General features: G+C 44.9%; 3 protein-coding genes across 6 annotated transcripts in view; 2 read left to right on the top strand and 1 right to left on the bottom strand.

Moving 5' to 3' along the window:
* Positions 1 to 20,231, top strand: part of LMO1 (LIM domain only 1) — a 78,960-nt gene extending 58,729 nt beyond the window's left edge. For both annotated transcript variants that reach the window (XM_075280991.1, XM_075280990.1), the window contains exons 2-4: positions 10,716 to 10,929; positions 18,643 to 18,768; positions 19,847 to 20,231. In XM_075280991.1, the coding sequence (XP_075137092.1) occupies positions 10,716 to 10,929; positions 18,643 to 18,768; positions 19,847 to 19,952 (446 nt within the window). In that variant the 3' untranslated portion in view covers positions 19,953 to 20,231. The remainder of the gene's footprint in view (positions 1 to 10,715; positions 10,930 to 18,642; positions 18,769 to 19,846) is intronic.
* Positions 20,232 to 64,071: 43,840 nt separating this feature from the next.
* Positions 64,072 to 69,716, top strand: RIC3 (RIC3 acetylcholine receptor chaperone). The gene is made up of 6 exons (XM_075280986.1): positions 64,072 to 64,209; positions 66,539 to 66,750; positions 66,885 to 66,963; positions 67,078 to 67,171; positions 67,351 to 67,496; positions 68,933 to 69,716. Exons 1-6 carry the CDS (start codon positions 64,092 to 64,094, stop codon positions 69,397 to 69,399), a joined length of 1,116 nt encoding a protein of 371 aa, XP_075137087.1. The 5' UTR covers positions 64,072 to 64,091; the 3' UTR covers positions 69,400 to 69,716.
* Positions 69,717 to 74,961: 5,245 nt separating this feature from the next.
* TUB (TUB bipartite transcription factor) lies at positions 74,962 to 128,433 on the bottom strand. 3 transcript variants are annotated; one of them, XM_075280946.1, is made up of 12 exons: positions 128,156 to 128,433; positions 89,565 to 89,616; positions 89,085 to 89,247; positions 83,914 to 84,051; positions 81,262 to 81,429; positions 79,634 to 79,755; positions 79,216 to 79,407; positions 78,541 to 78,653; positions 78,355 to 78,469; positions 77,102 to 77,200; positions 76,851 to 77,022; positions 74,962 to 75,423 (listed from the first exon to the last, which is right to left on the bottom strand). In XM_075280946.1, exons 1-12 carry the CDS (start codon positions 128,317 to 128,319, stop codon positions 75,290 to 75,292), a joined length of 1,632 nt encoding a protein of 543 aa, XP_075137047.1. In that variant the 5' UTR covers positions 128,320 to 128,433; the 3' UTR covers positions 74,962 to 75,289. The 3 variants fall into 3 exon arrangements, with proteins under 3 accessions (XP_075137047.1, XP_075137048.1, XP_075137049.1); XM_075280947.1 differs by lacking the exon at positions 128,156 to 128,433 and adding an exon at positions 101,476 to 101,950; XM_075280948.1 differs by lacking the exon at positions 83,914 to 84,051.
* Positions 128,434 to 144,179: the final 15,746 nt, after the last annotated feature.

Here is a 144,179-nt window from a genome sequence, read left to right as displayed (position 1 = left end):
AATATAACTACTATAATACTACCTCCTATGTACAAGAATATAACTACTATAATACTATTCCTATGTACAAGAATATAACTACTATAATACTACTCCTATGTACAAGAATATAACTACTATAATACTGCTCCTATGTACAAGAATATAACTACTATAATACTACTGCTATGTACAAGAATATAACTACTATAATACTACTCCTATGTACAAGGATATAACTACTATAATACTACCTCCTATGTACAAGAATATAACTACTATAATACTACCTCCTATGTACAAGAATATAACTACTATAATACTACTCCTATGTACAAGAATATAACTACTATAATACTACTCCTATATACTATCATACAGCTGCTGTTAGCTCTGCCTTCTCCTCCTCTCTATATGTACAGCTCCCCTTGCACAGTATATAGCGGTATATTTGTATCTCCTGGTGATTCGTGTCCTCATTGTGCAGTTTGGATATTATAGTCGCCGCCTCCTTCTGTCTCTGTGGGTCGGGGGCCGGGTGGTCCTTCTGTTCTTGTCTGGGGGGGAAGGGGGGGGGGCTATTTCGGGGGCGATTGTGACTTTTCTCTGCAATTAGTTTTATTAGTTAAAACTGAGATCCCTCATAAATGAAGCAAATGGCCCTATAAATGGTGGACTGGGGTGGATTGTGCCCTCCCTGGGGGTGTAGATCACTTCTTGTATAGTGTACGCTCTCCTGCTCTCTTTATTGTGCAAAGTGTGATCTCTGGCATGTTATGTAACAGTGTGCAGTCTCTTGTGATCTTTGTTTTGTACAGTGTAGTATTCTGCACTCTACATTGTATAGTGTGCAGTCTCTCGTGTGTGATATAGTGTGCAATCTCGTGCACTTTACCTTGTATTGCATGCAGTCTCTTACATGTTGCGTAGTGTGCAGTCTCCTATAGTCTTTACTATGTATTGCACACTCTTCTGCACTCTACATTGTATAGCATACAGTCTCATGCATGTTGTATAGTGCGCAGTCTCCTGTACCCTTTACTATATATCGCACATTCTCATGCACTCTACACTGTATAGTGTGCGGTCTCTGGTGTATTATATAGTGCTCAATCTCCTGCACTCTACCTTGTATAGCGTGCAATCTCTTGTGTGTTGTATAGTGTGAACCCTCTTGCATGTTGTGTAGTGTGCAGTCTCTTGCATGTTGTGTAGTGCACAGTCTCCTGTACTCTTTACTATGTATCACACAATTTCATACACTCCACATTCTATAGTGTGCAGTCTCTTGTGTGTTATATAGTGTGCAGTCTCATGCACTCTACCTTGGATAGCATGCAGTCTCTTGTGTGCTATATAGTGTGCAGTCTCGTGCACTCTACCTTGTATAGTGTGCAGTCTCTTGCGTGTTATATAGCGTACAGTCTCCGGCACTCTACCTTGGATAGCATGCAGTCTCTTGTGTGTTATATAGTGTGCAGTCTCGTGCACTCTATTTTGTATAGCGTACAGTCTCCGGCACTCTACCTTGTATAGTGTACAGTCTCCGGCACTCTACCTTGTATAGTGTACAGTCTCCGGCACTCTACCTTGTATAGTGTGCAGTCTCTTGCGTGTTATATAGCGTACAGTCTCGTGCACTCTACCTTGTATAGCATGCAGTCTCTTGTGTGTTATATAGTGTACTGTCTCCCGCACTCTACCTTGTATAGCATGCAGTCTCTTGTGTGTTATATAGTGTACTGTCTCCCGCACTCTACCTTGTATAGCATGCAGTCTCTTGTGTGTTATATAGTGTACTGTCTCCCGCACTCTACCTTGTATAGCATGCAGTCTCTTGTGTGTTATATAGTGTACTGTCTCCCGCACTCTACCTTGTATAGCATGCAGTCTCTTGTGTGTTACATAGTGTACTGTCTCCCGCACTCTACCTTGTATAGCATACAGTCTCTTGTGTGTTATATAGTGTACTGTCTCCCGCACTCTACCTTGTATAGCATGCAGTCTCTTGTGTGTTACATAGTGTGCAGTCTCGTGCACTCTACCTTGTATAGCGTGCAGTCTCTTGTGTGTTGTGTAAACTTCTCTTCCCCTCATTACGGTTGTTTTCCTGCGCAGTATAAGGTGTGGAGTGCAGGTGATTGTGTAGATAGAGAGCGGCGCTCGGGGGCTCAGGGGATTGCTGGGGGTCTCAGGAGTTGCGGAGCAGGATAAGAGGGGAGATCATTAGACGAGCATCTTAAGAGACCGCACTCCAACCAATTACTGCAATGGCGGCCGCTCTTCACATCCCGCAGTCCGCTCTCTTTTTGAAGCCTTCTTTAGTAGTGTTAGTGCTGAAATCCTCTGCGCTGATAATATGACCATTTAACTTCTATTGCTTTCCAGGGGTCAGAGAGGCGCTCGCTCCCCACGGGGTTTACCAGTCGGAAATTTCACAAATTAAAAGAATATTTTGACAAAGAGGGAACTCTCAATGGACGCCTGTAACCTGCGACCTCCCAGCTGTGGTAGAACTACTACTCCCAGCATCCCTGATAGCCTTCCCATAAACTCCCTGTAAAGATAATCCCTGAGGGATAGCAGCTCCTATGAACACCATAATAGTGACCCAACTTTCCACACACCCTGCATGGCGTATGAATTTATAAGTAACATTGCATAATCTCTAAAGGGGTCTACAAGTGCCAGTGTTAATACTAGTGGGTCCTCTGTTATACTGAGCTATCTGTGTGGGTGTCAGTCTTGACTTAAATTCTGACATTCTATTCATGAACTTGGATGAACTAATGTGGCATCATTATCTGCGGGGTACAAAGGGGGCATTATACCATGTGAGGAGGCAGGAGTGTGCATGATACTGTGTGAGAGGTAAATGGGGAATTATATGGAATGGGCTGTACAAAGGGGGTATTATACTATGTGGAGACACTGAGTGGGGTATTACACTATATAGAGACACTGAGTGGGGCATTATACTATGTGGGGGCACTGAGTGGGCATTATACTATGTGGGGGCCTTGAGTGGGCATTATACTATGTGGGGACACTGAGTGGGCATTATACTATGTGCAGACACTGAGTGGGCATTATACTATGTGGAGACACTGAGTGGGGCATTATACTATGTGGAGACACTGAGTGGGCATTATACTATGTGGAGACACTGAGTGGAGCATTATACTATGTGGAGACACTGAGTGGGCATTATACTATGTGGAGACATTGAGTGGGGCATTATACTATGTGGAGACACTGAGTGGGGCATTATACTATGTGGAGACACTGAGTGGGGCATTATACTATGTGGAGACACTGAGTGGGCATTATACTATGTGGAGACACTGAGTGCGGCATTATACTATGTGGGGACACTGAGTGGGGCATTATACTATGTGGGGACACTGAGTGCGGCATTATACTATGTGGGGACACTGAGTGGGGCATTATACTATGTGGGGACACTGAGTGGGGCATTATACTATGTGGGGACACTGAGTGGAGCATTATACTATGTGGAGACACTGAGTGGGGCATTATACTATGTGGTGACACTGAGTGGGGCATTATACTATGTGGGGACACTGAGTGGGCATTATACTATGTGGAGACACTGAGTGCGGCATTATACTATGTGGAGACACTGAGTGGGGCATTATACTATGTGGAGACACTGAGTGGGGCATTATACTATGTGGAGACACTGAGTGGGGCATTATACTATGTGGAGACACTGAGTGGGCATTATACTATGTGCAGACACTGAGTGGGCATTATACTATGTGGAGACACTGAGTGGAGCATTATACTATGTGGAGAAACTGAGTGGGCATTATACTATGTGGAGACACTGAGTGGGGCATTATACTATGTGGAGACACTGAGTGGGCATAATACTATGTGGGGACACTGAGTGGGGCATTATATTATGTGGAGACACTGAGTGGGGCATTATACTATGTGGAGACACTGAGTGGGCATTATACTATGTGGAGACACTGAGTGGGGCATTATATTATGTGGAGACACTGAGTGGGGCATAATACTATGTGGGGACACTGAGTGGGGCATTATATTATGTGGAGACACTGAGTGGGGCATTATACTATGTGGAGACACTGAGTGGGGCATTATACTATGTGGGGGCACTGAGTGGGGCATTATACTATGTGGAGACACTGAGTGGGGCATTATACTATGTGGAGACACTGAGTGGGGCATTATACTATGTGGAGACACTGAGTGGGGCATTATACTATGTGGAGACACTGAGTGGGCATTATACTATGTGGAGACACTGAGTGGGCATTATACTATGTGGAGACACTGAGTGGGGCAGTATACTATGTGGAGACACTGAGTGGGCATTATACTATGTGGAGACACTGAGTGGAGCATTATACTATGTGGAGACACTGAGTGGGCATTATACTATGTGGAGACACTGAGTGGGGCATTATACTATGTGGAGACACTGAGTGGGCATTATACTATGTGGAGACACTGAGTGCGGCATTATACTATGTGGGGACACTGAGTGGGGCATTATACTATGTGGGGACACTGAGTGGGGCATTATACTATGTGGGGACACTGAGTGGGGCATTATACTATGTGGGGACACTGAGTGGGGCATTATACTATGTGGGGACACTGAGTGGAGCATTATACTATGTGGAGACACTGAGTGGGGCATTATACTATGTGGTGACACTGAGTGGGGCATTATACTATGTGGGGACACTGAGTGGGGCATTATACTATGTGGAGACACTGAGTGGGCATTATACTATGTGGAGACACTGAGTGGGGCATTATACTATGTGGAGACACTGAGTGGGCATTATACTATGTGGAGACACTGAGTGGGCATTATACTATGTGGAGACACTGAGTGGGGCATTATACTATGTGGAGACACTGAGTGGGGCATTATACTATGTGGGGACACTGAGTGGGCATTATACTATGTGGGGACACTGAGTGGGGCATTATACTATGTGGGGACACTGAGTGGAGCATTATACTATATGGAGACACTGAGTGGGCATTATACTATGTGGAGACACTGAGTGGGGCATTATACTATGTGGGGACACTGAGTGGGGCATTATACTATGTGGGGACACTGAGTGGGGAATTATACTATGTGGGGACACTGAGTGGGCATTATACTATGTGGGGACACTGAGTGGAGCATTATACTATGTGGAGACACTGGGTGGGCATTATACTATGTGGAGACACTGAGTGGGCATTATACTATGTGGGGACACTGAGTGGGGCATAATACTATGTGGGGACACATAGTGGGCATTATACTATGTGGGGACACTGAGTGGGGCATTATACTGTGTGGGGACACATAGGGACTTGGTGCACATATGGGAATGGGCGGAGTTTGCGGTCTGGCGTAACACATAAATATTGGACATGTTCAACTCCTGAGACCTTCACCTGATGCCAGACTCCGCCCAGTGGACCTTTCCATGACATAATTGAGTATTCAGTTATAAAATATGGGGGACCCTCCAATAGACAAATAAGTGTCCTCTTAACCCCTTCCTTCCTGCTTCACGACGGCCGCCCTGACATTGGGTCTTGCAGTCTCATCCTCTCTTGACGCATTGATGTCTTTTGTGCCAATCTGAAGAAAGTTCCAGAATCCCGAGCGGCGTCTTCTCCCCTGAAATGAATTGTATAAGGTCCCACGCCGCCCGTCTCCGGGTAATAGCGAGATCTGATCAAGCAGAGAGAATGACACCGCTCAACGCCAGCAAATCTTCATCTCCCAAAGTTTTAAGCACCATTCTTGAAATTTCTGACCGTAACAAGCGCTGATTAACGGAGAATCCGCCGCACTCCATTAATTCTGAGGGTCGGATATTAGCGGCGCAGCTTCTTCATCAGACTGCGCGGAGATCTGCAGACGCGTCTGACTAATTTCATCCATTTATAGGCGCTTCAGATGTTCTCACCCACCAGACTGCAGGAAGGGTTCACAGCAGCACAGAGTATTACAGCAGATACAACGTCCCGGCAATCAATAATTATGTATCTAATAGACTTTACACGTCTGATTGCTGTCAGGCTTATGGTCTGACCTCAGGGCGTGTTCACACAAGGCAAATACCTGACTGAATAATCGCTAGGGCAGAAATACGAGGCTGAGTTTTGCATCTCTGCCGCGTTGCGAGTCTGCCATCAGGTGAGGGTCCAAGCTGAGCAGTAGATGTCCAGTATTCATACATGTTAAGACGCCGCTAAACTCGCTCAATCCGGCCAATACCCCCTTTGACCCTATCTAATCTCTTTGTACCCCTCTCTGTGTAACATACAATGATGAAGGCCCCTTAGTTCTCCCCACACAGTATAATGCTCCTTAATACCCCCACACACATATAATGCCCCAATAAGGCTCCCGCACCATGTAGTGCCGTATTGGTGGCCCCAAATTATATCCTGTCCTTATGGTGCATCCAAACAGTATAATGCCTCCTTAGCCCTCCCCACACAGTATAATGTCCTATTAGTGACCCCAAACGGTATGATGTCCTATTGGTGCCATTACACAATATAATGCCGCATTAGTGCCGTCATACAGTATAATGTCCCATTGGTGGCCTCATACAGTGTATTGACAAATTAGTACTGTCACACAGTATAATGTCCACTTACTGCTCCCTCCACACAGTGTATTGCCCCACTCACAACCCCCACATGTTATAATGCCCCATTAGTGCCCTCACACTGTATAATGCCCCATTTGTGGCCTCAAACAGTACAATGTCTCAACTAGTGCCCCTCCACACAGTATAATGCCCCACTAAGGCTCTGCACACAGTATAATGCCCCACTAATGCCCCTCCACACAGTATAATGCCCAATTAGTGCCCCTCCACACAGTATAATGCTCCACTAGTGCTCCTCCACACAGTATAATACCCAATTAGTGCCCCTTCACACAGTATAATGCCCAATTAGTGCCCCTCCACACAGTATAATGCTCCACTAGTGCCCCTCCACATAGTATAATGCCCCACTAGTGCCCCCTCCACACAGTATAATGCCCCACTAGTGCCCCCTCCAAACAGTATAATACCCCACTAGTGCCCCCTCCACACAGTATAATACCCCACTAGTGCCCCCTCCACACAGTATAATGCTCCACTAGTGCCCCCTCCACACAGTATAATGCTCCACTAGTGCCCCTCCACACAGTATAATGCCCCACTAGTGCCCCCTCCACACAGTATAATACCCCACTAGTGCCCCCTCCACACAGTATAATGCTCCACTAGTGCCCCCTCCACACAGTATAATGCCCCACTAGTGCCCCCTCCACACAGTATAATACCCCACTAGAGCCCCTCCACACAGTATAACGCCCCACTAGTGCCCCTTCCACACAGTATAATACCCCACTAAGGCTCTACACACAGAATGACATTGGTTGGGAAAATTAGAAAGTTTTCGAGCTTTTCACAACTTCAGCAGTTTTCTCCTTCTAGGACAGATTCCTTCTCCCTTAGGGATGTCATCAGGTCCCTCTCAGTGGTGCCCCCTAGGGGACAGCCCAGGCCACTGCTTCCTATACCGAGGATCCTCCTTTCCCTTGGCCCCCACTTTGCGTTTGAAGGGTTAAAGTTGATCCCTGGTCACACTGTACGGCGGCCGAGCGTCCTTGCCGTCACATTGTATCATCCCGTCCTCAAAGCCTCCCTGAGCCCTTTGAGGAGCAGATGACAGGTGCGCGGCGATGCAGCCGATACGTCTCTCGCTTTATATTCTTCATCTTCCCTTCGCTAATTAAAACTTTCCGGAGGTAAATTTAATTTCTATCTAGATCGTCTGATTGAGCCGCCAGATGAAAACTGCTGCAAATCTGGCGGCAGATAAGCCGCTGGTGACTGATCCGAGGCGGCAGATTTCATTAGGATTGTATGAAGATCTATCAGCGTCTCAATGGAAATATTTATCCTAAATCCCGGTTACAAATTCCTTTTTATTTAAAGCGAGCGGCGATATTATCTGGGCGGGGGAGGGGCACTACAAGGCACAGTAGCGAAGAAGGAGCTGGAGATCACGTTCTTCCTGGTAACAGGGATGGAACCTTAAGGCTATGTTCGCACGGGACGGAAACGCTGCGGAATTCTGAGCGTTGAGTGACGGGTACAGGGGGGGAGGGGGTTTGGGTTTTCGAGATTTAGCCGCCTGTGTAATAGATGAGAGCTGTAAATTCCCACCACAGGAGGAGGATTCTGGGAGTTTCATGCCGCTGACCTGTTAACGCGTTTCTCCCGCTGCGGCAACTCTATTTACGTTTACCATTTAAATACATTAACTGCGGTGGAGGGGACGGCGGAGGGACTGGCGCGGCGCAGACGGACAAGACTGGTATTTTAAATCATTAGTCGTGTCGGCCAGATTTACAGAAAAGCAACTTTTAGAGCCTTAAGAGGTTTCCTTGTTAGCGGTCTCCATGGCGGTGCGGCCACTCCGCGCGCAGATGGATCAATGCTCCGGTGTGAAGCGTCTTAAGTGCTGCTGTCGAGGCTTTCAGAGGCGCGGGTCACCCTCACATCACGAGTGGGGTCAGCTCGAAGACGTCTCCGAGAGCGTCAGGGAAATGTCAGGGAGAGAGCGGCCATTAGCGCTCGCTATCTGTTACACCATGTTACCTCTTCTGAGCGAAACATCTGACACCCAAATAATCCGACAACGACCTCACCGGAATCGCAACGAGTGACAGGTAGAACACGAGACTCCTCATGAATAGAAGAGGCCGTAAAGCGGATCATGTCGGCGCAGCGTCCGGAATCTTCCACACAGAGGGGCAACCTGACATCTCAGGGCCCTGCTATTTAGACTAGTGGTATTGCTTTAGGTAAAGGAGGGACCTTTGGCGCCCCCTCAGGGTCCAGGGAATGACCCGGCTGCTCCCCCTATAGCTACACCCCATGTATGCACATGGAAACTCATACAGCTTCTGTAATTGGCGTCTATTGCCTACAGGGGGAGCTCACGGTGCTGTCTTCCTTCAAGATAGATTGGTTATGCCTGCCCTCTTTTTGGGATAGATTGGATATGTGTGCGCTCTCTTCAGGATAGAATGGACTTGCCTGCGCTCTTTTCTGGATAGATTGGTCATGTCTATACTCCCTTCAGGATACATAAGAAATCCTTGTTCTCAATTCAAGTTAGATTGAACATGTCTACACTCCTTTCAGGATAGATTGGGCATGTCTACTTTACCTTCGGAATAGATTGGTCATATCTACTTTACCTTCAGGATAGATTGGACATGTCTACTTTACCTTCAGGATAGATTGGGCATGTCTACACTCCTTTACTGGTAGATTGGACATGTCTACTTTACCTTCAGGATAGATTGGACATGTCTACTTTACCTTCAGGATAGATTGGACATGTCTACACTCCTTTACTGGTAGATTGGGCATGTCTACTTTACCTTCAGGATAGATTGGTCATGTCTACTTTACCTTCAGAATAGATTGGACATGTCTACTTTACCTTCAGGATAGATTGGTCATGTCTACTTTACCTTCAGGATAGATTGGACATGTCTACTTTACCTTCAGGATAGATTGGGCATGTCTACACTCCTTTAGTGGTAGATTGGGCATGTCTACTTTACCTTCAGGATAGATTGGACATGTCTACACTCCTTTAGTGGTAGATTGGACATGTCTACTTTACCTTCAGGATAGATTGGACATGTCTACACTCCTTTAGTGGTAGATTGGGCATGTCTACTTTACCTTCAGAATAGATTGGGCATGTCTACTTTACCTTCAGGATAGATTGGTCATGTCTTCTTTACCTTCAGAATAGATTGGACATGTCTTCTTTACCTTCAGGATAGATTGGTCACGTCTACTTTACCTTCAGGATAGATTGGACATGTCTACACTCCTTTAGTTGTAGATTGGACATGCTTGCTCTCTCTTAGTCATGTCTGCCCTCCCTTCATTATAGATTGGTCAAGTCTGCTCTCCCAACAGGCTGTACATGCCTATGCTTACTTGAGGATAGCCTGGACATGCTTGCTCTCTTTCTAGGATAGATTGGACATGCCTACACTCCCTTCTAGATAGATTGATCTTGTCTACACTCCCTTCAGCTGTCTGAAATCCCAAGAGGATAAATGGCACACGCCTAGGCTCCCTTTAGGATAGATTGGTCATGCCTTTGTTCCATCCAGAATAGACTGGTTATGCTTGCTGTCCGTTCTGGCAGAGGCGTAACATAAGGGGGCCCAGAGGCCTTGGGGGGGCCCATGATATGTCACTTCCCTATATGAGTATACCAGTACTATACGCCATACATTGTAGTTGGGGACGCAGGAGCTTCAACTCTGCCTTCAGGATAGATTGTTTATGCCTGGTGTCACACGAGGATAGATTAGTCATGTCTGCTGACCATTCAGGATCGATTGGCCTGGCCTACAATATCTCCAGGATGGATTGGTCATGTCTGATTGAGAAATCTAGTGATTGTACTAACATAAATGCATTTAAAGGAATAGTCTTCCACCTGTGATCCCGGCCTGTCTGGGCCCCTGTCATTACCTGGGGTGCTCCGGGTCCCTAGGAGGCCGCACATGCTCATTACTTGATTTTCTGTGATGTTTCTTGTGAACTAGACCCCTCCAATGGGGCCGTGCACACACATGACACATGTATGTAACGTGTCCGTTCTCTCCTCTCTCCTAGGAGTGCCGATGCTCTCAGTACAACCCAAAGGGAAACAGAAAGGCTGCGCCGGCTGCAACCGAAAAATAAAGGACCGCTACCTGCTGAAAGCGCTGGACAAATACTGGCACGAGGACTGCCTGAAGTGCGCCTGCTGCGACTGCCGCCTGGGCGAGGTCGGGTCAACGCTCTACACAAAGGCAAATCTTATTCTGTGTCGCAGAGATTACCTGAGGTGAGGACACGCCCACTCATAATGTAGTTATAAGAGTGATGATGTCATCAGTGAACCACTGTGATGTCATCAGTCTATACCTGTTCGTTATGAATAGCTGTACTGTAGTATACGGTGTGCCGATCTCATGTCCGATCACCTCATTATATCATATCAGTGATGTCACTAACAGGGGGCGGGGCTGTGACAACCTCTCAGACACGGTTGTCAGGTGTAATAGTTGTCATTCCTTCCATGGACTTGATATTTCGCCATTTTCTAGTAATTTGGGGTCACATGCCGCCGTGCCGTAAGGGTCTGACAAGTGAATATTTTTGTTCTCCAGTGTAAATCGGGTAGTGGCGTCCGCCCCAGATAATACCGCAGCGCCCTGTAGTCGGGGGCCGCTCGCTGCTATATTATTATTTCCTTGGCTTATGATAAATTGCGCGTACTCGGGGTGATGGGAAAGTCGGGTAAAATGACTGCTTTTCCTCTAGTTAGAAGTTTCTGTGTGATTTGGCGTGTGAAGTGCATCGCCCAGATCTGGTGTCGCACAAAGACCGCGCTCTATTTTTACATCAAGTAAAGAGAGACTTTAAAAGTGTCAAGCGTTGCTACTCCTCGTCATTTTCTTCTCTACGAGGACGCCGCCACCTTTTTCCTTCACAGCGAGGGTAATAGAGCAAAGCGCCGCGGCTTCTGAGCGCCGCTACAAGAGGATTTTTAAGGTTGCTAAATGCCTCGATTAGAACTTTCTGAGACGTTCTGTCATTTTAGCAGAAAACGCTCATCTCTAGTCTGCGGCACTGACAGCACAAAGGTGCGAAAGGCGAGGACGTGAGCGCGTATACGACACCGCCATCTCTATACAGACTCTGCGCCCATACTACAAGACCTGACTACCTATAAATCAGAACCAGAGACAGTGTATGAACTTCACATGTCAAGAGCAAAGTGTGTAATAGAACTGTGCGATACCGACCCATGACAAACCGTCTACTATATGTAATAAACACCCGCCATATAGGGTAATAACCAAACTACAACAACCAAACAAAGTATTATAGTATAGACAAAGAACAACACAGACAGACAACCCTAAAAGAAAAGACAAAGCTGAAAATATTAGAAAGAATAATAACCAATAAACAAAAAACATATCTATATACTGCAAAATCTATATAGGAGCAGTATTATAGTAGTTATATTCTTCAAAAAACAACACTTTTAGAAAAAATAGAGAAGTAGCTCACCTATCTTCCGTTCACCTGTCCTCCTGTGGTGCACGACCCTGTTCTCCTTGACCTCTTGGAGCAAAACGATGAGAAAAAATTCCAAAAAGGATTCAAACAAAGTTTGAAGGATCTGCAGCTCAGAGGAGGTTAAAACTCAAAAAAACTTTATTTCATACTTTTAAAAAGACTCACCCCAAGTGGGTGAATACATTCAGAGGTTTAACAACAGAGCATAGTGAGAAAAAGATAGAAAAATGTGGAAATAAAACCAAAAACCGCTGAGCGGTTTTTTGTTTTATTTCCACATTTTTCTATCTTTTTCTCACTATGCTCTGTTGTTAAACCTCTGAATGTATTCACCCACTTGGGGTGAGTCTTTTTAAAAGTATGAAATAAAGTTTTTTTGAGTTTTAACCTCCTCTGAGCTGCAGATCCTTCAAACTTTGTTTGAATCCTTTTTGGAATTTTTTCTCATAGTTATATTCTTGTACATAGGAGCAGTATTATAGTAGTTATATTCTTGTACATAGGAGGCAGTATTATAGTAGTTATATTCTTGTACATAGTAGTAGTATTATAGTAGTTATATTCTTGTACATAGGAGCAGTATTATAGTAGTTATATTCTTGTACATAGGAGGCAGTATTATAGTAGTTATATTCTTGTACATAGGAGTAGTATTATAGTAGTTATATTCTTGTACATAGGAGTAGTATTATAGTAGTTATATTCTTGTACATAGGAGTAGTATTATAGTAGTTATATTCTTGTACATAGGAGCAGTATTATAGTAGTTATATTCTTGTACATAGGAGGTAGTATTATAGTAGTTATATTCTTGTACATAGGAGCAGTATTATAGTAGTTATATTCTTGTACATAGGGGGCAGTATTATAGTAGTTATATTCTTGTACATAGGAGCAGTATTATAGTAGTTATATTCCTGTACAGAGGAGCAGTATTATAGTAGTTATATTCTTGTACATAGGAGTAGTATTATAGTAGTTATATTCTTGTACATAGGAGGCAGTATTATAGTAGTTATATTCTTGTACATAGTAGTAGTATTATAGTAGTTATATTCTTGTACATAGGAGCAGTATTATAGTAGTTATATTCTTGTACATAGGAGGCAGTATTATAGTAGTTATATTCTTGTACATAGGAGTAGTATTATAGTAGTTATATTCTTGTACATAGGAGTAGTATTATAGTAGTTATATTCTTGTACATAGGAGTAGTATTATAGTAGTTATATTCTTGTACATAGGAGCAGTATTATAGTAGTTATATTCTTGTACATAGGAGTAGTATTATAGTAGTTATATTCTTGTACATAGGAGTAGTATTATAGTAGTTATATTCTTGTACATAGGAGTAGTATTATAGTAGTTATATTCTTGTACATAGGAGTAGTATTATAGTAGTTATATTCTTGTACATAGGAGCAGTATTATAGTAGTTATATTCTTGTACATAGGAGGTAGTATTATAGTAGTTATATTCTTGTACATAGGAGCAGTATTATAGTAGTTATATTCTTGTACATAGGGGGCAGTATTATAGTAGTTATATTCTTGTACATAGGAGCAGTATTATAGTAGTTATATTCTTGTACATAGGAGCAGTATTATAGTAGGTATATTCTTGTACATAGGAGTAGTATTATAGTAGTTATATTCTTGTACATAGGAGTAGTATTATAGTAGTTATATTCTTGTACATAGGAGCAGTATTATAGTAGTTATATTCTTGTACATAGGAGGCAGTATTATAGTAGTTATATTCTTGTACATAGGAGTAGTATTATAGTAGTTATATTCTTGTACATAGGAGTAGTATTATAGTAGTTATATTCTTGTACATAGGAGCAGTATTATAGTAGTTATATTCTTGTACATAGGAGTAGTATTATAGTAGTTATATTCTTGTACATAGGAGAAGTATTATAGTAGTTATATTCTTGTACATAGGAGTAGTATTATAGTAGTTATATTCTTGTACATAGGAGCAGTATTATAGTAGTTATATTCTTGTACATAGGAGCAGTACTATAGTAGTTATATTCTTGTACATAGGAGCAGTATTATAGTAGTTATATTCTTGTACATAGGAGTAGTATTATAGTAGTTATATTCTTGTACATAGGAGCAGTATTATAGTAGTTATATTCTTGTACATAGGAGAAGTATTATAGTAGTTATATTCTTGTACATAGGAGAAGTATTATAGTAGTTATATTCTTGTACATAGGAACAGTATTATAGTAGTTATATTCTTGTACATAGGAGGCAGTATTATAGTAGTTATATTCTTGTACATAGGATCAGTATTATAGTAGTTATATTCTTGTACATAGGAACAGTATTATAGTAGTTATATTCTTGTACATAGGAGGTAGTATTATAGTAGTTATATTCTTGTACATAGGAGTAGTATTATAGTAGTTATATTCTTGTACATAGGAGCAGTATTATAGTAGTTATATTCTTGTACATAGGAGCAGTATTATAGTAGTTATATTCTTGTACATAGGAGCAGTATTATAGTAGTTATATTCTTGTACATAGGAGCAGTATTATAGTAGTTATATTCTTGTACATAGGGGGCAGTATTATAGTAGTTATATTCTTGTACATAGGAGCAGTATTATAGTAGTTATTTTCTTGTACATAGGAGTAGTATTATAGTAGTTATATTCTTGTACATAGTAGTAGTATTATAGTAGTTATATTCTTGTACATAGGAGGTAGTATTATAGTAGTTATATTCTTGTACATAGGAGTAGTATTATAGTAGTTATATTCTTGTACATAGGAGGTAGTATTATAGTAGTTATATTCTTGTACATAGGAGCAGTATTATAGTAGTTATATTCTTGTACATAGGAGCAGTATTATAGTAGTTATATTCTTGTACATAGGAGGCAGTATTATAGTAGTTATATTCTTGTACATAGGAGTAGTATTATAGTAGTTATATTCTTGTACATAGGAGTAGTATTATAGTAGTTATATTCTTGTACATAGGAGTAGTATTATAGTAGTTATATTCTTGTACATAGGAGCAGTATTATAGTAGTTATATTCTTGTACATAGGAGGTAGTATTATAGTAGTTATATTCTTGTACATAGGAGGCAGTATTATAGTAGTTATATTCTTGTATATAGGAAGTAGTATTATAGTAGTTATATTCTTGTACATAGGAGTAGTATTATAGTAATTATATTCTTGTACATAGGCGGCAGTATTATAGTAGTTATATTCTTGCACATAGGGAGCAGTATTATAGTACTTATATTCTTGTATATAGGAGCAGTATTATAGTAGTTATATTCTTGTACATAGGCGGCAGTATTATAGCAGTTACATCAGTCTCATCTTGACATTTGATACTTTGCTGTTGGTCACATTTATGACCGTCATCTCTAGAATAGTTTAGGGTTCGCTCAGACGGACTCAGTATGTTGTAAATGTGGGTTAAGTAATTGCCATTGACAGTACGGTAATCATTTAACCTTTGCGTCCTGCACCAGATGTTTTCGCTTCTCCTGTCAGTCTCGCAGCTTTAAGGGTTAAAGGGAAGATTTCTGTAAACTACCCCAATTCATCCTGTCCTAAAGTCCACTGCAGAAAGGAGCTTTTTGCAATGCAAATAGTGGGGTGTGGGGTCTTTTATGTCCTGTAATCTGAAAGTGGCCGTCACTATTGTGCAGCTCATGAATTATTCATCATGGACCAGGCCACATGTAGGGAGGATTAGAGCTCTCCACAGCCCCTCATCCAGCACTAGAGTGCCCCCGCCAGTACAGTCCATGTACTACTACCCCCATCATTGCCACCCTTTATGTATATCACTACAGTGAATGTTATAGATCTACAGTCTCTCTGAGTACGGATAATGCTGAGTCTCCTGGTCCATGACTAAAATGACAGACCACAGTGTAGACTGACACTCATAGCGTTAGGGCAGAAGTTCGCCTGTAATGGCCGCCATTAGTCCGGCATTTATTTCCTATGTTGGGTTAAGGTTATTTTATATTTCGGTATTTGCGTCTTTTAATCCCGCCCCCTTTCTCTGCCGCCGTTATCTAATAATGTGGATGTTAAGTCCGCTTTGTTCACCAGCTCTCAGTGACATCCTTCATAGGTGACCCCGGTGTGCCCCTGCCGCCAAATTATTGGCAATATAAAGGTACGGCGGCGGCGGACTTCTGCTGGACATGACGAGCGGTTTTGCAGGGCGCGATGGCTTCTAATAGGGCAACATATCATTTCTACAGTGCTCTGTGTTCTGGCTCAAGGATGCGGCGCGTTGTCCGAGGCGATGATCTGCGCTCGATCATATTTCCAGGCGGATACTGTAAGTTAACGGCTTCGATAATTATACGAGACAAATGGCGCCAAGGTCGAGGCACTGAATCTTCCAGGCGCTCGGAGACGCGGAGTCCGCGCCTTCAGCGATTCGTGGATTTCTCCTACTGCTACATTGTCTTTCAAGATCAGCTTCATAATATAAGGAAAAAAACGTAACAGATCGCGCCGGTCGCCATTAGTCACAGCCGGTTTAATACGGAAAATAATGCGACATTCTCAGATCCGTTCCGCTAGGATAGAAGATTATTTATTTTAGGATTTGGTTCCTGAGGCCGCGCGACTACAGGGGGCACCGTCACCTCAGGGGGCATCTCGCCACTCCGATATTATATTTGGCGCAGGCTCGCTCTTACTCTTTGCCATTTGTAGGCCTTCAGTTTGCAGAAATCACACACTCGCTGATATATCATGTTTTCTACTTCAGTCACAACCAGAGCTGCAGCAACATTTCTGTTACTGAATCCTCACAACCAGAGCTGCTGTTACAATGTTGCAATTTGTGCTCCATTCACACCTGAAGCTGCAGTCACAATGCTGATGATATTGCATGGACTCGCTTCTCATCAAACCTACAGCTATAGTATTAATTCTGCTGCTACTTAAAGTCTTATACTCCAGTCACAACCAAAGCTACAATGTGGTTTACTGGCAATCAAGAAAACTGAATGCAGCTCTGGATGGGACTGGAGTATGTGACTGAAGTTCATAAGATAATGCAGAGAATGTACAGTGACTTTTATGGTTGTTATATGTTAGCGAACAGGCTGTAAATTAGTGGGTGTCCTGTAGGTAATTGTACATGCCAGAAGTTAGTGGGCATCCTGTAAATTAGTTGGCATGCTGTATGTTTGTGGATACCTTGTAAGTTAGTGGACATGCTGTAATTTAGTAGGTGGGCTATAAGTTAGTGGGCGTGCTATAAATTAGTAGACATCCTGTAAGTGATTGGGCATGCTGTTGGTTAGCGGGTATCCTGTAAGTTAGTAGGGGTTTTGCACATTAGAGAACATGCATGCTATAAATTAGTGGGTATTCTATAAGTTAGTGGACGTGCTGTAAGTTAGTGGGTGTGCTGTAAGTTAGCAGGCTTGCTGTAAGTTAGTGGGCGTGCTGTAACATAGTGGGTGTGTTGTAAGTTAGTGGCTGTGATAAAAGTTATTGGGCATCCTGTAAGTTAGTGGGTGTGCTGTAAATTATTGGACTGCTGTAAATTAATGGGCGTGCTGTGAGTTAGTGGGCGTGCTGTGAGTTAGTGGGCGTGTTGTAAGTTAGTGGGCATGCTATAAGTTTTTGTCATGCTGTAAATTAGTGGCTGTGCTGTAGGTTAGTGGGCGTGCTATAAGTTAGTGGATGTGCTGTAAGTTAGTAGCTGTGCTGTAAGTTAGTAGCTGTGTTGTAAGTTAGTGGGCGTGCTGTAAGTTAGTGGCTGTGCTGTAAGTTAGTGGCTGTGCTGTAAGTTAGTGGGCGTGCTGTAAGTTATTGGCGTGCTATAAGTTATTAGCTGTACTGTAAGTTAGTAGCTGTGCTGTAAGTTAGTGTTTGTGCTGTAAGTTAGTGGGCGTGCTGTAAGTTAGTGGTTGTGCTGTAAGTTAGTGGCTGTGCTGTAAGTTAGTGGTTGTGCTGTAAGTTAGTGGCTGTGCTGTAAGTTAGTGGTTGTGCTATAAGTTTTTAGCTGTGCTATAAGTTAGTGGCTGTACTGTAAGTTAGTGGCTGTGCTGTAAGTTAGTAGCTGTGCTGTAAGTTAGTGGTTGTGCTGTAAGTTAGTGGCTGTGCTGTAAGTTAGTGGCTGTGCTGTAAGTTAGTGGTTGTGCTGTAAGTTAGTGGCTGTGCTGTAAGTTAGTGGCTGTACTGTAAGTTAGTGGCTGTGCTGTAAGTTAGTAGCTGTGCTGTAAGTTAGTGGTTGTGCTGTAAGTTAGTGGCTGTGCTGTAAGTTAGTGGCTGTGCTGTAAGTTAGTGGTTGTGCTGTAAGTTAGTGGCTGTGCTGTAAGTTAGTGGGCGTGCTATAAGTTAGTGGCTGTGCTATAAGTTGGGGGCGTGCTGTAAGTTAGTGGGCGTGTTGTAAGTTAGTGGGTGTGCTTTGTACCACTGGTGACCCTCTCCTTGTGTCTCCTCCACAGGCTCTTTGGAACCACCGGAAACTGCGCCGCGTGTAGTAAACTCATCCCAGCCTTCGAGATGGTGATGCGCGCGAGAGAGAACGTCTATCACCTGGACTGCTTCGCCTGCCAGCTGTGCAACCAGAGGTGAGAACTAGTGACACACTGCAGACTATCACTGGCCTGCAGAGCATCGCTCCGTCCCCTCTACCCCCAGACAATACCTACTGATATATCCTGCAGATTATTACAACATTGACCTCTCTAGAGATCTGCAGAACAGTGCGACCCTCTACTTCAATTCTAAAACTTTATTGACACAGGACCGGACAACGCTTTGAGTAATTGCTCAATGTTTGTAGCCCCATAGTGCACTTTCCCTTTAAGAACCGTCTCGTTGGTTGTTTGCAGGCCTCCTGTGCACTGATGGGGGATCTTACACTTGTAGACACTTGTAATATGACTGGTACAGAGATCTTAATAGAGAAGCAGTGAAGCACTTCGAGATTGTCATAGGACATCTTACCCGTCCAGTGAGACGCGTGACTCCAGAGCCACACTGCCATCTAGTGGCTGTCAGCAGCAGTGCACCAGAAGTCACCTGCGGATATGATAGAAGGTGAAGTTATAGACGCTGCGATGATCTGCAGGGTCTATACATCCCATTATTGTGACAATCCTGCAGCAGGTCACGTGGCAGTCTAGGGCGTGATTCACACAGGGCTTCACTGCATTAATATTCCTTACTTTTTGGGCACTCGTTCCGTACCCCATCACTATACAATCTGGTCACGTGACTTTATTTTGATACAAAGTTTCCATTTAATTAAACTGATACAAAGAGAATGTAAATTGTTACATTGAGATTCCAAACACGGCGGCTCCTTAAAGGCACGGGCCTCAAAGCTTCACATTTCTACAGATTTACTATTTTTAAGGCCGCAGCAGGAGGTTGGCGATGGGATCTCCTTAAAGGGGATGTCCAGGAAGGGGGAAGGTGAAAGTAATACATTGTAACAAACTCTCAGCTGTCTTCTTCAGGTTTGGTCAGCCCCTCCCATACCTGGGATTGGTCCACACTCACCAGGAATATATCACTCACTTCCTGGGTGGGGCTTAACAATGGGCGGAGTCTGTGGAGCCCAGTTTTATTCTCACGTATAAGTCGCCAAGTTGCAACATTTGTATCCCTCTGTTACTGACTGCCATTTTGTTTTCCTTGCAGATTTTGCGTGGGGGACAAGTTTTTTCTTAAGAACAATATGATCTTGTGTCAGATGGACTATGAGGAGGGACAGCTGAACGGAAGCTTCGAGTCGCAGGTTCAATAACGACCGCCGTCCGGCTTCGTGGAAGCAGCGCAGAATGGATGTCCTTCCTTGAGAGCGTCGACGAGTGTCTGGTGGCTTGCCTGCAATATTTTTTTAATTCTCGGTCCCCCACCCCAAGGACTGTGTATGATGTAGTCATCCCCGCCCCCTTCGCTGTCCAGTTGTGCTTTGCTGAGCACTGCATTCGCCTGTCTGTCTGTGGGCTGGGGAGGGGGGCGGGGGGTCCGGGAGGCGCCTGTACAGTCTGTTTTCTGTATATAAACTGGAACATTTATTTTATGAAGATGTAATGCAATTTTATTACTGTGTGAGATTAAAGATTATGAATGTTTTCTGATGGTCGCGGCGTCTGTGCAGCCGGAGGACTCGCCATGCTTTACACTTCCATGGTGTTGGTCTTGAGATCATCATCCCATAGGCTGGGGAGGGGTCCGCTCTACCTGATCACGTTATCATGGGCTCCTCCATTATCGCCTCCGTGTCCTCCCACAATAATCCACCTCTATTAGTTTTCATCCTGATCTTGCTGCTTAATGAATACAAAGTCAGATTTGCAGTGCAGACTGACACACACATTACAGTATATCCCTGAGACCTCTTCTCCCGCACCAGCTGACAGTTGTCAGGCTCCGCTTCTTCTTCTATTATATTTTGCACACACAGGGTAGGAGGAGCAACTGGTGGCGATCTCAGCTGCTGCAGCACCTCTTATACAGTATCTGTTTATGTTTTATGCTCCTTTGTTTCTACCTGTCATTCTTCACTGTCATTTAGGCAATATATGAAACAGGAGGCCCTGGATGAACAGAGCTATAGGCTCTTCTGACATAGTGCAGAGCAGAGGATTATGGTAGACAGTCCATAGGTGCAGCTGCATAGGGGCCCATGAGATAAGGGGGGCGCTGTTGAGTGCCCGTATACCGGATGGTACAGCACTGGCTCTGGATATTGTTGACCTGGTTGTGCAGCTTCGGCTCTGCTACATCTCCCCCGTCTATTTATCTTCCTACTGACAACTAGACAATAAGAAAAAGCGGAGACGGGCGGCTGTCAGTCATGTCACCGGCTGTCCGCAACCGCCATCAGCGCCAATACCACCGCCGAGCGTCCCCGAGACAAAATATTTAGAACAGCAGAAAGTGCTGGATATGATTTATTAATATATTTGTTATGTCTTGTTCAGTTTAACCAAAAAATTGCAACTTTGTATCTTGTGCGCCGCTTTCCTGGGCTGGGGACACGGTGAGGGTGAGGAGGGGGGCGGCGAATATGTCAACGTTTGTGCCAGAAATCTCCCATAGATGAGGTAGGAACCCGCTATACTATATATATATATATATATATATATATATATATATATATTATATACTATACTATATATAGCGTACATTACCCCTTCAGCTCGGCACACTCCTCCCCTAAAATACTCTGTGCTGCTGGGTACCCTACTCCTCCCACTTTGTAAACTCCAAGTCCGGGTATCAGAGCACTCCTCTCCTTAAATGCTCTGTGCTGCTGGACACCCTGCTTGTACTATGTATCTTTCAATCTAACCTATGACATCATCAGCACACTTCTTCTGAAATACTCTGTACTGCTGAAGACCCTGCATTTACTATGTAACTCTCACCCTGTGGCCTCCTCTATAAGATCAGCACACTCCTATCCTGAAATACTCTGTACCGCTGAAGACCCCGCATCTACTATCTAACTCTCACCCTGTGACCTCCTCAATAAGATAAGCACACTCCTCTCCTGAAATACTCTGTACCGCTGAAGACCCCGCATCTACTATCTAACTCTCACCCTGTGACCTCCTCAATAAGATAAGCACACTCCTCTCCTGAAATACTCTGTGCTGCTGAAGACCCCGCATCTACTATGTAACTCTCATCCTGTGACCTCCTCTATAAGATCAGCACACTCCTCTCCTGAAATACTCTGTGCTGCTGGGGACTCTCCTCCTCTCACTATGTAACCCTCAGTCTGTGACGTCCCTCCTGCTCCTTCCACCATGATTCTGTCCTGTCACTTGTAGTCCTATAACTATCGTCATCACCTAAATGAACAGGTTGCTGCTCCAGTCTCCTGAAATGCTCTGTGCTGCTGTGAGCTCACTAACTATCTTTTTTCCTACAGGTTACAATGTATCGATGAGCTAAACATGAAGAATTAGAAGTTTAGACCCAAATCTGATGCGACGGCCTCAGTGACGATAATAAAAGCTTCAGAAATATCGCAACGCTGCCGTAATCTCCATAATGACAAATAAGAAAATCGTCTTATGACCCGGTATCAATCGCTGGCGCTACCTCGCGGTACACAGCGGCGCAGATACTACATATGGCGGCGTCTGCGCGACACTTCTACAAAGCGCGCATCTCCCTTTGTTACGGTTTTAGACAATGCTCCGATATTGGAAGAAGAATTGTCGCCTTCCAAGACGCGCAATCAAAAGAAAGACGAAATAGCGAAGCGTTCCAAGGCCGGATCCCGCGCCGCGACAAAGACGGTAAATTACATTTGCTGTAAGAAAATTCCACAAAACAAAATTCTTCAAAAGGTGCCAAAAACATGTGAAGCTTGGCACGCCAACAGACGGCAGCGAGGCAGCGGCGGCGAATAATCTGCTTAACGACTGTCTCTGAGCCCAAACACACAGCGGAGACACAAAAACAAAGACGCCTCCCCGGCCGCCATTGTTACAAGTGACACTTCAAAGTCAGCAAAGTTACAATGTTTACAGCAAGGCGAGCGGAGGACGCGTCCGTACTGGGACCGCCGCGGGTGACCGCCATTACTGCGCCCATGTCCGCAGCACCGTACCCCTCTCATCTACTGCTCGGACTCAGTGTCAGTCTTCACTGTAGTTCTAGCATTATAGTCAATGAACTAGGCAGCTCTGGAGAAAGTCAGCTCTAGATTCCTATCTCTCTAGTCACACCACAAGCTTCAAGAGAAAATAAACTTTAATCTGCAAACTTTGTTACAATGTATTTATCAATGATGTTTCTCAAAGACTTGACAATGCAGCTCTAGATGTGAATGGAGCAGAAGACATGTCAAAAGAGTAGAATTCTGACTACAGCTCTGGAAGTGACTGGTGTATGATTGGTTGGATATGACTGGATAGAAGACATGAGGCGACAGTAGAATTGTGAATGCAGCTCTGGATGTGACTGGAGTGGAAGACATAGTGTAATTGCAGACTTGTTATGGCTACTCAATATAACCGGAGCATAAGACATGATATAATTGCAGATTTTTAACTGCAGCTTTAGATGTGACTGGAGTGTAACTCATGAGACAACTATAGTCAATGCAGTTGTAGATGTGACTAGAGTATAAGACGCCTTGTAACTATAGAATTCTGAATGCAGCTTTGGATGTGGCTAAAATTTAATACATGATATAACATATTAATTTTTTTATGCAGCTCTGGAGTTGACTGGAGTATAAAACAATGTCAAAGTAAAATTGTGAATGCAGCTCTGAATGTGACTGGAGTATAAATTGTGCTATAACAGATTCATCTTTACTACAGCTCTGAATGTGAATGGAGTATAAGACATAATATAACAGTAGAACTGTGAATGCAGCTCTGGCTGTGAATGGAGTATAACACAATTGTGGATGCAGCTCTGGCTGTGACTAGAGTACAGTCCAGTATTTCGGAGGTTTCACTGTACATTTGGTTAATAATCTGAGTTTTCGCTTCTTCTCATCCTCGGATAATTTCTTGACTCCTTGGCTTTCCTGACCCGACAACCGATAAAACATCTGATCAGCGTGTAGTGTAATTCATCAGAAGAGAACGATCCGTTCCTCTCCGCTCGCTGCAGGACGTCAGGGGTTAATTACCGTCTGCTCACTGGGGGGAGGTTTACACCAAACCAAAACATCACTTAATGTCTTAAAGATGGCCGCCGGGCAGGAATGTTCTAGATCTAAATTTCCAGATAATGTAATCCGGTCCCTGGAGGGATCCTCAAAATCCAAGTTATCAGAGGTGAATGGCGGCCTGAGCGCGCACACCGCCACCGCCGCTGCCTGATGGGTTTATAAAGTGGACCGTCAGGGGAAATTAGAGCTGCTACCCCCCCCCATCCCCCGCCACTCCCACTGCCGCCGGTTCTATTACTGGTTCTGCAGGACATGGGCTCAATACTGCAAAGACAGAGAAGTAGAAAGGCTGAGCTTCATTCTTCATGGAGGAGGACGGCAAAGATCTCGTCTGGATGGAATCACTGTCTTCCTGCGCAATGTGAACGCTGCTCTGCGATCAATAATCCTTTGCAGTATTAAGTAGAAAGTCGTATTGATCATACAGTGACTGTACCAGCAGAATAGTGAGCGCAGCTCTGGAGTATAATACAGGATAAGTAATGTAATGTATGTACACAGTGACTGCACCAGCAGAATAGTGAGCGCAGCTCTGGAGTATAATACAGGATAAGTAATGTAATGTATGTACACAGTGACTGTACCAGCAGAATAGTGAGTGCAGCTCTGGAGTATAATACAGGATAAGTAATGTAATGTATGTACACAGTGACTGCACCAGCAGAATAGTGAGCGCAGCTCTGGAGTATAATACAGGATAAGTAATGTAATGTATGTACACAGTGACTGCACCAGCAGAATAGTGAGCGCAGCTCTGGAGTATAATACAGGATAAGTAATGTAATGTATGTACACAGTGACTGCACCAGCAGAATAGTGAGCGCAGCTCTGGAGTATAATGCAGGATAAGTAATGTAATGTATGTACACAGTGACTGCACCAACAGTATAGTGAGCGCAGCTCTGGAGTATAATACAGGATAAGTAATGTAATGTATGTACACAGTGACTGTACCAGCAGAATAGTGAGTGCAGCTCTGGAGTATAATACAGGATAAGTAATGTAATGTATGTGCACAGTGACTGCACCAACAGTATAGTGAGCGCAGCTCTGGAGTATAATACAGGATAAGTAATGTAATGTATGTACACAGTGACTGTACCAGCAGAATAGTGAGTGCAGCTCTGGAGTATAATACAGGATAAGTAATGTAATGTATGTGCACAGTGACTGTACCAGCAGAATAGTGAGCGCAGCTCTGGAGTATAATACAGGATAAGTAATGTAATGTATGTACACAGTGACTGCACCAACAGTATAGTGAGCGCAGCTCTGGAGTATAATACAGGATAAGTAATGTAATGTATGTACACAGTGACTGCACCAGCAGAATAGTGAGCGCAGCTCTGGAGTATAATACAGGATAAGTAATGTAATGTTTGTACACAGTGACTGCACCAGCAGAATAGTGAGCGCAGCTCTGGGGTATAATACAGGATAAGTAATGTAATATATGTACACAGTGACTGTACCAGCAGAATAGTGAGCGCAGCTCTGGAGTATAATACAGGATAAGTAATGTAATATATGTACACAGTGACTGTACCAGCAGAATAGTGAGCGCAGCTCTGGAGTATAATACAGGATAAGTAATGTAATGTATGTACACAGTGACTGTACCAGCAGAATAGTGAGCGCAGCTCTGGAGTATAATACAGAATAAGTAATGTAATGTATGTACACAGTGACTGCACCAGCAGAATAGTGAGTGCAGCTCTGGAGTATAATACAGAATAAGTAATGTAATGTATGTACACAGTGACTGCACCAGCAGAATAGTGAGTGCAGCTCTGGAGTATAATACAGAATAAGTAATGTAATGTATGTACACAGTGACTGCACCAGCAGAATAGTGAGCGCAGCTCTGGAGTATAATACAGGATAAGTAATGTAATGTATGTACACAGTGACTGTACCAGCAGAATAGTGAGCGCAGCTCTGGAGTATAATACAGGATAAGTAATGTAATGTATGTACACAGTGACTGTACCAGCAGAATAGTGAGCGCAGCTCTGGAGTATAATACAGGATAAGTAATGTAATGTATGTACACAGTGACTGTACCAGCAGAATAGTGAGCGCAGCTCTGGAGTATAATACAGGATAAGTAATGTAATGTATGTACACAGTGACTGTACCAGCAGAATAGTGAGCGCAGCTCTGGAGTATAATACAGGATGTAACTCAGGATCAGTAATGTAATATATTTCTATACTGATTCTGTCTATCTGTGAACTTTGGTCGGATGTGGACACTTTAATGATATAAGGATTTAGTTATTAATCTTTGCTCAACCATGAAGAAAAGAGAATATACAGGGTTCTTTAGGTTCTTTAGTACATGCTTAATTATACAATGAATGAGTTTCACATATTCTTTGTTCTGTGTAATTTTGGTGTCTTATAATAAATACATCCGCCGCTTGTTCTTTCTCCACCGGGGAGTATTTATCCAGAGGTTATTGGATGAGCAAAAAAGGCAGAATTAACCTGCGCCGGGCTGTAAATCATCCTCTTCCTCTCAGTTCAAGAGTTCAGTGTGAGAATGAAGCCAGAGTCACCGGAGCGTTATAACCTCAACTCCATTTATTATCCAATTAACTTCATATCTTAATATGATACTGGATTTCTCATAAAATTCCAAAAATTTCCACATAATATCTGAGGTGACATATCCTGCTAACGTCAGAGATCCGAGCCTGTGTAATAGTGGCCGGGGGAGATCATAATTTATAAGGGATTGTTTAGAAAATTCCATCTACATAAAGACTCCAGTTACAATGTATAGAAATTGATGTTTACATAAAAAATTATATTTCTCATGGGAGAGGATGAACAAAGAACAAAGTGGCCAGTTCACACCATAAATTACTGTCCAAAAAGGCGACATTTACTGCGAGATATCACTTCATAATGCAACAGTATAAAATATCCTCACAAAGACAACGCTTCAGTAAGAAAACACAATCATATTAATACTATAAAACTGCCCCTCATGTACCAGAATATAACTACTATAATACTGCCCCCTATGTAGAAGAATATAACTACTATAATACTGCTCCTATGTACAAGAATATAACTACTATAATACTACCTCCTATGTACAAGAATATAACTACTATAATACTACTCCTATATACAAGAATATAACTACTATAATACTACCTCCTATGTACAAGAATATAACTACTATAATACTACCTCCTATGTACAAGAATATAACTACTATAATACTGTCTCCTATATACAAGAATATAACTACTATAATACTGCTCCTATGTACAAGAATATAACTACTATAATACTACTCCTATATACAAGAATATAGCTACTATAATACTACCTCCTATGTACAAGAATATAACTACTATAATACTACCTCCTATGTACAAGAATATAACTACTATAATACTACCTCCTATGTACAAGAATATAACTACTATAATACTACTCCTATGTACAAGAATATAACTACTATAATACTACTCCTATATACAAGAATATAGCTACTATAATACTGCTCCTATGTACAAGAATATAACTACTATAATACTACCTCCTATGTACAAGAATATAACTACTATAATACTACCTCCTATGTACAAGAATATAACTACTATAATACTACTCCTATGTACAAGAATATAACTACTATAATACTACTCCTATGTACAAGAATATAACTACTATAATACTACCTCCTATGTACAAGAATATAACTACTATAATACTACCTCCTATGTACAAGAATATAACTACTATAATACAACCTCATATGTACAAGAATATAACTACTATAATACTACTCCTATGTACAAGAATATAACTACTATAATACTACCTCCTATGTACAAGAATATAACTACTATAATACTACCTCCTATGTACAAGAATATAACTACCATAATACTACTCCTATGTACGAGAATATAACTACTATAATACTGCTCCTATGTACAAGAATATAACTACTATAATACTGCTCCTATGTACAAGAATATAACTACCATAATACTACTCCTATGTACGAGAATATAACTACTATAATACTACTCCTATGTACGAGAATATAACTACTATAATACTACCTCCTATGTACAAGAATATAACTACTATAATACTACCTCCTATGTACAAGAATATAACTACTATAATACTGCTCCTATGTACAAGAATATAACTATTATAATACTGCTCCTATGTACAAGAATATAACTACTATAATACTACTCCTATGTACAAGAATATAACTACTATAATACTACTCCTATGTACAAAAATATAACTACTATAATACTACTCCTATGTACAAGAATATAACTACTATAATACTACACCTATGTACAAGAATATAACTACTATAATACTGCTCCTATGTACAAGAATATAACTACTATAATACTGCTCCTATGTACAAGAATATAACTACTATAATACTGCCCTCTATGTACAAGAATATAACTACTATAATACTGCTCCTATGTACAAGAATATAACTACTATAATACTGCCCCTATGTACAAGAATATAACTACTATAATACTGCTCCTAACTACTATAATACTGCTCCTATGTACAAGAATATAACTACTATAATACTACCTCCTATATACAGGAATATAACTACTATAATACTACTCCTATGTACAAGAATATAACTACTATAATACTACTCCTATGTACAAGAATATAACTACTATAATACTACTCCTATGTACAAGAATATAACTACTATAATACTGCTCCTAACTACTATAATACTGCTCCTATGTACAAGAATATAACTACTATAATACTACCTCCTATATACAGGAATATAACTACTATAATACTACTCCTATGTACAAGAATATAACTACTATAATACTACTCCTATGTACAAGAATATAACTACTATAATACTGCCCCTATGTACAAGAATATAACTACTATAATACTGCTCCTAACTACTATAATACTGCTCCTATGTACAAGAATATAACTACTATAATACTACCTCCTATATACAGGAATATAACTACTATAATACTACTCCTATGTACAAGAATATAACTACTATAATACTACTCCTATGTACAAGAATATAACTACTATAATACTACCTCCTATATCGGGAATATAACTACTATAATACTGCTCCTATGTACAAGAATATAACTACTATAATACTACTCCTATGTACAAGAATATAACTACTATAATACTACTCCTATGTACAAGAATATAACTACTATAATACTGCTCCTATGTACAAGAATATAACTACTATAATACTACTCCTATGTACAAGAATATAACTACTATAATACTACCTCCTATGTACAAGAATATAACTACTATAATACTGTTCCTATGTACAAGAATATAACTACTATAATACTACCTCCTATGTACAAGAATATAACTACTATAATACTGTTCCTATGTACAAGAATATAACTACTATAATACTGCCCCCTATGTACAAGAATATAACACTATAATACTGCTCCTATGTACAAGAATATAACTCCTATAATACTGCTCCTATGTACAAGAATATAACTACTATAATACTGCTCCTATGTACAAGAATATAACTACTATAATACTACCTCCTATGTACAAGAATATAACTACTATAATACTACCTCCTATGTACAAGAATATAACTACTATAATACTACTCCTATGTACAAGAATATAACTACTATAATACTACTCCTATATACAAGAATATAACTACTATAATACTGCTCCTATATACAAGAATATAACTACTATAATACTGCTCCTATATACAAGAATATAACTACTATAATACTACTCCTATATACAAGAATATAACTACTATAATACTGCTCCTATGTACAAGAATATAACTACTATAATTCTGCCTGTAGCTGACATGGTGTTGCCCCCCTCTGCTATATACTGCTCTCCCTCGGCTGCTGTATACAGTCGTACATTGTCAGTTATTATAGGATTTGGTGCTGATGTTCCCGGAGACAAGATCTGTGTAATATTCCGCCGCCTCGTCCTGACTTATTCTCTTCTGGCGAGCGCTGATGTAAGACTAAGCTGTAGGTTTCTTAATCCCGTCCTCATCCTGTGTGTGAATTAGTTGAATTGTTACAAAAGTCTCTCATTGTATCACACGGAATATTCCGCACATTTCCATATCAATGAGGAGCGATATTCTCAGTCATTCACGATGCTAAATAACGCGGAATCAATCATTTCATTTCAGAAATCCAGACGTCAGTAAATTACGGGATAAATCCATCCCAGGCTGGAAAGTTGCATTTCTTGCGGCGTCCTGTCAGTGACCTGAGGCGCTGTTTATGGCAGTCTGTGCTCTGCCTATGGGGAACTCTGGAGAAGGTTTTGGGTCCTCCCCAGTCTGGACTGGCTATTTGACCTATGGGGTAATTGTGGGCCCTTCCTAATTCTATATACAATTCAACCCTTGTGGTGTAGTCGGGTCAGATTTAGGGAGGAGGGGTAGGATGTGTTGGGGGAAGTTTTGTCACCTTGATACATTGTAACCACCTCATGAGGAATTTTTGTGGCTGCTTTGTTGACCTCGCCATTGTCTGCCATGGTACATTGTAACAAACATTTCACTTTCAACACTGAACTGGGAATATTCTCATTCCTTGCAGTTTCTGCTATAGACTGGACACAGTAGGTAGAGGAGAATCTGCTCTATAACTATTCCTCCCTACTCAGCCCCAGGATTATGCAGGACATATGTAGAGACGTCCTGACTGATGTGAGTGCTTTCGTTGATATAGAAAGCTTCTAATCTGCTCCATCATAAGTCTAAGCTTTTCTTTCTTCTCTTATCTTCTACATTTCCTGCTCACTCCTCATCAAACCCTCTCCATAGACTTGAGTCATCTGAGTCATATGACCTGCAGACTGATGGATATAGCAGAGATTTTCAGAGTGAAAGTCAGGTCCTGAGATGTCACTGAGAATCAGAATTAACCCTCCACCTAATATACTCTGCAGTCTAATAGTATACCAGCACTTCTGGTTTGGACCGAACCAAAGAGATCGATGAACCTTGTAAATATGTTGCGAATCTTGCGAGCTTCGCCCATCTGGAATTATTATATGAAAGGCAATGGTCACCTGCGCAGTCCAGAATCCGCCATATTTCTTGAGCTGTCCAATGTTTTTGTCTGTGTCTGAGCAGATTCTCCCTGCGACCTTCCTCCTCCTCCCCCTGTTATGATTTTCTGCGCTGGACGACCTTCAGGCTTCAGTGAAGGACGGCAATGTGATATTTTTGTCATTTTTAGAAATTATTTCCAGATGTAGCATTATAAAGTTCGGGATCCTGGCAGCTGTGGAGCAGGGCTGTGGTGTTCACCTCCTGGCGAGCGTCACTTATCTGTTACCTATTCCCCTCCACAGCTGCACTTCTTCACAGGTGTGCTCCAGTCTTCGGGAGATGTCCTCCTCCCTGTTCTGCACTGCTTTCCTCTTGTCTGTACTGTAGTCCACCCATCTGTGTTACTGTCATGCTGATGCTGCTGTCCTCATCCCTGTGCTGATGTCTTCTTGCCTGCCATTCTGTCCGTCAGCCTGCGCAGCCGTCCTTCTGTCTGCCCTACTGTCCTCCTGCCTGGCCTTCTGTTCTTCTGCCTGCCTTGCTGTCCTTCTGTCTGCCCTACTGTCCTCCTGCCTGCCCTTCTGCCTGCCTTGCTGTCCTTCTGTCTGCCCTGCTGTCCTTCTGCCTGCTCTACTGTCTTCCCACTTTTGTTGCTGTCCTACTTTCTGTTCTGTTTTCCTTCTGTCTGTATTTTTGTCCTACTGCCTGTAGTGCTATCCTTCTCTAGAGCACATCGGAGGGAGCCAATACCCTACTTGTCTGGTGGTTCATCTTCTCCTCATCACAAGATAAAAGGACAATCCTTTAGTGGATGGTTCATTGGTCGTATGTGGAAGATAAATCATTGTTTTAATCAAATTGCCATAACTTTCAGTAGCACAGAAGGACAGCAGCACATACAGAAGGACAGCAGTACAGACAGAAGGACAGCAGTACAGACAGGAGGACAGCAGCACAGACAGAAGGACAGCAGTACATACAGGAGGACAGCAGCACAGACAGGAGGACAGCAGCACAGACAGAAGGACAGCAGTACATACAGGAGGACAGCAGCACAGACAGGAGGACAGCAGCACAGACAGAAGGACAACAGCACAGACAGAAGGGCAGCAGTACAGACAGGAGGACAACACAGACAGGAGGACAGTAGTACAGACAGGAGGATAGCAGTACAGACAGAAGGACAGCAGTACAGACAGGAGGACAGCAGTACAGACAGGAGGACAGGAGGACAGCAGTACAGACAGGAGGACGGCAGTACAGACCGAAGGACAGCAGCACAGACAGAAGGACAGCAGTACAGACAGAAGGACAACAGCACAGACAGAAGGACAGCAGTACAGACAGGAGGACAACACAGACAGGAGGACAGCAGTACAGACAGGAGGATAGCAGTACAGACAGGAGGACAACACAGACAGAAGGACAGCAGTACAGACAGAAGGACAACAGCACAGACAGAAGGACAGAAGTACAGACAGGAGGACAGCAGCACAGACAGAAGGACAGCAGCACAGACAGGAGGACAGCAGCACAGACAGAAGGACAGCAGTACATACAGGAGGACAGCAGCACAGACAGGAGGACAGCAGCACAGACAGAAGGACAACAGCACAGACAGAAGGGCAGCAGTACAGACAGGAGGACAACACAGACAGGAGGACAGTAGTACAGACAGGAGGATAGCAGTACAGACAGAAGGACAGCAGTACAGACAGGAGGACAGCAGTACAGACAGGAGGACAGCAGCACAGACAGGAGGACAGCAGTACAGACAGGAGGACAGCAGTACAGACAGGAGGACGGCAGTACAGACAGAAGGATAGCAGCACAGACAGAAGGACAGCAGTACAGACAGAAGGACAACAGCACAGACAGAAGGACAGCAGTACAGACAGGAAGACAACACAGACTGGAGGACAGCAGTACAGACAGGAGGATAGCAGTACAGACAGGATGACAACACAGACAGAAGGACAGCAGTACAGACAGAAGGACAACAGCACAGACAGAAGGGCAGCAGTACAGACAGGAGGACAACACAGACAGGAGGACAGTAGTACAGACAGGAGGATAGCAGTACAGACAGAAGGACAGCAGTACAGACAGGAGGACAGCAGTACAGACAGGAGGACAGCAGCACAGACAGGAGGACAGCAGTACAGACAGGAGGACGGCAGTACAGACAGAAGGATAGCAGCACAGACAGAAGGACAGCAGTACAGACAGAAGGACAGCAGTACAGACAGGAGGACAGCAGCACAGACAGAAGGACAGCAGTACATACAGGAGGACAGCAGCACAGACAGGAGGACAGCAGCACAGACAGAAGGACAGCAGTACATACAGGAGGACAGCAGCACAGACAGGAGGACAGCAGCACAGACAGAAGGACAACAGCACAGACAGAAGGGCAGCAGTACAGACAGGAGGACAACACAGACAGGAGGACAGTAGTACAGACAGGAGGATAGCAGTACAGACAGAAGGACAGCAGTACAGACAGGAGGACAGCAGTACAGACAGGAGGACAGGAGGACAGCAGTACAGACAGGAGGACAGCAGTACAGACAGGAGGACGGCAGTACAGACCGAAGGACAGCAGCACAGACAGAAGGACAGCAGTACAGACAGAAGGACAACAGCACAGACAGAAGGACAGCAGTACAGACAGGAGGACAACACAGACAGGAGGACAGCAGTACAGACAGGAGGATAGCAGTACAGACAGGAGGACAACACAGACAGAAGGACAGCAGTACAGACAGAAGGACAACAGCACAGACAGAAGGACAGAAGTACAGACAGGAGGACAGCAGCACAGACAGAAGGACAGCAGCACAGACAGGAGGACAGCAGCACAGACAGAAGGACAGCAGTACATACAGGAGGACAGCAGCACAGACAGGAGGACAGCAGCACAGACAGAAGGACAACAGCACAGACAGAAGGGCAGCAGTACAGACAGGAGGACAACACAGACAGGAGGACAGTAGTACAGACAGGAGGATAGCAGTACAGACAGAAGGACAGCAGTACAGACAGGAGGACAGCAGTACAGACAGGAGGACAGCAGCACAGACAGGAGGACAGCAGTACAGACAGGAGGACAGCAGTACAGACAGGAGGACGGCAGTACAGACAGAAGGATAGCAGCACAGACAGAAGGACAGCAGTACAGACAGAAGGACAACAGCACAGACAGAAGGACAGCAGTACAGACAGGAGGACAACTCAGACTGGAGGACAGCAGTACAGACAGGAGGATAGCAGTACAGACAGGATGACAACACAGACAGAAGGACAGCAGTACAGACAGAAGGACAACAGCACAGACAGAAGGGCAGCAGTACAGACAGGAGGACAACACAGACAGGAGGACAGTAGTACAGACAGGAGGATAGCAGTACAGACAGAAGGACAGCAGTACAGACAGGAGGACAGCAGTACAGACAGGAGGACAGCAGCACAGACAGGAGGACAGCAGTACAGACAGGAGGACGGCAGTACAGACAGAAGGATAGCAGCACAGACAGAAGGACAGCAGTACAGACAGAAGGACAACAGCACAGACAGAAGGACAGCAGTACAGACAGGAGGACAACACAGACTGGAGGACAGCAGTACAGACAGGAGGACAACACAGACAGAAGGACAGCAGTACAGACAGGAGGACAGCAGCACAGACAGAAGGACAGCAGTACAGACAGGAGGACAGCAGTACAGACAGGAGGACACCAGTACAGACAGAAGGACAGCAGCACAGACAGAAGGACAGCAGTACAGACAGGAGGACAGCAGTACAGACAGGAGGACAGCAGTACAGACAGGAGGACAGCAGTACAGACAGGAGGACAACACAGACAGAAGGACAGCAGCAGAGACAGAAGGACAGCAGTACAGACAGGAGGACAGCAGTACAGACAGGAGGACAGCAGTACAGACAGAAGGTCAGCAGTACAGACAGGAGGACGGCAGTACAGACAGGAGGACAGCAGTACAGACAGAAGGACAGCAGTACAGACAGGAGGACAGCAGTACAGACAGGAGGACAGCAGTACAGACAGGAGGACGGCAGCACAGACAGGAGGACGGCAGTACAGACAGGAGGACGGCAGTACAGACAGGAGGACGGCAGTACAGACAGGAGGACGGCAGTACAGACAGAAGGACAGCAGTACAGACAGGAGGACAGCAGTACAGACAGAAGGACAGCAGTACTCTTGAAGACTGGAGTGGACCCGCTGTCCTCTGCTCATACTAGGCTTCTGAGGTCTCCATGGTATCTTCTACTGCCTCCATATTGTTGGACCTCTCTCTGAGATACTCAGCCCTGTGGCTGGACCGTACAAATGGCCGGTCACATGACACATTTACATCTTGGGGTAAAGTATACTCAGACTTGTCCAGGACTATTGTTTGCTAGGATTGTCTCTAAAGTGCAGGGACTGTCCTGGTAAATAAGGACATATCACAAGTATGGGGGCCCCAGGCTGCTGCCTACATTTGCCAAATTCCTCTATGAGAATGAAAGCCTTGTTCATCCTGAGCTCTCTGGTTCATGAAGATTTAAGCCTATATAGACAAATGACTAAGAATGTAGACGGCACAAGGTGTAGGGAAAGCTGGGTGACAACAATGTGGGAGACCACACAAGGTCGGGATCCAAAATCTCCAAATCATGTAAGTATTTCACTGGTCTGTTATTGGAGTAACACCACTGTCACGGGATGGTTAGAGTCCGGCAATAGGCAATGTGTAATATATATTTCATGTGGAATGTATTCTCTAACCTGTTGTAAACATCAGTGTGTAGTTGGCTGATTCGGGTCTAGTGTGTTAGCACATTGTATGCAAATACCTCTAACTAGTGAGGACCAGTGAGGACAATGGGTGGAGATAATCTGATCGGTGTCTCCAAGAAGATGTTGGATGGTGCATTGTCCATAGTAGACAGGGAGTCTGCTCTCCTTGGTATAGGTGAGGGGGGAAGGATCTGTGACTCAGCCCTTCCCACCCACAGATATAGGTGTAACAGTCTTAGTATATAGTTGTAGCTGGAGTTAGTATGTGTTAGCCGGCCTGTGCACAGCTCTGTAGAGAGCCAGGATATAGTTACAGGACCAAGGAACCAAAGCTATCATTGGATTGTGACTTCTGTGGACTTATTGTTATTACGGTTGATGTGACCGCCGCCGGCTACTAACTTTGTGGATTACAATAAATTGCTGTTGTCTCCCGACCTCTTGCGTCCGTGTTGATTCAAAAGACCATCCGGAGGAAGACGTATACCTTTGCTCCGTGACAACTGGTTGGCAGCGGTGGGATCAACAGCGGACAGCGAGATGGACTACAGCAGCCCAGCGATTAATGGAGCCACAACCTCAGAATACAGGAACTGGACTATGGCAAGTCTACAAGTAAGGGCCCGGGAACTAAACCTGAGTTACCAGGGAAGAACGAAAGATCAACTGATCAAGGCACTGGAGGAGATGACCCTGCAAAGCGACCATGAGGAGGGCTGCCCCCAGGAGACTGGAGAGATACGGGAGTGGCAGGTACAGACCCAAAAGAGCAGATGGGTTGTTTTGTATGAGGAGGAATTGGCAGTGCTGGGGCTAGGAGCAACTGCAGAGCAAAGGAGTAGAGCATTACAGAGGGCTCAGGAAACGGAGAAGGAGGAACAGAGAATGGCGCATGAAAAGGAAAGAATGGCGCATGAAAGGCGAATGGCTGAGATAACTACGAGGAATTATAATCAAACGCCGACCCCCAGCCCAACAGTGAGAGAACCACCATATGTCTCCCATAAACACTTCAAGACCTTTGATGAAGCGGCTGGGGATGTTGATGGATATTTTCAGGACTTCGAACACCAGTGCCGCCTGATGGAAGTCCCAGAGAAGGATTGGGTCCGGTATCTGGTGGGGCATCTACGAGATGGGGCTGCGGAAGCTCTCAGAGCCATGGACCCTAGTGATCAGCGGGACTATGAGGCCATTAAAAGAGCGGTGCAGAAGTATTATGCAGTCACTCCAGAGACCTACCGAGTTCAGTTCCGCTCTTTGTCTTACAATGGGGGAAGCTCCTTCCACATGTTCGCCCACAAGTTGAAGCAAGCATGCAAGCGCTGGCTAGAAGGAGAGGAGGCTGTCACAGTCGATAAGATCCTCCAAGTCATACTTAAGGAACAGTTCTTTTCCCAGTGCCCCGCTGAGATCCGTGAGTGGGTGCTGGAACGGAACCCAGCCACAGTTGAGCAAGCTGCTTCTCTTGCAGATGAGGGCCTGACCATCAAGCCGCAGTGGAAGAGGTTGTTTGCAGAGGAGCGGAAAACTACCACAGTCCGCCAGACACCCTTCAGCCAGCCACCCACCTTTCGTGTCCGGCCTCAGGATTACAATTCCCCCTCTACCCCTGCCCCAGCCCATCGGCCTCCAGCTATGAACAACCCTGTCCCTAGACAACGACCCACTGGAAGAATGCTAGAGCGCAGATGTTTTGGGTGCGGGCGGCCTGGACATTTGCAAGCTAGTTGCCCTGCTAACATGGGGGCACGGGCCACCGTGGCATCCCGGCCTATTCACTACCTGGGAACCACCCCTAGGACAGAAAGTTTGGCCCCATTTCCAGATGACTCCATGAATGACCCATCTGTTCCACCTCCAGGGGTCTATGGGATTCAGCCTTCCGCCACACATCCCGCAAACCTTCAGCGGAAGCACTTGCAGGAGGTCCTACTGGATGGCCGAACAGTTGTTGGATTCCGGGACTCGGGAGCTTTCCTAACGGTAGCGGACCCCCGAATTGTGCGACCCGAGGCCCTAGAGGAGGGCCCTGGCATTTCTATCAAGTTGGCAGGAGGTACTCAAAGACGTATTCCTAAAGCTACCGTGGAACTCGACTATGGTTATGGACCAAAATGATGCACAATTGGTGTGATGAGCGGGCTGCCGGCCGATGTTCTGTTAGGCAACGATGTTGGAAATCTACAGTGCCACTTTGTGGGAGCAGTGACCCGAAGCCAAGCTCAGGGAGAAGCTAACATGGATCCACCGGATTTTCTGCCAGATGCCAGCCCTTCAACCCTACAACTTTACCATTCAGTACCGCCGAGGGAACCAACACCAGAACGCAGATGGGTTATCCCGGCAGGAGGACATATGAGCTATAGAGACTGATGTGCATTCCCCAATTTACCTGTGTAGGCCAATTGTGTCATGCACATGTTTTGAGAGGGGGAGGGGTTGTCACGGGATGGTTAGAGTCCGGCAATAGGCAATGTGTAATATATATTTCATGTGGAATGTATTCTCTAACCTGTTATATACATCAATGTGTAGTTGGCTGATTAGGGTCTAGTGTGTTAGCACATTGTATGCAAATACCTCTAACTAGTGAGGACCAGTGAGGACAATGGGTGGAGATAATCTGATCAGTGTCTCCAAGAAGATGTTGGATGGTGCATTGTCCATAGTAGACAGGGAGTCTGCTCTCCTTGGTATAGGTGAGGGGGGAAGGATCTGTGACTCAGCCCTTCCCCCCCACAGATATAGGTGTAACAGTCTTAGTATATAGATGTAGCTGGAGTTAGTATGTGTTAGCCGGCCTGTGCACAGCTCTGCAGAGAGCCAGGATTTAGTTACAGGACCAAGGAACCAAAGCTATCATTGGATTGTGACTTCTGTGGACTTATTGTTATTACGGTTGATGTGACCGCTGCCGGCTACTAACTTTGTGGATTACAATAAATTGCTGTTGTCTCCCGACCTCTTGCGTCCGTGTTGATTCAAAAGACCATCCGGAGGAAGATGTATACCTTTGCTCCGTGACATCCACCGCCACCACTGGAGCGCACGACCCCTAAAACATCCGTATCTAGTCTGAAAACTTACATTGTCCCTAATAGTAAAATACAGGTTAATGTTGTTACATCCAAACACAAAAAACCGTCCTCGCACACAAAATCTGAGAGCGCGACGTCCCCCTCGGTAATGGCATTGAGAATTTTCTGAATAAGCCGCTATCACCAATAGGAAGCGTCAATACCGTACAGAGCCTTGAATCCGAGGCCAAAGTCAAATACAAACTCAGAAAATACAAGCGAGAAACCTACGAAATAAGAGGCTCCGAGCCGCAGCGGCCTTGAAATCCGCGTCATTTACCTCACTAATGGATGTCGCGCTGACCTCAATCAGACATTTTGTTTCTAACTTTTCAGAAGTAGAAAAGAGGAAAATATTCCTTTTATGAAAGATGAATAAAGAATTGTCTCCATATGTAATGGGGCTGATAATCGCGGAAGGGGAGGGGGAGGGGCGCACCACGACTGCAACATAATCCGGCAGAGGAAAACTTACAGAAGAGATCGAGTCATCAAATGAGAAGATCAATCAATAATAACAACGTATTACATAGCAAGTAACTATACACAGTATATACCCAGGTTATACCAGCCGTACATATATATTATATACAGTATATACCCAGGTTATACCAGCCGTACATATATATTATATACAGTATATACCCAGGTTATACCGGCTGTACATATATAATTATATACAGTATATACCCAGGTTATACCAGCCGTACATATATATTATATACAGTATATACCCAGGTTATACCGGCTGTACATATATAATTATATACAGTATATACCCAGGTTATACCGGCTGTACATATAGAATAATATACAGTATATACCCAGGTTATACCAGCCGTACATATATAATTAGATACAGTATATACCCAGGTTATACCAGCTGTACATATATATTATATACAGTATATACCCAGGTTATACCAGCTGTACATATATAATTATATACAGTATATACTCAGGTTATACCGGCTGTACATATAGAATAGTATACAGTATATACCCAGGTGATACCGGCCGTACATATAGAATTATATACAGTATATACCCAGGTTATACCAGCCGTACATATAGAATATTATACAGTATATACCCAGGTTATACCAGCTGTACATATATAATTATATACAGTATATACCCAGGTTATACCGGCTGTACATATATAATTATATACAGTATATACCCAGGTTATACCGGCTGTACATATATAATTAGATACAGTATATACCCAGGTTATACAGGCTGTACATATATAATTATATACAGTATATACCCAGGTTATACCGGCTGTACATATATAATTATATAAAGTATATACCCAGGTTATACCCGCTGTACATATATAATTATATACAGTATATACCCAGGTTATACCGGCTGTACATATATAATTATATACAGTATATACCCAGGTTATACCCGCTGTACATATATAATTATATACAGTATATACCCAGGTTATACCGGCTGTACATATATAATTATATAAAGTATATACCCAGGTTATACCGGCTGTACATATACAGGAGATACCCAGGTTATACCAGCTGTACATATAGAATAGTATACAGTATATACCCAGGTTATACCAGCACAGTCCATATCACTATATACAAGGTTTCTCTGCACCCCCATAACTTCCCGCGTTCCCCCTCCTTGGCCGCCGGTGACATCTTCGTCCTCTCCTCGCTCTCCTCTTAGAATCACTTCCGGCCTTTTTCTGTTTTCTCAGATATTTTTCCCAATTTTCTGATCAGTTTGGAGTGTAATATTTTGGCGGCCGCCGCCTCGGAGGTATTTCTCGGAGATAAGCGTTTCCGCCTTTTGCAGTGCGACTGATTTAATTTTAAAGTTAAATGTCGGCGGCGATGGCGACGGCGTCCTAATGCGCAGTTATATATTCTTTTGGACTAAGTCCTGCATTGACAAGTCGTCATTGACATTCCGGGGGAAAGTGAAAAAAAAAAAAAAATGGCGGCCACTGAGAATCAATCTTCTAATGGTTCGTTGCTTTAAATACCAGTCGAGGAAACAAACAGCGACCACAATACGACATAAACCACATATCAATTACAGTAACTGCGCTTCACAGGCCGCACCGTCTACTGCGCAGCATTAAACCCCCCTGCAGGAGCCCGATAATGCCGGCGTATTGTTCTCGCACATATGGCTGCCTGATAAGCGCTGCCTGCGCCCAGATGATAATGCACAATGAGCAGACGTAACATCGCAGCTTTAGAATTTTCTCGGGTCTCGGGAAGAACTTCCATTAAGCCCACTGACCCCAATTGAATATTAATTAGCTAATTAACAGATTTATTGTTCCCGGTAATTTCTGGAGAGGCTTTTTTTTTTTCGAGTGCCATTTTTCCTCTCCGCTCCTTTGCTTTGCGTATAATTGAATCTTTGCGTCTGCCAGGAAATTTCTCTCTCTCCGTCTTTTCTGCATTTTGGCAAAGAAAATGAGAGGGAAACGGAGAAAAGGAGAGGAATTCATTTCTGCCGCAGGAATGCTTTGTGACTCCTTTAAAGCGCGGCCAGATAGGATGACGTCACTTGGCGGCCATTGGCGGTGAAGGCAATAAGGGGCTTTGGGTGGGGGGGGTCCGGACTGGGGGCGACCTTTAATAACAAGTCTCCATTCAGTTTGCATAAATATTCACACCCTGCACGGAGAGTCTCAGGGGGCAGAACAATGTGAGGGAGGCGCGAGGCACAATAGGACTCATTTATCAAACATGTCTACATAAGATTTGCACTGCTTAAGACGGGAACCAATCACGGCGCAGCTTACAGGACTGTGCAATAGATCAGGGAACGTGAGCTGAGCCCTGATTGGTTACCGGGGATTAGACCAGTTTTTGCAATAAATGGGGTCAGATTGTGCCTCGTTGTACTTTATGGTGCCTCAGGGACACGCTCCACACTGTTGTGCCTCCTTTTGCCTCACACATAACGTTATACCTTATATGTCACCTTCTAAAATACCCAAAAAAAAATTGCCCCTCGAGGCAGCCCCCGCACCGTCACCCAGTGAGACTAGTAAAATCCATTACAAGTTCTGCTCCTTCTAATGGAGGGATGGGGCAGATTAACCTCCATAGGCTACAGAGCAGCTACCCCCAGGGGTGGGGGTCTCAGAAGACATGGCCATCGATAGAGAAGCCCCTAAATACAAGTCAACCACAGGTAACTCAATAAACACTGCCAGATCCCCAGAGAACCCCATAGATCCGAGAGATTCACAGACACCTCCAACGAATTCGCTGATAGCTTGTCAATGACCCCCATAGATCTCCATGGATTCCGAGAGAACCCCAAAGATCCCCATAGACTCTTAGAGATCCCCAGAGATCTGAGAGACCCCCATAGATGCCCAAAAATTCATAGAGAACCCCATAGATCCTTGTAGACTCACAAAGATGTAGAGAGACCCCCCATAGAGCTCTAGAGACTTTCACGGATCCCCAGAGACCCCATGGATCCTGAGAGATCTCCAGAGAGATCCATAGACGCCCAAAAATTCATAGAGAACCCCATAGATCTTTGTAGACTCACAGAGATGTAGAGAGACACCCCATTGATCTCTAGAGACTCTCACGGATTCCCAGAGACCCCAAGAGATCTCTAAAGACACTGATAGATGCCCATAGATTTACAGAGAACCCTATAGATCCCCACAGACTCTCATAGATCTTCAGAGACTCCTAGATCCCCGGGGAACCCCTTGGATTCTAAGAGATTCCCAGAAACCCCTACAAATCCTTAGAGATCCCCAGAGACCTCCATAGACCCCTGTAGTTTTGCAGAGAACCCCCCCCCCCCAGGTTCTGAGAGATTTATAGAGAACCCTTATTTCCCCATAGACTCTTAGAGAGCCCAAGAGCTCCTCCAGATCAACGCAGATCCCTAGAGACCCCTATAGATCCTGAGTGATCTAGAGAAATTCCTCTTATTACCTATAGATTCCAAGATAACCCCAAGATGAAGCATTATTATTATTGATGATCTCATGGATTCCTCTTATCATTCATAATCTCTGTATCTTCTCACAATCCACTGTTCTGCTACACTGTATCAGATAAGCATTTAAGTTTATTTTTCATCCTGAGCCTCCTGGTTCATGAACAGAATACTATAGCTACAGTGAAGACTGACACACAGGACATACAGTGGTAGAAAGGGGATAATAATTGTATATTAAATGGCTTTATATAAGAGATTATGTTTCCGGGGCTGTGCACCCCACATTGTGTATCCGCCATATGTCCATCCTGTGTCACATGACTGATACATAGTAACACAGAGACTGTTTCTAGAACTGACTGAGGGTCCTCGGAGTCACCAGATAAAATAATACTGAGACCCACATTCCAAAGACCCCTAAGATATAGACCGGGGTCCTCTTCATATTTGGGTGCCATTATTGTGGGCCACTGGTGGTCATAGAAAACATGGCAACGTGGGGGGTCAGATTGGCTCCATGGAGAGGTTCAATCCCGTCCTAATCCTAATCCATATCTTCCATTCATCCGATTATGATGTTGCAAATATTTATGATTTACAATTAATAATCAGGAAAAATCTTATGTGTAAACAAAGCGGAAAATCTGAAAATCCTACAATCGCCTTTTATCAGTCAATGACGGAATCCCAGGAATATACAGAAGCCGAAAACCCGCACGGATGTTGTCCTGCCTCACAGCTGAGGGTGCGTTACAGTGTATGTGGTACAGGCAATGCTATATACAGCCGCAGTCAGGCCTGGTTTGGGGAATCTGCTTGGGGACCCCCGAATTAAAAAGCGGTGACCTAGGAAATCAATGGACCCCATAGACTATAATGAGGTTCCTTTCCTTTTCTCTCCACATGTTTCATGCGGACACCACGCGGTAAGCACACGGACCCCATTATAGTTTATGGGGTCCGTGGGAATCCCAGATAACCGCTTTGTAATGCGTATAGGTTTCCCAAGCGGATTCCCCAAACGCAGATGTGATCCGAGCCCTCAGACCATAGACTGGATACATTGTAACAGATATCAGCCCGGGAAGGTTTTGTTACTTTGTATCCGGGATGTTCTACGTTACGTTGTGTTCCGCTCTGACGATAGAAATGATATTTTTCGGCCTCGCTCCTCATTTTAATTTGTCCTTTTTTAATTTTTTTTTATTTTTTAAAGTTTTATTTTCAAGCGAAATCATAAAAGGCGACGCGATTGTTTTATCTTCAGACGTGAAATAAGGAGCGTGATTAATTGCGCAACTTCTTCCATCTTGGATGCCGCCGTCTCTTGTTTTTTTTTTTTGGTTTGAAAACACAGAATTCTGCGACTTCCAGATACTTTGCATTAACTGCTAATTGCAGAGGAGCGGTGGGCGGTTTTTGGCACGATATTAGCGACGCCACTTCATGAATAATTTGCATACAAAATGCTTTATTTTGGCAATCTATTAAAGCGCTGAGCAGTATTTGTGGCTTATCGCAGGCAGGCAGGACGCGCGGACGCCGCCATCTCCTTACATTCTGTTGATGCATAACAATTTAAAACATGGCAGCGGCTGCAGTGACATTTAAAGGGGCCTCCGCTGAATTCTGCCGCACAAACAGCCACTTGTTCTCCGCAACGTTTGATGTTGATGGGATGAGTGAGGAAAATTAATCCTGAAACAAACATCCCCCCTCCCCCGCAATCCAATATCCTCTAAGTTTTAGGGGGACGCCTGATTATTGCTATTACGTTTTCTTAACCCCTTCCTGTCTGTTCTCGGATCCAGTGGTGCAGGGTGACGGTGCGATGTCTCCTGTTCATTGATATTCCAGTTATCAGCATGTCCCAAACTGAGAGGGTCCGAATCCTTGAACTTAGACACCTTAGTTTATCACTCCAGTAGCGCCAAGACGTCGGCGCTGTACAACGTTGTCTGTTCCGGTGGTTGGGACAATGTCCCAGGACATTGCCAGGCAACAAATACTGCTATTATTACACTTGTGGTCTCTTCAGATCCCAGGGAAGATGATCAAACATCAAAACCAGTGTTACTCACCTCTCCTGGACTATGGTGAGACTCCACAGCCATCAGCCCTCTGTAGTGAAGTCACAGACATTACGTGCGTCAGGCTGGCATTGCAACTCATGATGTCGATGCAACCCACATCATTAAAGAGATCCAAAGACAGCAGGCCATCATGGTGGAGCTCAGGAGAGGTGAGTACCACTGTTTTTTATGTTGGTCACATCCCCTGGGCCTCCGATCATTATATTCTGGGCTCTATAGAGACCCTACACTGTAATAATATTATACTTCAAAAATTTGGATTCTGCCAAACCGGAAAATTTTGCAATATTGTCAATACACACCACAGGGGCCAGTATGGGACATTATACTGCGTGGGGGGCCAGTATGGAACATTATACTATGTTTAGGGGCCACTATGGGGGATCATACTGTGTGCAGGGGCCACTATGGGGGATAATACTGTGTGCAGGGGCCCCTATGGGACATAATACTGTGTGCAGGGGCCACTATGGGACATAATACTGTGTGCAGGGGCCACTATGGGGGATAATACTGTGTGCAGGGGCCACTATGGGACATAATACTGTGTGCAGGGGCCACTATGGGGGATAATACTGTGTGCAGGGGCCACTATGGGGCATAATACTGTGTGCAGGGGCCACTATGGGGGATAATACTGTGTGCAGGGGCCACTATGGGACATAATACTGTGTGCAGGGGCCACTATGGGGCATAATACTGTGTGCAGGGGCCACTATGGGGGATAATACTGTGTGCAGGGGCCACTATGGGGGATAATACTGTGTGCAGGGGTCACTATGGGACATAATACTGTGTGCAGGGGCCACTATGGGACATAATACTGTGTGCAGGGGCCACTATGGGACATAATACTGTGTGCAGGGGCCACTATGGGACATAATACTGTGTGCAGGGGCCACTATGGGGGATAATACTGTGTGCAGGGGTCACTATGGGGCATAATACTGTGTGCAGGGGCCACTATGGGACATAATACTGTGTGCAGGGGCCACTATGGGACATAATACTGTGTGCAGGGGCCACTATGGGGCATAATACTGTGTGCAGGGGCCACTATGGGACATAATACTGTGTGCAGGGGCCACTATGGGGGATAATACTGTGTGCAGGGGTCACTATGGGGACATAATACTGTGTGCAGGGGCCACTATGGGGACATAATACTGTGTGCAGGGGCCACTATGGGGGATAATACTGTGTGGATGGGCCACTATGGGACATAATACTGTGTGCAGGGGCCACTATGGGATATGATACTGTGTGCAGGGGCCACTATGGGACATAATACTGTGTGCAGGGGCCACTATGGGGGATAATACTGTGTGCAGGGGCCACTATGGGGGATAATACTGTGTGCAGGGGCCACTATGGGCTATAATACTGTGTGCAGGGGCCACTATGGGGTATAATACTGTGTGCAGGGGCCACTATGGGATATAATACTGTGTGCAGGGGCCACTATGGGGGATAATACTGTGTGCAGGGGCCACTATGGGAGATAATACTGTGTGCAGGCGCCACTATGGGACATAATACTGTGTGCAGGGACCACTATGGGGCATAATACTGTGTACAGGGGCCACTATGGGGGATGATACTGTGAGCAGGGGCCACTATGGGGCATAATACTGTGTACAGGGGCCACTATGGGGGATAATACTGTGTACAGGGGCCACTGGGACATAATACTGTGTGCAGGGGCCACTATGGGAGATAATACTGTGTGCAGGGGCCACTATGGGACATAATACTGTGTGCAGGGGCCACTATGGGGCATACTACTGTGTGCAGGGGCCACTATGGGACATAATATTGTGTGCAGGGGCCACTATGGGGGATAATACTGTGTGCAGGGGCCACTATGGGACATAATACTGTGTGCAGGGGCCACTATGGGGGATAATACTGTGTGCAGGGGCCAATATGGGGCATAATACTGTGTGCAGGGGCCACTATGGGGGATAATACTGTGTGCAGGGGCCACTATGGGACATAATACTGTGTGCAGGGGCCACTATGGGGGATAATACTGTGTGCAGGGGCCAATATGGGGCATAATACTGTGTGCAGGGGCCACTATGGGACATTATACTGTGTGCAGGGGCCACTATGGGAGATAATACTGTGTGCAGGGGCCACTATGGGCTATAATACTGTGTGCAGGGGCCACTATGGGGTATAATACTGTGTGCAGGGGCCACTATGGGATATAATACTGTGTGCAGGGGCCACTATGGGATATAATACTGTGTGCAGGGGCCACTATGGGGGATAATACTGTGTGCAGGGGCCACTATGGGAGATAATACTGTGTGCAGGCGCCACTATGGGACATAATACTGTGTGCAGGGACCACTATGGGGCATAATACTGTGTACAGGGGCCACTATGGGGGATGATACTGTGAGCAGGGGCCACTATGGGGCATAATACTGTGTACAGGGGCCACTATGGGGGATAATACTGTGTACAGGGGCCACTGGGACATAATACTGTGTGCAGGGGCCACTATGGGAGATAATACTGTGTGCAGGGGCCACTATGGGACATAATACTGTGTGCAGGGGCCACTATGGGGCATACTACTGTGTGCAGGGGCCACTATGGGACATAATATTGTGTGCAGGGGCCACTATGGGGGATAATACTGTGTGCAGGGGCCACTATGGGACATAATACTGTGTGCAGGGGCCACTATGGGGGATAATACTGTGTGCAGGGGCCAATATGGGGCATAATACTGTGTGCAGGGGCCACTATGGGAGATAATACTGTGTGCAGGGGCCACTATGGGGGATAATACTGTGTGCAGGGGCCACTATGGGACATAATACTGTGTGCAGGGGCCACTATGGGAGATAATACTGTGTGCAGGGGCCACTATGGGGGATAATACTGTGTGCAGGGGCCACTATGGGGGATAATACTGTGTGCAGGGGCCACTATGGGACATAATACTGTGTGCAGGGGCCACTATGGGGCATACTACTGTGTGCAGGGGCCACTATGGGACATAATATTGTGTGCGGGGCCACTATGGGGGATAATACTGTGTGCAGGGGCCACTATGGGACATAATACTGTGTGCAGGGGCCACTATGGGACATAATACTGTGTGCAGGGGCCACTATGGGAGATAATACTGTGTGCAGGGGCCACTATGGGGGATAATACTGTGTGCAGGGGCCACTATGGGGGATAATACTGTGTGCAGGGGCCACTATGGGACATAATACTGTGTGCAGGGGCCACTATGGGGCATACTACTGTGTGCAGGGGCCACTATGGGACATAATATTGTGTGCAGGGGCCACTATGGGGGATAATACTGTGTGCAGGGGCCACTATGGGACATAATACTGTGTGCAGGGGCCACTATGGGGGATAATACTGTGTGCAGGGGCCAATATGGGGCATAATACTGTGTGCAGGGGCCACTATGGGAGATAATACTGTGTGCAGGGGCCACTATGGGGGATAATACTGTGTGCAGGGGCCACTATGGGACATAATACTGTGTGCAGGGGCCACTATGGGGGATAATACTGTGTGCAGGGGCCAATATGGGGCATAATACTGTGTGCAGGGGCCACTATGGGGGATAATACTGTGTGCAGGGGCCACTATGGGACATTATACTTTGTGCAGGGGCCACTATGGAACATTATACTGTGTGCAGGGGCCACTATGGGGTATAATACTGTGTGCAGGGGCCACTATGGGATATAATACTGTGTGCAGGGGCCACTATGGGATATAATACTGTGTGCAGGGGCCACTATGGGGGATAATACTGTGTGCAGGGGCCACTATGGGAGATAATACTGTGTGCAGGCGCCACTATGGGACATAATACTGTGTGCAGGGACCACTATGGGGCATAATACTGTGTACAGGGGCCACTATGGGGGATGATACTGTGAGCAGGGGCCACTATGGGGCATAATACTGTGTACAGGGGCCACTATGGGGGATAATACTGTGTACAGGGGCCACTGGGACATAATACTGTGTGCAGGGGCCACTATGGGAGATAATACTGTGTGCAGGGGCCACTATGGGACATAATACTGTGTGCAGGGGCCACTATGGGGCATACTACTGTGTGCAGGGGCCACTATGGGACATAATATTGTGTGCAGGGGCCACTATGGGGGATAATACTGTGTGCAGGGGCCACTATGGGACATAATACTGTGTGCAGGGGCCACTATGGGGGATAATACTGTGTGCAGGGGCCAATATGGGGCATAATACTGTGTGCAGGGGCCACTATGGGAGATAATACTGTGTGCAGGGGCCACTATGGGGGATAATACTGTGTGCAGGGGCCACTATGGGACATAATACTGTGTGCAGGGGCCACTATGGGGGATAATACTGTGTGCAGGGGCCAATATGGGGCATAATACTGTGTGCAGGGGCCACTATGGGGGATAATACTGTGTGCAGGGGCCACTATGGGACATTATACTTTGTGCAGGGGCCACTATGGAACATTATACTGTGGGGGGGATACATTATAGTGAGTGTAAATTTGGTGATATGATGGGGGAGGGGACACAAGTCAATAGTTTGCTATGGGGCCCAGCCTATGTCCCTGTATATATTGTTGATTTTCTGTTATTTCTGATATTATTGCGCTTCTACTTAATGCTGATATTTTTCCAAACAAAAAGCACAGAAACGTTGCGTTGTGTGACGCGGTGACATCACGACTGCTGGCGTCTGATTTCCTGTGTGGCCTCTCTACACCTGGCGCAGTTCTTCTTCCTAATCATAATTGATATTGCTATCGGAGCGGCCAGTATCTCCGTATCTGCGTTGCGAGTTTTCTCGTCGTTGTCTGCTGCGGACATACAGTCAGCACTGTGATAAATGGAATGACTACACATGTGCGGTGGCGATAATACTGCCGAGAGCCGCGCAAAATATTATTCACAAATCTGTTTTCAGCCAGATAGATTTTAGATTCTTGAAAACATCTCCATAAAATTCCAGCCTTAGATATATTATATATTCCAGTGACATCCAGAGCTGAGATCACAATTCTGCTGGCTGCTACTTAGTATCTATCACTTCCGGATTCCGCTGTTCCAGTCAGTGGAAGGAATAACCAACTCATCAGCGTCCTATCAGTGACATACAATGGTGAAGCAGGGACTTCCACATGAACAAGTAACGCCCCCTAGAGGTTGTTTCCCAGCTTTCCCAGGATCAGATGTTACTAAACTTGACATTAGACTTTTGGGCTCAATTCAGAGAGACTTCATATCTGATGGAAATAAATAATCCGCGATCACCATAATAGATCCTCTAAAGGAAAGTTACGTTCTGCCGCCCCCAACCCACGTACATGTGATGGTAATTTAGTCTCCATGGAAACATAAGTTGGTGAAAGAAATAAAAAATTTCTTTATCTCCTGTAAATGTTACAAAATCTGTGGCCTCTAATATGGGGAAAGAGAGACCCAGGCTGCTGTATGTATCTGGAGAGACCCAGGCTGCTGTATGTATCTGGAGAGACCCAGGCTGCTGTATGTCCCTGGGGAGGTTCAGGCTGCTGTATGTATCTGGAGAGGTCCAGGCTGCTGTATGTATCTGGAGAGGTCCAGGCTGCTGTATGTATCTGGAGAGGTCCAGGCTGCTGTATGTATCTGGGGAGGTCCAGGCTGCTGTATGTATCTGGAGAGGTGCAGGCTGCTGTATGTATCTGGAGAGGTGCAGGCTGCTGTATGTATCTGGAGAGGTGCAGGCTGCTGTATGTATCTGGAGAGGTTCAGGCTGCTGTATGTATCTGGAGAGGTTCAGGCTGCTGTATGTATCTGGAGATAATCAGGCTGCTGTATGTATCTGGAGAGGTCCAGGCTGCTGTATGTATCTGGAGAGGTCCAGGCTGCTGTATGTATCTGGAGAGGTCCAGGCTGCTGTATGTATCTGGAGATAATCAGGCTGCTGTATGTATCTGGAGAGGTCCAGGCTGCTGTATGTATCTGGAGAGGTCCAGGCTGCTGTATGTATCTGGAGAGGTTCAGGCTGCTGTATGTATCTGGAGAGGTTCAGGCTGCTGTATGTATCTGGAGAGGTCCAGGCTGCTGTATGTATCTGGAGAGGTTCAGGCTGCTGTATGTATCTGGAGAGGTTCAGGCTGCTGTATGTATCTGGAGAGGTGCAGGCTGCTGTATGTATCTGGAGAGGTCCAGGCTGCTGTATGTATCTGGAGAGGTCCAGGCTGCTGTATGTATCTGGGGAGGTTCAGGCTGCTGTATGTATTTGGAGATAATCAGGCTGCTGTATGTATCTGGAGAGGTCCAGGCTGCTGTATGTATCTGGAGAGGTGCAGGCTGCTGTATGTATCTGGAGAGGTCCAGGCTGCTGTATGTATCTGGAGAGGTCCAGGCTGCTGTATGTAACTGGAGAGGTTCAGGCTGCTGTATGTATCTGGAGAGGTGCAGGCTGCTGTATGTATCTGGAGAGGTCCAGGCTGCTGTATGTATCTGGAGAGGTCCAGGCTGCTGTATGTATCTGGGGAGGTTCAGGCTGCTGTATGTATCTGGAGAGGTCCAGGCTGCTGTATGTATCTGGAGAGGTCCAGGCTGCTGTATGTATCTGGAGAGGTGCAGGCTGCTGTATGTATCTGGAGAGGTCCAGGCTGCTGTATGTATCTGGAGAGGTCCAGGCTGCTGTATGTAACTGGAGAGGTTCAGGCTGCTGTATGTATCTGGAGAGGTGCAGGCTGCTGTATGTATCTGGAGAGGTCCAGGCTGCTGTATGTATCTGGAGAGACCCAGGCTGCTGTATGTCCCTGGGGAGGTTCAGGCTGCTGTATGTATCTGGAGAGGTCCAGGCTGCTGTATGTATCTGGAGAGGTCCAGGCTGCTGTATGTATCTGGAGAGGTCCAGGCTGCTGTATGTAACTGGAGAGGTTCAGGCTGCTGTATGTATCTGGAGAGGTGCAGGCTGCTGTATGTATCTGGAGAGGTGCAGGCTGCTGTATGTATCTGGAGAGGTCCAGGCTGCTGTATGTAACTGGAGAGGTTCAGGCTGCTGTATGTATCTGGAGAGGTGCAGGCTGCTGTATGTATCTGGAGAGGTCCAGGCTGCTGTATGTATCTGGAGAGACCCAGGCTGCTGTATGTCCCTGGGGAGGTTCAGGCTGCTGTATGTATCTGGAGAGGTCCAGGCTGCTGTATGTATCTGGAGAGGTCCAGGCTGCTGTATGTATCTGGAGAGGTCCAGGCTGCTGTATGTAACTGGAGAGGTTCAGGCTGCTGTATGTATCTGGAGAGGTGCAGGCTGCTGTATGTATCTGGAGAGGTCCAGGCTGCTGTATGTATCTGGAGAGGTCCAGGCTGCTGTATGTATCTGGAAAGGTCCAGGCTGCTGTATGTATCTGGAGAGGTTCAGGCTGCTGTATGTATCTGGAGAGGTCCAGGCTGCTGTATGTATCTGGAGAGGTTCAGGCTGCTGTATGTATCTGGAGAGACCCAGGCTGCTGTATGTCCCTGGGGAGGTTCAGGCTGCTGTATGTATCTGGAGAGGTTCAGGCTGCTGTATGTATCTGGAGACGTTCAGGCTGCTGTATGTATCTGGAGAGGTCCAGGCTGCTGTATGTATCTGGAGAGGTTTGGGCTGCTGTATGTATCTGGAGAGGTCCAGGCTGCTGTATGTATCTGGAGAGGTCCAGGCTGCTGTATGTATCTGGAGAGGTTCAGGCTGCTGTATGTATCTGGAGAGGTCCAGGCTGCTGTATGTATCTGGAGATAATCAGGCTGCTGTATGTATCTGGAGAGGTCCAGGCTGCTGTATGTATCTGGAGAGGTCCAGGCTGCTGTATGTATCTGGAGAGGTTCAGGCTGCTGTATGTATCTGGAGAGACCCAGGCTGCTGTATGTCCCTGGGGAGGTTCAGGCTGCTGTATGTATCTGGAGAGGTCCAGGCTGCTGTATGTATCTGGAGAGGTCCAGGCTGCTGTATGTATCTGGAGAGGTCCAGGCTGCTGTATGTAACTGGAGAGGTTCAGGCTGCTGTATGTATCTGGAGAGGTGCAGGCTGCTGTATGTATCTGGAGAGGTCCAGGCTGCTGTATGTATCTGGAGAGGTCCAGGCTGCTGTATGTAACTGGAGAGGTTCAGGCTGCTGTATGTATCTGGAGAGGTGCAGGCTGCTGTATGTATCTGGAGAGGTTCAGGCTGCTGTATGTATCTGGAGAGGTCCAGGCTGCTGTATGTATCTGGAGAGGTTCAGGCTGCTGTATGTATCTGGAGAGACCCAGGCTGCTGTATGTCCCTGGGGAGGTTCAGGCTGCTGTATGTATCTGGAGAGGTCCAGGCTGCTGTATGTATCTGGAGAGGTCCAGGCTGCTGTATGTATCTGGAGAGGTCCAGGCTGCTGTATGTATCTGGAGAGGTCCAGGCTGCTGTATGTATCTGGAGAGGTTCAGGCTGCTGTATGTATCTGGAGAGGTCCAGGCTGCTGTATGTATCTGGAGAGGTCCAGGCTGCTGTATGTATCTGGAGAGGTCCAGGCTGCTGTATGTATCTGGAGAGGTTCAGGCTGCTGTATGTATCTGGAGAGGTTCAGGCTGCTGTATGTATCTGGAGAGGTTTGGGCTGCTGTATGTATCTGGAGAGGTCCAGGCTGCTGTATGTCCCTGGGGAGGTTCAGGCTGCTGTATGTATCTGGAGAGGTTCAGGCTGCTGTATGTATCTGGAGAGGTTCAGGCTGCTGTATGTATCTGGAGAGGTGCAGGCTGCTGTATGTATCTGGAGAGGTCCAGGCTGCTGTATGTATCTGGAGAGGTCCAGGCTGCTGTATGTATCTGGGGAGGTTCAGGCTGCTGTATGTATTTGGAGATAATCAGGCTGCTGTATGTATCTGGAGAGGTCCAGGCTGCTGTATGTATCTGGAGAGGTCCAGGCTGCTGTATGTATCTGGAGAGGTCCAGGCTGCTGTATGTATCTGGAGAGGTCCAGGCTGCTGTATGTATCTGGAGAGGTTCAGGCTGCTGTATGTATTTGGAGATAATCAGGCTGCTGTATGTATCTGGAGAGGTCCAGGCTGCTGTATGTATCTGGAGAGGTCCAGGCTGCTGTATGTATCTGGAGAGGTCCAGGCTGCTGTATGTATCTGGAGAGGTGCAGGCTGCTGTATGTATCTGGAGAGGTCCAGGCTGCTGTATGTATCTGGAGAGGTCCAGGCTGCTGTATGTAACTGGAGAGGTTCAGGCTGCTGTATGTATCTGGAGAGGTGCAGGCTGCTGTATGTATCTGGAGAGGTCCAGGCTGCTGTATGTATCTGGAGAGACCCAGGCTGCTGTATGTATCTGGAGAGGTCCAGGCTGCTGTATGTATCTGGAGAGGTTCAGGCTGCTGTATGTATCTGGAGAGGTCCAGGCTGCTGTATGTATCTGGAGATAATCAGGCTGCTGTATGTATCTGGAGAGGTCCAGGCTGCTGTATGTATCTGGAGAGGTCCAGGCTGCTGTATGTATCTGGAGAGGTTCAGGCTGCTGTATGTATCTGGAGAGGTCCAGGCTGCTGTATGTATCTGGAGAGGTCCAGGCTGCTGTATGTAACTGGAGAGGTTCAGGCTGCTGTATGTATCTGGAGAGGTGCAGGCTGCTGTATGTATCTGGAGAGGTCCAGGCTGCTGTATGTATCTGGAGAGGTCCAGGCTGCTGTATGTAACTGGAGAGGTTCAGGCTGCTGTATGTATCTGGAGAGGTGCAGGCTGCTGTATGTATCTGGAGAGGTCCAGGCTGCTGTATGTAACTGGAGAGGTTCAGGCTGCTGTATGTATCTGGAGAGGTGCAGGCTGCTGTATGTATCTGGAGAGGTCCAGGCTGCTGTATGTATCTGGAGAGACCCAGGCTGCTGTATGTATCTGGAGAGGTCCAGGCTGCTGTATGTATCTGGAGAGGTTCAGGCTGCTGTATGTATCTGGAGAGGTCCAGGCTGCTGTATGTATCTGGAGAGGTTCAGGCTGCTGTATGTATCTGGAGAGACCCAGGCTGCTGTATGTCCCTGGGGAGGTTCAGGCTGCTGTATGTATCTGGAGAGGTCCAGGCTGCTGTATGTATCTGGAGAGGTCCAGGCTGCTGTATGTATCTGGAGAGGTCCAGGCTGCTGTATGTATCTGGAGAGGTCCAGGCTGCTGTATGTATCTGGAGAGGTCCAGGCTGCTGTATGTAACTGGAGAGGTTCAGGCTGCTGTATGTATCTGGAGAGGTGCAGGCTGCTGTATGTATCTGGAGAGGTCCAGGCTGCTGTATGTATCTGGAGAGGTCCAGGCTGCTGTATGTATCTGGAGAGGTCCAGGCTGCTGTATGTATCTGGAGAGGTTCAGGCTGCTGTATGTATCTGGAGAGGTTCAGGCTGCTGTATGTATCTGGAGAGGTTTGGGCTGCTGTATGTATCTGGAGAGGTCCAGGCTGCTGTATGTCCCTGGGGAGGTTCAGGCTGCTGTATGTATCTGGAGAGGTTCAGGCTGCTGTATGTATCTGGAGAGGTTCAGGCTGCTGTATGTATCTGGAGAGGTGCAGGCTGCTGTATGTATCTGGAGAGGTCCAGGCTGCTGTATGTATCTGGAGAGGTCCAGGCTGCTGTATGTATCTGGGGAGGTTCAGGCTGCTGTATGTATTTGGAGATAATCAGGCTGCTGTATGTATCTGGAGAGGTCCAGGCTGCTGTATGTATCTGGAGAGGTCCAGGCTGCTGTATGTATCTGGAGAGGTCCAGGCTGCTGTATGTATCTGGAGAGGTGCAGGCTGCTGTATGTATCTGGAGAGGTGCAGGCTGCTGTATGTATCTGGGGAGGTCCAGGCTGCTGTATGTATCTGGAGAGGTGCAGGCTGCTGTATGTATCTGGAGAGGTGCAGGCTGCTGTATGTATCTGGAGAGGTCCAGGCTGCTGTATGTATCTGGGGAGGTCCAGGCTGCTGTATGTATCTGGGGAGGTCCAGGCTGCTGTATGTATCTGGAGAGGTCCAGGCTGCTGTATGTATCTGGGGAGGTTCAGGCTGCTGTATGTATCTGGAGAGGTCCAGGCTGCTGTATGTAACTGGGGAGGTCCAGGCTGCTGTATGTATCTGGAGAGGTCCAGGCTGCTGTATGTATCTGGAGAGGTCCAGGCTGCTGTATGTATCTGGAGAGGTCCAGGCTGCTGTATGTATCTGGAGAGGTGCAGGCTGCTGTATGTATCTGGGGAGGTCCAGGCTGCTGTATGTATCTGGAGAGGTCCAGGCTGCTGTATGTATCTGGAGAGGTTCAGGCTGCTGTATGTATCTGGAGAGGTCCAGGCTGCTGTATGTATCTGGGGAGGTGCAGGCTGCTGTATGTATCTGGAGAGGTTCAGGCTGCTGTATGTATCTGGGGAGGTGCAGGCTGCTGTATGTACCTGGAGAGGTCCAGGCTGCTGTATGTATCTGGAGAGGTCCAGGCTGCTGTATGTATCTGGGGAGGTGCAGGCTGCTGTATGTATCTGGGGAGGTGCAGGCTGCTGTCACCCTGGAGATATTGATACTATATAGAGATACTACTAGTGGGTTCGGTAATAGATTTTTGTGGTCCTTGTGGCTTCTAGAGCTCAAGGCTATATGAGGCTATTAGAATATGTCCTGTGGCCTGTGTGTATAGTCCAGTGCTGAGAGTTGTCAGAAGTCTATCAGGTTGTCAGGGCTTTGGCTTTGCTTTGTTGTCCTTGAGTTCTATGAGTGACATCCTTGGCAAAAGTTTCCCTTAGAATCTGTTCCACAGGAGCCTCGGCAGGGCGGGGGCTGGGTACAAAAGAAGTTTATTTCTAGGAAACAATAAAACTTTCTGTATTTGACCTTGAGAAGGAAACAAGTCAGAAAGATACAAAGAGAGAAGGAACAGCCAAGGTTGTCTAAGTGAGAGAAGGAATCATTCAGCGTCGTCTGACATAACCAGTCACATGGAAAAAAACTACATATGTATACTGTATCAATAGGGAGATATTACTAGTGATGTCACGTAGTTTGGGAGATATTACTAGTGATGTCATGTAGATAGGGAGATACTACTAGTGATGTCATGTAGATAGGGAGATACTACTAGTGATGTCATGTAGATAGGGAGATACTACTAGTGATGTCATGTAGATAGGGAGATAATACTAGTGATGTCATGTAGATTGGGAGATATTACTAGTGATCTCATGTAGATAGGGAGATATTACTAGTGATGTCATGTAGATTGGGAGATATTACTAGTGATGTCATGTAGATTGGGAGATATTACTAGTGATGTCATGTAGATAGGGAGATAATACTAGTGATGTCATGTAGATAGGGAGATATTACTAGTGATGTCATGTAGATAGGGAGATAATACTAGTGATGTCATGTAGATAGGGAGATATTACTAGTGATGTCATGTAGATAGGGAGATAATATTAGTGACGTCATGTAGATTGGGAGATATTACTAGTGATGTCATGTAGATAGGGAGATAATATTAGTGATGTCATGTAGATTGGGAGATATTACTAGTGATGTCATGTAGATTGGGAGATATTACTAGTGATCTCATGTAGATAGGGAGATATTACTAGTGATGTCATGTAGATTGGGAGATATTACTAGTGATGTCATGTAGATTGGGAGATATTACTAGTGATGTCATGTAGATAGGGAGATAATACTAGTGATGTCATGTAGATAGGGAGATATTACTAGTGATGTCATGTAGATAGGGAGATAATACTAGTGATGTCATGTAGATAGGGAGATATTACTAGTGATGTCATGTAGATAGGGAGATAATATTAGTGACGTCATGTAGATTGGGAGATATTACTAGTGATGTCATGTAGATAGGGAGATAATATTAGTGATGTCATGTAGATTGGGAGATATTACTAGTGATGTCATGTAGATAGGGAGATATTACTAGTGATGTCACTTAGATAGGGAGATATTACTAGTGATGTCATGTAGATAGGGAGATAATATTAGTGATGTCATGTAGATTGGGAGATATTACTAGTGATGTCATGTAGATAGGGAGATATTACTAGTGATGTCACTTAGATAGGGAGATACTACTAGTGATGTCATGTAGATAGAAGGACACTACTATAATTTACCCCAGGAGAGAACCCAGCTACATAAAATCAACTATGGAAGCAACTCTACACCGCCATGGACATCCCTGAAAGCATAGAAGGAGATCCATATATATATATATATATACTAATATATAGTGTGGGTTAATGTCTATGCTGTAAGATATGTGTTATAGAATACAATAAGATAGCCGCCAATAACTGATTATTATGTTCTCCATATTAATACAATGTTACTAATATCGCACTAACCCAATACGTGTGTAATACATGGATAGGAATAACAGTGTAATATCCCATTAAATCCATAATTAATAGAATAATAAATAATTAGAATCAAATCTTGATTATTATCATAAATATATTCCCAATTATATATGTAATATATATGTAATAATATATGTCATTAAAATTGTGTATTAATACATGCAGAATTATCTCTGTATATTGGTATAGTTGCGGTTTTATTTCTCTTCAGTTATATTATAGTGACTGTGTTTATTGGGACGCATGCGCAGTTCAGAGTGGGGGTTGTATAGTGCACATATGGGGGTCATTGGCACATGTGCAGTTCAGGGTCGGTAGTATATAGTGCACATGTGTGGGGTCATTGGTGCATGCGCAGTTCTGTGTCAGTAGTATATAGTGCACATGTGTGTGGGGTCATTGGCGCATGCACAGTTCAGGGTCAGTAGTATATAGTGCACATGTGTGGGGTTATTGGCACATGCGCAGTTCCATGTCAGTAGTATGTAGTGCACATGTGTGGGGTCATTCGTGCATGCGCAGTTCAGGTTCGGTAGTATACAGTGCACATATTTAGGGTCATTGGTGCATGTGCAGTTCAGAATCGGTAGTATATATGCACATATGTGGGGTCATTGGCGCATGCGCAGTTCAGAGTGGGTGACATATAGTGCACCTTTAATTTCACACCATGTGCAATGCTCCAGATATGATCCCTGATCTATAGATGATTTCTGGACACCGACTGTAGGACCAGTGCAGGACAGAGGGGTCCAGAGTCACCCCAATGTGTACACATGTCAGGACGGAGGCAAGAAGGTAGGAAATGAGGCTCGAGGTGCCATAAAAGTGAAGGCAATGCTATGAAAGAAGATTCATGTAACTCCTCTCAGGGATCATTCTCACTGCACATTTATACATCGTGGAGGCTTTATGAGCGCCAATGGCGCCACCTCGAGGTGAATATGTGGTATTGCATCTATGCCGAGGTCACCGCCGGTATTATTATTATTATTTATTTATATAGCACTAACTTTATAGTGCTTTACATTATTATATTAATCCCATGGTGCTTTACATTATTATATTAATCCCATGGTGCTTTACATTATTATATTAATCCCATGGTGCTTTACATTATTATATTAATCCCATGGTGCTTTACATTTGAGGGTTTACATATGGTGCATGTCATATACACTATGAGTATGACTGTTTTTTATTTTTTGCACCTCCCCTGGGCCTCCATCTATTATACCATAGCTCGCCATGATGTCACTCTTTACCCTCTTAGGTCATCACCCCCAGTCAGTGGCCTTCGCCCGATCACTTCCCGCGCGTTGCATTCTACGGCGAGTATTCGAGCAGAATGAAGTAAATTAATTTCCTCGCCGCCGTCTGTTGTTATTTGATTATTTTATTCCGTTTTATCACTTATTGAATCCATAAGAAAAGAAAAAGTTCATGGCGGAAGGTAACGCGAGCGGCGTCCCGGCGCATCCTTCACCCCAGCCATTATCAAACGTCAATTGTCATCCCGACTCTTTAGAAATAATTCCATTAAAGATAACGGCGGTTTTAATTAGATGAAGGATCCAATTACTGTAATTACAATGTATAAATATTCCCATCATGGAGACGACCCGAAGAGAAGGGTCACGGCAAGAATTAGCGTCTTCACATGAAGCCGATGTATTGGAGAGTGTCTATACCCGGGAGGCGCGCGGCACCACGTACCTCTCACCTCTGGGAAGTCGGTGGGATGAATATTTATGGGCGAGCGCGTGCGCTGGCGAGATTACGGGAGAGGGCGTTCTGACGCCCACAAATTCTTACCCAGGGGTGCAGAGATTATGGATATGGAAAGGGATTTACGACAATCTCTACGGCAGCGACTTTAGCTATGGCGGCGAGGTCGTGTGATTGCGCCTTGTCAGGGGAGCGAAGATGGGTGCAGCCAGAATCCGACTGTCCGGAGGATCAGATGCCGATGTAGGTTATATTTATAGGGTCCCTTACTTTAGCCCCTTAAAGGGATGTTCCACCTCTACATTAAAGGCGTGTTTCAGTTCATTTGTTAACCCCTGAAGAGGTTTAAAGGAATAACAGTGCATAACCACTTGTCTTCTGCTGGATATCCAGGGGGGAGTCTCCGAACAGGTTCATATCGGTCGGTCAGTGACTAATTTTAAGTTTTTAACTATATTATTAAAAATTCCTAAAAATCCTGCAATTCTGACTCTGGCCACCAAGCCAAATAATATGCTCGGACTCACCATTTCCTACAGGAGAATTCTTTGCAGCAATCTCTCACTACCAGCACCTCGGTGAGCGCAGCTGTCATGTACATATAGATAAGACCCAGAATCCACCAGTCACCATAGGTGATGTCACGTCTTATCTACTCCCACCTCTACACAATGACCCCTGCAAGGGTCACAGAGCGTGCCTAGAACACTCTCCCAATAGAGTCTATTCTTCTATTCTATCTATGGACAATGGTCCGTTTCCTGGACACAGGAAGTCACAAACGTACTTAGTCTTAGTGGTAAGAGATGGAATTGCATTTGAATTTTTATCTAGATAAAAACATGGAAATTTAAAAAAAAACATCAACAAAATTGTTACAAAAAGCTATTTAGATATAAAAATGTGATCTAAACAATAGGTGACACTTTCTTTATAAACTGCAACACCCCTTACAGTGTCGGTCATAGCGCCCCCTAACAATACTTAGCACCGCACGGTCTATCCACTTGTTGGAGTTCAGGGCTGTTTCCTGGCTCAGGGTCACTAGGTCTGTGAGTGGGACCTGTGACATCATCATGTCTGTATGGTGATGTCATCACTAGCGTCCTTTCGACCATTATAAGCTATAGATATCGTACAGGGTTAACTCTCCTATAGACCTCATAGTATAAATCCACAATAGCTAAACCATATCGAGGACTGTCCAATAATCCGGAATATCTCATAATCCGGTAATTACCCGATCCCTTTAATAGTAGATTATAGAATATATATATACAGGACAGCATGTCTACCTCCAGCTAATGGTGTGTACAATGTCCTAGTGTGATCAGCACCACGGTCAGCGTCACATCAGATTCACTGCTTGCTATTGTTGTGTCAGGTGTGTCATAGATCCAGTAGGTGGCGCTGCCTCAGCTTCAGGCTCCTCTACAATTTCAGGTGTTGCATTGCTGATGTAGAAGTTAACTACGCCTCTCCTATATGCAACTCTAACCCTAACCCATCTGGTTTGATGTGGAGACATCAGGTGGTGTCTCATACTAATGGTCACCGGAGACAGCGCCACCTACTGGATCTACGGTATACTATATAGCGCCTTGTTTAACCCTCTCCATTCCAGCATCTACCATGAGGAGACCCGGCCATTGTCTGACCAGTATATCCGATCCTTCACATGATGAGCCGACTCCATAACATGATGGAAAACCCACAGAGAGAGAAAACCTTATAACATAAGGCTGAGAATATTCACCGACATACAGAGCACCAGATGGGACCTATAAAGTAATAGGTGTACTAGTAATGGGGAATGGGGACAGCAAGTGCAGCCCCATCCAAGGACTCAGCGAAAATCCAAAGAAAGCCAAGTGAAGGTTTATTAGCCCATATTAGCGGACACTTCAGAACACGCATAGTCATACATGTAAAGGGTGCGGAGCAATAACTAACATACATACAAAGAGCAATGTGAGGGCCAAAGTCTGCAAAACACCCAAAAACTATCAGAAACCGTGTATTCTGGCGACATCTGGTGGCTGAAGACAGAACTGCAGCAGGGTAATAATTAGTGAATAAGTAGAAAGATACAAATGTAGCAAATATAAAAATCAATATATAATACAGGCGGAAAAGCCCCAAGAGGATGGGGGAAGTGTCGGAGGCCCAGGAGAGGTGAGTATAAGTATTTGTTATTCTTAATCACCTCCCCTGGGCAGGTTACTACTGGGAAGGGGCCCGGCAGCAAGTACAGATATCATGTAACACTGCCAAACCCTTATTCACCAACCGCTATATGTCTCCTTAATGGAAAGGGGCTCGGTGTTAGACAATGTCTGTCTGTTGCCGGGCCCAGCGGCGTTATAAGGGGAGCGACTGATATCAGTTATATATAGGAAGGTCTCAGCACTGGAGATATGGGATATAAATAATATCAAAGGAAAGCAAAGAAGATACCACATGTTCAATCACTGATATCTTTCATGCCTGACATGGCTGATAACAGATAGTAATAGATTGTATTCTCCTGTCCTACAGTCGGCCTCTCCTCTCCTGACCTGGCTGATAACAGATAGTAATAGATTGTATTCCCCTGTCCTACAGTCGGCCTCTCCTCTCCTGACATGGCTGATAACAGATAGTAATAGATTGTATTCTCCTGTCCTACAGTCGGCCTCTCCTCTCCTGACCTGGCTGATAACAGATAGTAATAGATTGTATTCCCCTGTCCTACAGTCGGCCTCTCCTCTCCTGACATGGCTGATAACAGATAGTAATAGATTGTATTCCCCTGTCCTACAGTCGGCCTCTCCTGACATGGCTGATAACAGATAGTAATAGATTGTATTCCCCTGTCCTACAGTCGGCCTCTCCTCTCCTGACATGGCTGATAACAGATAGTAATAGATAGTATTCCCCTGTCCTACAGTCGGCCTCTCCTCTCCTGACATGGCTGATAACAGATAGTAATAGATTGGATTCCCCTGTCCTACAGTCGGCCTCTCATCTCCTGACATGGCTGATAACAGATAGTAATAGATTGTATTCTCCTGTCCTACAGTCGGCCTCTCCTCTCCTGACATGGCAGATAACAGATAGTAATAGATTGTATTCCCCTGTCCTACAGTCGGCCTCTCCTCTCCTGACATGGCTGATAACAGATAGTAATAGATTGTATTCTCCTGTCCTACAGTCGGCCTCTCCTCTCCTGACATGGCAGATAACAGATAGTAATAGATTGTATTCCCCTGTCCTACAGTCGGCCTCTCCTCTCCTGACATGGCAGATAACAGATAGTAATAGATTGTATTCCCCTGTCCTACAGTCGGCCTCTCCTCTCCTGACATGGCTGATAACAGATAGTAATAGATTGTATTCTCCTGTCCTACAGTCGGCCTCTCCTCTCCTGACATGGCAGATAACAGATAGTAATAGATTGTATTCCCCTGTCCTACAGTCGGCCTCTCCTCTCCTGACATGGCTGATAACAGATAGTAATAGATTGTATTCTCCTGTCCTACAGTCGGCCTCTCCTCTCCTGACATGGCAGATAACAGATAGTAATAGATTGTATTCCCCTGTCCTACAGTCGGCCTCTCCCCTCCTGACATGGCTGATAACAGATAGTAATAGATTGGATTCCCCTGTCCTACAGTCGGCCTCTCCTCTCCTGACATGGCTGATAACAGATAGTAATAGATTGTATTCCCCTGTCCTACAGTCGGCCTCTCCCCTCCTGACATGGCTGATAACAGATAGTAATAGATTGGATTCCCCTGTCCTGCTATTTGATACAATGTATATAATATTTTCTTCTAGAGCAGGGCACGTTACAATGTGTCTCCCTGCTGACAGTCTAGAGGAGGTGCAGCTGTCACTGTGTTGCTGTCACTGCCCCTCCCCTCGCAGGATACAGGGGGGGGGGGGGTGAAGCCTGGATGCAGGGCTGGAGCTGCCTGGACCAATGGGCATCTGGCGTCAGGGGCCAATCGGATTGTTTGCTGTTGTGTCCCTGGGGCTGCAGGTGGAGGTTGCAGGAGGAGCAGCCATTGGTGCAGCTTTTTATTACACTCTTGTTGTGCTGCCTGGACATTATAATCCACAATGGCGTTATCCACTATCCAGAAGGTGGTCATGTTCTCCGGCCTGGTGCTCTGCGTGTCCCTGCTCCTGCCCAAAACCTTCCTGAGCCGGGGGAAGCAGTCCCTGCAGCAGCCAGAGGGTAAGATGGGGCCTGTCCAGGAGGGAGGGTGAAGGGGCCCCCCAGTAATAATCTCAGGGGGCATCTCAGGGGCCCAACATTGCATGAGCTGTCAGCGTCACCCAGAGCCTGCTGCTGGGATTAGGGCCTGTGCCTTTAAGGTAACCCCTTCACTGCTGCAGCCTGTGCGTTAACAGTTGAGAGCCTATAATGCAGATCTCCCAGAACCTGCCCCTCACCCCGTATATAACTACCCTGGGCATGGGAACGTGGCCCAACACCCATCACTGGGGCAGCCAAGCCCCCTCAGCCCCCGTCCGGACCTACCCCCAAATATCTGACGTGTACATGTCTGTAACATATATGAGAGCAGATTCTTATACGTGATCACTGCAGGAACAATGTCATTATATTATATCAGTGATGTCAGTAACAGGGGGCGGGGCTGTGACTACCTCTCAGACATGATATATACAGGTGGGTATAGTATAAGGGGTGTGGCTCTCAATTCACTGACTTTCAGGGTCTGTAGAGAGTTGGGTGACCTCCCCTGTGGTCGCTGTAGCATCTATAGTCTGAGGATTGGTTGTCGCGGTCTCCTCTCTGGGTCACGTCTGGTCAGTTCAGATTTTGTTTTATAATATTGATATTTGGACCTCTAGTGTCTCGCACCCCGGTCACATTGCCGCCGTCTACCGTAAATTGTCCGCTTTGTTGCAGTCGCTGATGAAATGGATATTGATTGTGACCTTTCACCTTTACATTGAGCAACAACGGAGCGAAACCGTCACCGACATCACATATCATAGAAGTGACAAGTCATTACAGATTACAGCGGCGTCCGATACATTGTACACAATATAATCCATCATCACTGACACCCCGACCGCGAGTCACTCCAATCACAGCCCAATCTGCAGCAACAAACCCACAACTTTACCAGAAAATCTGTATATAGTGATATGGACCATGCTGGTATAACCTGGGTATATACTGTATATAATTATATATGTACAGCTGGTATAACCTGGGTATATACTGTATATAATTATATATGTACAGCTGGTATAACCTGAGTATATACTGTATACTATTCTATATGTACAGCCGGTATAACCTGGGTATATACTTTATATAATATATATGTACAGCTGGTATAACCTGGGTATATACTGTATATAAATATATATGTACAGCCGGTATAACCTGGATATATACTGTATATAATTCTATATGTACAGCTGGTATAACCTGGGTATATACTGTATATAATATATATGTACAGCCGGTATAACCTGGGTATCTCCTGTATATAATTATATATGTACAGCTGGTATAACCTGGGTATATATTGTATATAATTATATATGTACAGCTGCTATAACCTGGGTATATTCTGTATATAATTCTATATGTACAGCCGGTATAACCTGGGTATCTCCTGTATATAAATATATATGTACAGCTGCTATAACCTGGGTATCTCCTGTATATAATTATATATGTACAGCTGGTATAACCTGGGTATATATTGTATATAATTATATATGTACAGCTGCTATAACCTGGGTATATTCTGTATATAATTCTATATGTACAGCCGGTATAACCTGGGTATCTCCTGTATATAAATATATATGTACAGCTGCTATAACCTGGGTATATGCTGTATATAATATATATGTACAGCCGGTATAACCTGGGTATCTCCTGTATATAATTATATATGTACAGCTGGTATAACCTGGGTATATACTGTATATAATATATATGTACAGCCGGTATAACCTGGGTATCTCCTGTATATAATTATATATGTACAGCCGGTATAACCTGGGTATCTCCTGTATATAATATATATGTACAGCTGGTATAACCTGGGTATATTCTGTATATAATTCTATATGTACAGCTGCTATAACCTGGGTATATTCTGTATATAATTCTATATGTACAGCCGGTATAACCTGGGTATCTCCTGTATATAATTATATATGTACAGCTGCTATAACCTGGGTATATACTGTATATAATATATATGTACAGCCGGTATAACCTGGGTATCTCCTGTATATAATTATATATGTACAGCTGGTATAACCTGGGTATATACTGTATATAATATATATGTACAGCCGGTATAACCTGGGTATCTCCTGTATATAATTATATATGTACAGCCGGTATAACCTGGTTATCTCCTGTATATAATATATATGTACAGCTGGTATAACCTGGGTATCTCCTGTATATAATTCTATATGTACAGCCGGTATAACCTGGGTATATACTGTATATAATTCTATATGTACAGCCGGTATAACCTGGGCATCTATCTCTGATTTTTCAGGAAATCCCGGCCGTTTCCCCTCTTCGGTCCCTCATGGGAAGTCGGCGGACGCTCGGGGCGGGGGTTTCTCCCGTTCTCACCTATCTGAAGCCGTGTCCAAGGCCAAGGCGGGCGGGGGAGGCGGCAGTAACAGCCGGCAGAGTCTGGTTGGGCAGATCATTCCTATCTATGGCTTCGGTATATTGTTATATATACTCTATATACTCTTCAAGGTAAGATAATATATCAGAGGTCAGTGGTGTAATAGTCTGCAGACGCTATCAGTCTGTATCCCTAGTGGCTGCTGTGTAGGGTATATACTGTGTATATATATATACTGCTTCTTGCTATCACTTTTCTTTATTAGCTTTCATCTAAAGGTAAAAATGTGAAGCTCGAACCAAAAAGTGTCCCCATCGCCAACGGGAACCTGAAGAGGAAGATCAGTGAGTGTGGCTTGTGTTATTACTGTGGTGTCCTGCGGGGGGAGCTATACCGCCATTTCATGCCTCCATATAATTCACCGTAATCGCCCCTTTGGGACGTCTTTGTCTTTTCAGCCGATTACGAGCTCAGCCAACTGCAGGATAAACTGAAGGAGACGGAGGAGGCCATGGAGAAGATCATCTCACGCCTGGGGCCCACCAACGAGAGGTAGGGGCCCATGGATGGGAGACGCCATTGTTGTATCATGTGATCTCTTCTTAGCCCAATATTGTACCCAGGCCTTTATATGACTGTCCGTTGTTCTCATCCTGGATCTGGAGGCAGCTGATGATGTCACTGATGATGTCACTGATTCTGATACCGTTTCCGTTTCTCATTTGTCACAGACAAAATAACGTAAGTGATGACGAGGAGCAACAACTGCTGCAGAGGCTGAAGGAGATCACCCGGGTGATGAAGGAGGGGAAGATCATGGACGGCATCTCACCGGAGCAGGAGGCTGAGGAGGCTCCGTACATGGAGGAGTGGGAAGGTGCGGAGGGGGGTACACCTACATATGTGCCGTGGGTTCTGTATCCATATCTGTCCTTGGGGGTCACTAATATATTTCATCTCAACAATAGGGTTGAGCGATCGGAAAGATCAAATCCCGATCAGCGATCGAGCAAATTTCACGATTGCGATCGGAATCGGCTGGAAATGATCAGAAATCGGATTTTGAAATCTCAAGATCGGCTCAACCCTAAAAGTGACTTTTCCCATAGAGAAGCATTGACTAGGGTTGAGCGATCGGGAAAGATCGGATCCCGATCGGCGATCGAGCAAATTTCACGATCGGCTGGAAAATGATTAGAAATTGGATTTTAAAATTGATCCCGAAATCTCAAGATCGGCTCAACCCTACTCAACAAACTTTACATAAGTCAAAAGTAGAAGGAAAAGGAAGAAAGAATGCTATAGGCCTTATAAGAGAAAAATGTTTCTTTCTCCACTTATCAGGCTCCTCCTGCCTGCAAATTTGACCTTCACTCTGAAATCTCTGCTTAATCCGTCTTTCTCACAGTCATCAGAATACATAGAAGTCTATGGAGCATGAGCTGAGGGCTAGAGAAGCAGCTATTAGGAAGCTTCTGTCGCAGCCCAAGTGCTTTATTCACATCTATTCTGCTCAGGACTTCTCTATAACATCCTATAGGCTGCTGCTTCTGTCTGGGAGAGAGTTATGGAGGAGAATCTCCTTGTTCTGTATGTTCTGTCTATGGGAGACATCATTGTATCCAGTCTATAGTCACCAGCTCAGGGAGAACTGAGAATAAGAGATGGGGCCTGCAGAGGGGAAAACTGCAAAACTTTGCAGACTATACAGTCTTATATAATGGGCAGATATAGTGTTACTCTCCCTATACACACTGGACTGATTTATGTAAAGTTTGGGGGGGGGGATTGGAGTGGGTGATATATTGGGGAGGGGTCTCATTATTTCTTATAGGAAAGTCCTACAAACTACTCATGAGCATCTGCAGTAAATGTCACCAGTGTGAGACCACCCTATACTGATCTAGAAGTACTCCAGTCACATCCAGAGCTGCAAGTTCAGTATTGCCTGTATATCATGTCTTATCATCCGTTTATACTACATCCTATACTCTAGTTACAACCAAAGCTGAGGCAGTACACTGTAATCTGATGTACCGAATTCCGGTGCAATATGAAGCGTTCATGTCCCACAATGCACCACAGCAAAGTATGTTCTGTGAAGGGAGATGGTAGGTTCAGCAACCTGACTGCTAACAAGAAGCTAACCAAATTGTAAATGCAGCTCTGGATGTGATTGGAGTACACAGCAGAATCGTATGTACAGCTTTGGATGTGAATGGAGACAGGGTGTAACTCAGAATCAGTACAAGAGCAGGGGAGTATTTGCTTTCGATGTCGTTACAATGTAACAGTATCGCATTCCTGGCGCAGGTTACCCAGAAGAGACGTATCCGGTCTATGACCCATCCGAGTGTAAGAGGAGACACAATACGATTCTGGTGGAGCCGTCGCTGCTGAACCAGCCGTCAGCGGAGGAGATAGCGGAGCAGATGGAGTTCATGGAGGATTATAATCAATACTACATGGAGAAAGCAGCAATGGAAGGGGGACAAGACGTTACCACCTACGACCATGCTGAAGACGCCCAGGACAGCGTCGTCCTCACCCCAGAAGACGAGATCTGCATCGAGGAGGAGAGTGATGAGGAAGAAGACCCCGCCATTATAGCCGAGAACGCCGGCTTCAACTCCGACACAGCCAGCGAGGGGGAGCAGGGACTGGAGGGCTCAGGGACAGATTTGGCTGTGAATGGAGATTTAGTGGACACAATCAATAATTCCATCAGAGATGAGTCGCAGTCTCTGCGCAAACGGAGCAAAAAGACCCCGGATTGTTAGATACCCCCCCAATCTGATCTGGTGATAAGATACTGAGTATTGGGGGACCCAAGGAGGGACCAATGAGAGGTCGGGTGATCTCCAAACGCAGCTACAGGCACCGCCACACGAAAGCTTCCGCCACTGTCCCTGCGCCTGACATGTATGACATCACGCTGGAAGAGTATTCCTATCCATCTAGTGCACTCACTGTCACACCCTGCACCTTATAGCATCATGGGGCCGCACAGCAGAGCTCAAGATGGGTCCCAACCCAATCCTGCCTGAGAGCGCTGCCAAATGTATTATATGTTTTATTGGTTGCTGTGTTTTATATGTCTTTATTTATTGTTTGGGGGGGGGGGGAATCAGTGCTCTGTTGTGAAAATTCTAGAAATTCTGCTGTCTTCAACCACCACTAGGGGGAGCTCATTACATAGAGATTATACAGTCACCACTAGGGGGAGCTCATTACATAGAGATTATACAGCCACCACTAGGGGGAGCTCACTACATACAGATTATACAGTCACCACTAGAGGGAGCTCACTACATACAGATTATACAGTCACCACTAGAGGGCGCTCACTACATATAGATTATACAGTTACCACTAGAGGGCGCTCACTACATACAGATTATACAGCTACCACTAGGGGGGAGCTCACTACATACAGATTATACAGTCACCACTAGGGGGAGCTCACTATATACAGATTATACAGTCACCACTAGGAGGGCTCACTACAGACAGATTACTTAGCCCCCACTAGGGGGAGTTCAGTACATACAGATTATACAGCCACCACTAGGGGGAGCTCACTACATACAGATTATACAGTCACCACTAGGGGGAGCTCACTACATACAGATTATATAGCCCCCACTACATACAGATTATACAGCCACCACTAGGGGGAGCTCACTACATACAGATTATATAGCCCCCACTAGGGGGAGTTCACTACATACAGATTATACAGTCACCACTAGGGGGAGTTCACTACATACAGATTATACTGCCACCACTAGGGGGAGCTCACTACATACAGATTATATAGCCCGCACTAGAGGGAGTTCACTACATACAGATTATATAGCCCCCACTAGGGGGAGTTCACTACATACAGATTATACAGCCACCACTAGGGGGAGCTCACTACATACAGATTATATAGCCCCCACTACATACAGATTATACAGCCACCACTAGGGGGAGCTCACTACATACAGATTATATAGCCCCCACTAGGGGGAGTTCACTACATACAGATTATACAGTCACCACTAGGGGGAGCTCACTACATACAGATTATATAGCCCGCACTAGAGGGAGCTCACTACATACAGATTATATAGCCCGCACTAGAGGGAGTTCACTACATACAGATTATACAGCCACCACTAGGGAGAGCTCACTACATACAGATTATACAGCCACCACTAGGGGGAGCTCACTACATACAGATTATACAGCCACCACTAGGGGGAGCTCACTACATACAGATTATATAGCCCGCACTAGAGGGAGTTCACTACATACAGATTATACAGCCACCACTAGGGGGAGCTCACTACATACAGATTATACAGCCACCACTAGGGGGAGCTCACTACATACAGATTATACAGCCACCACTAGGGGGAGCTCACTACATACAGATTATATAGCCCGCACTAGAGGGAGTTCACTACATACAGATTATACAGCCACCACTAGGGGGAGCTCACTACATACAGATTATACAGCCACCACTAGGGGGAGCTCACTACATACAGATTATACAGCCACCACTAGGGGGAGCTCACTACATACAGATTATATAGCCCGCACTAGAGGGAGTTCACTACATACAGATTATACAGCCACCACTAGGGGGAGCTCACTACATACAGATTATATAGCCCCCACTAGGGGGAGCTCACTACATACAGATTATACAGTCACCACTAGGGGGAGCTCACTACATACAGATTATACAGCCACCACTAGGGGGAGCTCACTACATACAGATTATATAGCCCGCACTAGAGAGAGTTCACTACATACAGATTATATAGCCCCCACTAGGGAGAGCTCCCTACATAGAGATAGTTCTCTGAGTAATTCCATTAGTGCAGTGCAAGGTCTGGGCAGCAGATTTACTGGCCCTTTCAGAGAATTGTCTTGCAAAGCTTTTAGGATATGTTCACACAGTACAGACTTGCTGTAGTATTTCACCTTGTAAATTGCATGAGACAACTGTGTCCTTTATCACTGCGGTGGATGCGTTATCTCCGTGCCCTGTGTGCAGCTTTTGGTTTTATGACATCATCATGCCGTAGTATCATCCGCTGTGTGTTGTCGTTGCCTTTTCTGACCATCAGTGGCGCTAGTGAAGCCGGATTATTGCACGAGGATAATGTTTGGTTGTACCTGCACCATAGACTATACTGGGCACTGAATATTAGTCACGGTCAGGAGCAGCTGCTTGTCATGTTCTGGATCTGCAAGCCTAAATCTCCAGAACATGATGCAGGATGTGAACATAACCCCAATAGGGTAACACGGCCTGCCACATGAAAGGAGCGCAGAGCCCAGGGATTAATACGTGGTGCATTGTATTTTGTGGACTGGGGTCATCTGTCCCCTGCTAGATGTATGATGTGCAGAGCTTGGTTGTGGCCTTAACCATAAAGACACAGAGGTAGACATTGGAGCTGTGTACACGAAACGGAGGAGACTTGTAACCAAGAATATATGGAAAATTGGTTTAATGTAGCAATAAAAAGAAACATTTACAATCATATTCACCAGTCCGCCTTGTCTGCCAGCCCCGCCTTGTCCCACAGCCCCGCCTTGTTCCACCTCCAGCCCCGCCTTGTTCCACCTCCAGCCCCGCCTTGTCCCACAGCCCCGCCTTGTTTCATTGCTGCCCCAAAGCATGACAGGCCGCACAGCCTTCTGAAATAAATGAAACATTTCACAACTTTTTAAAAGACTTTGAGTCTCGATTTTTCAGCTTGCTTTCACTGAAAAGTCTTCCTGCTCACACAGCTGGGGATTTGTTACAATGTATTGTTCTGCAGAATTCCTCATGGATTACTGCTGCAGTGAATTTTGTTTTCCTAGGAGCCCTGACAGTGTCATACACTATGTATTATAGATATATATAGTCCTAGGAGCCCTGACAGTGTCATACACTATGTATTATAGATATATATAATCCTAGGAGCCCTGACAGTGTCATGCACTATGTATTATAGATATATATAATCCTAGGAGCCCTGACAGTGTCATACACTATGTATTATAGATATATATAGTCCTAGAAGCCCTGACAGTGTCATACACTATGTATTATATATAGTCCTAGGAGCCCTGACAGTGTCATACACTGTGCATTATAGATATATATAGTACTAGGAGCCCTGAAAGTGTCATACACTATGTATTATAGATATATAGTACTAGGAGCCCTGACAGTGTCATACACTATGTATTATAGATATATACAGTCCTAGGAGCCCTGACAGTGTCATGCACTATGTATTATAGATATATAGTCCTAGGAGCCCTGACAGTGTCATACACTATGTATTATAGATATATATAGTCCTAGAAGCCCTGACAGTGTCATACACTATGTATTATATATAGTCCTAGGAGCCCTGACAGTGTCATACACTATGTATTATAGATATATATAGTCCTAGGAGCCCTGACAGTGTCACACACTATGTATTATAGATATATAGTCCTAGGAGCCCTGACAGTGTCATACACTATGTATTATAGATATATATAGTCCTAGGAGCCCTGACAGTGTCATACACTATGTATTATAGATATATAGTACTAGGAGCCCTGACAGTGTCGCACACTATGTATTATAGATATATAGTCCTAGGAGCCCTGACAGTGTCATACACTATGTATTATAGATATATATAGTCCTAGGAGCCCTGACAGTGTCATACACTATGTATTATAGATATATAGTCCTAGGAGCCCTGACAGTGTCACACACTATGTATTATAGATATATAGTCCTAGGAGCCCTGACAGTGTCATACACTATGTATTATAGATATATATAGTCCTAGGAGCCCTGACAGTGTCATACACTATGTATTATAGATATATAGTCCTAGGAGCCCTGACAGTGTCATACACGTTACTATTTTAAGCCAACTTAAGCTGTGGTTCAAACAGAACTTATTTGTTCTGAATCAGATCTTTGTACCGAACCAACCAAACCTGAAACATTTTTTAAGCAGGTAATACAATGAATATAGAGCTATTCAAGCATTGACAGGGCGGTGACATGAATTCAGACTCGGACTCCTGGGCGGCCCCTGATGGTGAGGATCCTTCCCTACTTTATTTATCAGAATGTGCCCTACAATATAGAGGAGTTTTATATACACAGCTCCAGGGGGAACCTACAGGAATCACTAGCAATGTGTTATACATATTTGCGGCCACCAGGTGGCACTGTCTTACAGGTGCTGTTACATAGGATTGCATGTGACTCTGCTGCATCTCGGCAGGGCGAGCTTTGGGGGTCACCTGACCTGGGGTGGATCCTCTGGATATAGAAATAACCACAGACACTCAGGACCAGATATTCTCCTTTAATATATAATACACTTTCAAAATATTCGCCGCCCTCTTTAAAGATACCCCAAAAACTTTGCGTAAATGAAAGGCGACTGTGCGTCCGTGGAGGCCCCTGTCACTGAAGGGTTAACAATTGAAATCATCATACAGAACATTATTATCATCACAAGAGTTTTAGCGGCGACTGCAGATTATTAGTAGAAACACGAAAAAAACAGGAAAGAAGGAAAAACCGTAACAAACCGGAACAGAACAAAGGCGTGACACTGGGGGCGGGCTCAGACCAAGGGTAACTCCGCCCAAAATGCTGCAGAATCATCTCTAGGACGATCAGCCCGATTTCTGGCCTTCAAATCTTTAGACATGACTCCTGTAATTCCAGAACCTGCCTCCAGGTGGCGCATGGAGTAAAGATAGAAGACACTTGTAATTCTGGAATCAGCCTGTAGAGGTCAGGAAGGAGTAAAGGTGACAAAAAGCGTCACGTGCCGAGACTTCAGGGGCAGAATTTGGGGAAATGAAACCCAAGGAGGCAGCGGAGAAAACGGACAACCAAGGGGAGACAAAAGATGAAGAAGTAACTAAAAGTCCTCTAAGAAGTTGTCACCCTGCGGCAGTGATAGAATCGGAGGAGGAGCCGGGTCACATCTCTGAGGCTTCATTCATCTTCACACAACCATCCCCCACTTTTCTGCCTCATTTGACAAGGGGGTGTGGCTTGTCAGTAAAGGGGTGTGGTCTAATATTGGCAAAAAAACATATCTTTTTACTTATTTTTGGGCAGGGTTCCCCTCTATGTCATCCCTTGTGCTTCCGTAGACAAATCCGTACAGCGGCAGCGTGTTAGCAACAGATCCAGAGGCGGCGCGGCGTCACAGGACACATCGTGTTAGGTTCTTAGTAAAATATAAAGCACAAAATTCTCTCCATGCCGCCGACGGGGCCGCTGCCGCTACCCTGGGGGGCTGTTATGGCCCGACCGCCCCTCCCCCCGGCCTCAATAGAAACAAATACAAAAATAAAATTACAATTTCCACCATTGTAGAAACCCGGAGTCGTGAGCGGCAGGAGGAAAGTTTTACAAGACGCGTTTTCTCCGTCAGCGAGCGGCCTGGTGTCTATTTACAAAACGACTTCTTCGTAGAAAGCGACTGCGGCGCCTCAACACCGCGGCCTGGCTGCCCTCCGCTTATGGCGACAAAACGAAACATACAGAGCGCGACTCGGATCTGTCCAGCCCATAGAACAGGGAGTGTAAGACACGGGTGGGCGGCCTCAGCGCCGCCGCGGAGACTTTGGGTGTTGCGGTTACTCGCAGGCGAGTTTACTATCGAAGCTGGACAGTGCTATGGCGAAGGCCTGGAGGGCGCACATGGGGTAGTTATAGTCCATAGTGAAGACGTCTTCTGCAACGCGCCCAAACTGCATGACGATGTAATCCGCTGCAAGACAAAGGCGCAAGAGTCAGACAACATGGCGATGCGGGGCCCCCAGAAGACTACATTACAGGAGCCCCCAGACTGTAACACTACAAGGGTCCTCAGACTGCAACATTACAGGGGCCCCCAAACTGCTACATTACAGGGGCCCCCAGACTGTAACACTACAAGGGTCCTCAGACTGCAACATTACAGGGGCCCCCAAACTGCTACATTACAGGGGCCCCCAAACTGCTACATTACAGGGGCCCCCAGACTGCAACATTACAGAGGACCCCAAACTGCTACATTACAGGGGCCCCCAGGCTGCAACATTACAGAGACCCCCAGACTGCTACATTACAGGGGCCCCCAGACTGCTACATTACAGGGACCCCAGACTGCTACATTACAGGGGACCCCAGACTGCTACATTACAGGGGCCCCCAGACTGCTACATTACAGGGGCCCCCAGACTGCTACATTACAGGGACCCCAGACTGCTACATTACAGGGGACCCCAGACTGCTACATTACAGGGGCCCCCAGACTGCTACATTACAGGGACCCCAGACTGCTACATTACTGGAGCCCCCAGACTGCTACATTACAGGGGCCCCCAGACTGCTACATTACAGGGACCCCAGACTGCTACATTACAGGGGCCCCCAGACTGCTACATTACAGGGGCCCCCAGACTGCTACATTACAGGGGCCCCCAGACTGCTACATTACAGGGACCCCCAGACTGCTACATTACAGGGGCCCCCAGACTGCTACATTACAGGGGCCCCCAGACTGCTACATTACAGGGGCCCCCAGACTGCTACAATACTGGGGCCCCCAGACTGCTACAATACTGGGGCCCCCAGACTGGTACATTACAGGGGCCCGCACACTGCTACATTACAGGGGCCCGCACACTGCTACATTACAGGGGCCCCCAGATTGTTACATTACAGGGGCCCCTCAGCTCCTAGGCCCTAGATCGGCTTCTGTATCTGCTATGGAGATAATTCTCCCAGGTCCCTTTAGGGTATTGTCTTTCTGTGCCACTTTATATCTTATACTCCAATCACATCCAAAGCTGTATCCCTGGGCCACAGAATCTCTAACGCCACTACAGCCCTCTGTTGGACACCAATATGCTGCAGAAAACACGTCCTGCATTGCTTTGCACCAAGTGTAGCTCTGGCTGTGACACTGACTATAGATACTAAGAAAAAAGTGTGTAAATGCAGCTTTGGCTGTGTTTAGAGTGTAAGGCGGGATATAACTGAATTGTGAATGCAGCTCTGGATCTGACATGAGATCATGTGACAGATATAACACAATGTAACAGAATTGTGAAATCAGCTTTAGATATTGCTGGAGTATAAGAAATGATGTCACAGTAGAATTGAGACTACAGCTCTGGATGTGACTGGAGTATAAGTCTTGCTCTAACTTACGATCATTGTCATGTATAATCTGGAAATTCTTGACAGATGCCTGTGTCACCCGGCCGTGGAAGTTGAGGACGTAGGACTGGGTGTCGTCGTTCCAGACGGGCGTCTTGTTGTGCAGCTCGATGACGCTCTCCGTGTTCTTGTTCTGCCACCGGGATAGAAGCGTTTCGTGCTCCTGAAACAAAGGTCACAATGAAAGGTCAGAGAACTCTGCAGGGAAGTATATGGTGAAGGATCGCGGGGCCCGGACTCACATTGCGGGGTCGTATGGAGACTCTCTCATGGTCCATGTTCATCCCGGGGATGATGACGCTCATCTTCCGGGGGCCCTTAAAGCCTAAGACATTGGTTTCCTAAAAAAAACAAACAAGAAAAATCTCAAAAACAGAATCAAGAAGCGTCTACAACAATGGGTTATATTCCCACCAACTACAGTGATGTGATGCAATTCCCCCAGTGACCTGCAGGTGGCGCTATGAATACATGTTATTATATGGGCGCTGAGGACATTACATGGCACCTTTATATATCCACTGTATAGCTCTATCATGTTGGCATTATATGGCGGCATTGCCTGGGCACTGTATAGCGGTAATATTATGTGTGTCTGGTATTATTATATGGCGCTACACAGCTGCAGACATTCTATGGTGCTGTATGAAAGCCACGTATAGCAGTATTTATGTAGCCACAGGGGGGCGCTGTCTGATATTGTACATTGTCCTTACTGCATCACTTTTGTCACTTTGACACCAATTTCAATCTCTCTCCTTGCTGTCAAGTCGTCGTCCATCTCCTCTTTCTCCTCATTCTACTCATCTTCCTTTTCCTCCTCTTCTTGTTCTTCCTCCTCTTCTACTTCTTCCTCCTCCTATTCCTCATCTTCTTCCTCTTTTTCTTCCTCCTTCTCTCTTTCTTCTTGCTCCTCTTCCTCTTCTACTTCCTCCTCCTATTCCTCATCTTCTTCCTCTTCCTTTTTCTTCCTCCTTCTCTTCTTCTTCCTCCTTCTCTTCTTCTTCTTCCTCCTTCTTCCTCTTCTTCTTCCTCCTCCTCTTCTCTTTTCCCTTTCCTCCTCCTCTTCTTCTTCCTCCTCCTCCTCTCTTTCTTCTTCCTCCTCCTCTCTTTCTTCTTCCTCCTCTTCCTCTTCTTCCTCCTCCTATTCCTTATCTTCTTCCTCCTCTTTTTCTTCCCCCTCCTCCTCTTTAGCTGTTGTCTCCTCTCCTTTGCCCTCTGACCTCTGTACTTGTCCCCATCCCTCCATTACCACCAGGGGTGCAGGCAGTGATGTATATAAGTAAGAAGATGATTTAACCCTTATATATCTTTCTGTTCCTAGTCCATGAGTTTGGGGAGCCCCAAATATGTTTACTAATGCGGCACCAGGACTTGGCTGCTGCCGGGGATCATGGTTCTGTAATCCATATATATATATACTGCAGCAGGGATAGTGTGAGTTGTATCTGTACAATAGTACACAATATGGGAGTTGTATACTCGGCGCACTCACATAGCAGATGGCGGCCAGTTCCTGCCGCAGGTTGCTGGCTTCTAGACTGGAGGACGTCTTCACCGGATTGACGCCATTGTCGTAGACTGTGAACTTCGTGCCCATCAGGTTTGACCTGCGGTGATGATGGGATTAGCGCTCTATAGGTGACACCTACATGTAACATATAGCTGAGCCTAGGATTACCGCAGTTTGCCGATGAAGCTTTCCCCTCCGCGGGACAGATCGGTCGGATCGATGGAGATGAGGTAATTCGAGGTTTTACTCTTCTTCCGTTTTCTTCCCGCCAATAGAAAAACCTGAAAATATAAAAAACTTTATTATTTAAGCGGAAGATCTCGGAGATTTCTCAGGTCTTATATGGATGGTCTGTTTATGCCATCAGTGAGGGGCAGTAAGGGTCTTCCCCCTTGTGGCTGGGTCTGGTACTGCAGCCAGCCCATTTATAGACTAGACTAGAGGAGCGGTCGCGGTGACCACACACATTGATGGCGGCTTTCATGTACAAGTCAACATGGAAACTGCTCTGTAAATGTTTTCGGTAGCGGTCACATGACAAAGACCAGGTGAGCCGTGACCATGTGCGCCACCTCTGGTCTAGGGGGTCTTGACATTGCTCAATGGCATCGTTGAGGAGCAACATGTTTGATGAAGTCACCTGGTATCTAACCATAGTGGTCCCATTGATGGAGACTTCTACAGTTACCAGTGAGGACTATAAGCAGTAGAGGGAGGGAGTCTTTACAGTTACCGCAGCACCATAAGTGTAAAGAATCCATCATCAGATGTCCGTGGCTTTGTCTACAATGAATGGATACCAGAGATTGGTGACAGATATTGGGAAGTTTACGCCATTTTGACCTTTTTACCGTCCTCCCGCTCCAGGTGCAGATAGTAGGTCGGGTACATGCCGCGGTCCATGCCCTTCTTGTCTCGCGTAATCCTGCACTTGATGGTCACCCCCTGAGGGGCCGGCCGCATGGAAAACTCCTCCAAGTCTTCTACATCTATGGAGGGCTCGTTGGTGGCCGGGCTGGGGGCCGATGCCGTCTCCTGCACATAGAGGATATTTCATGAGCTGAGGCTTGCACCCCAAAACTAGAGAACCCCTTGAAATCTGGAGGCTATTCATAATCCAAGCAGCCAATCAGATATCAGGTGACAACCACTATCGTCTGCCACTGCCGGCTGTAGCGGTTGTCACCCAACTTCTGATTCTCATCGGGTGAAGCATTTTCTGGTCCCTGCACCCCAAATACTTGGCCAGGAATTCACTAACCTTATTAGATTTCTTGCTGGTGGCCGAGCCCGGTCTGGTGTTACTGTTGAGTTGAGATGAACTGGAACTGTCCTCATCTTCCTCATCTTCCTCTTCATCGAAGTTCATGCTGCTGGATATTCCTGCAGGAACCAAAGCCTGGCAGTGAATGCTGAGGGGGCAGGCGGGGTAATGTCTCTGGTACTGTCAGGTAGGGACGTGGAGACAGGTGTACAAGGAGGTCGTGTGGAAATCCTAATGTCCCCCTCCATGTTCTGTCCAGACTGCAGCAAGTTACAACAGCCGGAGTTTGTTAGTGGATGTTGTAACTTGATGAAGGGAGAAGCTTTGTTGGGAAGGACACAAGATAGAGGGAGAAAGAAAGAAGCTCTGATCTGCAGAAGAGGCAACTATGTAATGTATATGTAAGTATGTGTATGTATATGTCTATGTATATATATGTATGTATGTAAGTGTGTAATCTGTATATGTATATGTATGTGTGTGATGTAAGTGTGTAATCTGTATATGTCTATGTATATGTATGTATGTGTATGTAAGTGTGTAATCTGTATATGTCTATGTATGTGTGTGATGTAAGTGTGTAATCTGTATATGTATGTGTCTATGTATATGTATGTGTGTGATGTATGTGTGTAATCTGTATATGTATGTGTCTATGTATGTATGTGTGTAATCTGTATATGTCTATGTATGTGTGTGTATGTAAGTGTGTAATCTGTATATGTATGTGTATGTGTGTGATGTAAGTGTGTAATCTGTATATGTATGTGTATGTGTCTATGTATGTATGTGTGTAATCTGTATATGTCTATGTATGTGCGTGTATGTAAGTGTGTAATCTCTATATGTATGTGTATGTGTGTGATGTAAGGATGTGAATATTATTCCAGGACTCACTTGTCTCTTCCACAGCTGAATGGACAATGATCCACCACAACCATGTGCATTATAAATAATAAGCCAGACCCGTACATTGCGGATCACAGATGGGGAGGCTAAAGGGAATCCTGTACTGATGAGTCAGGTCACTTATATTTTTGGAAGCTTTTATGTTACATCAGAGGTGCAGCCTGGTACTATACAGTATATACAGTATATCACAGGTATATGGAGGTGCATGTTTGTGATGTATCAGATCTGTTTCCAATAGTAACACTTTATATCTTCTATTAGAGGCGTCTGTGAGATCTGGAGCTAAATAGTTACTGTGTTACATATGTGTGTGTGTAGTGTGTACAGTATGTATTTGTATTTGTCTGTATGAGTATAATGTGTAGGGATGTGTATGGAGTATCTATCGGTGTGTAGTGCGGGTATACAGTACATTAGTAAGTAGTGTGTCAGTGTGTGAATGTATGTGTGTGTAATGTGTGTATTTCTGTTTGTAGTACATGTATGAGTGTGTACATAATGTATATATGTGTGTATATAGCAGAACTATTTGCTATGTGTGCTATAGTGATTCTATGTCCCTTACACTACATTTTGGGTGGGGGTCATCCTATTGAGCATTTGCCCTGGGTGTAGCAATGCCTTGCCAATGGAACATGAAGTGAGAACACTGCCATGATCCCGGGGTCCTCGCTGGTCACACTTAGGGCCCCTATACCTGCGGCAGCGCTCACCTTTCTTCTGCATGGTCACCCTCAGGTCCTGTTTGCTCTGCTGTTGCCCAGTGGCCGCCGTTTCCCCTTCATCCTCATCGTGGTTGGATTGGCCGACTGTCAGAATCTGGACGTGACTCCCTGTGTCCGCAGCGTCGTCTTGGAAAGCAGCGGCGGGGCCATCTATACCTGAGGAGGCAGATACCGGGCGATGAGTGGCCACAACATGACCATGTGCAGGGCAAGGAAGCGAATGGCTCATGGATCATGACATGCTCAGTATGTGTGCCCAGGAACAGCAGCGGCCAAACTGCGGCCATCATAGGAGGAGTTTAAGGCTGAATTCACACACAGCAGATTTGTTGCTAACATTGCTATGACAGGAGGAAAAGGGGGAATATAAATGTGATATACAGTAATACACAGAGTAGCATCTGAATTCACTAAACATTCTGCTATCAGCTGCAGCTGGTGCTGCGTACACTGAACGAAACACCTGCCATGACCTGGAACTCTAGAAAACAATAGGGAATGACCCCCACGTATGTCACTTGTAGTAAGACCCAACTAATTTATCCCCAATGAGGATGAGGAAGCACCACTTTAATCTGTATGCAGTGAGCTCCCCCTAGCGGTGACTATATAATCTGTATGTAGTGAGCTCCCCCTAGTGGTGGCTGTATAATCTGCATGTGGTGAGCTCCCCCTAGTGGTGACTGTATAACCTGTATGTAGTGAGCTCCCCCTAGTGGTGACTGTATAACCTGTATGTAGTGAGCTCCCCCTAGTGGTGACTGTATAACCTGTATGTAGTGAGCTCCTCCTAGTGGTGACTGTATAATCTGTATGTAGTGAGCTCCTCCTAGTGGTGACTGTATAATCTGTATGTAGTGAGCTCCCCCTAGTGGTGACTGTATAATCTGTATGTAGTGAGCTCCCCCTAGTGGTGTCTGTATAATCTGTATGTAGTGAGCTCCCCCTAGTGGTGACTGTATAACCTGTATGCAGTGAGCTCCTCCTAGTGGTGACTGTATAATCTGTATGTAGTGCGCTCCCTCTAGTGGTGACTGTATAATCTGTATGTAGTGAGCTCCCCCTAGTGGTGGCTGTATAATCTGTATGTAGTGAGCTCCCCCTAGTGGTGACTGTATAATCTGTATGTAGTGAGCTCCTCCTAGTGGTGACTGTATAACCTGTATGTAGTGAGCTCCTCCTAGTGGTGACTGTATAATCTGTATGTAGTGAGCTCCTCCTAGTGGTGACTGTATAACCTGTATGTAGTGAGCTCCCCCTAGTGGTGACTGTATAATCTGTATGTAGTGAGCTCCTCCTAGTGATGACTGTATAACCTGTATGTAGTGAGCTCCTCCTAGTGGTGACTGTATAATCTGTATGTAGTGAGCTCCTCCTAGTGGTGACTGTATAACCTGTATGTAGTGAGCTCCCCCTAGTGGTGACTGTATAATCTGTATGTAGTGAGCTCCTCCTAGTGATGACTGTATAACCTGTATGTAGTGAGCTCCTCCTAGTGGTGACTGTACAATCTGTATGTAGTGAGCTCCTCCTAGTGGTGACTGTATAACCTGTATGTAGTGAGCTCCTCCTAGTGGTGACTGTATAATCTGTATGTAGTGAGCTCCTCCTAGTGGTGACTGTATAACCTGTATGTAGTGAGCTCCCCCTAGTGGTGACTGTATAATCTGTATGTAGTGAGCTCCTCCTAGTGATGACTGTATAACCTGTATGTAGTGAGCTCCTCCTAGTGGTGACTGTATAATCTGTATGTAGTGAGCTCCTCCTAGTGGTGACTGTATAACCTGTATGTAGTGAGCTCCCCCTAGTGGTGACTGTATAACCTGTATGTAGTGAGCTCCCCCTAGTGGTGGCTATATAATCTGTATGCAGTGAGCTCCCCCTAGTGGTGACTGTATAACCTGTATGTAGTGAGCTCCCCCTAGTGGTGACTGTATAACCTGTATGTAGTGAGCTCCTCCTAGTGGTGGCTATATAATCTGTATGTAGTGAGCTCCCCCTAGTGGTGACTGTATAACCTGTATGTAGTGAGCTCCCCCTAGTGGTGACTGTATAACCTGTATGTAGTGAGCTCCTCCTACTGGTGGCTGTATACACCTATATGCAGTAAACTCCCCCTAGTGGTGACTGTATAACCTGTATGTAGTGAGCTCCCTCTAGTGGTGACTGTATAACCTGTATGTAGTGAGCTCCTCCTAGTGGTGACTGTATAATCTGTATGTAGTGAGCTCCCTCTACTGGTGACTGTATAACCTGTATGCAGTGAGCTCCCCCTAGTGGTTGTATATAGATATGCAGGGCACTCTCTCTAATGGCAGCTTAGGCAGCTTTTACTGTAACCACCTCTTTTATTATGTGATTGTCACTTCCATATCTGTCAGGCCTGAACTTTTTTTTTGCAGGTTCTATTATTTCATGACTCAGGGCCCAGACTAACACCTCAGGGCCCGCAGTGATCTGCCAGTAACAGGGGCCCCTCATTATGTCCATAATGTTACATGAGGAGCGATATGATAACAGCAAATACACAAGGGACTTCTGGTGACATCATCATCATCACGTGCAGGGTACATGCTGAGCTGGGTGGGCAGGCACATGCAGCTGTTGAGGGTCACGTGCGGGGGGTGTCATGCATCTGACCTTTCTGCTTTCCTTTTTTCTCTTTCCTGGCACTGCCGGACGGGCAGCTAGTGGCAGCGGCTGCCTTGTTCTTTTTAGTAGATTTTGGCGGTTGCGCCTCGGCTGCCACCTGCGTGTCCTCCTGCTCGGCCTCCTGCACTGCTCGGGGTGCACAGCGAGGAAACAGAGAGAAATCCCGTTACTCCAGAGTCAGCGCCATCGCGGCAGTAAGATGTGTGGCCCCTAATGCGGTACAGCTGAGGGGCCACCAGACAACTGCTTCTATGGCAATTCCCTTACACCAGGGCAGAGCTTAATGGAAGGGGGGCCCGGGGTCACTAGGTCTGTCCGGGGTCTCACACCCAGGAGCGTCTGTGTGGCCGGTCAGCACCCGAGTGATCCAGAGGATCGCCATATAATGTGACCATATGGGGCAGGTAATGGGGGATTCTATGGGGCCGCTCTCCCTGATTCTAGAGCCCCCCTCTACTACTCATACAAACAGAGGAGGGCGCTCTAGTCTAATATACAGGGGCAGCGCCATGAGGCCTTCGCCACTTCCACGAATACTCCCTCCATATTACCTGCAGCCGGGCGAGCGCAGATAGAAATCTCATTGTTGTCGTCCTTGAAATTCCAAAGTGTCAGAATCTCATAAAACACAAAGACAGAAGTGGATACACCGAGCGAGCGACGACGAGACTGACAAACATGTGGAGACTCCTATCAGCAGATTACAAAGCATCCTCTAGTCACATCCAAAGCTGCAGTTACACTTCTGTACGGCCATAAAGACAGAGGTTATTCTCCATTCTGTGTAACTGGCCCCTGAGCCACGACACGCTGCTAAGAGAAGAAAACCTGCAGAACTGTGGATGCAGCTTTGGATGTGATTAGAGTAGAAGACATCAAGATCAGTACAAGACATAGAATGTTACAAAGTTACTAAAATGTATATATAATATACTTATAGTTAGCCATCAGATGGCGCTAGAGCGAAGACGATGGGTGGAGCGATTACAGCGCCATCTACAGACCATCCGATACGCAGAAATATCTCAAATATACAGCGTTTCATCCCTTTTATCCCCTCCCCCAGGTTGTGGTGTCAGATATACACCATATACTCCGCGTATACAGTAGGTGCAGCAGGTTTTATTGCAGCGATTGACTTGTTACCGTTATCTGCTCATCTGTTCATATTCCTAGCGCTAATAACCGCCATGATGGCGACCTGAGGCCCAGAGAGCGCCGGCCAGGATTTCCTGTATGTGACTGTCAGAGATGGAAGAAGACGGAGTCCTGTAATCCGGAATGTTACAAAGTATCAGACACCCAGGGAAAGTCGCAACGCTGGCGCCATTCACTTCTACTGTGGAGCTAAATATAAGGTTTTTGGCAATCTGGGATGGGATTCGGTCATCAATATGTCATCTATGGGGCCGACACCAAGATTCTGCGGTTTTTGGCTGTGCCACGTGGGGCCTGGCTTAAAGGGGTTTTCTGGATTTTCAGTTTTGATGACCCATCCTAAGGATCATTCAGGAATATATCAATTGGACTATCCCTTTAAAGCTCAGCGTAATCACACCCGAATCTACGGTGATCATTGACAGACCCTGCACCGTCGCCATCATGTGACCACCATGAGGTGAGCGCTACATTAAGGCGGACGCAGATGTGGCGATACGTCAGTGATAATTCCCAACAAGCGATCACGTCTCGTTGACGTCTCGGCATGAGATCAGACCCTGGCGCCTCGCAGCAATCACTCCGGCAATCACCCGGCCACTCAGCGCCGCGTCCAGAATCAAGCGTCGCAATCACTCGCCATTAAAACTCACTTCAAGTGCAGAAACATTGACTGCGGAGGAGATGATGGGGTTATACGGATCTGGAGAGCTCAGCCTTGGAGGCGTCTGCTTCTGCTCACACAACTTTCTACAGATCCTGACTGGACTAGACTTATATTACTTCACCCTCATCTACTGGTCTAAGTGTCAGTCTTCACTGTGTGTCTGGAATTCTATTGGATTAAGCAGGAAGGAACTGAGACCAGACAGAGCCAGAGTGACTCATGGGTCATGTGATCGTCGCTGGTAACAATGTTGCAGAAATGAGTAAAAAGTTTCATTATTTGGTAAATATTTGGTTTAGAGACTTAAAGGGCCGGCGTCCAAGCGTCTGTAACTTGGACAATAGACTTTCACTTTCCATTTTTCACCATTTTCGAGAACAACAAAAGAATCAGCGAGACTGGAGTGACGTAGCCAGGTCGTCACCGCAGACGGACGGACGGACATACGGACGCGCCTCTCGTATTACACAGATGGGGGTCGGGAATCTCCTCTTCTGCCAAGTTGATAAAAATTCTACTTAGTGGATTCTTGCTCATATCTGGTTTGGGGAAAGCTGGGTAACAGCCCATATTGCCCCTATTAGGAGTGTCACACAGCTTTTCCTGACTCCGGAAGTGTCTCCATCTCTGTGTAACTAGTCAGATCTGCCATTCAGGAGTCTGGGCAAGCTGGATGGAAACAGTTTGGTGGCCGCCTTCTACTTCGAGCTTCCTCTGAATGATAAATCTGCCTAGTTACATAATGTCACAACACCGCTCCTGTATGACTAGATGACTTATCAGGAGTCAGGGAAAGCTGGGTGATGTGCAATCTGTAATAAAGGAAATCTAACTTCTTACCCAGCTTTCCCAGGATCAGATATTAATAGGAACAGAATTTACATGTAGTCACATCAGAGAGTCATGAGGCACATCCGGAGATGGCGATGTGCGGCGCTCATACGGAAGACGTGGTGCGATACGAATTTACCATCCCAATAAGCACAAGGCTCAGGTCTACGAAATTTACTCGAGTTCTCTCAGATATTGATTGTTCTGCGAAGGCCGAATAATACAGCAGATCCCGGAGAGACAGGAACTGCTGGTTACTGATCCTGCCAGATACTGAACCTGCAGATTACTGATCCTGACAGATATTGATCTAATGATTACTGATCCTGCCAGATACTGAACCTAATGATTACTGATCCTGATGATTACTGATCCTGCCAGATACTGATCCTGATGATTACTGATCCTGCCAGATACTCAACCTGATGATTACTGATCCTGCCAGATACTGAACCTGATGATTACTGATCCTGCCAGATACTGGACCTAATGATTACTGATCCTGCCAGATACTGAACCTGATGATTACTGATCCTGTCAGATACTGAACCTGATGATTACTGATCCTGCCAGATACTGAACCTGATGATTACTGATCCTGCCAGATACTGAACCTGATGATTACTGATCCTGCCAGATACTGAACCTAATGACTACTGATCCTGCCAGATACTGAACCTAATGACTACTGATCCTGCCAGATACTGAACCTAATGATTACTGATCCTGATGATTACTGATCCTTATGATTACTGATCCTGCCAGATACTGAACCTGATGATTACTGATCCTGCCAGATACTGAACCTGATGATTACTGATCCTGCCAGATACTGAACCTGATGATTACTGATCCTGCCAGATACTGAACCTAATGACTACTGATCCTGCCAGATACTGGACCTAATGACTACTGATCCTGCCAGATACTGAACCTAATGACTACTGATCCTGCCAGATACTGAACCTGATGATTACTGATCCTGCCAGATACTGGACCTAATGACTACTGATCCTGCCAGATACTGAACCTAATGACTACTGATCCTGCCAGATACTGAACCTAATGATTACTGATCCTGCCAGATACTGAACCTAATGACTACTGATCCTGCCAGATACTGAACCTAATGACTACTGATCCTGCCAGATACTGAACCTAATGATTACTGATCCTGCCAGATACTGAACCTAATGACTACTGATCCTGCCAGATACTGAACCTAATGATTACTGATCCTGCCAGATACTGAACCTAATGATTACTGATCCTGCCAGATACTGGACCTAATGATTACTGATCCTGATGATTACTGATCCTGCCAGATACTGAACCTGATGATTACTGATCCTGCCAGATACTGAACCTAATGACTACTGATCCTGCCAGATACTGGACCTAATGACTACTGATCCTGCCAGATACTGAACCTAATGACTACTGATCCTGCCAGATACTGAACCTGATGATTACTGATCCTGCCAGATACTGGACCTAATGACTACTGATCCTGCCAGATACTGAACCTAATGACTACTGATCCTGCCAGATACTGAACCTAATGATTACTGATCCTGCCAGATACTGAACCTAATGACTACTGATCCTGCCAGATACTGAACCTAATGACTACTGATCCTGCCAGATACTGAACCTAATGATTACTGATCCTGCCAGATACTGAACCTAATGACTACTGATCCTGCCAGATACTGGACCTAATGACTACTGATCCTGCCAGATACTGAACCTAATGATTACTGATCCTGCCAGATACTGGACCTAATGACTACTGATCCTGCCAGATACTGAAACTGACAATTTCTGATCCTGCCAGATACCAAAACCCCTGATTACTGATCCTGCCAGATACTTAACCTGATGATTACTGATCCTGCAAGATATTTATCTGATGATTACTGATCCTGCCAGGTACCAAAGCCCCTGATTACTGATCCAGCTAGATACTGTTCCTGATGATTACTGATTCTGCTAGGTATTGATCCTGATAATTATTGATCTTGATGATTACTGATCCTGCCAGATACTGATCTTGCTTGGTGCTCCTCTTGCTGGATACTGATCCTGATTCCTGATGGTTAGGGATGCTAATCTGCAAACTGATCCTGCTGGGTCCTGACCTGGGAAGAGATCCTGCCCAATCCTGCTCCTGCTGAGGACATCTGGTCGGCAGATGAAGCAGATTTTGATAGAATACCATCCATGTGTCTGACTTAAGGGCAATGATGTGAAAAGATTTAAAGGGACCGTGCAGCTGTTGTCATCCTATAAACTGTGCTGGTGATTATAATCTCTCTCTTCCTGCTATCGTCCATTTAAGGGGACATGAGCCTAATAACGGACTCGAGCTCAGTATCCCCGAGAGCCGATTCTTCATTGTCGTCGCTCACATGTGGATCATGGACCTGACACCTGTAAATGGCGCAGAACTGACTTTATAGCAGACATCACAGGGTTACATCACTATAGCTCTAGCGCTCACCGTGGTAGATAGTGCTGCTGTTACTGCTATGATAGGACTCCACCAGAGGCGCTTGTTCCTCGGACTGTTTCATCCTGCGGGTCCGAGTGCGACCGTCCACATTAGACTGGACCATGAGCGGCTCCTGACGCTTCTTCTTCTGCTTCTGTTCTAATAGAGCGCGCTGCCGAGAAAGGAGACAATAAGTCATCTCGTATACGGAGGAGATACATTGTATTCTAGAGTTGTCACAGCCCCGCCCCCTTTATAGCATTACTAGACTATTATCTGTTACTGTAGCAATCTGCAATGATGACAGATATTCCTCTTTTGTCCTCTCCGGCGGTTTCATCTTCTGGCATCTCGTTATTTCCGGATCATTCCGCGTTCGTGTTTTTGGCGTGAGGAATATTTCAATATTGATCACTTATTGATAAACTCTCCTAACAATATCCGATCATGTTTCCGTATCAGTCATTACGTACGGTCGGCCGCACTCACCTGCCTGTCGAGCTTCTGTTGGCGCAGACTACTGCTCTCATCATCCAGAACGCTGCAAGGCAAACACAAGAGGAATCTTAGGGTAACTCGGACACGCAGCTTGTGGTGTGACTACAACCGCCATCATGTGCTGACAATCTGCTGATGAGACTTGTAGTGTCAGGCCTGACTATATGTGATGATACCAGACTCCTCTGTCCATTATCTATCACATCCATAGTAATAGATCAGAGCACATTATAACGGTGTTGTTACATTGTTGCATTTACGCTATACACAATCATTCTAATATAATGGTATAAGATGGGGTCGGCTTCACTGGACAGGACATATGTCGCCGACCCCCTAACTGGCCTCACCTCCCACTCCACATTCTGGTAGCAGGAAGGCACCGAAAGTTGGAATGCAGCTTTGGATGTGACTAGAGCATGAAACTTGGCAAACTCAATAGCATTGTGCCTGACCTGCTAATGATGTAAGGAATGGGATTGTTATCTCACTAATGGATAATGGATTTGGATAGGACCCACTCACTGGCCATTAAGGGGGGCCTCCGGCACCAGACACTACCTCATGGAGGCGCCTCCTGCCGGGGGCGCACAGGGGTGATGGGAGATAATTGGGCGCTCAGAGCTTTCTGGTTATTAAATCTCCGTGTGATTAATTGTACATTAGAAGAGGTCGGGATGATATAGAAGGGATCTGTAATACATCAGGTGTCCGCAGACAGAAGACAGCAGGACTCATAGATTATCTCCTCCCGGGCACCAGGGCTGATCCTCGGGCACTGTACCCTTATAGGACTACAAGTACCAGCCATAAACCCGGAGTCATTCCTAATGCTACTGGGAAAGTGTGAGCAAGGCTTTAGTACCTACTGGGATTGTCCCTAAAACCAGACCATGTAAGGGGTGGGGTCTGTGTTCATTTGCATGAAGAGGGGCGTTCCCTGAGTTATGGGCACTCCCACGAGGAACATGGGAAGGGATTATAATGCCCCAAATGTTGCCAGGTGCGGAGTAACTTTATATATACATATACATAGTTCTGCATCCAGTAAAGGCCACAATGATGCCAGTAGAGGTGCCCCAGTTTTCGGGAGGGGTCATATTGTATAATAACCCAATAATGAGGAATCTAATTTATGGTAATAATTTGAAATCTAAATAGATTGAGTTTTATACTCCAGTCACCTCCAGAGCTGTGGACATCATACTGCTGGTCTTGTGCACTCATATATTCTAGTATATAGTATTCTGATATAGAAGGCCCGGATATCAGATGGACATAGACGTGACGCCGCAGCCGTAGTACTGTAGGGGTGACCAAGCCCCTCATAGAAGGATCTAGAGCAGACAGACGACCTCGCAGCATTGGCCCTGACTGTAGGGGAACTAGACAGGCCTGCAATGTAAAATCTGTGACAGGGTCCTTACGTAACATGTGTCATCTATAATACGGGGGTAAAGACCTATGGGGCACCCTCAGGCTCAAGGACCCGTTATCAATTGTACCTCCTAAAGCTACACCCATGGATCTGCCCTTCAAGGGGTGGATAAAGCTATCTGGGGGGCTTCATGCCGGGTGGAGGGCTCCGGGATTAGTACATGTTGAATGAACCTTTCTTGGACATAAAACCTCCTTGTACTGCTGGACATGAAGCGTCTGACCAGGAAGGAAGCGCCGGCCATTGTCTGCAGGAGGCGCCTTACATCATGTGGCCCCCTATTCATGAGCCTGGGCACAGACCCCAAGTCTTGTAGGGGGCGCCGCGATCTCGTCTTCCTCAGCACCTGCTGCTGCACAACGGCCTTAAAGAGTCTGATCCAAGGAGAAAGCCGAATCCTCAATGCTCCACATTCATCGCTGACCGCCTGGGATAGGAAGCGGAGCCGCCTCATAGTCACTGACTAAAGGCTGAATGAGATCATTGATGCTGAGAACCAAATGGCGGCATCAGCCCAGACTGGTGAGAGGAGGGTGATGGGACTCATTCCCATCATCCCTGATCCCAGGAGCTCACAATCTAATCTGTCCATGTCACACACAATGTATCACTCCCATCATTCCTGATCCCAGGAGCTCACAATCTAATCTCTCCATGTCACACACAATGTATCACTCCCATCATCCCTATTACACACAGTGTATCACTACCATCATCCCTGACCCCAGGAGCTCACAATCTAATCTGTCCATGTCACACAATGTATCATTCCCATCATCCCTGACCCCAGGAGCTCACAATCTAATCTCTCCATGTCACATACAATGTATCACTCTCATCATCCCTGACCCCAGGAGCTCACAATCTAATCTCTCCATGTCACATACAATGTATCACTCTCATCATCCCTATTACACACAATGTATCACTCCCATCATCCCTATTACACACAGTGTATCACTACCATCATCCCTGACCCCAGGAGCTCACAATCTAATCTGTCCATGTCACACAGTGTATCATTCCCATCATCCCTGATCCCAGGAGCTCACACTCTAATCTCTCCATGTCACACAATGTATCACTGCCATCATCCATATTACACACAATGTATCACTTCCCTCATCCCTGACCCCAGGAGCTCACACTCTAATCTCTCCATGTTACACAATGTATCACTTCCCTCATCCCTGACCACAGGAGCTCACAATCTAATCTCTCCATGCCGCACACAATGTATCACTCCCATCATCCCTGACCCCAGGAGCTCACAGTTTATACTCAGTGACCCTCAGGACTGTTACATTGTTACTTTGTCACCATGCCGGGGCGATACAATGTATTTCTCCTGTTATAGATCTAATATACAGACACAGCGCCAGCGGACGTCTCATCGTGTACAGAATATTCTGGAGCAGAACCGCAGATATATAATAACATCTCATCCCCTAAAGTAATGAGGAGAAAGAGGGAACGTTCTGTGAGTGAGGAGACGCCAAGAGCCACAGACAGAAAAGATGGAGAGAGGGGAAGAGGGATGAGCTCACTGAAAAGTAAAATGTGTGATCCATCCAATCTATAAGGTCACATACAGGATACAGAAGGCCATATAACAGTACAGCGCTCCATCCCACATACAGTGTTGGCCAAAAGTCTTGTCCCCCCTGCAGTTCTGTCAGATAATCCTCGTTGTCCCCCAGATAATGATTACAAGCACAAACTCTTTGGTAATATCTTCATTTATTTTGCTTGCAATGAAAAAACACAAAAGAGAATGAAAAAAAAGTCACATCATTCATAATTTTACACAAAACTCCAAAACTGGTGCGGACAGAAGTATTGGCGCCCTCAGCCTAATACTTGGTAGCACAACCTTTAGACACAATAACTGCGCACAACCGCTTCCGCTAACCAGCAATGAGTTTCTTACAAGGCTCTGCTGGAATCTTAGACCCTTCTTCTTTGGCAAACTGCTCGCGGTCCCCCCTGAGATGTGAAGGGGGCCTTCTCCAAACTGCCACCAAGAGATCTCTCCCCCTCCCCCACAGGTGTTCTATGGGATTCAGGGCTGGACTCATTGCTGCCACTTTACAAGTCTCCAGGGCTTTCTCTCACCACCATTTTCTAGTGCTGACCTGAAGTGTGTTTTGGGTCCTTGTCCTGCTGGAAGAGCCCTGACCTCTGAGGGAGACCCAGCTTTCTCACACTGGGCCCTACATGATGCTGCACAATGTGTTGGTCGTCTTCAGACTTCATAATGCCATGCACACGGTCAAGCAGTCCAGTGCCAGAGGCAGCAAAGCAACCCCAAACCATCAGGGACCTCCGCCATGTCTGACTGTAGGGGGCGTCTTCTTCTCTTTTTCCCTGTAATCTCTATGTTGAGGCCTTTTCCTACTTTTGTCTCCTCTGACCAGAGAACATTCTTCCAGAACGGGTTTGGCTTTCTCAGGTAAGTTTTGGCAAACTCCAGCCTGGCTTCTGTCTGTGGGTAAGAAGTGGGGTCTTCCTGGGTCTCCTACCATACAGTCCCTTCTCATTCAGACGCTGACACTGGATAGTACGGGGTGACACTGTTGTACCCTCGGACTGCAGGGCAGCTTGGACTTGTTTGGATGTTAGTCGAGGTTCTTTATCCACCATCCGCACAATCTTGCGCTGAAATCTCTCGTCAATGTTTCTTTTGCGTCCACATCTAGGGAGGTTAGCCACAGGGCCATGGGCTTTACACTTCTTACTGACACTGCGCACGGTAGACACAGGAACATTCAGGTCTTTGGAGATGGACTTGTAGCCTTGAGATTGCTCATGCTTCCTCACAATTTTGCTTCTCCAGTCCTCAGACAGTTCTTTGGTCTTCTTTCTTTTCTCCATGCTCAATGTGGTCACACAAGGACACAGGACAGAGGTGGAGTCAACTTTAATCCATTTCAACTGGCTGCAAGTGTGATTTAGTTATTGCCACCACCTGTTAGGTGCCTCAGGTAAGTAACAGGTGCTGTTAATTACACAAATTAGAGAAGCATCACATAATTTTTCAAACAGTGCCAATACTTTTGTCCACCCCTTTTTTATGTTTGCTGTGGAATTATATCCAATTTGGCTTTTTGACAATTCTTTTTGTGGTTTTCCATTGAAGACAAATTAAATGAAGACAATACCAAAGAATTTGTGATTGCAATCATTATCTGGAAGAAAGTTAGTATTATCTGACAGAATTGCATGGGTGCCAATACTTTTGGCCAACACTGTACATATAGAAACACATACATACAAGCAAATATACACATTACACACATACACAGTATCCACATTACATACATATATCCATATTACATATACACATACATCCATGCAGAGACAAGTCTATCAGGATTGCGGCCTAGTACAGCCCGGTGTCAGTATACACCGCCATCCCACTGCTGTGTGGTCTGACAGATGAGCAGGCCAGTGTGTTATAACAGCTGGCAAGACGCTGAGTCTGCTGTAATTTCTTGCAGGAAAAGGAGGATTTGTAGGGGTCCTACTAAAATATAGGAGCTAACTATGGAGCCGTATACTGTAAGAGCAGTCACACTATAGAGCTGTATACTGTAAGAGCAGTCACACTATATACCGTATACTATAAGAGTGGTCACACTATAGAGCTGTATACTGTAAGAGCGGTCACACTATAGAGCTGTATACTGCAAGAGCGGTCACACTATATACTGTATACTGTAAGAGCGGTCACACTATAGAGCTGTATACTGCAAGAGCGGTCACACTATATACTGTATACTGTAAGAGCGGTCACACTATATACTGTATACTGTAAGAGCGGTCACACTATATACTGTATACTGTAAGAGCGGTCACACTATAGAGCTGTATACTGTAAAAGCGGTCACACTATATACTGTATACTGTAAGAGCGGTCACACTATAGAGCTGTATACTGCAAGAGCGGTCACACTATATACTGTATACTGCAAGAGCGGTCACACTATATACTGTATACTGTAAGAGCGGTCACACTATATACTGTATACTGTAAGAGCGGTCACACTATATACTGTATACTGTAAGAGCGGTCACACTATAGAGCTGTATACTGTAAAAGCGGTCACACTATATACTGTATACTGTAAGAGCGGTCACACTATAGAGCTGTATACTGCAAGAGCGGTCACACTATATACTGTATACTGTAAGAGCGGTCACACTATAGAGCTGTATACTGCAAGAGCGGTCACACTATATACTGTATACTGTAAGAGCGGTCACACTATATACTGTATACTGTAAGAGCGGTCACACTATATACTGTATACTGTAAGAGCGGTCACACTATAGAGCTGTATACTGTAAAAGCGGTCACACTATATACTGTATACTGTAAGAGCGGTCACACTATAGAGCTGTATACTGTAAGAGCGGTCACACTATAGAGCTGTATACTGTAAGAGAGGTCACACTATATACTGTATACTGTAAGAGCGGTCACACTATATACTGTATACTGTAAGAGAGGTCACACTATATACTGTATACTGTAAGAGCGGTCACACTATAGAGCTGTATACTGTAAGAGCGGTCACACTATAGAGCTGTATACTGTAAGAGCGGTCACACTATAGAGCTGTATACTGTAAGAGCGGTCACACTATAGAGCTGTATACTGTAAGAGCGGTCACACTATAGAGCTGTATACTGTAAGAGCGGTCACACTATAGAGCTGTATACTGTAAGAGCGGTCACACTATAGAGCTGTATACTGTAAGAGCGGTCACACTATAGAGCTGTATACTGTAAGAGCGGTCACACTATAGAGCTGTATACTGTAAGAGCGGTCACACTATAGAGCTGTATACTGTAAGAGCGGTCACACTATAGAGCTGTATACTGTAAGAGCGGTCACACTATAGAGCTGTATACTGTAAGAGCAGTCACACTATAGAGCTGTATACTGTAAGAGCGGTCACACTATAGAGCTGTATACTGTAAGAGCGGTCACACTATAGAGCTGTATACTGTAAGAGCGGTCACACTATATACTGTATACTGTAAGAGCGGTCACACTATAGAGCTGTATACTGTAAGAGCGGTCACACTATAGAGCTGTATACTGTAAGAGCAGTCACACTATAGAGCTGTATACTGTAAGAGCGGTCACACTATATACTGTATACTGTAAGAGCGGTCACACTATGGAGCTGTGCACAGTATAGCAGTCACATTATGCATGTTCCTTGCCTGTATAGGTTTATAGTTGTCTATGTATCTGCCCCTTCCCTCCTCGTGTTTTCTATTCTTAGACACCCACCACTGTGCGATACTATTTCAGGTGGGGACCGTGTAGGAAGCGCGGCTGTGCAGGACACGGGAATGAGGGGAACCAGTTAATTCAACTCCAGCTGAGCCGCTCACGACTTTCTCATTTGGAGAAACTTCTATTGTGCAGCAGAGAATAAAAGGCGCTTTATGCCCACACATCAACATCCGCACATCAGCACTGCGCACGCTACCTGCAACCAGATCCGGCAGAATTACATCTGTCCTGAAGCCTCATATTGTGCCGGGGAAACCCGGAGGCGGCTGCACTTATGGTCAATGAGAGAACCGCCACTCCAGCCATTCTCACTGTATAATGCAGCATTACAACTCCCTCCACCAGCAACACCACAATATAGTCACATGGTGAGAATATACTACAAGGAATGGTCTTAGGGATAGAATGACTGCGCCAGCAGAATAGTGAGCGCAGCTCTGGAGCATAATACAGGATAAGTAATGTAATGTATGTACACAGTGACTGCACCAGCAGAATAGTGAGCGCAGCTCTGGGGTATAATACAGGATAAGTAATGTAATGTATGTACACAGTGACTGTACCAGCAGAATAGTGAGTGCAGCTCTGGAGTATAATACAGGATAAGTAATGTAATGTATGTACACAGTGACTGCACCAGCAGAATAGTGAGCGCAGCTCTGGAGTATAATACAGGATAAGTAATGTAATGTATGTACACAGTGACTGCACCAGCAGAATAGTGAGCGCAGCTCTGGAGTATAATACAGGATAAGTAATGTAATGTAATGTATGTACACAGTGACTGTACCAGCAGAATAGTGAGCGCAGCTCTGGGGTATAATACAGGATAAGTATTGTAATGTATGTACACAGTGACTGCACCAGCAGAATAGTGAGCGCAGCTCTGGGGTATAATACAGGATAAGTAATGTAATGTATGTACACAGTGACTGCACCAGCAGAATAGTGAGTGCAGCTCTGGAGTATAATACAGGATAAGTAATGTAATGTATATACACAGTGACTGCACTAGCAGAATAGTGAGCGCAGCTCTGGAGTATAATACAGGATAAGTAATGTAATGTATATACACAGTGACTGCACTAGCAGAATAGTGAGCGCAGCTCTGGAGTATAATACAGGATACGTAATGTAATGTATGTACACAGTGACTGCACCAGCAGAATAGTGAGCGCAGCTCTGGAGTATAATACAGGATAAGTAATGTAATGTATGTACACAGTGACTGTACCAGCAGAATAGTGAGCGCAGCTCTGGAGTATAATACAGGATAAGTAATGTAATGTATGTACACAGTGACTGTACCAGCAGAATAGTGAGCGCAGCTCTGGAGTATAATACAGGATAAGTAATGTAATGTATGTACACAGTGACTGTACCAGCAGAATAGTGAGCGCAGCTCTGGGGTATAATACAGGATAAGTGCTGTAATGTATGTACACAGTGACTGCACCAGCAGAATAGTGAGCGCAGCTCTGGGGTATAATACAGGATAAGTACTGTAATGTATGTACACAGTGACTGCACCAGCAGAATAGTGAGCGCAGCTCTGGGGTATAATACAGGATAAGTAATGTAATGTATGTACACAGTGACTGTACCAGCAGAATAGTGAGCGCAGCTCTGGAGTATAATACAGGATAAGTAATGTAATGTATGTACACAGTGACGGCACCAGCAGAATAGTGAGCGCAGCTCTGGAGTATAATACAGGATAAGTAATGTAATGTATGTACACAGTGACTGCACCAGAAGAATAGTGAGCGCAGCTCTGGAGTGTAATACAGGATAAGTAATGTAATGTATGTGCACAGTGACTGCACCAGCAGAATAGTGAGCGCAGCTCTGGAGTATAATACAGGATAAGTAATGTAATGTATGTACACAGTGACTGTACCAGCAGAATAGTGAGCGCAGCTCTGGAGTATAATACAGGATAAGTAATGTAATGTATGTACACAGTGACTGTACCAGCAGAATAGTGAGCGCAGCTCTGGAGTATAATACAGGATAAGTAATGTAATGTATGTACACAGTGACTGCACCAGCAGAATAGTGAGCGCAGCTCTGGAGTATAATACAGGATAAGTAATGTAATGTACGTACACAGTGACTGCACCAGCAGAATAGTGAGCGCAGCTCTGGAGTATAATACAGGATAAGTAATGTAATGTATGTATACAGTGACTGCACCAGAAGAATAGTGAGCGCAGCTCTGGAGTGTAATACAGGATAAGTAATGTAATGTATGTACACAGTGACTGCACCAGCAGAATAGTGAGCGCAGCTCTGGAGTATAATACAGGATAAGTAATGTAATGTATGTACACAGTGACTGCACCAGCAGAATAGTGAGCGCAGCTCTGGGGTGTAATACAGGATAAGTAATGTAATGTATGTACACAGTGACTGTACCAGCAGAATAGTGAGTGCAGCTCTGGAGTATAATACAGGATAAGTAATGTAATGTATGTACACAGTGAGCAGAATAGTGAGCGCAGCTCTGGAGTATAATACAGGATAAGTAATGTAATGTATGTACACAGTGACTGCACCAGCAGAATAGTGAGCGCAGCTCTGGGGTATAATACAGGATAAGTAATGTAATGTATGTACACAGTGACTGTACCAGCAGAATAGTGAGTGCAGCTCTGGAGTATAATACAGGATAAGTAATGTAATGTATGTACACAGTGAGCAGAATAGTGAGCGCAGCTCTGGAGTATAATACAGGATAAGTAATGTAATGTATGTACACAGTGACTGCACCAGCAGAATAGTGAGTGCAGCTCTGGAGTATAATACAGGATAAGTAATGTAATGTATGTACACAGTGACTGCACCAGCAGAATAGTGAGCGCAGCTCTGGAGTGTAATCTGCTAATCTTTTCCCATATACAGGACAAGATAAGTGGTACTGTGCAGTGTATATATATATAGAGGACAAGAGATGTAGTACTGTGCAGTGTCCATATATACAGGACAGGAGCAGATACTGAGGATTGCACCCAGTATACAGTAGATAATAATGGGGCACTATCCATTGTGACTGGCCAGCAGACACCAATGGGTTAGTGTCGGCTTCTCCTGGTGTCTGCACCGTTCTAGGATATAATAAAGATCTCAGACCTGCCCAGATAAGTTATTGTTACTGATGGTGGGGACACGTGACACCATTGCAGACCCCTCACCTCCGGCTGCCATACATCGCTCATATATTTAATGGAGACCTCTACCCTATATCTGAAGAGGTCACTGCTGACTCTGTATAGTGACATTTATTATACCCCAAATTATCAACTGTGACCCCATAACCCCCAGAAAGCAGCACATAAAAGGGTTAACAGTGTTGATTCTTGCAGCCGAGGTTCTCAAGGTATCATATTCCTCGGCACCTACAGAATATATATAGAGACGTGCGGATCACCTTGGAAACCACATGAAGATCCTTCCCGAGGAGGTGAAGAGATAAGAAGGGGCACCGAACACCAAGGACTCACATCTCCCAAACTTCAGCAATGGGAGCAACATGGATCCTAAAAACGTAACACTGCCCAGATCTGGACCAGCGAATCCTACCGACAACATGATCTGAACAAGACTCGACATCGCTGTAAAGGTGCCTGAATATCCGGGGAATTAACCCTATACATAACCAACTGATTGGAGGTCTGAGAACCGCGATGGGTACCGCCACAACCCCACAAGTCAGACACTAGGCCACCAAACACAAAACTGAGGTTACAAGAGGGTGAAAGAGATCTGGAGCCCCCCCAATTCATGTCTGGATTGGCTGTAGATGTGTCCTCTCTTACAGCTGAACAATACATGGGGGTCCGAAAACCTTGCCCCCATGGGTTCCCCTGTTCGCCAGTCCTTGCATTTACAGTGAAGATTGGCTGACAGTATGTGCATGGATAACTGTAAAGCCATAGACAACACAGCCCTGTATACTCTAGACCGGGGGGCACAAACTTTTTAGAACTAAGGGCCGCATTGCCATATTGTTCCACTCCCAAAGATGACAATAAAACTTGAAGGAATATATAGACAGTACACATTATAGATGGGGGTTCCACTTCAAGAAAATGTGGGGGTCTCTGACTATTAACCCAAAATCTAACACTAACTACTATAACAACTAAAACCTATTAACCCAAAACCTAACCCTAACATAAAATCTAACGCCCAAGTGAAATATTAACCCAAAGTGTAACTCCAATATTAACCCTAACACGAATCTAGAATCGGACTCCAACGCTAACTAGAACCCTAAAACTATCCCAAATCCTAATAGTAACCCAAAAACTTAAAACTTCCCCAACCCTAACAATAACCCAAACATTAACCTCAACCCTAACAGAACATGGACCCCCAACCCTAATACTCATCCCACCCTTGACACTAACCCAAGATCTTACACTGATCTCAATCCTAACACTAACTCAAGCCCTAATCCAAACCCTAACCCCAAGCCTAACACTAACTCAAGACCTAATCCAAACCCTAACCCCAAGCCTAACAATAACTCAAACCTTTACCCCAAACCAAAAGCCAACCATAACTCCAACCCAAAACTAAACTCCAATACCAAAACTCTATCATTAACCCCAACTATAACACTAACCCAAAAACGAATACGGACCCAAATTCCAACACTAACCCAAAATCTACTATAACACTAACCCCAACCCTAATGCGAACCCAAATCCAGGAAGCCAACACATCCAAGCGTAACACATTAGATGTAACATACTAATAACATGACCCCATGACCGTGCCAGAAGGAGAAGAACTACAAGCATCTTAAGATCAAAGTGAGCAGAATGTGGAGAACCAAAGCCCAAACTGATGGTCAATCTTCGAGAGCTTCCAGACCATCATAAGGCCTGAGAGGTGCAGAAGATCTCACATGGGCACGGCACACATCCTTAGGAAAGTATTGGGTCAGGACATGGCACCGCTAGGATGGCATATCACTGCTCCTTCTCCTGCCACCTAAAACATGAATATTCTCCAAGACACAATCCATCGCCAGTGTGACCGCCATGTGGGTTATGCATCTGGTGATGGTTGGAGCTCTACCATGAATGGTTCAGCAGGAGATGATGGACAGCGTCACTCGGAGGTGAAGGAAGGAGGACAGGTACCTGTAAGGAATCCAGTCAGACTGGTACTTAGAAGTCATTGCTCCTCAAGGGCCTGAATCTCCAGCACAAGACAAGGCGACCCGTTCAGACCCCATGCAGACCTCTGCCATGTAGCCAGCAGCATCCTCTAGAGAGCAGGAGACACCTCAGGGTCTGGAGGAAGGTGAGCAGCGGTGCAGGAGGAGCAGAGTACAGTGCAGCGCGCTCTATCCCAGCAACACCCTCATCCTGTCTCCAGCAATAAACCAAGGAGAGATCCCTCAGCAGAGACTAATGCATCCTACACCGGGGCGGAAATGTTGGCACTAAAGTCGCCTCTGTTGGCTGCTGCGGCCCCCGTGAAGCTGCTCAGCTTTGTCCTGCTGCAACATGATGCTCAGTCCCCTTCACCTGCACAGCAGGCAGCAGCAGCAGCAGCATTCAGTGTCTTCATTTAATGAGCAATTGCACAGAGCAGCAGCAGCTCCACATCAGCAGCCAGACACAACCCCCAGTGATGTCATCTGCCAGTCACCAGCTGACTGCAAAACCTGGAGCAGAGCCTGCAAAACCGGGAGCAGCCAGCACCATGACAGGAGGCTGGGGGTGCAGAGGCTTCACGTATCCGTCCTCTCCAAGGATCACACTAAATAGAGCAATGTGCAAAAAATATTCACACCCCCTCCCATTCCATCTGTCCAACATTGAATGGAGTCAATCCCAGGAGCAGAACCCAAGGAATCTTCAGCATTAGGAAAAATGACCAGATCTTATTCCTAAGAAGCTTCTGGTCAATGCAGAATTCAAGGCTCCTTCTCTGAAGTCCAGGCTCTGATCAGGTCTTCTTCAATCCCATCGTTGTGGATTCTCCACCATTGACCTCCGCTGAGGCTGCTGCAGGTTCTTCACAGATGACTTCTCTGGTTCCTTGCAGTCCTTTGCTCTCCTTGTAAGGTTGATGGATCTCACGGAGGTTCCACCAAGTCCAGAACCTTAGAACCGGCCATAACAGAGTCTCATCCCCATCTCCCCTGGGATTTCCATTGTACACGACCAGAGGTCCCTGCAGAACTTTGTGGTGAAAACTCCTAAGCCTGAATTCACACAGAGTACATGCGACCGGGTCAAAAATGCACCAAAACAACCTCATTCCGATGAATGGACCCAAAAATCTGCCACATGTGAATATCTCCTAATAGTCCAGGGATCTATTCTGTCCCGTCAGGTTCCTTGGTTTTAATGTAGCACAGATCAGGAACCGTTCAGTGTCAGGGGGTGAATACTTTTGCATTTGTATGAACTCCAGCTTTGCAGCAGTCTGCGCAGAGTCGTGTCAGTGACTTGGGGGCGATGCTGAGAAGTAACGCCATTGTGCCGGTAACAATCCCTCCTCTCCATGCATGGAGCGACAGCTCGGGCTCCAGGTTGTCATGGAGACTCGAGTTCTCATCCTCCTCATCACCGGACACCGCTCTGCCGCTAATCAGACCATTGTTATTAGATCTCCGATAATAAATCCCCGTAATACAAAGAATCTGCTCCAGAGAGGCGATATAATAGATATTACACTCTACGTGCTGCAGTATATAGAGATCCCTGCAAGAGAGCGCCCGGGAATATACCGAGTGACAACCTCACACAGCTGATAGATAGATAGATAGATAGATAGATAGATAGATAGATAGATAGATAGATAGATAGGAGATAGATTAGATAGATAGATAGATAGATAGATAGATAGATAGATAGATAGATAGATAGATAGATAGGAGATAGATAGATAGATAGATAGGAGATAGATAGATAGATAGATAGATAGATAGATAGGAGATAGATAGATAGATAGATAGATAGATAGATAGATAGATAGATAGATAGGAGATAGATAGATAGGAGATAGATAGATAGATAGATAGATAGGAGATAGATAGATAGATAGATAGATAGATAGATAGATAGGAGATAGATAGATAGATAGATAGATAGATAGATAGATAGATAGATAGGAGATAGATAGATAGATAGATAGATAGATAGATAGGAGATAGATAGATAGATAGATAGATAGATAGATAGATAGATAGGAGATAGATAGATAGATAGATAGATAGATAGGAGATAGATAGATAGATAGATAGGAGATAGATAGATAGATAGATAGATAGATAGATAGGAGATAGATAGATAGATAGATAGATAGATAGATAGATAGATAGGAGATAGATAGATAGGAGATAGATAGATAGATAGATAGATAGATAGATAGATAGATAGGAGATAGATAGATAGGAGATAGATAGATAGATAGATAGATAGGAGATAGATAGATAGATAGATAGATAGATAGATAGGAGATAGATAGATAGATAGATAGATAGATAGATAGATAGATAGGAGATAGATAGATAGATAGATAGATAGATAGATAGGAGATAGATAGATAGATAGATAGATAGATAGGAGATAGATAGATAGATAGATAGATAGATAGATAGGAGATAGATAGATAGATAGATAGGAGATAGATAGATAGATAGATAGATAGATAGATAGATAGATAGGAGATAGATAGATAGATAGATAGATAGATAGGAGATAGATAGATAGGAGATAGATAGATAGATAGATAGATAGATAGGAGATAGATAGATAGATAGATAGATAGATAGATAGATAGATAGGAGATAGATAGATAGATAGATAGATAGATAGATAGATAGGAGATAGATAGATAGATAGATAGATAGATAGGAGATAGATAGATAGATAGATAGATAGATAGATAGGAGATAGATAGATAGATAGATAGATAGATAGATAGGAGATAGATAGATAGATAGATAGATAGATAGATGATAGATAGATAGATAGATAGGAGATAGATAGATAGATAGATAGATAGATAGATAGATAGATAGGAGATAGATAGATAGATAGATAGATAGGAGATAGATAGATAGATAGATAGATAGATAGATAGATAGATAGGAGATAGATAGATAGATAGATAGATAGATAGATAGGAGATAGATAGATAGATAGATAGATAGATAGATAGATAGATAGATAGGAGATAGATAGATAGGAGATAGATAGATAGATAGATAGATAGGAGATAGATAGATAGATAGATAGGAGATAGATAGATAGATAGATAGATAGATAGATAGATAGATAGATAGATAGGAGATAGATAGATAGATAGATAGATAGATAGATAGATAGGAGATAGATAGATAGGAGATAGATAGATAGATAGATAGATAGATAGATAGATAGGAGATAGATAGATAGATAGATAGATAGATAGATAGGAGATAGATAGATAGATAGATAGATAGATAGATAGGAGATAGATAGATAGATAGATAGATAGATAGATAGGAGATAGATAGATAGATAGATAGATAGATAGATAGATAGATAGGAGATAGATAGATAGATAGATAGATAGATAGATAGATAGGAGATAGATAGATAGATAGATAGATAGGAGATAGATAGATAGATAGATAGATAGATAGGAGATAGATAGATAGATAGATAGATAGGAGATAGATAGATAGGAGATAGATAGATAGATAGATAGATAGATAGATAGGAGATAGATAGATAGATAGATAGATAGATAGATAGATAGATAGGAGATAGATAGATAGATAGATAGATAGATAGATAGATAGATAGGAGATAGATAGATAGATAGATAGATAGATAGGAGATAGATAGATAGATAGATAGATAGATAGATAGGAGATAGATAGATAGATAGATAGGAGATAGATAGATAGATAGATAGATAGATGATAGATAGATAGATAGATAGGAGATAGATAGATAGATAGATAGATAGATAGATAGATAGATAGGAGATAGATAGATAGATAGATAGATAGGAGATAGATAGATAGATAGATAGATAGATAGATAGGAGATAGATAGATAGATAGATAGATAGATAGATAGATAGATAGATAGGAGATAGATAGATAGATAGATAGATAGATAGATAGGAGATAGATAGATAGGAGATAGATAGATAGATAGATAGATAGATAGATAGATAGATAGATAGGAGATAGATAGATAGATAGATAGATAGGAGATAGATAGATAGATAGATAGATAGATAGGAGATAGATAGATAGATAGATAGATAGATAGGAGATAGATAGATAGATAGATAGATAGATAGGAGATAGATAGATAGATAGATAGATAGGAGATAGATAGATAGATAGATAGATAGATGATAGATAGATAGATAGATAGGAGATAGATAGATAGATAGATAGATAGATAGATAGATAGATAGATAGATAGGAGATAGATAGATAGATAGATAGATAGATAGGAGATAGATAGATAGATAGATAGATAGATAGATAGATAGGAGATAGATAGATAGATAGATAGATAGATAGATAGATAGGAGATAGATAGATAGATAGGAGATAGATAGATAGATAGATAGATAGATAGATAGATAGATAGATAGGAGATAGATAGATAGATAGATAGGAGATAGATAGATAGGAGATAGATAGATAGATAGATAGATAGATAGATAGGAGATAGATAGATAGATAGATAGATAGATAGATAGATAGGAGATAGATAGATAGATAGATAGATAGATAGATAGGAGATAGATAGATAGATAGATAGATAGATAGGAGATAGATAGATAGATAGATAGATAGATAGATAGATAGGAGATAGATAGATAGATAGGAGATAGATAGATAGATAGATAGATAGATAGATAGATAGATAGGAGATAGATAGATAGATAGATAGATAGATAGATAGATAGATAGGAGATAGATAGATAGGAGATAGATAGATAGATAGATAGATAGATAGATAGGAGATAGATAGATAGATAGATAGATAGATAGATAGATAGATAGGAGATAGATAGATAGATAGATAGATAGGAGATAGATAGATAGATAGATAGATAGATAGATAGATAGATAGATAGGAGATAGATAGATAGATAGATAGATAGATAGATAGATAGGAGATAGATAGATAGATAGATAGATAGGAGATAGATAGATAGATAGATAGATAGATAGATAGATAGATAGGAGATAGATAGATAGATAGATAGATAGATAGGAGATAGATAGATAGATAGATAGATAGATAGATAGGAGATAGATAGATAGATAGATAGATAGGAGATAGATAGATAGATAGATAGATAGATAGATAGATAGATAGGAGATAGATAGATAGATAGATAGATAGATAGGAGATAGATAGATAGATAGATAGATAGATAGATAGATAGGAGATAGATAGATAGATAGATAGATAGATAGATAGATAGATAGGAGATAGATAGATAGATAGATAGATAGATAGATAGGAGATAGATAGATAGATAGATAGATAGATAGATAGATAGGAGATAGATAGATAGATAGATAGATAGATAGGAGATAGATAGATAGATAGATAGATAGATAGATAGATAGGAGATAGATAGATAGATAGATAGATAGATAGATAGGAGATAGATAGATAGATAGATAGATAGATAGATAGGAGATAGATAGATAGGAGATAGATAGATAGATAGATAGGAGATAGATAGATAGATAGATAGATAGATAGATAGATAGATAGATAGGAGATAGATAGATAGATAGATAGATAGGAGATAGATAGATAGATAGATAGATAGATAGATAGATAGGAGATAGATAGATAGGAGATAGATAGATAGATAGGAGATAGATAGATAGATAGATAGATAGATAGATAGATAGATAGATAGGAGATAGATAGATAGATAGATAGATAGATAGATAGATAGATAGGAGATAGATAGATAGGAGATAGATAGATAGATAGATAGATAGATAGGAGATAGATAGATAGATAGATAGATAGATAGATAGATAGATAGATAGGAGATAGATAGATAGATAGATAGATAGATAGATAGATAGGAGATAGATAGATAGATAGATAGATAGATAGATAGATAGATAGGAGATAGATAGATAGATAGATAGATAGGAGATAGATAGATAGATAGATAGGAGATAGATAGATAGATAGATAGATAGATAGATAGATAGATAGATAGATAGGAGATAGATAGATAGATAGATAGATAGATAGATAGATAGGAGATAGATAGATAGATAGATAGATAGATAGATAGATAGATAGGAGATAGATAGATAGATAGATAGATAGATAGATAGGAGATAGATAGATAGGAGATAGATAGATAGATAGGAGATAGATAGATAGATAGATAGATAGATAGATAGATAGGAGATAGATAGATAGATAGATAGATAGATAGATAGATAGGAGATAGATAGATAGATATATAGATAGATAGATGATAGGAGATAGATAGATAGATAGATAGATAGATAGATAGGAGATAGATAGATAGATAGATAGATAGATAGATAGATAGATAGGAGATAGATAGATAGATAGATAGATAGGAGATAGATAGATAGATAGATAGATAGGAGATAGATAGATAGATAGATAGATAGATAGATAGATAGGAGATAGATAGATAGATAGATAGATAGATAGGAGATAGATAGATAGATAGATAGATAGATAGATAGGAGATAGATAGATAGATAGATAGATAGATAGATAGATAGATAGGAGATAGATAGATAGATAGATAGATAGATAGATAGGAGATAGATAGATAGATAGATAGATAGATAGGAGATAGATAGATAGATAGATAGATAGGAGATAGATAGATAGATAGATAGATAGATAGATAGGAGATAGATAGATAGATAGATAGATAGATAGGAGATAGATAGATAGATAGATAGATAGATAGATAGATAGATAGGAGATAGATAGATAGATAGATAGATAGATAGATAGATAGGAGATAGATAGATAGATAGATAGATAGGAGATAGATAGATAGATAGATAGATAGGAGATAGATAGATAGATAGATAGATAGATAGATAGATAGGAGATAGATAGATAGATAGATAGATAGATAGGAGATAGATAGATAGATAGATAGATAGGAGATAGATAGATAGATAGATAGATAGGAGATAGATAGATAGATAGATAGATAGATAGGAGATAGATAGAGAGATAGATAGATAGATAGATAGATAGATAGATAGGAGATAGATAGATAGAGATAGATAGATAGATAGATAGATAGATAGATAGATAGATAGAGATAGAGAGAGAGAGAGAGAGATAGATAGATAGATAGATAGATAGATAGATAGATAGATAGATAGGAGATAGATAGATAGATAGATAGATAGATAGGAGATAGATAGATGGATAAATAGATAGATAGATAGATAGATAGGAGATAGATAGATAGATAGATAGATAGATAGATAGGAGATAGATAGATAGATAGATAGATAGATAGATAAATAGATAGATAGATAGATAGATAGGAGATAGATAGATAGATAGATGGATAAATAGATAGATAGATAGATAGATAGATAGATAGGAGATAGATAGATAGATAGATAGATAGATAGATGGATAAATAGATAGATAGATAGATAGATAGATAGATAGATAGGAGATAGATAGATAGATAGATAGATAGATAGATAGGAGATAGATAGATAGATAGATGGATAAATAGATAGATAGATAGATAGATAGGAGATAGATAGATAGATAGATAGATAGGAGATAGATAGATAGATAGATAGATAGATAGATAGATAGATACATTGTGTTGCATCATTATAAGCCATTCAACTGATCTGAATGAATGCTATATTGGACTTATATGTATGGGCCCCTCTGTGCTATGGGCCTAGCTCCTTGCCCAGTAGAGGGCGCCTCAGCCACACACTCACTCACTTCCTGCCTGCAGCCATTATATAGACTATGGTACTATAGCAGCATCTAGTGGCAGCAGTCAGTATTGCAGGTATACAGTCAATACATTGTGTTACAAAGAGATAAAAGCCCCAGAAGGGGCAGTTGGGGGGTCATAGAGTCACATTGGTAAGTAATACATCAATGGTAGGATGTTGTTCACACAAACATGAAAATCAGCCACACGATGGCCTAACAGACCTAGTCACATTCCTCTGAGCTCCAGACACATCACCTGCACTGATACACTGTACCAAACCCTCAGCTGTGTGAAACATCAGCCAGTACACAGCTCCGGCCTCTGGATGTCCATAATAGTTCCATTCACTGACAGCAAGCAGAGGAATAGAAACTCATGAAATCTTCGCCCTCCCTCTCTGATCACGATTTACAGTCCGCTGGCGACTACCGCGCAACGACGGCCCAATATAATCGCCAGGGACAACCATTTCTATGACAAGTGTAATTTACTATCGATATTAATTCTGTGCCTGACGTGCACAAATTCATAAAAATCCAGCCGTCTACCCCCCCTCTCCCCGCCGTAGTGATATCGGCTCCTGGGCCGGGGTCACCGCTGCGGAGAGTCTGGATTCATTTCCTGAGCCGCTGTTATCAGCTCTGTCTCCTCACAGTTATCTCCTGTCTTATGGATCGGTTATATAATTCTGCTGTCGGGGGATGGGGCGATACCTATAACATGGAGGGATGAAGGACAGGTGCAGCGTCGGGAGAAGCTCTGCAGATATCATCATCATCATCATCATCATCATCATCATCATCACAGGATACAATCCAACAAGATGATTATATATGAAATATGAACCCGAGGGAGAGATTCTACAGCTAGTGAAGGAAATACAGAAGAGAGTGGCTCCCTCTACTGTCAGGTAATGGTGACAGGTGACAACCGCTCCCTCTACTGTCAGGTAATGGTGACAGGTGACAACAGCTCCTACTACAGGCAGGTAATGGTGACAGGTGACAACAGCTCCTTCTACTGTCAGGTAATGGTGACAGGTGACAACAGCTCCCTCTACAGGACAGCAATGGAGCAAATATCAGGTGACAACAGCTCCCTCTACAGGCAGGCAATGGTGATAGGTGACAACAGCTCCTTCTACTGTCAGGTAATGGTGACAGGTGACAACAGCTCCCTCTACTGTCAGGTAATGGTGACAGGTGACAACAGCTCCCTCTACAGGACAGCAATGGAGCAAATATCAGGTGACAACAGCTCTCTCTACTGGCAGGTAATAGAGCAGATATCAGGTGACAGCAGCCCCTTCTACAAGCCAGGTAATGGAGCAGATATCAGGTGACAACAGCTCTATGTATAGTAGGGTAATAGAGCAGATATCAGGTGACAGCAGCTCTATGTATAGTGGGGTAATGGAGCAGATAGGTGACAACGGCTCCTTCTACAATCAGGTAATAGAGCAGATATCAGGTGACAACAGCTCCCTCTACAGGACAGCAATGGAGCAAATATCAGGTGACAACAGCTCTCTCTACTGGCAGGTAATAGAGCAGATATCAGGTGACAGCAGCTCCTTCTACAAGCCAGATAATGGAGCAGATATCAGGTGACAACAGCTCTATGTATAGTAGGGTAATAGAGCAGATATCAGGTGACAGCAGCTCTATGTATAGTGGGGTAATGGAGCAGATAGGTGACAACGGCTCCTTCTACAATCAGGTAATAGAGCAGATATCAGGTGACAACAGCTCCCTCTACAGGACAGCAATGGAGCAAATATCAGGTGACAACAGCTCTCTCTACTGGCAGGTAATAGAGCAGATATCAGGTGACAGCAGCTCCTTCTACAAGCCAGATAATGGAGCAGATATCAGGTGACAACAGCTCTATCTATAGTAGGGTAATAGAGCAGATAACAGGTGACAGCAGCTCTATGTATAGTGGGGTAATGGAGCAGATATCAGGTGACAACGGCTCCTTCTACAATCAGGTAATAGAGCAGATATCAGGTGACAACAGCTCCCTCTACAGGACAGTAATGGAGAAAATATCAGGTGACAACAGCTCCCTCTACTGGCAGGTAATAGAGCAGATATCAGGTGACAGCAGCTCCTTCTACAGGCAAGTAATGGGGCAGATATCAAGTGACAACAGCTCCTTCTATTGGCAGGTAATAGAGCAGATATCAGGTGACAGCAGCTCTATGTATAGTGGGGTAATGGAGCAGATATCAGGTGACAACAGCTCCTTCTACAGTCAAGTAATGGAGCAGATATCAGGTGACAGCAGCTCTATGTATAGTGGGGTAATGGAGCAGATATCAGGTGACAACGGCTCCTTCTACAGTCAAGTAATGGAGCAGATATCAGGTGACAACAGCTCCCTCTACAGGACAGCAATGGAGCAAATATCAGGTGACAACAGCTCCCTCTACTGGCAGGTAATGGAGCAGATATCAGGTGACAACAGCTCTATCTATAGTAGGGTGATGGAGAATATATCAGGTGACTGCAGCTCCTTCTACAGGCAAATTATGGAGCAGAAATGGAGCGCAAAACAAGTATGGAGAATCAACCCATAATACAGAGGGAAAGTGGTACAGGGCAGGGAAACAAATATGGGTAATCATCCCTAACATACTGGACAAGGGAAGTGGTACTGTGCACGGTCCATATATACAGGACAGGAGAAGTGGTACTGTGCACTGTATATATACAGGACATGAGAAGTGGTACTGTGTAGTGTCCATATATACAGAAAACAAGAAATGGGACTGTGTATTGCCTGTATATACAGGACAGGAGAAGTGGTACTGTACACGGTCCATATATACAGGACTAGAGAAGTGGTACTGTGCACTGTCCATGTATACAGGACTAGAGAAGTGGTATTGTGCACTGTATATATACAGGACATGAGAAGTGGTACTGTGCACTGTCCATATATATACAGGACAAGAGAAGTGGTACCGTGCGCTCTCCATATATACAGAATAAGAGCAGATCCTGAGAATTACGCCCAGTATACAGGACATGAAAAGTTGTACTGTGCCGCCATCCTCTGCTCTTCCTATAGTTACTCCTTGAGTCCATTTATCAGGTTATAATAGGCAGGTGATCTCTCTGCAGAGTCTTTCGTGCGGCTCTTAGTGATGAGATGGAGGTGCAGACGTTTGGCGGATCACGCGATTTCCCCGTCTGTCTCCTATGTGGGCTGAGGACAGATCTGTCTTTGCCAAAACTAATTTCCTAGGAAACAAAATCAGAGAAGATTCTGCTGCCAGTCGGGCTCCAGACACAGGACCATTAGGTATATATATAATATATATATATATGTATATTACACAGGCCAGACAGGAGGAGGGAGGAGGCTGGGAAGAAATCAGTAGTAAGACTCTATAGAATACTATGGAGGGTCTAAGGAAAGTTGGGTGACTGACAACCTCTGTGGAATCTGTGAGCGGTTGTCACATATTTCGGGAGTATATAGGTGAAGCTTTCCTATTATCTCATGAGCAGACAAGTCTTTATAAGGATCCTGCAAAGAGAGATCACAACTATAGACAATGACATGTTACTGGGGAAGCTGGGTGACTAGTGTGACCAGAAACTCTACCTGCCTGAAGTCACCACTAGAGGGAGCTCACTGAGGACAGAGTTATTATTATGGAGTCCATGGTCATGTCTAAGCAGGGGATTTGGATCTCTTAGAAACATATAAGGAAATCAAGAGCAGAATCGTGGACATTGAAGGTCCAGAGGCAAGGCCGAACACCAGCGCAGGGGGAGACGACTGGTTGTCAGGTTCTGGTTGTCAGCAGCAGAGATCCTGCTTACTATATTCTATATGAACATTCAGGGAACTGCTGAAGATTTCACATTACAGAGCCGCGTGCAATATCAGCCAGACGTGCGGAGCTGCAAGGAGCGACCTGTCACTGAATCACCCGAATAGTCCGGGCTCTTCTCTATTAGTCGCAGCTAAAAATGTCAGGATGACACAGAAAATCTCTTCATTAAATCCCATCTAGTGCGGCCCCCGGGCCGAGGAGGGAAGTGACGGACGACCGAAAACACCTTCTATAGGAGAACACGTGATACTACATTCTATCCTGTATATTATATCCTACATGATGGTACATTATATCCTAATACATTCTATTACATCCTGTTACATATTATACTATATATTAGGTTATATTGTATCCTGTTACATATTATACTATATATTAGGTTATATTGTATCCTGTTACATATTATATGATATTATATATTAGGTTATATTTTACCATGTTATACTAGATTAACCCATTTTCTTCCTTTTAGTAGAAAACAAGCTCTAAAGTTATCCCTACCAACCATCTAACTTACCCCAGCATTGAGAGGGAAAGTCCAAACATAACCAGTAAATTGCCAGTATATACAGATATAGTCATTACCAGATGGGGGTGGGGGGCACGTCATAGCTGTATCTCTGGTTTTATAGCAGTATGAACTACTGTATACAAAGCTCACATTCCTGACTTGTCTTAAAATTAGAACTGAGATCTCTGTGTCATATGAATGATGAATCTCAGCCGTCATATGGCACCAAAACCAATGTTCTAGGTGGTATAAAACCAGAGATACGTCGATTTGACGTGACATCCCCCTCCCCTTTGGGAACTGATACATCTGTACATGCAGCAATGCACAGGTTGTGTATGGATTCTCTATGCAAATGCTTAGCTAGGGAGAACTTTAGAGCCTTTTCTATACAACCCCCACCCAATAGTAAGAAAGTGTAACAACACTGACACTTGAAGGTGAGAAAGTCTAAGTCTAAAAGTTATAGACAGTACAAACTTAGACTAGACAGTCTTATACTACACCAAATTTATCACAGTGACCGATGGTCCATCTCGCAACTAAAGATGAATGTGAACGGAACATCCTGGGCTTCAGACTGATACATTGTAACAAACTATCAGCACAGGAAAGAAATCTCTGAAGACTGGATACAATTGTAACAAAACCTCAGCTTTAGTGCAGTAGGTCTAACCTAATCCCTCTACACTGGTACATGCGGGCGCTGCAGACGAAACGAGCTCTAAATCTATCCCCCTCCCCCATGCGTTTAATTAACGCGACTCCCCGTTTACACCCATCTCCAGAAAGTGTAGCTAAGCGCTGTGAACTTTAGCGCGGTCTCGCCGGACGCGCAGTGTATAATTTCTCCAATTAAGGCTGCATTAATGTAGTGTTTATGGCTGCAGAGATAAGGAGAAGAAGACGAAAAACAACATTTCCCTTCTGCCCGGACACATTATTATTGGCAAGTCCTGAGCTCTGGAGGAAAAGTGATAACACGGGCCCGGCTATCGGCAAATATAGAGGCCGCGGCGAGAAGACGTCGATACTGAATGGCCAAGAACATTAACATATTACAAGGAGAATTAATGAGGAAACTCGTATGATGCCCAGATAATAGAGCGCGGCGTCCTCAGTGACCTTCACAATGAGACATCTCCGGGTTCATAACATGTCTATGGACTGTGTAACCCAATAGGACCACACAAAAACCCTCCACCCATCAGGACCACACATGAACCCTCAACACAGCAGGACCAGACATGAACTCTCAACCCACCAGGACCAGACATGAACCCTCAACCCACTAGGACTAGACATGAACCCTCCACCTACCAGGACCACACATGAGCCCTCTACCCACCAGGACCAGACATGAACCCTCAACCCACCATGACCAGACATGGACCCTCCACCCATCAGGACCAGACATGAACCCTCCACCTACCAGGACCAGACATAATCCCCTTAGCCATCAGGACCAGACATGAACCCTCCACCAACTATGAACAGACATGAACCCTCCACCAACCAGTAATAGACATGAACCCTCCACCCATTAGGACCATTCATGAGCCACCCACCCACCAGTGATAGACATCAACCCTCCACCCACCAGGACCTAAAGTAAAAATTCCACCCATCAGGATCAGACATAAATTCTCCACCCATCACAACTAGCTATGAACCCTCCACTCACCAGGACCAAATATAAACCCTCCACCCATCAGGACCAGACATGAGAACTCAACCCAACCAGGACCTGACATGAGCCCTCAACCCACTAGGACCAAATATAAACCCTCCACCCATCAGGACCAGACATAAACCATCCAACCACCAAGACAGATATGATCCCTCCACCCACCAGGACCAGGTGCAAACCAAAACTTAGGGAGGCTGGGCCCCTGCTCCTTCCACTACGTAACTCTCAATCTGTGACCTCCCCTATAATGGGGGGCTGTGTTACCCACCAATCCTAGGGATCCATAGATCAGGGGGGCTCTACACTGACCACACGCCGGCCCTCATATACGTGTATTGTGTATGGATACAATAAGGCCACTGTATACTATGTGTAGCGACAATATTAGGGGCACCCGGACACTACTTTGCTTGAGGCTCCCGTAATCCTAAATCTGCCAGTGCCTACAAGATCTCCTGAAATACTCTGTGCTGCTGAGAACTTGCTCCTTCCACCATGTCACTATGTGTCCCGATCTCCTGCTGCTCCAGTCTACAATCCCTGCGACGTTGCGCCCAGTCTCACCATTTCCCACCAGCTGTTTGCTCTGCAGATGGACACAAGGTGGCGCCAAATTCCAGGTTTTACCGAAGCCATGACGCTAAAGGTTTCCACAGAAACTGGCAGCCATGAATCCTCGGCTCACTCCCTGGAGACTGAGGCTTAAGTAAATCCAATCGGGCCGGCAAAGTGACCAAATCCCCTTCCCCCTTCTCCGACCCCTCCAGTGCTGGCAGACAATAGGAATATTCTTTACGTTCTGTTATGGCGGTTCGGGTTTCCGCAGAGCCCGGCGCAGATGTGAACGCAGCATTAATGGCCTCCACCTGTGCAGTGATAATGAATACGGCGGACAGAGATTCCCCCGGCCCGGCAGTCACTGTGGTAAAGCTGGCAAATTTTTAGTAAATCTTGGCTAAATTCTATAAGAAATATGCAGGACTTTACGCTATCAAGATTATATACAAGATATGGACACCGGCCCTTTAAGAGACATCCCCCAGCCCAGCAGGGGCCGCCTCACAATACACCCCCCGCCCTATAATGAGCGGTCGCCCCATTAATAATCGGCGGACGTTACCTATACGTCTTCTCTTTCCTCCTGAAACTTTCCCTCATCCTGGATCCGATACTTTGCGGTCACGGTTTGGCGGCGCAGAGACCCTTGTACTCCGGCGCTATACTGACTCTCCGGTCATGTGCTCATTGCTAGCCTGGAATTCTGGGAACGCGAAGGTCAGAGGTGACGATAATGGTCACTAAGGCAGCGGTGGCCCATAGGTATTTACATAAGGTTAGGTGGGGTCAGTGGTGGCCGCAGGGTTAATGAACTTCAGGACTTGTCGGTGTCTGTATACGGGGTCACTAGGCCCGGCTTCTCCGTCAGGGTGTCCTAGAAGTCTATTCAACTGTGTATTAGTTATATCAGCTCCTGGGAAAGCTGGGTGACAGCCAATAGGCTCTCACAATAGAGGTCATCACCCAACTTTCCAGAGGCCTGATCCTTATCCAATGATCTGTATATAAAGCCGAAAACCTGCTGCCCGTCCCGAAACGTCTCATGTTCTGCTCCAATGCACCAAAGATCTAGGTGTCTCCATGGCTACAGACTACAAACGGCCGCTGTGTAGTCGGATCCTGCCGTCATCATGCAAAGGGAAGGATAGGAGAAATTCTGACGCGGACACAACCGTAAAGTCAGGGTGGTAGTCATGTGACCACGCTGACCCGCAGCCAATCAGAGCATTAGTCACGTGACACCAACCTGCAGCCAATGAGAAAATCAGTCATGTGACTACACAGACCTGCAGCCAATCAGAACATTAGTCACGTGACATCAACCTGCAGCCAATCAGAACATTAGTCACGTGACTACACAGACCTGCAGCCAATGAGAAAATCAGTCATGTGACTACACAGACCTGCAGCCAATCAGAACATTAGTCACGTGACACTGACCTGCAGCCAATCAAATAGTCATGTGACTACACCAACCTGCAGCCAATCAGAGCATTAGTTACATGACACTGACCTGCAGCCAATCAGAGCATTAGTTACATGACACTGACCTGCAGCCAATCAGATCATTAGTCATGTGACTACACCATCCTGCAGCCAATCAGAACATTAGTCATGTGACTACACCGACCTGCAGCCAATCAGAACATTAGTCATGTGACTACACCATCCTGCAGCCAATCAGAACATTAGTCATGTGACTACACCGACCTGCAGCCAATCAGGACATTAGTCACATGACACTGACCTGCAGCCAATCAGAACATTAGTCATGTGACTACACCATCCTGCAGCCAATCAGAACATTAGTCACATGACACTGACCTGCAGCCAATCAGAACATTAGTCACATGACTAGACCAACCCACAGCCAATCAGATCATTGAACCAGCCGACATCAGGCCACTTCAGTCACACACCAGCCTTACAAAGAGAGGGGCCACTAATGACCCCCCAGGGGCCCGATCGATCTCCTCCCCGCACGTTATACTATCCCGTCCACGTAGGATCTTATAATCGTCTCCTCCTGACTGACCTTTATATTCTTCCGCGCTCGCGCTATGAGTGGGAGAGAACGTGAATCCTTTATTCGCCGGGTTTCCATAGCAACACGTCCTCGCGAGCAGGTAAAAGACACACAATGGAATGGATTAACTTCCACATCAAGAGGAGAAGATAATAAGGAGGGAACGTGGGGACTCCGACCTCAGCGCCGCGCCGCATGGAGTCCTCCGGAGGGACAATGTACCACTACCAGCCTTCACAGGCGCCGCAGCCTGACAGAGTCCCAACAGCCAGAACAGCAAAGAGGTCTACACAAACCTAGTCCTGCTCACACTGCTGAGGGTATGTCACAATGTATCAGTGTAGTTACCGGAAGGCGGAGGATTACTTACAGGTTGTAACAAACCCATTAGCTGTGTGAGGAGTTGGATTCACTGTCGGCAAGAAGGGATCAGGAATATTGTGAGGAAATGAAATGTAAAAAAATATTAGAACATTGAAGAAAATCTCAGGCCAGAGAAGACTGAGCTGGAGACTAAATTATAAGAAACTGAGCCAGAGACTAAATTATAAGAAACTGAGCCAGAGACTAGACTATAAGAAACTGACCCAGAGACTAAACTATAAGAGACTGAGCCAGAGACTAGACTATAAGAAACTGACCCAGAGACTAAACTATAAGAGACTGAGCCAGAGACTAGACTATAAGAAACTGACCCAGAGACTAAACTATAAGAGACTGAGCCAGAGACTAGACTATAAGAAACTGAGCCAGAGACCAGACTAGAAGAGACTGAGCCAGAGACTAGACTATAAGAGACTGAGCCAGAGACTAGACTATAAGAAACTGAGCCAGAGACTAGACTATAAGAAACTGAGCCAGAGACCAGACTAGAAGAGACTGAGCCAGAGACTAGACTATAAGAGACTGAGCCAGAGACTAGACTATAAGAAACTGAGCCAGAGACCAGACTAGAAGAGACTGAGCCAGAGACTAGACTATAAGAAACTGAGCCAGAGACTAGACTATAAGAAACTGAGCCAGAGACCGGACTAGAAGAGACTGAGCCAGAGACTAGACTATAAGAGACTGAGCCAGAGACTAGACTATAAGAAACTGAGCCAGAGACTAGACTATAAGAAACTGACCCAGAGACTAAACTATAAGAGACTGAGCCAGAGACTAGACTATAAGAAACTGACCCAGAGACTAAACTATAAGAGACTGAGCCAGAGACTAGACTATAAGAAACTGACCCAGAGACTAAACTATAAGAGACTGAGCCAGAGACTAGACTATAAGAAACTGAGCCAGAGACCAGACTAGAAGAGACTGAGCCAGAGACTAGACTATAAGAGACTGAGCCAGAGACTAGACTATAAGAAACTGAGCCAGAGACTAGACTATAAGAAACTGAGCCAGAGACCAGACTAGAAGAGACTGAGCCAGAGACTAGACTATAAGAGACTGAGCCAGAGACTAGACTATAAGAAACTGAGCCAGAGACCAGACTAGAAGAGACTGAGCCAGAGACTAGACTATAAGAAACTGAGCCAGAGACTAGACTATAAGAAACTGAGCCAGAGACCGGACTAGAAGAGACTGAGCCAGAGACTAGACTATAAGAGACTGAGCCAGAGACTAGACTAGAAGAGACTGAGCCAGAGACTAGACTATAAGAGACTGAGCCAGAGACTAGACTATAAGAGACTGAGCCTGAGACTAGACTATAAGAAACTGAGCCAGAGACCGGACTAGAAGAGACTGAGCCAGAGACTAGACTATAAGAGACTGAGCCAGAGACTAGACTATAAGAGACTGAGCCAGAGACTAGACTATAAGAGACTGAGCCAGAGACTAGACTATAAGAAACTGAGCCAGAGACTAGACTATAAGAGACTGAGCCAGAGACTAGACTATAAGAAACTGAGCCAGAGACCAGACTATAAGAGACTGAGCCAGAGACTAGACTATAAGAAACTGAGCCAGAGACTAGACTATAAGAAACTGAGCCAGAGACTAGACTATAAGAAACTGAGCCAGAGACCAGACTATAACGGACTGAGCCAGAGACCGGACTAGAAGAGACTGAGCCAGAGACTAGACTATAAGAGACTGAGCCAGAGACCGGACTAGAAGAGACTGAGCCAGAGACTAGACTATAAGAGACTGAGCCAGAGACTAAACTATAAGAAACTGAGCCAGAGACCAGACTATAACGGACTGAGCCAGAAACTAGACTAGAAGAGACTGAACCAGAGACCAGACTAGAAGAGACTGAGCCGGAGACCAGACTAGAAGAGACTGAGCCAGAGACTAGACTAGAAGAGACTGAGCCAGAGACCAGACTATAACAGACTGAGCCAGAGACCAGACTAGAAGAGACTGAGCCGGAGACCAGACTAGAAGAGACTGAGCCAGAAACTAGACTAGAAGAGACTGAACCAGAGACCAGACTAGAAGAGACTGAGCCGGAGACCAGACTAGAAGAGACTGAGCCGGAGACCAGACTAGAAGAGACTGAGCCGGAGACCAGACTATAACAGACTGAGCCAGAGACCAGACTAGAAGAGACTGAACCAGAGACCAGACCAGGGGAGACCAGGATAAAGACCCGCCCTAACATTCAGGCTCAAGGCACAGACCAGGCCAAGATGTAGGACCTATAAACATATTGATGTCCGCCATCTTGTTAGCCGACACTGTTACGTAATGTTACAGTGATGACGTCATACAGAGACTTTGTGACTTTGTAGACATTGTACAAAAAAGTTTTGTGCCTCCATCTGATGGTTCTTTCTCCACCTCTGGTTTGTTTTTGCTATTGGAGTCCCCAAGTACAATAGACGTATGGTGAGTGGTGGATCTGAGCGTCCTGGAGGCAGCACAGGGCAGTGATAGTCACAGGAGACGCCATTATTAGGACTCTTCTATGAGCTATAAGGGCTGCCATATTGGTTGTCACCAGCACCCTCTAGTGTACAGTATCATCTAGTGCCCAAATAATACTGTAACACTTTGTAACCATACATTGTCTGATATAGAAACATCCTGAGCTCCATCAAGACTGGGAGAACTGTGACTATACAGAGATTTATACAAGCACCACTAGAGGGAACTTACTGCAGAGGGATTTATACAACCACCACTAGAGGGAGCTGTCTGCACATGGATCTATACAACCACTACTAGAGGGAGCTGACTACACATGGATCTATACAACCACCACTAGAGGGAGCTGTCTGCACATGGATCTATACAACCACTACTAGAGGGAGCTGTCTGCACATGGATCTATACAACCACCACTAGAGGGAGCTGACTACACATGGATCTATACAACCACCACTAGAGGGAGCTGACTGCACATGGATCTATACAACCACCACTAGAGGGAGCTGACTACACATGGATCTATACAACCACTACTAGAGGGAACTCACTGCACAGGGATTTATACAACCACCACTAGAGGGAGCTGACTGCACATGGATCTATACAACCACCACTAGAGGGAACTCACTGCACATGGATCTATACAACCACCACTAGAGGGAGCTGTCTGCACATGGATCTATACAACCACCACTAGAGGGAGCTGTCTGCACATGGATCTATACAACCCCTACTAGAGGGAGCTCACTGCACATGGATCTATACAACCACCACTAGAGGGAGCTGACTACACATGGATCTATACAACCACTACTAGAGGGAACTCACTGCACAGGGATTTATACAACCACCACTAGAGGGAGCTGTCTGCACATGGATCTATACAACCACTACTAGAGGGAGCTGACTACACATGGATCTATACAACCACTACTAGAGGGAGCTCACTGCACAGGGATTTATACAACCACCACTAGAGGGAGCTGACTACACATGGATCTATACAACCACCACTAGAGGGAACTCACTGCACAGGGATTTATACAACCACCACTAGAGGGAGCTGTCTGCACATGGATCTATACAACCACTACTAGAGGGAGCTGACTGCACATGGATCTATACAACCACCACTAGAGGGAGCTGACTACACATGGATCTATACAACCACTACTAGAGGGAACTCACTGCACAGGGATTTATACAACCACCACTAGAGGGAGCTCACTGCACAGGGATTTATACAACCACCACTAGAGGGAGCTGACTGCACATGGATCTATACAACCACCACTAGAGGGAACTCACTGCACAGGGATTTATACAACCACCACTAGAGGGAACTGTCTGCAGCTCTGGATGTGACTGGAGTAGAAGACATGATGTTACACAGGATCAGTAGTGCAGGAGTAAATCAGTGTATGGAGTGGATTTGCCTCCACGCCGCATCCCCATCACCTCATCTACAAGGTGCGCAGGTCGCCGCGGCTCTGAGATCTCATCGGAAATCTTCTAATTAATCACCGAGAAAGATTAATGGGAGACGCTTCCATCAGGGACAGTCACTTTATCTGGGGCAAATGTGGCCGCGAGTAGCGAGGACAGTCACAGTCAGGTCATCCGATCTCTGCTGGCCGTCAGTGAATGTCCTCCCTCATACAGCCGGGGGATGGTCACAGGAAATGTCTTTCCTACCCTGATACATTGTAACAAACCCATCAGCTGTGAGAAGTCTGTAAGTCTGGACAGGATTTCAGTCCTTTTCAGGTGAGATCTGGAAAATGGTGAAGAACCAAAAAACTAAATCTGAAGAAGTTCTCATTCTACAAGAGGTATTTGCATCCCTCGCTCCTTCCGCTTCTCCTCCTTGTTTTCATATGTAATGTCAATAAGACCGCTGCCCCTGACTCTACGGAGCGCGCTCAATGTGGTGGGTGTATCGCTCGCATTCCAACATTCCCGCGTTTCCTTCTCGCCTTGCACTTTTCTTCACACTCCTCACTAATTATCTACACTGATACAAAGTGTCTGACACGTCTGAGCAGATTGTAACAGTGTAAATACAAACATCTCCAGGCGGGGGGCGCTATACACCCCTCCCTTATGAAGCAGAAGACCCCAGGCTGCTCCCACTTTCCCTGTAATTTCTAGGAATGACACTAGGCCGGGTTACAAGGGGGGAGCTGTTCCCTATATTTAGCACTACATTGCCTCCAGGGGGCGCTGTCAGTCCATTGTTAGTAATAAAGCCTCAGTCTGATAGAAGAGAATGGGATGTTATTGGAATCAGCGATAAAGAAAGAATCTGCAGATCCCATCCTGAGAAACAAGGGACAGACAGAAGCGCGCTGTGTGCACAGAGGCCCAATACATTGTATCACAGCGGATACATAAGAGATACAATGTAGCAGAGTCCGGCAGCTGCAGGGCTGCGCAGTGCAGATGTGTTTGTGGGTGCAGATATGATAACTCCCATCATTTCATATACAGCATCCCCATCATGGATGGTCTGGAGCACCTTCAGCACATTGTGGGGGTAGAGGGGGAACAGAAGCTGCAGATCACTAATCTGAGAACATCCCTTTAATAAAGGTGAAATATTCTGCAGTACGTCTGTCTGTGCAGGTCTCCCTTTTGGTTATGTGCTGTCCCGCGGCTCCATCTGACAATGGGATCCTGATTCATCTTCCAAATAATAAGAAACTGCTGACAGTCAAGGGTAACAGTGAAAAAAATCATCAATCAGTGACAGCCGGGAATGATCGATGTGATTGATCGCACAATCTGTCATCCCAGGACGTCAGAGAGTGAAGAAACCAGCAGTTCATCGCATTCTATCTGCTTACAGCCACACTAGCAAGGACTGACCACATACAGATTATATGGCCACCACTAGAGGGAGCTCACTACATACAGATTATATAGCCACCACTAGAGGGAGCTTACTGCATACAGATTATATAGCCACCACTAGGGGGCGCTCATTCCATACATAATTGTGGCTGTATAATCTGTATGTAGTGAGCTCCCCCTAGTGGTGACTGTATAACCTGTATGTAGTGAGCGCCCCCTAGTGGTGGTTGTATAATCTGTATGTAGTGAGCTCCCCCCTAGTGGTTACTGTATAACCTGTATGTAGTGAGCTCCCCCTAGTGGTGGCTGTATAACCTTTATGTAGGGAGCTCCCCCTAGTGGTGACTGTCTAATCTGTATGAAGTGAGCTCCCCCAAGTGGTGACTATATAGTCTGTATGTAGTGAGCTCCCCCTAGTGGTGGCTGTATAATCTGTGTGTATTGAGCTCCCTCAAGTGGTGACTGTATAATCTGTATGTAGTGAGATCCTCCTAGTGGTGGCTGTATAATCTGTATGTAGTGAGCTCCCCCTAGTGCTGGCTGCCTAATCTATATGTAGTAAACTCCCCCTAGTGGTGACTGTATAACCTGTATGTAGTGAGCTCCCCCTAGTGGTGGCTATATAATCTGTATGCAGTGAGCTCCCCCTAGTGGTGACTGTATAACCTGTATGTAGTGAGCTCCTCCTAGTGGTGGCTGTATAATCTGTATGTAGTGAGCTCCCTCTAGTGGTGGCTGTATAATCTGTATGTAGTAAGCTCCTCCTAGTGGTGGCTGTATAATCTGTATGTAGTGAGCTCCTCCTAGTGGTGACTATATAGTCTGTATGTAGTGAGCTCCCCCTAGTGGTGGCTGTATAATCTGTGTGTATTGAGCTCCCTCAAGTGGTGACTGTATAATCTGTATGTAGTGAGCTCCTCCTAGTGGTGGCTGTATAATCTGTATGTAGTGAGCTCCCCCTAGTGCTGGCTGCCTAATCTATATGTAGTAAACTCCCCCTAGTGGTGACTATATAACCTGTATGTAGTGAGCTCCCCCTAGTGGTGGCTATATAATCTGTATGCAGTGAGCTCCCCCTAGTGGTGACTGTATAACCTGTATGTAGTGAGCTCCTCCTAGTGGTGGCTGTATAATCTGTATGTAGTGAGCTCCCTCTAGTGGTGGCTGTATAATCTGTATGTAGTAAGCTCCTCCTAGTGGTGGCTGTATAATCTGTATGTAGTGAGCTCCTCCTAGTGGTGACTGTATAACCTGTATGTGGTGAGCTCCCCCTAGTGGTGACTGTATAACCTGTATGTAGTGAGCTCCTCCTAGTGGTGGCAGTATAATCTGTATGTAGTGAGCTCCTCCTAGTGGTGGCAGTATAACCTGTATGTAGTGAGCTCCTCCTAGTGGTGGCAGTATAATCTGTATGTAGTGAGCTCCTCCTAGTGGTGGCAGTATAATCTGTATGTAGTGAGCTCCTCCTAGTGGTGGCTGTATAATCTGTATGTAGTGAGCTCTCTCTAGTGGTGACTGTATAATCTGTATGTAGTGAGCTCCCCCTAGTGGTGACTGTATAATCTGTATGTAGTGAGCTCCCCCTAGTGGTGACTGTATAATCTGTATGTAGTGAGCTCCTCCTAGTGGTGGCAGTATAATCTGTATGTAGTGAGCTCTCTCTAGTGGTGACTGTATAATCTGTATATAGTGAGCTCCTCCTAGTGGTGGCAGTATAATCTGTATGTAGTGAGCTCTCTCTAGTGGTGACTGTATAATCTGTATGTAGTGAGCTCTCTCTAGTGGTGACTGTATAATCTGTATGTAGTGAGCTCCTCCTAGTGGTGGCAGTATAATCTGTATGTAGTGAGCTCCTCCTAGTGGTGGCTGTATAATCTGTATGTAGTGAGCTCTCTCTAGTGGTGACTGTATAATCTGTATATAGTGAGCTCCTCCTAGTGGTGGCAGTATAATCTGTATGTAGTGAGCTCTCTCTAGTGGTGACTGTATAATCTGTATGTAGTGAGCTCTCTCTAGTGGTGACTGTATAATCTGTATGTAGTGAGCTCCTCCTAGTGGTGGCAGTATAATCTGTATGTAGTGAGCTCTCTCTAGTGGTGACTGTATAATCTGTATGTAGTGAGCTCCTCCTAGTGGTGACTGTATAATCTGTATGTAGTGAGCTCCTCCTAGTGGTGACTGTATAATCTGTATGTAGTGAGCTCCCCCTAGTGGTGACTGTATAACCTGTATGTAGTGAGCTCCTCCTAGTGGTGACTGTATAACCTGTATGTAGTGAGCTCCTCCTAGTGGTGACTGTATAACCCGTATGTAGTAAGCTCCCTCTAGTGGTGGCAGTATAATCTGTATGTAGTGAGCTCTCTCTAGTGGTGACTGTATAATCTGTATGTAGTGAGCTCCTCCTAGTGGTGACTGTATAACCTGTATGTAGTGAGCTCCTCCTAGTGGTGACTGTATAACCTGTATGTAGTGAGCTCCCCCTAGTGGTAGTTGAGCTCCTACAATCCACAATTGTCTGCAGTGAATTCTTTATCTCTGTATTTGGTCTGCTGAGCACAAGACAAGCATAGAAACTGAAATGCAAGGTGTGTACAGAGACAATGAACGAGCTCGGAATTCTTGCAGATATTAATATAATTATCATCCAAATTGCATAAACAGCTGTGGATGTAACTGAAGTATAAAATATTATGTAAGAGAATGGTGACCACAGCTCTGGATGTGACTGGAGCAGAAGACATGGCGCCCCTCATGATCAGTCCCAGATGAGTGATGGATTTTGGAGGGGGTATCGGGTGGGCGAGAGGACTATCAGCACTTGTCTCTGTACATTCGGGGCTTTAATATTTATCTTCCCGGGGATATCACAAGGCAAATCCTTAGCAACAACCGGACACTGCTGTTTCCAGGGTCAGCGGGTATTGATCCTGACTGAGGGGGGCCCGGCCTCGTTCTCTCCAGTCATCCTGCCTATGGATTCTTGTCACCAATAGAGACATGAAAACCGTGGCAGAAAAATGGACGTCCCTGACATCACACAACCAGGAACACACCGGACTGGATGTGACGGCCATCATCTACAGGGAAGACAAGGGAGTACTCTAGAGGACAGGAGTTAAAGGGGCTCGCTAAAGCGTGGCAGAACTGGGGGACACATATGGCAGAGGGTCCCTATCCAGGAGCAGTATTGGGGGCCTTTACTTTAATAAAAGCTTAATCTGGAGCAGGGGGTGCAGCTATAGGGGGTGCAACAGTAGCAGTCAACATTGAGCCCTGGACTATAAGGAACCCCAACATAAACCATTTTACATTACATGGGGTACGTAGGAGCCCCAGGACAGATTTTAGCTAATTGTTGGCTGAAAGTTCATTTGGTGGATAGCAATTCCTTCTGACTTCTCCATACACGTGCACACTCAGTTTGGCCATGTGTTCTCTATGGGAAGAGGGGTGTGGGCTGCTGAGAATCAATAGCTATGGAGGAGGTTGCTTTTTTTGGTAATAGAGGACCCCTTCTACTCATGGGACCCTGTGGAGCTGTCTAGGTCAAACATATAGTGTCTACCCATGGAGGCCAATGGCAGATCCATCACTAAAGTGGCCGCCATAGTGGATGATCCGAATAAACCTAGGACACGAAACTAAACCTTTGCTCCAGTAGGCCACATAAGAGGGTCCCATGAGCAGCCTATTATCAGGGACCCCCGCAGTGAGGACCCCACCCCCTCCCCAATAATCTGCAGGATACAGCACTATGTATCTGTCAGGACATAGAGGGGAGCAACGTTCTGCAGATCTCTAGAGGTCAGTGGTGTAATAATCTGCAGAGTATATATCAGGAGGTAGAGGGAGTGGGGTAATAGTCTGCAGGGTGTGAATGGTTTATCTCTGGCGGAGGTGTCAGTCTCATTTTCCCTTTAAATCAGCACAAGTATTAACCCTTTACCTGGTTTCGGGCCTAGCGATCACAAAGCGGAAGAGCCTGAAGGGGTTAAACGATGTGAGCTCTACCTGCTTTACTATAATCTATATGATGCCTCTATGGGCTGCCGTCCCCTCCCCCGCAGTCACTGACCCCTGGCGTACAGTATATGAAGTTCATGGCGATGTATAACCTGTAGTGCTCAGGGCGGTCGGGGCTCCCATTGTAAGGATTACTTCCTCCAGCTCCATTATTTATACCCTTATACAATGATTCATCCTTCTATGCATCAATGATTCATCTGCTGTCTGTATATAGAGCGGGGATTATAGAAAATTCTCTATATGTCTCCAGCCGCACGCTACCGTGCAGATACGAGAAGGCTAAATACGTATATACATACATATACACAGTGCACACAGACATATGGAGTGCATATGCCACAATGTAACATTTTCCGATATGTCTAACACATTGTAACTGGATGCATTAACCCCTCGTGCGCTGGGCCCCAGCTGAGCAGAAGGCAGGATGCATGGTACGGTACCTGTCATAGCTCCACCTGCTGTAGCACATGGTTCTGTTGCTGCTGACCCCCTCCATCCTCAGGTGTCGCCGGGCGCTGGATACGGTGCCTGGCACTGGGTCCTGGCTGGGATTGGTACCTCCGGTCCGGTAAGTGGGATCACATAGAGATTCACTGAGGCTCATTGACTTGGGTCTCACAATCTGAGGAATGTACCACTCTCAGTGTGAGGAGGGGGAGCAGCCACAGTCGCTGTGCAGTGAGACCCTCGGAGCTGTCAGTGTGCTGGCTGCTGCTCCAGTGTGTGAGGAGCGGGGAGAGGATGCTGGGGCTCCCCTGGAGTCTCCTGATACTGGCAGCCTCCCTGCTCTGGAGCTACAGCTGCTGCTCCATCCTGACATCACTGTCCCTCTGTGCCCAATAGATTCCACTCCCTGCAAACCGTGTCCAGACCTAATGTGATGTGTGTGCAGGTACAAGCGGCCGCAGGGATGGGAGACGAGAGCTGGAGCATAAGCTTCATCTGTGTATCATTCACCCATTAGCGGGGATCTGGTTTTCACTGTAATGTGTTTCCAGCTGGAGACGACACAAAACAACCTGCTGATTATGGAAGCAACCCTGCACCGAGTACTACTACTCCCATCCTCCACCGTCTTCTACTACTCCTACCCTGCACCGAGTACTACTCCTCCCATCCTCCACCGTCTTCTACTACTCCTACCCTGCACCGAGAACTACTACCCCCATCCTCCACCGTCTTCTACTCCTCCTACCCTGCACCGAGTACTACTACCCCCATCCTCCACCGTCTTCTACTCCTCCTACCCTGCACCGAGTACTACTACCCCCATCCTCCACCGTCTTCTACTCCTCCTACCCTGTACAGAGTACTACTACTCCCATCCTCCACCGTCTTCTACTCCTCCTACCCTGCACCGAGTACTACTACTCCCATCCTCCACCGTCTTCTACTCCTCCTACCCTGCACCGAGTACTACTACTCCCATCCTCCACCGTCTTCTACTCCTCCTACCCTGCACCGAGTACTACTACCCCCATCCTCCACCGTCTTCTACTCCTCCTACCCTGCACCGAGTACTACTACCCCCATCCTCCACCGTCTTCTACTCCTCCTACCCTGGACCGAGTACTACTACCCCCATCCTCCACCGTCTTCTACTCCTCCTACCCTGCACCGAGTACTACTACTCCCATCCTCCACCGTCTTCTACTCCTCATACCCTGCACCGAGTACTACTCCTCCCATCCTCCACCGTCTTCTACTCCTCCTACCCTGCACCGAGTACTACTACTCCCATCCTCCAACGTCTTCTACTCCTCCTACCCTGCACCGAGTACTACTACTCCCATCCTCCACCGTCTTCTACTCCTCCTACCCTGCACCGAGTACTACTACTCCCATCCTCCAACGTCTTCTACTCCTCCTACCCTGCACCGAGTACTACTACTCCCATCCTCCACCGTCTTCTACTCCTCCTACCCTGCACCTAGTACTACTACTCCCATCCTCCACCGTCTTCTACTCCTCCTACCCTGCACCGAGTACTACTACTCCCATCCTCCACCGTCTTCTACTCCTCATACCCTGCACCGAGTACTACTACTCCCATCCTCCACCGTCTTCTACTCCTCCTACCCTGCACCGAGTACTACTACTCCCATCCTCCACCGTCTTCTACTCCTCATACCCTGCACCGAATACTACTACTCCCATCCTCTGTCTTCTACTCCCCCTACCCTGCACCTAGTACTACTACTCCCATCCTCCACCGTCTTCTACTCCTCCTACCCTGTACCGAGTACTACTACTCCCATCCTCCGTCTTCTACTCCTCCTACCCTGTACCGAGTACTACTACTCCCATCCTCCGTCTTCTACTCCTCCTACCCTGCACCGAGTACTACTACTCCCATCCTGCACCGTCTTCTACTCCTCCTACCCTGCACCGAGTACTACTACTCCCATCCTCCACCATCTTCTACTCCTACTATCCTGTACGGAGTACTACTACCCCCATCCTCCACCGTCTTCTACTACTCCTACTATACTGTACCGAGTACTACTACTCCCATCCTCCACCGTCTTCTACTCCTCCTACCCTGCACCGAGTACTACTACTCCCATCCTCCGTCTTCTACTCCTCATACCCTGCACCGAGTACTACTACTCCCATCCTCCACCGTCTTCTACTCCTCCTACCCTGCACCGAATACTACTACTCCCATCCTCCACCGTCTTCTACTCCTCCTACCCTGTACCGAGTACTACTACTCCCATCCTCCACCGTCTTCTACTCCTCCTACCCTGCACCGAATACTACTACTCCCATCCTCTGTCTTCTACTCCCCCTACCCTGCACCTAGTACTACTACTCCCATCCTCCACCGTCTTCTACTCCTCCTACCCTGTACCGAGTACTACTACTCCCATCCTCCGTCTTCTACTCCTCCTACCCTGCACCGAGTACTACTACTCCCATCCTGCACCGTCTTCTACTCCTCCTACCCTGCACCGAGTACTACTACTCCCATCCTCCACCATCTTCTACTCCTACTATCCTGTACGGAGTACTACTACCCCCATCCTCCACCGTCTTCTACTACTCCTACTATACTGTACCGAGTACTACTACTCCCATCCTCCACCGTCTTCTACTCCTCTTACCCTGCACCGAGTACTACTACTCCCATCCTCCGTCTTCTACTCCTCATACCCTGCACCGAGTACTACTACTCCCATCCTCCACCGTCTTCTACTCCTCCTACCCTGCACCGAGTACTACTACTCCCATCCTCCGTCTTCTACTCCTCATACCCTGCACCGAGTACTACTACTCCCATCCTCCACCGTCTTCTACTCCTCCTACCCTGTACCGAGTACTACTACTCCCATCCTCCACCGTCTTCTACTCCTCCTACCCTGCACCGAGTACTACTACTCCCATCCTCCGTCTTCTACTCCTCATACCCTGCACCGAGTACTACTACTCCCATCCTCCACCGTCTTCTACTCCTCCTACCCTGTACCGAGTACTACTACTCCCATCCTCCACCGTCTTCTACTCCTCCTACCCTGCACCGAGTACTACTACTCCCATCCTCCACCGTCTTCTACTCCTCCTACCCTGCACCGAGTACTACTCCTCCCATCCTCCATCTTCTACTCCTCATACCCTGCACCGAGTACTACTACTCCCATCCTCCACCGTCTTCTACTCCTCCTACCCTGCACCGAGTACTACTACTCCCATCCTCCGTCTTCTACTCCTCATACCCTGCACCGAGTACTACTACTCCCATCCTCCACCGTCTTCTACTCCTCCTACCCTGTACCGAGTACTACTACTCCCATCCTCCACCGTCTTCTACTCCTCATACCCTGCACCGAATACTACTACTCCCATCCTCTGTCTTCTACTCCCCCTACCCTGCACCTAGTACTACTACTCCCATCCTCCACCGTCTTCTACTCCTCCTACCCTGTACCGAGTACTACTACTCCCAACCTCCGTCTTCTACTCCTCCTACCCTGCACCGAGTACTACTACTCCCATCCTCCGTCTTCTACTCCTCCTACCCTGCACCGAGTACTACTACTCCCATCCTGCACCGAGTACTACTACTCCCATCCTCCACCATCTTCTACTCCTACTATCCTGTACGGAGTACTACTACCCCCATCCTCCACCGTCTTCTACTACTCCTACTATACTGTACCGAGTACTACTACTCCCATCCTCCATCTTCTACTCCTCCTACCCTGCACCGAGTACTACTACTCCCATCCTCTACCATCTTCTACTCCTACTATCCTGTACTGAGTACTACTACTCCCATCCTCCACCGTCTTCTACTACTCCTACTATACTGTACCGAGTACTACTACTCCCATCCTCCATCTTCTACTCCTCCTACCCTGCACCGAGTACTACTACTCCCATCCTCTACCATCTTCTACTCCTACTATCCTGCACCGAGTACTACTACTCCCATCCTCCACTGACCTACTACTTCTACCCTGCACCGAGTACTACTACTCCCATCCTCCGTCTTCTACTCCTCCTACCCTGCACCGAGTACTACTACTCCCATCCTCCGTCTTCTACTCCTCCTACCCTGCACCGAGTACTACTACTCCCATCCTCCACCGTCTTCTACTCCTCCTACCCTGCACCGAGTACTACTACTCCCATCCTCCACCATCTTCTACTCCTCCTACCCTGCACCGAGTACTACTACTCCCATCCTCCACCATCTTCTACTCCTCCTACCCTGCACCGAGTACTACTACTCCCATCCTCCACCATCTTCTACTCCTCCTACCCTGCACCGAGTACTACTACTCCCATCCTCCACCATCTTCTACTCCTCCTACCCTGCACCGAGTACTACTACTCCCGTCCTCCACCATCTTCTACTCCTCCTACCCTGTACCGAGTACTACTATTCCCATCCTCCACCATCTTCTACTCCTCCTACCCTGCACTGAGTACTACTACTCCCATCCTCCACCATCTTCTACTCCTCCTACCCTGCACCGAGTACTACTACTCCCATCCTCCACCATCTTCTACTCCTCCTACCCTGCACCGAGTACTACTACTCCCATCCTCCGTCTTCTACTCCTCCTACCCTGCACCGAGTACTACTACTCCCATCCTCCGTCTTCTACTCCTCCTACCCTGCACCGAGTACTACTACTCCCATCCTCCACCATCTTCTACTCCTCCTACCCTGCACCGAGTACTACGACTCCCGTCCTCCACCATCTTCTACTCCTCCTACCCTGTACCGAGTACTACTACTCCCGTCCTCCACCATCTTCTACTCCTCCTACCCTGTACCGAGTACTACTACTCCCATCCTCCGTCTTCTACTCCTCCTACCCTGCACCGAGTACTACTACTCCCATCCTCCGTCTTCTACTCCTCCTACCCTGCACCGAGTACTACTACTCCCATCCTCCACCATCTTCTACTCCTCCTACCCTGCACCGAGTACTACGACTCCCGTCCTCCACCATCTTCTACTCCTCCTACCCTGTACCGAGTACTACTATTCCCATCCTCCACCATCTTCTACTCCTCCTACCCTGCACCGAGTACTACTCCTTCCATCCTCCACCATCTTCTACTCCTCCTACCCTGCACCGAGTACTACTACTCCATCCTGCACCGACCTACTACTTCTACCCTGCACCTAGTACTACTACTCCCGTCCTCCACCATCTTCTACTCCTCCTACTCTGTACCGAGTACTACTACTCCCGTCCTCCACCATCTTCTACTCCTCCTACCCTGCACCGAGTACTACTACTCCCATCCTCCACCGTCTTCTACTCCTCCTACCCTGTACCGAGTACTACTACTCCCATCCTCCACCATCTTCTACTCCTCCTACCCTGCACCGAGTACTACTACTCCCATCCTCCACCGTCTTCTACTCCTCCTACCCTGTACCGAGTACTACTACTCCCATCCTCCACCATCTTCTACTCCTCCTACCCTGCACCGAGTACTACTACTCCCATCCTCCACCGTCTTCTACTCCTCCTACCCTGCACCGAGTACTACTACCCCCATCCTCCACCGTCTTCTACTCCTCCTACCCTGCACCGAGTACTACTACCCCCATCCTCCACCGTCTTCTACTCCTCCTACCCTGGACCGAGTACTACTACCCCCATCCTCCACCGTCTTCTACTCCTCCTACCCTGCACCGAGTACTACTACTCCCATCCTCCACCGTCTTCTACTCCTCATACCCTGCACCGAGTACTACTCCTCCCATCCTCCACCGTCTTCTACTCCTCCTACCCTGCACCGAGTACTACTACTCCCATCCTCCAACGTCTTCTACTCCTCCTACCCTGCACCGAGTACTACTACTCCCATCCTCCACCGTCTTCTACTCCTCCTACCCTGCACCGAGTACTACTACTCCCATCCTCCAACGTCTTCTACTCCTCCTACCCTGCACCGAGTACTACTACTCCCATCCTCCACCGTCTTCTACTCCTCCTACCCTGCACCTAGTACTACTACTCCCATCCTCCACCGTCTTCTACTCCTCCTACCCTGCACCGAGTACTACTACTCCCATCCTCCACCGTCTTCTACTCCTCATACCCTGCACCGAGTACTACTACTCCCATCCTCCACCGTCTTCTACTCCTCCTACCCTGCACCGAGTACTACTACTCCCATCCTCCACCGTCTTCTACTCCTCATACCCTGCACCGAATACTACTACTCCCATCCTCTGTCTTCTACTCCCCCTACCCTGCACCTAGTACTACTACTCCCATCCTCCACCGTCTTCTACTCCTCCTACCCTGTACCGAGTACTACTACTCCCATCCTCCGTCTTCTACTCCTCCTACCCTGTACCGAGTACTACTACTCCCATCCTCCGTCTTCTACTCCTCCTACCCTGCACCGAGTACTACTACTCCCATCCTGCACCGTCTTCTACTCCTCCTACCCTGCACCGAGTACTACTACTCCCATCCTCCACCATCTTCTACTCCTACTATCCTGTACGGAGTACTACTACCCCCATCCTCCACCGTCTTCTACTACTCCTACTATACTGTACCGAGTACTACTACTCCCATCCTCCACCGTCTTCTACTCCTCCTACCCTGCACCGAGTACTACTACTCCCATCCTCCGTCTTCTACTCCTCATACCCTGCACCGAGTACTACTACTCCCATCCTCCACCGTCTTCTACTCCTCCTACCCTGCACCGAATACTACTACTCCCATCCTCCACCGTCTTCTACTCCTCCTACCCTGTACCGAGTACTACTACTCCCATCCTCCACCGTCTTCTACTCCCCCTACCCTGCACCTAGTACTACTACTCCCATCCTCCACCGTCTTCTACTCCTCCTACCCTGTACCGAGTACTACTACTCCCATCCTCCGTCTTCTACTCCTCCTACCCTGTACCGAGTACTACTACTCCCATCCTCCGTCTTCTACTCCTCCTACCCTGCACCGAGTACTACTACTCCCATCCTGCACCGTCTTCTACTCCTCCTACCCTGCACCGAGTACTACTACTCCCATCCTCCACCATCTTCTACTCCTACTATCCTGTACGGAGTACTACTACCCCCATCCTCCACCGTCTTCTACTACTCCTACTATACTGTACCGAGTACTACTACTCCCATCCTCCACCGTCTTCTACTCCTCTTACCCTGCACCGAGTACTACTACTCCCATCCTCCGTCTTCTACTCCTCATACCCTGCACCGAGTACTACTACTCCCATCCTCCACCGTCTTCTACTCCTCCTACCCTGCACCGAGTACTACTACTCCCATCCTCCACCGTCTTCTACTCCTCCTACCCTGTACCCAGTACTACTACTCCCATCCTCCGTCTTCTACTCCTCCTACCCTGCACCGAGTACTACTACTCCCATCCTCCACCGTCTTCTACTCCTCCTACCCTGCACCTAGTACTACTACTCCCATCCTCCACCATCTTCTACTCCTCCTACCCTGCACCTAGTACTACTACTCCCATCCTCCACCGTCTTCTACTCCTCCTACCCTGTACCCAGTACTACTACTCCCATCCTCCGTCTTCTACTCCTCCTACCCTGCACCGAGTACTACTACTCCCATCCTCCACCGTCTTCTACTCCTCCTACCCTGCACCTAGTACTACTATTCCCATCCTCCACCGTCTTCTACTCCTCCTACCCTGCACCGAGTACTACTACTCCCATCCTCCACCGTCTTCTACTCCTCTTACCCTGCACCGAGTACTACTACTCCCGTCCTCCACCATCTTCTACTCCTCCTACCCTGCACCGAGTACTACTACTCCCATCCTCCACCGTCTTCTACTCCTCCTACCCTGTACCGAGTACTACTACTCCCATCCTCCACCATCTTCTACTCCTACTACCCTGCACCGAGTACTACTACTCCCATCCTCCACCGTCTTCTACTCCTCATACCCTGCACCTAGTACTACTACTCCCATCCTCCACCGTCTTCTACTCCTCCTACCCTGTACCGAGTACTACTACTCCCATCCTCCACCATCTTCTACTCCTCCTACCCTGCACCTAGTACTACTACTCCCATCCTCCACCGTCTTCTACTCCTCATACCCTGCACCTAGTACTACTACTCCCATCCTCCACCGTCTTCTACTCCTCCTACCCTGTACCGAGTACTACTACTCCCATCCTCCACCATCTTCTACTCCTCCTACCCTGCACCGAGTACTACTCCTCCCATCCTCCATCTTTTACTCCTCCTACTCTGCACCGAGTACTACTACTCCCATCCTCCACCGTCTTCTACTCCTCCTACCCTGCACCGAGTACTACTACTCCATCCTCCACCGTCTTCTACTCCTCCTACCCTGCACCGAGTACTACTCCTCCCATCCTCCATCTTCTACTCCTCCTACCCTGCACCGAGTACTACTACTCCATCCTCCACCGTCTTCTACTCCTCCTACCCTGCACCGAGTACTACTACTCCCATCCTCCACCGTCTTCTACTCCTCCTACCCTGCACCGAGTACTACTCCTCCCATCCTCCATCTTCTACTCCTCCTACCCTGCACCGAGTACTACTACTCCATCCTCCACCGTCTTCTACTCCTCCTACCCTGCACCGAGTACTACTACTCCCATCCTCCACCGTCTTCTACTCCTCCTACCCTGCACCTAGTACTACTACTCCCATCCTCCACCGTCTTCTACTCCTCCTACCCTGTACCGAGTACTACTACTCCCATCCTCCACCGTCTTCTACTCCTCCTACCCTGCACCTAGTACTACTACTCCCATCCTCCACCGTCTTCTACTCCTCCTACCCTGCACCGAGTACTACTCCTCCCATCCTGCACTAATTACTACTACACCCAGCATACACATGTTCTACTTCTTCGACTCTGGACCAAGTACTACTACCCCCAACCTGCACCGTGTTATTACTCCTTCATGCAGAGCACTACTACTCTCACCCTATATCAAGAACTGCCACAAAACTGCCTCATTATGTCATCTAGATGTAGAATGCTTCTATTTATTCTATGCAAACATATGTCAGGGTGTATTACCAAATCATGTTCTTGTCACACTGGAATTTTGTCCTGCATAAAGTATCACCCCCTGCTGAGTAACATGTATGAGCTGCCAGGAAGAACAGCCAGAAGGAACACACAAAAAAACCCAGCCTGAAGCACATTTGTGACTCAAAAATGTAAAAACCAGTGGTCATAACCAGTGAGCTGTTCTCCAAAAAAGTAACTTTACAATATAACTACTATAATACTGTCCCTATGTACAAGAATATAACTACTATAATACTACTCCTATGTACAAGAATATAACTACTATAATACTACTCCTATGTACAAGAATATAACTACTATAATACTACCTCCTATGTACAAGAATATAACTACTATAATACTACTCCTATGTACAAGAATATAACTACTATAATACTACTCCTATGTACAAGAATATAACTACTATAATACTACCTCCTATGTACAAGAATATAACTACTATAATACTGCTCCTATGTACAAGAATATAACTACTATAATACTACTCCTATGTACAAGAATATAACTACTATAATACTACTCCTATGTACAAGAATATAACTACTATAATACTACTCCTATGTACAAGAATATAACTACTATAATACTGCTCCCTATGTACAAGAATATAACTACTATAATACTACTCCTATGTACATGAATATAACTACTATAATACTGCTCCTATGTACAAGAATATAACTACTATAATACTACTCCTATGTACATGAATATAACTACTATAATACTACCTCCTATGTACATGAATATAACTACTATAATACTACTCCTATGTACAAGAATATAACTACTATAATACTACTCCTATGTACATGAATATAACTACTATAATACTACCTCCTATGTACAAGAATATAACTACTATAATACTACCTCCTATGTACAAGAATATAACTACTATAATACTACCTCCTATGTACAAGAATATAACTACTATAATACTACCTCCTATGTACAAGAATATAACTACTATAATACTACCTCCTATGTACATGAATATAACTACTATAATACTGCTCCTATGTACATGAATATAACTACTATAATACTGCTCCTATGTACAAGAATATAACTACTATAATACTACTCCTATGTACAAGAATATAACTACTATAATACTGCTCCCTATGTACAAGAATATAACTACTATAATACTACTCCTATGTACATGAATATAACTACTATAATACTGCTCCTATGTACAAGAATATAACTACTATAATACTACTCCTATGTACATGAATATAACTACTATAATACTACCTCCTATGTACAAGAATATAACTACTATAATACTACTCCTATGTACAAGAATATAACTACTATAATACTACTCCTATGTACATGAATATAACTACTATAATACTACCTCCTATGTACAAGAATATAACTACTATAATACTACCTCCTATGTACAAGAATATAACTACTATAATACTACTCCTATGTACAAGAATATAACTACTATAATACTACCTCCTATGTACATGAATATAACTACTATAATACTGCTCCTATGTACAAGAATATAACTACTATAATACTACCTCCTATGTACAAGAATATAACTACTATAATACTACCTCCTATGTACAAGAATATAACTACTATAATACTACCTCCTATGTACAAGAATATAACTACTATAATACTACCTCCTATGTACATGAATATAACTACTATAATACTGCTCCTATGTACAAGAATATAACTACTATAATACTACCTCCTATGTACAAGAATATAACTACTATAATACTACCTCCTATGTACAAGAATATAACTACTATAATACTACTCCTATGTACAAGAATATAACTACTATAATACTACCTCCTATGTACATGAATATAACTACTATAATACTGCTCCTATGTACAAGAATATAACTACTATAATACTACCTCCTATGTACAAGAATATAACTACTATAATACTACTCCTATGTACAAGAATATAACTACTATAATACTACCTCCTATGTACATGAATATAACTACTATAATACTGCTCCTATGTACAAGAATATAACTACTATAATACTACTATATGCTAAGAAGAAAAGTTTGTCTCAGCCCGTATTACAAAAATGATAAATGTCTCTTACTGTTAATGCAGGAGTAGTAGGTGCTTGTAGTCATCCGGATGCCCGGGACGTCATGTCCGGCACAGACACAATAGAAGCAACAAATTGAAGTAGTCTCAGCACGCCGGATGATACGTTTTCTTAAAAAAATTTCCAAATTTTATTGTGGAGACATGCTCCAAGTTAAAAATATATATATATATATATATTGTTCTTGGAAAAGCAGTCGATGGATATGTCCTTGTGCAGACTGGACAGAAGGACGAATAAGCCTACGCGTTTCGGGGATATGACCCCTTAGTCATGGCTTAGTCTGCAAGTATGTGCTTATCATATATATATATACTAAAAGGTAAAGTTAAAAACAGGACCCCTCCCGTCTGCACTTGGACGGAAGTTTAAATCAAGACAAGATTATACAACAGGTGATAGGGTGGGAACATTGTCATATTGAACAGCAAGGATAAGCAAGGATAAGCACATACTTGCAGACTAAGCCATGACTAAGGGGTCATATCCCCGAAACGCGTAGGCTTATTCGTCCTTCTGTCCAGTCTGCACAAGGACATATCCATCGACTGCTTTTCCAAGAACAATATATATATATTTTTAACTTGGAGCATGTCTCCACAATAAAATTTGGAAATTTTTTTAAGAAAACGTATCATCCGGCGTGCTGAGACTACTTCAATTTGTTACTATAATACTACTCCTATGTACAAGAATATAACTACTATAATACTACCTCCTATGTACAAGAATATAACTACTATAATACTACCTCCTATGTACAGGACTATAACTACTATAATACTACTCCTATGTACAAGAATATAACTACTATAATACTGCTCCTATGTACAAGAATATAACTACTATAATACTACTCCTATGTACAAGAATATAACTACTATAATACTGCTCCTATGTACAAGAATATAACTACTATAATACTACTCCTATGTACAAGAATATAACTACTATAATACTGCTCCTATGTACAAGAATATAACTACTATAATACTACTCCTATGTACAAGAATATAACTACTATAATACTGCTCCTATATACAAGAATATGACTACTATAATACTACTCCTATGTACAAGAATATAACTACTATAATACTGCTCCTATGTACAAGAATATAACTACTATAATACTACCTCCTATGTACAGGACTATAACTACTATAATACTGCTCCTATATACAAGAATATGACTACTATAATACTGCTCCTATGTACAAGAATATAACTACTATAATACTGTCCCCTATGTACAAGAATATAACTACTATAATACTGCTCCTATGTACAAGAATATAACTACTATAATACTGCCCCTATGTACAAGAATATAACTACTATAATACTGCTCCTATGTACAAGAATATAACTACTATAATACTGCTCCTATGTACAAGAATATAACTACTATAATACTACTCCTATGTACAAGAATATAACTACTATAATACTACCTCCTATGTACAAGAATATAACTACTATAATACTACTCCTATGTACAAGAATATAACTACTATAATACTGCTCCTATGTACAAGAATATAACTACTATAATACTACTCCTATGTACAAGAATATAACTACTATAATACTACCTCCTATGTACAAGAATATAACTACTATAATACTACTCCTATGTACAAGAATATAACTACTATAATACTACCTCCTATGTACAAGAATATAACTACTATAATACTACCTCCTATGTACAAGAATATAACTACTATAATACTACTCCTATGTACAAGAATATAACTACTATAATACTACCTCCTATGTACAGGACTATAACTACTATAATACTACTCCTATGTACAAGAATATAACTACTATAATACTACTCCTATGTACAAGAATATAACTACTATAATACTGCTCCTATGTACAAGAATATAACTACTATAATACTACCTCCTATGTACAGGACTATAACTACTATAATACTGCTCCTATGTACAAGAATATAACTACTATAATACTACCTCCTATGTACAAGAATATAACTACTATAATACTGCCCCTATGTACAAGAATATAAGTACTATAATACTGCTCCTATGTACAAGAATATAACTACTATAATACTACCTCCTATGTACAAGAATATAACTACTATAATACTGCTCCTATGTACAAGAATATAACTACTATAATACTACCTCCTATGTACAAGAATATAACTACTATAATACTACCTCCTATGTACAAGAATATAACTACTATAATACTACTCCTATGTACAAGAATATAACTACTATAATACTGCTCCTATGTACAAGAATATAACTACTATAATACTGCTCCTATGTACAAGAATATAACTACTATAATACTACTCTTATGTACAAGAATATAACTACTATAATACTACTCCTATGTACAAGAATATAACTACTATAATACTACTCCTATGTACAAGAATATAACTACTATAATACTACTCCTATATACAAGAATATAACTACTATAATACTACCTCCTATGTACAGAAATATACAGTCAATAGAAAAATAGCATCCATCATCTGTGAATGCTCTGGTCTTCCAAATCAGGACATGATATAAAAAAAACCCCATAAAACCGGTCCTCAGTCTTAAAAATTTAGGAAATCTAACCTCAGATAACACAAGACAGATTCCATTGTGTCATTATTTATTCAACAAAAATTATGATAAAATGTGTGAAAAATTAAGTGCCCCCAGAAATCGATAACTTATAGAACAACCTATTCTGCATAAACTGCTAGAGGTACAAATAGAAGAATGTTCCACTGTATAGCCGGAGGTGTAACCAGTAGGATGCTTAGCGGAATAGCCTGAGGTATAACCAGTCTGTAGGGTGCTTAACTGTGTAACATGAGGTATAACCAGCAGGGACCGGACTGATGATGTCAATCCCTGGTCAGAGGCAATGTCAGGAAAGCAAACTTCTGGCAGATATGGTTGGGAAATCTACAGTAAGCAAGTTTATACACCCCTGAGCTAAACAGGTCTATCCTAAGATATATTACTACTATTTTAAGGGGAGTCCCAGATTTTTACCCCATTCTCTTCAGGTCCCATCACAACATTTTCATTGGGCTGAGGTATAGACATTGTTGTTGACTGCCGGACTGGACCACTTGTGAATAATCTTTCGCACTGTAGAATGATGGGCTTATAACCCTTCCAATATTCAACAGCAACAATGACTTCTCTAAGATCATTGCTGATATCTTTCCTCCTTGTCATATGCCACAATGCAGCAGACCAGCAATCTGCCAAAACTTCTGCACTTATAGAGATGATCAATTCATCAAGGGCATTTAATTCCTAGCACTTGGCTACTACTTACCCTCTTAATTCCTATTTAAGCAGTAATAATATACATTGAATCTAAAGAGCCCGGACTTCCCTTTCCTCCTGACTCTATACTGCCCCCATAGGTTTGTTCCATTATTTCGGGCAGTTTTCCCTCATCCCTGGTGTTTTTACCATGATTGGGTTCTCATCACTGCTGCTCCAGGATTAGCGACCCATACGTGTATTGTGGCGTCATATGTGGCGCTTGCGTTTCGCTGACAGGCCGCACGCTGGATGTGACAATTAGATTCTCCTGCAGACTGCGAGATGCCGCCCTGGGCTCAGGCATGAAGTTCAGTTCCCATAGAAACAGCTGTACGCCTGATCGGAGCGGATCACCACGCGGCGAGCTTCGAGGGGCTGCCCCCTCCCCCCAGTATTGCCTGACACTAATTAAGTGGCCTCTAAGTACTGACTGCTGGCCCCCGGGAGCAGATAGCACCGGAGAATGCCGCAGCCCCCCCTACTGGGCGTTGTAGGAATATCACAGATCAGTTACGTGTTCCTGGGCCATACACAGGAGAGGGCTTCATTATCGTACTCAAGGCTGAAGGAGTTGTTACAATGTATCAGTTAATGGAAATCTTTATGTCATGCTGATCTATTCCTGCTCACACAGCTGAGGGTTTGTTACAATGTATCAGTGAGCAGCTGGACACTCTATGAAACGGATTCTCGATCACACATAGGAATAGCCTTAAGCAAGTCTATTCTTCTAATACCTTTAGACGTCTTCTCCAAACCGGCGTTCGGTAGAAATGCCGCTTCTCATCGGCATGCAAATTAGTTCCTTCGCAGCACTGGGGGCGGTCCTCAGCGCTCAAACAGCACTAGGAGTGTCCCCAATGCTACAAAAGAACTCTCTAGCGCCGCCTCCATCTTCTTCACGAACGGCCTCTCTGCGCATCTTCTTCCGGAGCTGGGTTCAAATGTCTAGACCTCAGGCAGAGCTGACTGCGCATGCCCACAAGAAAATGGCCGCTTACATACTGTGTAAGCGGACATTTTCTTGTGTCCGCCGGCATGCGCAGTCGGCTTCTCCCTAGTCCCGAGGCCTAGAAGTTTGAACCCAGCTCTGGAAGAAGACGCGCAGAGAGGCTGTTCCTGAAGAAGATGGAGGCGGTGCTGGAGATTTTTCTCGCAGGATTGGGGACACTCCCAGTGCTGTTTGAGCGCTGAAGCCCGCCCCCAGTGCTGCGAGAGAACTCATTTGCATACAGATGAAAACTGGGATTTCTACCGAATGGCGGCACGGAGAAGACATCTAAAGGTATTAGAAGAATAGTCTTTCTTAAGGCTATTCCTACGTGTGATCGAGAAAAAAAAATTAGATTCTAATGGTAGAATCCCTTTAAATAAGAACGTGAAGAGCGACTGTCCCCGTGTCTGCAGGATCTAGTCACACGCCGCGACTCTGCCGTACTATGAACCCTAGATAGCGACCCTCGCT

Source organism: Leptodactylus fuscus, chromosome 7 (assembly GCF_031893055.1).
Source record: "Leptodactylus fuscus isolate aLepFus1 chromosome 7, aLepFus1.hap2, whole genome shotgun sequence".
Taxonomy (NCBI): Eukaryota; Metazoa; Chordata; class Amphibia; order Anura; family Leptodactylidae; genus Leptodactylus; species Leptodactylus fuscus.
The sequence above is the reverse complement of the archived record's forward strand: the minus strand, read 5'-3'. Positions and strand labels throughout refer to the sequence as shown.

Excerpts from the sequence above, each read along its gene's own strand:
- RIC3 (XM_075280986.1), top strand. The coding sequence starts at position 64,092 with ATGGCGTTATCCACTATCCAGAAGGTGGTCATGTTCTCCGGCCTGGTG. Across the intron at positions 64,210-66,538 it reads GTCCCTGCAGCAGCCAGAGG|GAAATCCCGGCCGTTTCCCC; the intron begins GTAAGATGGGGC and ends CTGATTTTTCAG. Across the intron at positions 66,964-67,077 it reads GAACCTGAAGAGGAAGATCA|CCGATTACGAGCTCAGCCAA; the intron begins GTGAGTGTGGCT and ends TTGTCTTTTCAG.
- TUB (XM_075280946.1), bottom strand. The coding sequence starts at position 128,319 with ATGAGCCTCAGTGAATCTCTATGTGATCCCACTTACCGGACCGGAGGT. Across the intron at positions 78,470-78,540 it reads AGCTTCATCGGCAAACTGCG|GTCAAACCTGATGGGCACGA; the intron begins GTAATCCTAGGC and ends TCATCACCGCAG. Across the intron at positions 77,023-77,101 it reads TCTCCATACGACCCCGCAAT|GAGCACGAAACGCTTCTATC; the intron begins GTGAGTCCGGGC and ends CCTTTGTTTCAG.